This window comes from Pseudophryne corroboree, chromosome 5, assembly GCF_028390025.1.
Source record: "Pseudophryne corroboree isolate aPseCor3 chromosome 5, aPseCor3.hap2, whole genome shotgun sequence".
Taxonomy (NCBI): Eukaryota; Metazoa; Chordata; class Amphibia; order Anura; family Myobatrachidae; genus Pseudophryne; species Pseudophryne corroboree.
Window position 1 is genome coordinate 520,985,058 of NC_086448.1, and position 118,416 is coordinate 521,103,473.

The following is a 118,416-nucleotide window of genomic DNA, read 5'->3' on the forward strand; positions in this document are numbered from 1 at the left end:
GAAACCCACGCATCATCACACACTTCATTTAATTTATCTGATTCAGGAAAAACTACAGGTAGTTTTTTCACACCCCACATAATACCCTTTTTTGTGGTACTTGTAGTATCAGAAATATGTAACACCTCCTTCATTGCCCTTAACATGTAACGTGTGGCCCTAAAGGAAAATACGTTTGTTTCTTCACCGTCGACACTGGAGTCAGTGTCCGTGTCTGTGTCGACCGACTGAGGTAAATGGGCGTTTTAAAGCCCCTGACGGTGTTTGAGACGCCTGGACAGGTACTAATTTGTTTGCCGGCCGTCTCATGTCGTCAACCGACCTTGCAGCGTGTTGACATTATCACGTAATTCCCTAAATAAGCCATCAATTCCGGTGTCGACTCCCTAGAGAGTGACATCACCATTACAGGCAATTGCTCCGCCTCCTCACCAACATCGTCCTCATACATGTCGACACACACGTACCGACACACAGCACACACACAGGGAATGCTCTGATAGAGGACAGGACCCCACTAGCCCTTTGGGGAGACAGAGGGAGAGTTTGCCAGCACACACCAAAACGCTATAATTATACAGGGACAACCTTTATATAAGTGTTTTCCCTTATAGCATCTTAATATATAATCATATCGCCAAATAAGTGCCCCCCCTCTCTGTTTTAACCCTGTTTCTGTAGTGCAGTGCAGGGGAGAGCCTGGGAGCCTTCCCACCAGCAGTTCTGTGAGGGAAAATGGCGCTGTGTGCTGAGGAGAATAGGCCCCGCCCCCTTTTCGGCGGGCTTCTTCTCCCGTTTTTCTGACAACCTGGCAGGGGTTAAATACATCCATATAGCCCCAGAGGCTATATGTGATGTATTTTTAGCCAGTATAGGTACTTTCATTGCTGCCCAGGGCGCCCCCCCCCCAGCGCCCTGCACCCTCAGTGACCGAAGTGTGAAGTGTGCTGAGAGCAATGGCGCACAGCTGCAGTGCTGTGCGCTACCTCATGAAGACTGAGAAGTCTTCAGCCGCCGATTTCTGGACCTCTTCTCTCTTCAGCATCTGCAAGGGGGTCGGCGGCGCGGCTCCGGTGACCCATCCAGGCTGTACCTGTGATCGTCCCTCTGGAGCTAGTGTCCAGTAGCCTAAGAAGCCAATCCATCCTGCACGCAGGTGAGTTCACTTCTTCTCCCCTAAGTCCCTCGTTGCAGTGAGCCTGTTGCCAGCAGGACTCACTGAAAATAAAAAACCTAATAAAACTTTTACTCTAAGCAGCTCTTTAGGAGAGCCACCTAGATTGCACTCTTCTCGGCCGGGCACAAAAACCTAACTGAGGCTTGGAGGAGGGTCATAGGGGGAGGAGCCAGTGCACACCACCTGATCCTAAAGCTTTTACTTTTGTGCCCTGTCTCCTGCGGAGCCGCTATTCCCCATGGTCCTGACGGAGTCCCCAGCATCCACTTAGGACGTCAGAGAAATATGTAAGGCCACCGCTTTCTGCTCACCAGGTGTCTTCCCTCCTCCACTGCTGCGTCGCTCACTCCCCCTCACTTCTCTTACCTGCCCCGATGACCGTGGGTGGCACCTTCACTCAGGGAGGAAAGGACTTCTTCCACTATCGGCAAATCCGTCCTCCCTCGCAGCGCGACCTCACCAGCGGCTGTTGGAAGAGCAGAAGGTGAGACAGGAGGAGGGGGTCAGAGTGCCAGGCACATATTTTCAGCAGGCAGCCGGCGGTGATGAGGAGCCAGGCTGACTGATGAGCTGCTGCCGGTCAGGCCTGCACAGGGGGACGGATCTGCTGTTAGTGGAATAAGTCCTTTCCTGTCGTCCCTGGGTGAAGGTGCCGCCCCCGGTCTTCGGATTTTGGTTTTTTTAGTGGAGGAAATCGCGGCTACGGCAGCTGCCATCGTACATTGACAGTGAAAGTCTGGCCGCTAGTTGCAAATAGGGGGAGCTGCAGCAGAAGCGTGCAGCTCCTCTCAGCAGTAATCTTATGTGGGGCTTTGTGACAGAGCCGGGTGAGCGCAGGGTAGCGGAGCCGCGGAAACGGTGAGTCAGTGACTATCTCCCAGCGGACGGGAAGGGTGGGGAAGTGAGCGCGGTTTGGTCTGTGCCTTTTGTTATTTGGGTGTGTGTTTGTCTCTGCCATATGTGTATGTATGTCTATACTCTGTGTGTATGTATGCTCTGTGTATGTGTTACTGTATGTGTGTGTGTGTATGCGTGTCTATGTATGTAAACTACGTTATTTACCCTGATGGGGGATGGTTGACCCAAAAACACTGAGTTGTCTGCATTTAGAAATCCAGAAGTCCCATGCCGTGTGTATGTGTATATATAAAATTTGTTTTTATTTTATCATTTACACACATGTATAGGGTAAAGTGATGCTTTATTTATTGGTGTGCAGCCCTTATATATATATATATATATATATATATATATATATACTCTTGTAATCCGGCACTCTCACCAAAAGATTGTCAACATCAGGGTTGCTCTTTGGAGTAACTAGTTGTGGCCAGGTACTCCTATTATATCCACAAAATCCACTTCTTGAGTGGAAAGGCACTCTCCTTGTGTTAATTTTGAGTTTATTTTATTAATCATATAGTCTGTCATGCAGGGTATAGCTATAGGTATATGGTTATACCCTGCATGACAGACTAAGGGGTGTATTCAATACCTAGTAGTTTCCGACAGGTTTAGGTCGGAAGGGGTTCCGACCTATTCAATGCTTGCCCATTTTTTCCGACAAGTCGGGAATTCCCAACTTGTTGGAAACTACATGGATTGTCGGAATAGCCGCGGATCCACACGTTCCGCAACCAAATCCGACAGGTTTTTTCCCCGGTTCCGACAATGTCAATCTGACTTTTTTTTAAGAGTGGACTGACATTGTCGGAACCTGGGAGAAGAGACGGGGGAGTGGGACACGTCATTACCGTTGCCTCCTTGACTTTCTCCTCCGCCCCCTTGCTGCTGTTGGTGGCTGCTGCCTCTGATGTTGCCGCTGGAGCTGAACACTCTCGGCAGGTCCCTGCCGCTGGTCCTGGCTGCGGCTTCCACTGACAGCTTGACCCGGCGACCTCTGCAGCAGTGCCGCCTGTGCTGGAGCTAAACCCTCTTGCTGCGCCCAGAACAGTGCTGTTTCCTGCAGCCTCCCACATCTCATCTGCTGTGCCATACTGTGGTACAGGGTTTCCTGGACACTGCGGGAGAGGGGGTGGGCGGAGCTCCGGTCTTGCAGCGACACACGCCGCCATCCAGCTTCTCTGCCTTCATAGCCGGACAGTTACAGCTCAGAGCTCCTGGTTGCAGGTACACTGGTCGCAGGGCCAAGGGAGTGGAGGCGAGCCATTCACATAGCCCCGTTTCCGACAAGCCGGATTGACATTGCCGGCATTGAATAGTGACCTATCACAGGAGCAGTTGCAGAGCATTCTCTTGTGACCTGTGGTAACAGCCAGCCTGGTTCCGTGCAGCCCCGCCCCCTCCATTCTGGTAGCCCCGCCCCTTTTCATACCCGATTTCTGACACTGTCACAGGAGGGGGGAGAGGATGCTGCAAACTTCAATTGAAAACGTCCCTCCCAAAATGGCCGCCGCCTCAAAGGAGACAGTTATTAAAGATACTAGAGGAGCCTTTGCCCGCAGCACCCCCCTGATGGCGGGCCTGCAAACATGTGCAGAAACCCCCCCTATAAAATCCTGTATTTGCCACTGGGTGGGGAGTGAGAAAAAAGAAGACTCCCTTTCTGTGAAAGTTCCTGGATTTAATGGCCTAATCATGTATCGTATACCGTATACCTATGAAACTATCTTCATTTGCCCCCTTGTGTGCCTCTGTCCCTTTCCTACCTCCTCTTGTGTGTGTCTGCCACCCCCTCCTCCCTGGCTGCTATATATATATATATATATATATATATATAAAGACCAACGATGGTCGGCACCAGGGCCGGTGCTAGGGTGTTCGGCGCCCCCCTGCAAACTATAAAATTGCGCCCTCCCATATTCCGTTGGCGTGCGCCGGGAAAAGGGGTGTGGTCTCACAACTAAGGGGCATGGCCACACAATAGTACCCCCCATTTAAAATTACGCCACAATGTAGCACAATCTTATTAATCTTATACGTAATGCCCCACCCGTAGTAGTAGCGTCCTTATATGTAATGCACCCCAGTAGTAGTAGCATCCTTATATATAATGCACTCACAGTAGTAGTAGCATCCTTATACATAATGCCCCCCAGTAGTAGTAGCATCCTTATACGTAGTGCCCCCCCAGTAGTAGTAGCATCCTTATACGTAATGCCCCCCCAGTAGTAGTAGCATCCTTATACATAATGCACCCAGAGTAGTAGTAGCATCCTTATACGTAGTGCACCCCCAGTAGTAGACGCGTCCTTATATACGTAATGCCCCCCCCAGTAGTAGAAGCGTCCTTATACGTAGTGCACCCCCAGTAGTAGACGCGTCCTTATATACGTAATGCCCCCCCAGTAGTAGAAGCGTCCTTATACGTAGTGCACCCCCAGTAGTAGAAGCGTCCTTGTACGTAATTCCCCCCTAGTAGTAGTAGCGTCCTTATACGTAATGCCCCCCCCACAGTACTAGTAGCGTCCTTATACGTAATGGCCCCCCCAGTAGTAGCATCTTTACATGTAATGCCCCCCCCCCCTGTAGTAGTAGCGTCCTTATGCATAATGCCCCCCCAGTAGTAGCATCCTCATACGTAATGCCCCTCTAGTAGTGGTAGCATTGTTATACGTAATGCCCCCCGAGTAATAGTAGCGTCCTTATATATAATGCCCCCAAGTAGTAGTAGCGTTCTTATACGTAATGCTCCCCCCAGCAGTAGTAGCGTCCTTATACGTAGTACACCCCCAGTAGTAAAAGCGTCCTTATACGTAATTCCCCATAATAGTAGTAGCGTTCTTATACGTAATGCTCCCCCCAGCAGTAGTAGCGTCCTTATACGTAGTGCACCCCCAGTAGTAAAAGCGTCCTTATACGTAATTCCCCATAATAGTAGTATCGTCCATATACGTAATGCCCCACAGTAGTAGTAGCGTCCTTATACATAATGCACCCCCAGTAGAAGCCTCCTTATATGCAATTCCCCCGTAGTACTAGTAGCGTCCTTATAAGTAATGCCCCCCCAGCAGTAGTAGCGTTGTTACGCGTAATGCCCCCCCTGTAGTAGCGTCCTGATACGTAATGCACCCTCCCAGTAGTAGTAGCGTCCTTGCATGTAATGGCCTCCCCCAGTAGTAGCGTCATTATACGTAATGCCCCCCCCAGTACTAGCGTCCATAAAGTGCGCGTACGCAGACATACCTCACACACACAATTCACACATATATACACACACACACACACACACACACACACACACACACACACACACACACACACCACTTACCTAAGCCAGTCTCCCTCTGTACTGCAGCCTGCTCAGTGTAGCTCCGCCCCTTATGTCCCGTTTAGCCCCGCCCCCTTTCGGTCCGTTTAGCTCCGCCCCCTTCTGTCCCGTACTCAGCCGCTGTCACACAGGGAGGGGAGGCAGGAGGTTTTTGATTCTGCAGGCGCTGCTGCCAGTGACTGTCATACAGTGACAGACACAGCAGCAGCAGCAGCAGTGGGGACAGGACGGCGCAGCAGTGAAGGGATTCAGAGCAGGGAAAGCGCCTCTCTGTCCCAGCGCCTCCCTGCACTGCATCCCTTCGCTGAGCGGGTAGCGCCGGGCCTGGTCGGCACTCCAACATACAAGTGTCAACTGCCCTGGTGCCCTCCAAGGGAATATATACAGTCACTATGGTTCCTAGGGAGGATATAGCACGCTCTCAAATGCTGAAAGAACCAGGCGGCACTCTGGGGACTGATGCAACAAATAGTGAAAATTTTTGTGCAAAAAATCACATGAATAAATGGCATAGCTTTGCCGACGTTTCAGCGCTGCGCAGGGCGCTTTTTTCAAGGCTGTATGCTGTGAAAAGAACAAAGTCCCACAGTGTTACCAATCTTACCTTTATGTGTCCCAACACCAATGTGGCCGTAGCACCGTGCAGCGGGAGCTGGCGTGGGGCCGGGCTTTCGGTGAGTTCCTGCTTGCGGTTTCCAGGAAGTGACGTCGTTCGGTAACCACGGGCGTCCCGGCCTCCGCTGGTAACCCGCTGGCGCTGACGGACTGAAGTGAAAACAATTGTAAAACATAAATACCGGTGTTCCTGGCTAGAACAATCGTGCATACTAACACATGGGGCTGATAACTACTAGTTAGTGATTGAAGTGCGTGAGAAAGAACAGCCCTGGTGAAAAAGTGATATAGCCAGAGAACAGGTGCAATCATAATAAAAATATATATCGCCTATCAGCATTAGCACCTGATGGACTTAATGAACACATAGCCTGGAGTGTGTTCTTATAATAATAATATTAACATGTTCCTTTCTTTAGTTATAACTTGCTGTTGGGTACATTGGGTAATTACTAGCCCACTATGGGTTCTTCCTTCTTTCCTTATCTGTAACCTCTGACATGCGGGATCAGGTTCTGTCATTTTCCCTACTTAATGTCTCTTCTAGCAAGGTCACTATTCCTCTTTTTGTATTGCTTTATTGGTAGCATTTTTCTCAAGACCTAATGCAGTGGACATGTCTTTTTGATTGTGAATGTTGCATTAACGTTTTAACCTTTTTAATTTTTTATTATGATTGCACCTGTTCTCTGGCTATATCACTTTTTCACCAGGGCTGTTCTTTCTCACGCACTTCAATCACTAACTAGTAGTTATCAGCCCCATGTGTTAGTATGCACGATTGTTCTAGCCAGGAACACCGGTATTTATGTTTTACAGTTGTTTTCACTTCAGTCCGTCAGCGCCAGCGGGTTACCAGCGGAGGCCGGGACGCCCGAGGTTGCCGTGGTTACCGAACGACATCACTTCCTGGAAACCGCAAGCAGGAACTCACCGAAAGCCCGGCCCCATGCCAGCTCCCGCAGCACGGTGCAGCGGCCACATTGGTGTTGGGACACATAAAGGTAAGATTGGTAGCACTGTGTGACTTTGTTCTTTTCACAGCATACAGCCTTGATATATATATATATTTCATTTTATTTTTTGATGGGGGGGGGGTTGCTGAAGATTTGCCTAGGATGCAACCATCGATAGTGAACACACCGATAGCTATCCATGAAGGCTGTTGGTGAAGTACTGGAATCTTTTAAACGGTGTCAAACGGTTAATTTGAATTTTTTATTTTATTTTTTGTGGTTAATTTTAGACAACTATATTTTTTTTCAAAAGGATCACAGCCAATTATTTTGTTACATTAAAGACTCTTAATTAAATTTAAGGTGCATTATCTAATGAAAAATAAGAATTTACTTACCGATAATTCTATTTCTCGGAGTCCGTAGTGGATGCTGGGGTTCCTGAAAGGACCATGGGGAATAGCGGCTCCGCAGGAGACAGGGCACAAAAGTAAAGCTTTTCCGATCAGGTGGTGTGCACTGGCTCCTCCCCCTATGACCCTCCTCCAGACTCCAGTTAGGTACTGTGCCCGGACGAGCGTACACAATAAGGGAGGAATTTTGAATCCCGGGTAAGACTCATACCAGCCACACCAATCACACCGTACAACTTGTGATCTAAACCCAGTTAACAGTATGATAACAAAAGGAGCCTCTGAAAGACGGCTTCCTACAACAATAACCCGATTTTTGTAACAATAACTATGTACAAGTATTGCAGAATAATCCGCACTTGGGATGGGCGCCCAGCATCCACTACGGACTCCGAGAAATAGAATTATCGGTAAGTAAATTCTTATTTTCTCTATCGTCCTAGTGGATGCTGGGGTTCCTGAAAGGACCATGGGGATTATACCAAAGCTCCCAAACGGGCGGGAGAGTGCGGATGACTCTGCAGCACCGAATGAGAGAACTCCAGGTCCTCTTTTTGCCAGGGTATCAAATTTGTAGAATTTTACAAACGTGTTCTCCCCCGACCACGTAGCTGCTCGGCAGAGTTGTAATGCCGAGACCCCTCGGGCAGCCGCCCAAGATGAGCCCACCTTCCTTGTGGAATGGGCATTTACATATTTTTTGCTGTGGCAAGCCTGCCACAGAATGTGCAAGCTGAATTGTACTACAAATCCAACGAGCAATAGTCTGCTTAGAAGCAGGAGCACCCAGCTTGTTGGGTGCATACAGGATAAACAGCAAGTCAGATTTCCTGACTCCAGCCGACCTGGAAACTATATTTTCAGGGCCCTGACAACATCCAGCAACTTGGAGTCCTCCAAGTCCCTAGTAGCCGCAGGTACCACAATAAGCTGGTTCAGGTGAAACGCTGACACCACCTTAGGGAGAAACTGGGGACGAGTCCACAGCTTTGCTCTGTCCGAATGGACAATCAGATATGGCTTTGTGAGATAAAGCCGCCAATTCTGACACTCGCCTGGCCGAGGCCAGGACCAACAGCATGGTCGCTTTCCATGTGAGATATATCAAATCCACAGATTTGAGTTGTTTAAACCAATGTGATTTTAGGAATCCCAAACTACGTTGAGATCGCAAAGTGCCACTGGAGACATCAAAAGGGGGTTGTATATGCAGTACTCCCTTAACAACTTCTGGACTTCAGGAACTGAAGCCAATTTCTTTCTGGAAGAAAATCGACCGGTCGAAATTTGAACCTTAATGGACCCCAATTTGAGACCCATATACACTCCTGTTTGCAGGAAATGTAGGAATTAACCTAGTTGAAATTCTTCCGTGGAGCCTTCCTGGCCTCACACCATGGAACACATTTTCACCTAAGCAGTGATAATGTTGTGCGGTCACCTCCTTCCTGGCTCTGACCAGGGTAGGGATGACCTCTTCCGGAATGCCTTTTTCCCTTAGGATCCGGCGTTCACCCGTCAACGCGGCTGCGGTAAGTCATGGAACAGACATGATTCTTGCTGAATCAAGATCCTTTCTAGTATCTCTTGAAGTTCCGGGTACCAAGTTCTTCTTGGCCAAACCGGAGCCACGAGTATAGTTCTTACTCCTCTCCTTCCTATCATTCTCCATACACTGGGTATGAAAGGCAGAGGAGGGAACACATACACCGACTGGTACACCCACGGTGTTACCAGAGCGTCCCAGCTATTGCCTGAGGGTCTCTAGACCTGGCGCTTCATGTGGGACGCCATCATAACCACCTTTGGTCTTTCCCAACGGTTTACAAACATGTGGAAACTTCCAGATGAAGTTCCCACTTTTCCGGGTGGAATTCATTCATGCTGAGGAAATCTTCCTAGTTGTCCACTCCCGGAATGAACACTGCTGACAGTGTTATCACATGATTTTTCGCCCAGCGAAGAATCCTTGCTGTCATTGCCCTCCTGCTTCTTGTGCCGCCCCGTCTGTTTACGTGGGCGACTGCCATGATGATGTCCTACTGGATCAGCACCGGTTGACTTTGAAGCAGAGGTCTTCCTAGGCTCAGAGCATCCTAAATTGCCCTTAGCTCCAGTATATTCATGTGGAGAGAAATCTCCAGACTTGACCACACTTCCTTGGAAATTTCTTCCCTGTGTGACTGTTCCCCAGCCTCTCAGACTGGCATCCGTGGTCACCAGAACACAGTCCTGAATGCTGAATGTGCTGCCCTCTAGAAGATGAGCACTCTGCAGCCCCCACAGAAGAGACACCCTTGTCCTTGGAGACAGGGTTATCCGCTGATGCATCTGAAGATGCGATCCGGACCATTCGTCCCGCAAATCCCCCTGAAAAGTTTTTGCGTGAGATCTGCCGAATGGAATCGCTTCGTAAGAAGCCACCATTTTTCCCAGGACTCCTGTGTATTGATGCACTGATACTTGGCCTGGTTTTAGGAGGTTTCTGACTAGGTCGGATAACTCCCTGGCTTTCCCCTCCAGGAGAAATACCTCTTTCTGGACTATGCCCAGAATCATTCCTAGGAACAGCAGACGTATCATCGGAAAACAGCTGCGATTTTTGGAATATTTAGAATCCACTCGTGCTGTCGTAGAACTACTTTAGATAGTTCTTTTCCGACCTCCAACTGTTCTCTGGAAACTTGCCCCTTTCAGGATATCGTCCAAGTAAGGGATAATTAAGATGCCTTTCTTCTTTTAAGAATCATCTTTTCGGCCATTACCTTGGTAAAGGCCCGGGGTGCCGTGGATAATTCAACGGCAGCGTCTGAAACTGATATTGACAGTTCTGTATCACGAACCAGAGGTACCCTTGTTGAGAAGGGCAAATTTGGACATGGAGGTAATCCTTGATGTCCAGGGACACCATATAGTCCCCTTTTTTCCGGTTCTCTATCACTGCTCTGAGTGACTCCATCTTGATTTGAACCTTTTTATGTAAGTGTTCAAAGATTTCAGATTTAGACTATGTCTCACCAAGCCGTCTGGCTTCAGTACCACAATATAGTGTGGAAGACTAATACCCTTTTCCTTGTTGTAGGAGGGGTACTTTGATTATCACCTGCTGGAAATACAGCTTGTGAATTTTTTCCCAATACTGCCTCCCTGTCGGAGGGAGCCGTTGGTAAAGCAGGCTTCAGGAACCTGCGAGGAAAAAATGTCTCGACTCTCCAATCTGTACCCCTGGGATAATACTTGTACGATCTAGGGGTCAACTTGCGAGTGATCCCACTGCGCGCTGAGACTCTTGAGACTACCCCCCCACCTCACCTGAGTCCGCTTGCACGGCCCCAGCGTCACGCTGAGGACTTGGCAGACGCGGTGGAGGGCTTCTTTTCCTGGGAAGGGGCTGCCTGCTGCAGTCTACTTCCCTTTCCTCTATGTCTGGGCAGATATGACTGGCCTTTTGCCCGCTTGCCCACATGGGAAACGGAAGGATTGAGGCTGAAAAGACAGTGTCTTTTTCTGCTGAGATGTAACTTGGGGTAAAAAGGTTGGATTTCCCAGCTGTAGCCGTGGCCCCCAGGTCCGATGGACCGACCCCAAATAACTCCTTCCCTTTATACGGCAATACTTCCATGTGCCGTATGGGATCTGTATCACCTGACCACTGTCGTGTCCATGACATCTTCTGGGAGATATGGACAACGCACTTATCTTGATGCCAGAGTGCAAATATCCCTCTGTGCATCTCGCATACATATATATAGAATGCATCCTATTAAATGCTCTATATCAATAAAATATTTTTAGTCAGGGAATTCGACCAAGCCAACCCAGCACTGCATCTCCAGGCTGATGGCGATCGCTGGTCGCAGTATAACCACCGTATGTGTGTATATACTTTTTAGGATATTTTTCCAGCTGCCTATCAGCTGGCTCCTTGAGGGCGGCCGTATCTGGAGACGGTAACGCCACTTGATAAGCGTGTGAGCGCCTTATCCACCCTAAGGGGTGTTTCCCAACGCGCCCTAACTTCTGGCGGGAAAGGGTATAACGCCAATATTTGCTATCGGGATAAACCCACGCATCATCACACACTTCATTTTATTTTATCTGATTCAGGAAAAACTACAGGTAGTTTTTTCACTCCCACATAATACCCTTTTTTGTGGTACTTGTAGTATCAGAAATATGTAACACCTCCTTCATTGCCCTTAACGTGTGGCCCTAATGAGGAATACGTTTGTTTATTCACCGTCGACACTGGATTCAGTGTCCGTGTCTGTGTCGACCGACTGAGGTAAATGGGCGTTTTTTTAAAAACCCCTGACGGTGTTTCTGAGACGCCTGGACCGGTACTAATTGTTTGTCGGCCGTCTCATGTCGTCAACCGACCTTGCAGCGTGTTGACATGTTCACGTAATTCCCTAAATAAGCCATCCATTCCGGTGTCGACTCCCTAGAGAGTGACATCACCATTACAGGCAATTTCTCCGCCTCCTCCAACATCGTCCTCATACATGTCGACACACACGTACCGACACACAGCACACACACCTGGAATGCTCTGACAGAGGACAGGACCCCACTAGCCTTTTGGAGAGACAGAGGGAGAGTTTGCCAGCACACACCAAAAAACGCTATAATTACATAGGGACAACCTTATATAAGTGTTTCTCCCTAATAGCATCTTTATATATATATTTATATCGCCAATTAGTGCCCCCCTCTCTGTTTAAACCCTGTTTCTGTAGTGCAGTGCAGGGGAGAGCCTGGGAGCCTTCTCTCCAGCCTTTCTGTGAGAGAAAAAATGGCGCTGTGTGCTGAGGAGATAGGCCCCGCCCCTTTTCCGGCGGGCTCGTCTCCCGCTCTTTAGTGAAGTTTGGCAGGGGTTAAATATCTCCATATAGCCTCTGGGGGCTATATGTGAGGTATTTTTAGCCAGTATATAGGTTTACATTTGCCTCCCAGGGCGCCCCCCCCCAGCGCCCTGCACCCTCAGTGACAGCGTGTGAAGTGTGCTGAGAGGAAAATGGCGCACAGCTGCAGTGCTGTGCGCTACCTTTAGAAGACTGTCAGAGTCTTCAGCCGCCGATTCTGGACCTCTTCTAACTTCAGCATCTGCAAGGGGGCCGGCGGCGCGGCTCCGGTGACCATCCAGGCTGTACCTGTGATCGTCCCTCTGGAGCTGATGTCCAGTAGCCAAGAAGCCAATCCATCCTGCACGCAGGTGAGTTCACTTCTTCTCCCCTCAGTCCCTCGTTGCAGTGATCCTGTTGCCAGCAGGACTCACTGTAAAATAAAAAACCTAAGCTAAACTTTCTCTAAGCAGCTCTTTAGGAGAGCCACCTAGAATTGCACCCTTCTCGGCCGGGCACAAAAATCTAACTGGAGTCTGGAGGAGGGTCATAGGGGGAGGAGCCAGTGCACACCACCTGATCGGAAAAGCTTTACTTTTGTGCCCTGTCTCCTGCGGAGCCGCTATTCCCCATGGTCCTTTCAGGAACCCCAGCATCCACTAGGACGATAGAGAAAAGTTGTTTTGGGGGTAACTTGAGGCTTTTTTTTACCCCCAACAAATGTGAATTTTTTGGCCCAATTAAGCTAATTGAAAACTTCCAAATGCCTAATTAGTCGTTAGGGGGACAAGGGGTTCTGAAGCAAGTCACAATATTTTTACCTTAAAATAAAGACCGTTTCACACTGTCAAGCCGGAGAGTACACAAAATGCCATTTTCTTCTTAAATAGCAATGTGAGCTTGGAAGTGGATTGCAAATGCAACTCCCAGTGCCAATTTTCGGATAAAACTGCTCGAACAAGGTAACTAGCACCTAATTGGCTTAACCAAATATATTTCTACCGTTACATACATTTCGGTTAAGCGTATGATACTGAACGTACAAGCTTTGGGGATGCGGGCTCAAGCACGTCACACTTTGCTTTATAAGATGAACAGCACGCAGATACCGCCACTGGGAGTGCCCGCCATATGTAACCCGTCTTTGCTCACTCACAACAACAGCCCCGCCTGCCAAGCAGCGGCCAGCCTCTTCCCCGCCTCCCCTTCCACGTTTCCCCCGCCTCTCTCTCTCTCACACCGCTCCTGGCAGACAGGAACGCTGTTCCGGGGGCTTCCGGTTTGTAGCCGCTATGGAGGAGCTGGTTCCGGGTAGTCCCCGGTGCTTACTGCAGGAATTAAAGAACTTCACGGAGCGGTGTCGGAGCCGCCTGGCTGACCTGCTGCAGGAGCTGGGCTGGGAGCAGGCAGACACACACGGAGAGCAGGTCGGTGTTTCCTCATTGGCTGTTGCTGGAAACCCAGCGATGTACGTACGGTCAGGATCCGGGAAGAGAGGCTGCTGATGGCCCTGTAGTTATTATAGTGATGAAGCGGCCTCCCTGGGGCGAGGTAACGGAGCGCACCGGCCCCGTCAGCTCTTATCTATGTGTTGTTGCCTTTTTTCTTTTTTAACGCGGCACAGTCACCCCTATTGCTCTGATCATCAGTGTGTGTATATGTATATATAATATCTATCTATCTATCTATCTATCTATCTATCTATCTATCTCCTCTGACACCCCAGTCAGCGTGTTTATGCTGATGTGTATTTCTGTCCCATACACACGGTGAGATTCGTTCTATGCCCAATTCTCACTATGCGACAGGGGCTAGGTTGGCACATAGTATCACAAGCACTCAGTATGTGCTTGCGATACTGACTATGTGCGATTTTGGTTAAGTGTCAATTTTGACTCTCTTCTATAGAGAGAGACTGTGCAGGCAAGTCAATTTGACTATCTATTAGGCCCTACACACTGGGCGATAATATTCCAAGATATGAACGATCTCGTTCATTAATGAACGAGATACCATTCATATCTTTGAGTGTGGAGGCACCATTGATGAACAATGCGCGGCCCGCGCTCGTTCATCGCTGGTGCCCCGTCGCCTGTGCATGCAGGCCAATATGGACGATCTCGTCCATATTTACCTGCACTGCTATGGAGCCGGGTGACGGAGGGGAGTGAAGAAACTTCACTTCCCCCCGCCGCCGGGTCAGGCAGCTCGGCGGCGGATCGCTCAATGTGTAGGGCCCTTATTCTTGCGATGCTGAGCGCACATCGGGATCGCAAGATGCCTTTCACCTTGCGATCTGCGCTAACTTTTCTTACGATTTTGACTATATAGTCAAAATCGTAAGAAAAAATCTCACCGTGTGTACATGTATATGATGCAGCTCTTTTCTTTGTAGTTTGTATTGCAGCGGATGAGTCCTAATACACTGATCCTGTAGTTGGGACCCTTTGGCACGCTAGCTGTTGAACTACTACTACTATTATTAATAATAATAGTTCAACAACAGCTGGAGTGCCAAACTATATATCCCAGCATGCCCTGCTACAGTTTTAGCATGGCCAAACAGCAAAGATGTAGCAGGGTGTGCTGGTATGTGGAGTTCAAGAACAGGTGGAGTGCCAAAGGTTCCCCATCACCCATACCCCTTTCACACCAGCACCTCTGAACACGGGTTATTGGCACGTGAACGCGCATAACCCGTGTTCATGTGCGGTATGAAAGGGTGCCAGGGTTGAAATACTGGGTCCAGTGACCCGGCATTCCAACCCTGCTCTTGACCAGGGTTGATCCGTCTCACTGTACAGTGTGAACGGGAGCCGGGTCAATGTGCCCCGGCTCCCGTTCACTCTCTATGTACAGGCGGCGCTTGGAGATCATGTGATCTCTAGCGCCGCGCCACCGCTGACGTCAGCAACCCGGCAATATGCCGAGCTGCTGACTGCGGTATGCAAGGCGTCTTACCCGGAAATGTGCCTGCATGATCCTGAGACCGTATTCCCGGGTAATACCCTGCATTTTTGGTATGAAAGAGGTATAAGAGTCTAGGCAATACAGGGCTAGATGGTCGGTGCCCCGGAGACGCTCAGAGATCACTAGTGTGCCATATTTGTCCTAAAATGTCTTAAGACCCTTACACGTTGGGCGATACACTGACTAGATGATATGAACGATAACTATTTTTCTCTAACGTCCTAAGTGGATGCTGGGACTCCGTAAGGACCATGGGGAATAGCGGCTCCGCAGGAGACAGGGCACAAAATAAAAGCTTGAGATATCAGGTGGTGTGCACTGGCTCCTCCCCCTATGACCCTCCTCCAAGCCAGTTAGATTTTTGTGCCCGGCCGAGAAGGGTGCAAACTAGGTAGCTCTCCAGAGCTGCTTAGAATAAAAGTTTAGTTAGGTTTTTTTATTTTCAGTGAGTCCTGCTGGCAACAGGCTCACTGCATCGTGGGACTAAGGGGAGAAGAAGCGAACTCACCTGAGTGCAGAGTGGATTGGGCTTCTTAGGCTACTGGACGTTAGCTCCAGAGGGACGATCACAGGTTCAGCCTGGATGGGTCACCGGAGCCGCGCCGCCGTCCCCCTTACAGAGCCAGAAGAGACGAAGGTCCGGTGAAAGCGGCGGCAGAAGACATCCTGTCTTCAAGACTAAGGTAGCGCACAGCACCGCAGCTGTGCGCCATTGCTCTCAGCACACTTCACACTCCGGTCACTGAGGGTGCAGGGCGCTGGGGGGGAGCGCCCTGAGACGCAATATAACACACATATACCTTAGCTGGCAAAATGAATACATCACATATAGCTCCAGGGCTATATGGATGTATTTTTTCCCCTGCCATTTTACACAAAAAAGCGGGAGTTAAGGACGTCGTGAAGGGGCGGGGCCTATCTTCTCAGCACACTGGCGCCATTATTCCCTCACAGCTCCGCTGGAAGGACGGCTCCCTGATTCTCCCCTGCAGTACTGCATCTGATTCAGGGTAAAAAAGAGAAGGGGGGGCATTTTGGCAGCAAATAACTAGATTAACAGCAGCTATAAGGGATTAACACTTATATAAGGTTATCCCTGTATATATATATAGCGCTGGGTGTGTGCTGGCAGACTCTCCCTCTGTCTCTCCAAAGGGCTAAGTAGGGTCCTGTCCTCTATCAGAGCATTCCCGGTGTGTGTGCTGTGTGTCGGTACGCGTGTGTCGACATGTATGAGGAGGAAAATGAGGTGGAGGCGGAGCAGTTGCCTGTGTTAGTGATGTCACCCCCTAGGGAGTCGACACCTGACTGGATGATTGTGTTTAAGCAATTAAGTGATAATGTCAGCAATTTACAAAAAACTGTTGACGACATGAGAAAGCCGGCAAATCAATTAGTGCCTGTTCAGGCGTCTCAGACACCCTCAGGGGCCCTAAAACGGCCGCTACCTCAGTGGGTCGACACGGATCCAGATACTGAATCTAGTGTCGACGGTGACGAGACAAACGTAATGTCCAGTAGGGCCACACGTTACATGATCACGGCAATGAAAGAGGCATTGAACCTTTCTGACACTACAAATACCTCAAAGGCGGGTATTATGTGGGGTGTGAAAAAACTGCCAATAGTTTTTCCTGAGTCTGAGGAAATAAATGAGGTGTGTGATAAAGCGTGGGTTTCCCCCGATAAAAAAACAGCTAATTTCTAATAAGTTATTAGCACTATACCCTTTCCCGCCAGAGGTTAGGGCACGGTGGGAAACACCCCCTAGGGTAGATAAGGCGCTCACACGTTTATCTAAACAAGTAGCGTTACCGTCCCCTGATACGGCCACCCTCAAAGAACCAGCTGATAGGAGGCTGGAAAATATCCTGAAAAGTATATACACACATACTGGTGTTATACTGCGACCAGCAATCGCATCAGCCTGGATGTGCAGTGCTGGAGTCGCATGGGCGGATTCCCTGACTGAGAATATTGATACCCTGGATAGGGACAATATTCTGTTAACTATAGAACATTTAAAGGATGCATTGCTATATATGCGTGATGCGCAGAGGGATATTTGTACCCTGGCATCAAGAGTAAGCGCAATGTCCATCTCTGCCAGAAGAGCATTATGGACCAGACAGTGGTCAGGGGACGCAGATTCCAAACGGCACATGGAAGTATTGCCGTATAAGGGGGAGGAGTTATTTGGGGCTGGTCTAACAGACCTGGTGGCCACGGCAAAGGCTGGAAAATCCACCTTTTTACCCCAGGTTACTTCACATCAACAGAAAAAGACACAGTCTTTTCAAACTCAGTCCTTTCGTTCCCATAAGTACAAGCGAGCAAAAGGTCACTCTTTTCTGCCCAAGGGCAGAGGAAGAGGAAAAAGGCAGCACCATGCAGCCGCTTCCCAGGAGCAGAAGCCCTCCCCTGCTTCTGCCAAGTCTTCAGCATGACGCTGGGGCTTTACAAGCAGACTCAGACACGGTGGGGGCCCGTCTCAAGAATTTCAACGCGCAGTGGGCTCACTCGCAAGTGGATCCCTGGATTCTACAGGTAGTATCACAGGGGTACAAACTGGAATTCGAGGCGTTTCCTCCTCATCGGTTCCTGAAGTCTGCTTTACCAAAGTCTCCCTCCGACAGGGAGGCAGTTCTGGAAGCTATTCACAAGCTGTACTCCCAGCAGGTGATAATCAAGGTACCCCTCTTACAACAGGGGAAGGGGTATTATTCCACACTATTTGTGGTACCGAAGCCGGACGGCTCGGTGAGACCAATATTAAATCTAAAATCTTTGAACACTTACATAAAAAGGTTCAAATTCAAGATGGAGTCACTCAGAGCGGTGATAGCGAACCTGGAAGAGGGGGACTATATGGTGTCGCTGGACATCAAGGATGCTTATCTCCACGTCCCAATATATCCTTCTCACCAAGGGTACCTCAGGTTTGTAGTACAAAACTGTCATTATCAGTTTCAGACGCTGCCGTTTGGATTGTCCACGGCGCCTCGGGTCTTTACCAAGGTAATGGCCGAAATGATGATTCTTCTACGAAGAAAAGGCATCTTAATTATCCCTTACTTGGACGATCTCCTGATAAGGGCAAGAACCAAGGAACAGTTAGAAGTCGGAGTGGCACTATCTCAGGTAGTGCTAAGTCAGCACGGATGGATTCTAAATATTCCAAAATCGCAGCTGATTCCAATGACACGTCTACTGTTCTTAGGAATTATTCTGGACACAGTCCAGAAGAAGGTGTTTCTCCCGGAGGAGAAGGCCAGGGAGTTATCCGAGCTAGTCAGGAACCTCCTAAAACCAGGACAGGTATCAGTGCACAAGGGTCCTGGGAAAAATGGTGGCTTCTTACGAAGCGATTCCATTCGGAAGATTCCATGCAAGAACTTTTCAGTGGGATCTACTGGGAAAATGGTCCGGATCGCATCTTCAGATGCATCAACGGATAACCCTGTCGCCAAGGACAAGGGTGTCTCTCCTGTGGTGGCTTCAGAGGGCTCATCTGCTAGAGGGCCGCAGATTTGGCATTCAGGATTGGATCCTGGTAACCACGGATGCCAGCCTGAGAGGCTGGGGAGCAGTCACACAGGGAAGGAATTTCCAGGGCTTGTGGTCAAGCATGGAAACATCTCTTCATATAAACATTCTCGAACTAAGGGCCATTTACAATGCCTTAATTCAAGCAAAACCTCTGCTTCAGGGTCAGGCGGTGTTGATCCAGTCGGACAACATCACGTCAGTCGCCCACATAAACAGACAGGGCGGCACGAGAAGCAGGAGGGCAATGGCAGAAACTGCAAGGATTCTTCGCTGGGCGGAAAATCATGTGATAGCACTGTCAGCAGTGTTCATTCCGGGAGTGGACAACTGGGAAGCAGACTTCCTCAGCAGACACGACCTTCACCCGGGAGAGTGGGGACTTCACCCAGAAGTCTTCCACCAAATTGTAAACCGTTGGGAAAGACCAAAGGTGGACATGATGGCGTCACGTCTAAACAAAAAACTGGACAGATATTGCGCCAGGTCAAGGGACCCTCAGGCAATAGCAGTGGACGCTCTGGTAACGCCGTGGGTGTACCAGTCAGTGTATGTATTCCCTCCTCTGCCCCTCATACCGAAAGTATTGAGAATCATAAGAAGGAGAGGAGTAAGAACTATACTCGTGGTTCCGGATTGGCCAAGAAGGTCTTGGTACCCGGAACTTCAAGAGATGCTCACGGACGAACTGTGGCCTCTACCTCTAAGACAGGACCTGCTACTGCAGGGGCCTTGTCTGTTCCAAGACTTACCGCGGCTGCGTTTGACGGCATGGCGGTTGAACGCCGGATCCTGAAGGACAAGGGCATTCCAGAAGAAGTCATCCCTACTCTGGTAAAAGCCAGAAAGGAAATAACCGCAAAACATTATCACCGCATTTGGCGTAAATATGTTGCGTGGTGTGAGGCCAAGAAGGCCCCTACACAGGAATTTCAACTGGGTCGTTTCTTGCATTTCCTGCAAACAGGACTGTCTATGGGCCTAAAATTAGGGTCCATTAAGGTTCAAATTTCGGCCCTGTCGATATTCTTCCAGAAAGAACTGGCTTCAGTACCTGAAGTTCAGACATTTGTGAAAGGGGTGCTGCACATACAGCCTCCTTTTGTGCCTCCAGTGGCACCTTGGGATCTCAATGTTGTGTTGAGATTTCTAAAATCACACTGGTTTGAACCATTGTCTACGGTAGATTTAAAATATCTCACGTGGAAGGTGTCGATGCTGTTGGCCTTGGCTTCAGCTAGGCGTGTGTCAGAATTGGCGGCTTTATCATGTAAAAGCCCTTACCTAAATTTTCATTCTGACAGGGCGGAATTGAGGACTCGTCCTCAATTTCTACCTAAGGTGGTTTCTGCATTTCACATGAACCAACCTATTGTGGTACCTGCGGCTACTAGGGACTTAGAGGACTCTAAGTTGCTGGACGTTGTCAGGGCCTTGAAAATATGTTTCCAGGACGGCTGGAGTCAGGAAAACTGACTCGCTGTTTATCCTGTATGCACCCAACAAGCTGGGTGCTCCTGCTTCAAAGCAGACGATTGCTCGTTGGATTTGTAGTACAATTCAGCTTGCACATTCCGTGGCAGGATTGCCACAGCCAAAATCAGTAAAAGCCCATTCCACAAGGAAAGTGGGCTCATCTTGGGCGGCTGCCCGAGGGGTCTCGGCTTTACAACTTTGCCGAGCAGCTACTTGGTCAGGGGCAAACACGTTTGCTAAATTCTACAAATTTGATACCCTGGCTGAGGAGGACCTTGAGTTCTCTCATTCGGTGCTGCAGAGTCATCCGCACTCTCCCGCCCGTTTGGGAGCTTTGGTATAATCCCCATGGTCCTTACGGAGTCCCAGCATCCACTTAGGACGTTAGAGAAAATAAGATTTTACTTACCGATAAATCTATTTCTCGTAGTCCGTAGTGGATGCTGGGCGCCCATCCCTAGTGCGGATTGTCTGCAATACTTGTATATAGTTATTGTTACAAAAAATTCGGGTTATTATTGTTGAGCCATCTTTTCAGAGGCTCCTTTAAATTTATCATACTGTTAACTGGGTTTAGATCACGAGTTGTACGGTGTGATTGGTGTGGCTGGTATGAGTCTTACCCGGGATTCAATATCCTTCCTTATTATGTACGCTCGTCCGGGCACAGTATCCTAACTGGCTTGGAGGAGGGTCATAGGGGGAGGAGCCAGTGCACACCACCTGATATCTCAAGCTTTTATTTTGTGCCCTGTCTCCTGCGGAGCCGCTATTCCCCATGGTCCTTACGGAGTCCCAGCATCCACTACGGACTACGAGAAATAGATTTATCGGTAAGTAAAATCTTATTATTTTAAATGCTCTATTGTTCATATCATCTAGTGCAGAGGTTCTCAAACTCGGTCTTCTGGACCCCACACGGGTGTGGATCTAGGTTGACCACTATAGGTCGACGGGGTTTCTAGGTCGACATGTGCTAGGTCGACAGGTCAAAAGGTCGACAATGTTTTTTTTTTTTTGGGGAGTGTCGTTTTCTGCATACAGTAACCGGGTAGCCGATTTAGTGCACCGTGTCCTCTCGCTTCGCTTGCCATGCTTCGGGCAAGGTGCCTCGCTCCGCTACCGCAGATTACCGTTCCAATCGTAGTCCACGTGGATCGTTAAGTCTGAAAACAGTTCAAAATATAATTTCTCTGACGTCCTAGTGGATGCTGGGAACTCCGTAAGGACCATGGGGAATAGCGGCTCCGCAGGAGACTGGGCACAACTAAAGAAAGCTTTAGGACTACCTGGTGTGCACTGGCCCCTCCCACTATGACCCTCCTCCAGACCTCTGTTAGAATCTTGTGTCCGGCCGAGGTTGGATGCACGCTAGGGGCTCTCCTGAGCTCCTAGAAAGAAAGTATATTTTAGGTTTTTTATTTTACAGTGAGACCTGCTGGCAACAGGCTCACTGCTATGAGGGACTAAGGGGAGAAGAAGCGAACCTACCTGCTTGCAGCTAGCTTGGGCTTCTTAGGCTACTGGACACCATTAGCTCCAGAGGGATCGACCGCAGGCCCAGCCTTGGTGTTCGGTCCCGGAGCTGCGCCGCCGTCCCCCTTACAGAGCCAGAAGCAAGAAGATGGTCCCGAAAATCGGTGGCAGAAGACTTCAGTCTTCACCAAGGTAGCGCACAGCACTGCAGCTGTGCGCCATTGCTCCTCATGTACACCTCACACTCCGGTCACTGATGGGTGCAGGGCGCTGGGGGGGGGGGGGTGCCCTGAGCAGCAATATTAAGACCTTGGCTGGCAAAATAATCACAATATATAGTCCCAGAGGCTATATATGTGATAAATACCCCTGCCAGAAACCATAAAAAAGCGGGAGAAAAGTCTGCCGAAAAAGGGGCGGAGCTATCTCTCTCAGCACACTAGCGCCATTTTCTCTAACGTCCTAAGTGGATGCTGGGGACTCCGTAAGGACCATGGGGAATAGCGGCTCCGCAGGAGACTGGGCACATCTAAAGAAAGCTTTAGGACTAACTGGTGTGCACTGGCTCCTCCCCCTATGACCCTCCTCCAAGCCTCAGTTAGATTTCTGTGCCCGACGAGAAGGGTGCACACTAGGGGCTCTCCTGAGCTTCTTAGTGAAAGTTTTAGTTTAGGTTTGTTATTTTCAGTGAGACCTGCTGGCAACAGGCTCACTGCATCGAGGGACTAAGGGGAGAAGAAGCGAACTCACCTGCGTGCAGAGTGGATTGGGCTTCTTGGCTACTGGACATTAGCTCCAGAGGGACGATCACAGGCCCAGCCTGGATGGGTCCCGGAGCCGCGCCGCCGGCCCCCTTACAGAGCCAGAAGAGCGAAGAGGTCCGGAAAAATCGGCGGCAGAAGACGTTCCTGTCTTCAATAAGGTAGCGCACAGCACTGCAGCTGTGCGCCATTGCTCTCAGCACACTTCATACTCCGGTCACTGAGGGTGCAGGGCGCTGGGGGGGGCGCCCTGAGACGCAATAAAACATGATAAAAACCTTACATGGCAAAAAATACATCACATATAGCTCCTGGGCTATATGGATGCATTTAACCCCTGCCAGAATATACAGAAAAATGGGAGATAAGGCCGCCGAAAAGGGGGCGGAGCCTATCTCCTCAGCACACTGGCGCCATTTTCCCTCACAGCTCAGTTGGAGGGAAGCTCCCTGGCTCTTCCCTGCAGTCACTACACTACAGAAAGGGTTAAAAAAAGAGAGGGGGGCACTAATTAGGCGCAGTATTAAAACATACAGCAGCTATAAGGGGAAAAACACTTATATAAGGTTATCCCTGTGTGTATGTATGTATATATATATATATATATATATATATATATATATATATATATATATATATATATAGCGCTCTGGTGTGTGCTGGCATACTCTCCCTCTGTCTCCCCAAAGGGCTAGTGGGGTCCTGTCCTCTATCAGAGCATTCCCTGTGTGTGTGCTGTGTCGGTACGTTTGTGTCGACATGTATTAGGAGAAAAATGATGTGGAGACGGAGCAGATTGTCTGTAACAGTGATGTCACCACCTAGGGGGTCGACACCTGAGAGGATGTACTGTTGAAAATTACGTGACAGTGTCAGCTCTATATAAAAAAAACAGTGGTTGACATGAGACAGCTGGCTACTCAGCTTGTGCCTGTCCAGACGTCTCATAGGCCGTCAGGGGCTCTAAAGCGCCCGTTACCTCAGATGGCAGATACAGACGCCGACACGGATACTGACTCCTGTGTCGACGGTGAAGAGACAACCGTGATTTCCAGTAGGGCCACACGTTACATGATTGAGACAATGAAAAATGTTTTATACATTTCTGATAATACGAGTACCACCAAAAAGGGGTATTATGTTCGGTGAGGGAAAAACTACCTGTAGTTTTCCTGAATCTGAGAAATAAAATGAGGTGTGTGATGATGCGTGGGTTTCCCCCTGATAACAATTGATAATTTCTTAAAAAGTATTGGCTGTATACCCTTTCCCGCCAGAGGTTAGGGTGCGTTGGGAAACACCCCCTAGGGGGGATAAGGCGCTCACACGCTTGTAAGAACAAGGGCTCTACCCTCTCATGAGATGGCCGCCCTTAAGGATCCTGCTGATAGAAAGCAGGAGGGTATCCAAAAATGTATTCACACACATACTGGTGTTATACTGCGACCAGCAATCGCCTCAGCCTGGAGGTGCAGTGCTGGGTTGGCATGGTCGGATTCCCTGACTGGAAATATTGATATCCTAGATAAGGATAGTATATTATTGCCTATAGAGCATTTAAAAGATGCATTTCTATATATGAATGATGCACAGCGGAATATTTGCCGACTGGCATCAAGTATAAGTGCGTTGTCCAATTCTACCAGTAAAATGGTCAGGTGATGCGGATTCTAAACGGCATTTGGAAGTATTGCCTTTGAAAGGGGACATTTGGGGTCGGTCTTTTAGACCTGGTGGCCACGGCAACAACTGGGAAATCTACGTTTGTACCCCAGGTCGCCTCTCAAAATAAGACGCCGTATTATCAGGCGCAGTCCTTTGTTGGCAAGCGGACAAAAGGTTCCTCTTTTCTGCTCGTGACAGAGGGAGAGGAAAAAGGCTGAAGAGATTACCCAGTTCCCAGGAACAGAAATCCTTTCCCGCCTCTGCAAAGCCCTCAGTATGACGCTAGGGCCTTACAAGCTCAGGCACGGTGGGGGCCCGTTCTCAATGAATTTCAGTGCGCAGTGGGCTCACTCGCAAGTAGACCCCTGGATCCTTCAGGTAATATCTCAAGGGTACATATTGAAATTCGAGACGTCTCCCCCTCGCCGTTTCCAAAAGTCGGCTTTACCGACGTCTCCCTCTGACAGGGAGGCAGTTTTGGAAGCCATTCACAAGCTGTATTCCCAGCAGGTGATAATCAAGGTACCCCTCCTGCAACAGGGAACGGGGTATTATTCCACACTATTGTGGTACCGAAGCCAGACGGCTCGGTGAGACCGATTCTAAATCTAAAATCTTTGAACACTTACATACAGAGGTTCAAATTCAAGATTGAGTCACTCAGAGCAGTGATTGCGAACCTGGAAGAAGGGGACTACATGTTGTCTCGGGACATCAAGGATGCTTACCTTCATGTCAAAATTTACCCTTCTCACCAAGGGTACCTCAGGTTATGGTACAGAACTGTCACTATCAGTTCAGACGCTGCCGTAGGGATGGTCCACGGCACCCCGGATCTTTACCAAGGTAATGGCCGAAATGATATCCCTTAGAAGGAAGGGAATTTTAGTTATCCCTTACTTGGACGATTCCCTGATAAGGGTAAGATCCAGGGAACAGTTGGAAGTCGGTGTAGCACTATCTCAGGTAGTGTTGCGGCAGCACGATTTGGATTCTCAATATTCCAAAATCGCAGCTGGTTCCGACGACTTGTCTTCTGTTTCCTAGGGATGTTCCTGGACACAGTCCAGAAAAAAGGTGTTTCTCCCGGAAGAGAAAGCCAGGGAGTTATCCGAGCTAGTCAGGAACCTCCTAAAACCGAACCAAGTCTCAGTGCATCAATGCACAAGGGTTCTGGGTAAAAATGGTGGCTTCCTACGAAGCAATCCCATTCGTTAGATTCCACGCAAGAACTTTCCAGTGGAACCTACTGGACAAATGGTCCGGGTCGCATTTTCAGATGCATCAGCGGATAACCCTGTCACCAAGGACAAGGGTATCCATCATGTGGTGGTTGCAGAGTGCTCATCTTCTAGAGGGCCGCAGATTCGGCATTCAGGACTGGGTCCTGGTGACCACGGATGCCAGCCTGCGAGGCTGGGGAGCAGTCACACAGGGAAGGAATATCCAGGGCTTAGGGTCAAGCCTGGATACATCACTTCACATAAATATCCTGAAGCTAAGGGCCATTTACAATGCTCTAAGCTTAGCAAGACCTCTGCTTCAAGGTCAGCCGGTGTTGATCCAGTCGGACAACATCATGGCAGTCACCCACGTAAACAGACAGGGTGGCACAAGAAGCAGGAGGGCAATGGCAGAAGCTGCAGGGATTCTTCGCTGGGCGGAAAATCATGTGATAGCACTGTCAACAGTATTCATTCCGGGAGTGGACAACTGGGAAGCAGACTTCCTCAGCACGACCTCCACCCGGGAGAGTGGGGACTTCACCCAGAAGTCGTCCACATGATTAAAAAACTCGACAGGTATTGCGCCAGGTCAAGAGACCCTCAGGCAATAGTTGTAGACGCTCTGGTAACACCGTGGGTGTACCAGTCGGTGTATGTGTTCCCTCCTCTGCCTCTCATACCCAAGGTACTGAGATTGATAAGATGGAGAGGAGAAAGCACTATATTCGTTGCTCCGGATTGGCCAAGAAGGACTTGGTAATTGGAACTTCAAGAGATGCTCACGGAGGATCCGTGGCCTCTACCTCTAAGAAGGGACCTGCTCCAGCAAGGACCCTGTCTGTTCCAAGACTTACCGCGGCTGCGTTTGACGGCATGGCGGTTGAACGCCGGATCCTGAAGGAAAAAAGGCATTCCGGATGAAGTCATCCCTATCCTGATCAAAGCCAGGAAGGATGTAACCGCAAAAACATTATCACCGCAATTGGCGAAAATATGTTGCGTGGTGCGAGGCCAGTAAGGCCCGACGGAGGAAATTCAACTGGGTCGATTCCTACATTTCCTGCAAACAGGAGTGTCTATGGGCCTGAAATTGAGGTCCATTAAGGTTCAAATTTCGGCCCTGTCAATTTTCTTCCAAAAAGAACTAGCTTCAGTCCCTGAAGTTCAGACGTTTGTAAAAGGGGTACTGCATATACAGCCTCCTTTTGTGCCTCCAGTGGCACTTTGGGATCTCAATGTAGTTTTGGGTTCCAAAAGTCACATTGGTTTGAACCACTTAAATCTGTGGAGTTAAAATATCTCACATGGAAAGTGGTCATGCTGTTGGCCCTGGCCTGGGCCAGGCGCGTGTCAGAATTGGCGGCTTTATCCTGAAAAAGCCCTTATCTGATTTTCCATTCGGACAGGGCGGAATTGAGGACTCGTCCTCAGTTTCTCCCCAGGGTGGTTTCAGCGTCTCACCTGAACCAACCTATTGGTGGTGCCTGCGGCTACTAGGGACTTGGAGGCCTCCAAGTTGCTAGACGTTGTCAGTGCCCTGAAAATATATGTTTCCAGGACGGCTGGAGTCAGGAAATCTGACTCGCTGTTTATCCTGTGTGCACCCAACAAGCTTAGTGCTCCTGCTTCTAAGCAGACTATTGCTCGTTGGATTTGTAGTACAATTCAGCTTGCACATTCTGTGGCAGGCCTGCCACAGCCAAAAATCTCTGTAAATGCCCACTCCACAAGGAAGGTGGGCTCATCTTGGGCGGCTGCCCGAGGGGTCTCGGCTTTACAACTTTGCCGAGCAGCTACTTGGTCAGGAGCAAATACGTTTGTAAAATTCTACAAAATTGATATCCTGGCTGAGGAGGACCTGGAGTTCTCTCATTTGGTGCTGCAGAGTCATCCGCACTCTCCCGCCCGTTTGGGAGCTTTGGTATAATCCCCATGGTCCTTACGGAGTCCCCAGCATCCACTTAGGACGTTAGAGAAAATAAGAATTTACTTACCGATAATTCTATTTCTCATAGTCCGTAGTGGATGCTGGGCGCCCATCCCAAGTGCGGATTGTCTGCAATACTTGTACATAGTTATTGTTACAAAAATCGGGTTATTATTGTTGTGAGCCATCTTTCAGAGGCTCCTCTATTATCATGCTGTTAACTGGGTTCAGATCACAGGTTATACGGTGTGATTGGTGTGGCTGGTATGAGTCTTACCCGGGATTCAAAATCCTTCCTTATTGTGTACGCTCGTCCGGGCACAGTATCCTAACTGAGGCTTGGAGGAGGGTCATAGGGGGAGGAGCCAGTGCACACCAGTTAGTCCTAAAGCTTTCTTTAGATGTGCCCAGTCTCCTGCGGAGCCGCTATTCCCCATGGTCCTTACGGAGTCCCCAGCATCCACTACGGACTATGAGAAATAGAATTATCGGTAAGTAAATTCTTATTTTCTCTTCACAGTGCAGCTGGAAGACAGCTCCCCAGGCTCTCCCCTGTAGTTTTCAGGCTCAAAGGGTTAAAAATACAAGCAGCTATTCGGGAAAATTCACTCAGTGTTAATCCCTAAATTATATAGCGCTCTGGTGTGTGCTGGCATACTCTCTCTCTGTCTCCCCAAAGGGCTTTGTGGGGTCCTGTCCTCAGTCAGAGCATTCCCTGTGTGTGTGTGCGGTGTGTCGGTACGGCTGTGTCGACATGTTTGATGAGGAGGCTTATATGGAGGCGGAGCAGAGGCCGATAAATGGGATGTCGCCCCCTGTGGGGTCGACACCAGAGTGGATGGATAGGTGGAAGGTATTAACCGACAATGTCAACTCCTTACATAAAAGGCTGGATGACGTAACAGCTGTGGGACAGCCGGCTTCTCAGCCCGCGCCTGCCCAGGCGTCTCAAAGGCCATCAGGGGCTCAAAAAAAAACCCGCCCGTTACCTTAGATGGCAGACACAGATGTCGACACGGAGTCTGACTCCAGTGTCGACGAGGTTGAGACATATACACAATCCACTAGGAACATCCGTTGCATGATCTCGGCAATGAAAAATGTGTTACACATTTCTGACATTAACCCAAGTACCACATAAAAGGGGTTTTATGTTGGGGAGAAAAAGCAGCCGGTGTTTTGTTCCTCCATCAGATGAGTGAATGAAGTGTGTGCAGAAGCGTGGGTTCCCCCGATAAGAAACTGGTCATTTCTAAAAAGTTACTGCTGGCGTACCCTTTCCCGCCAGAGGATAGGTCACGTTGGGAGATATCCCCTAGGGTGGATAAGGCGCTCACACGTTTGTCATAAAAGGTGGCACTGCCGTCTTAGGATACGGCCACTTTGAAGGAGCCTGCTGATAAAAAGCAGGAGGCTATCCTGAAGTCTGTATATACACACTCAGGTATTCTACGGAGACCTGCAATTGCCTCAGCATGAATAGTGCTGCTGCAGCAGGGTCTGATACCCTGTCAGATAATATTAATACCCTAGACAGGGATAATATTTTGCTAACATAGAGCATATTAAAGACGTAGTCTTATATATGAGGGATGCACAGAGGGATATTTGCCGGCTGGCATCCAGAATTAATGCAAGGTCCATTCTGCCAGGAGGGTATTAGAGACCCGGCAGTGGACAGGTGATGCTGACTTTAAAAGGCACATGGAGATTCTGCCTTATAAGGGTGAGGAATTGTTTGGGGATGGTCTCTGGGACCTCGTATCCACAGCAACAGCTGGGAAGAAAAATTTTTACCTCAGGTTTCGTCACAGCCTAAGAAAGCACTGTATTATCAGGTACAGGCCTTTCGGCTTCAGAAAAGCAAGGGGGCCAAAGGCGCTTCCTTTCTGCACAAGGGAAGAAGGAAAAAGCTGCACAGACAGCCAGTTCCCAGGATCAAAAATCTTCCCCCGCTTCCTCTGAGTCCACAGCATGACGCTGGGGCTCCACAGGTGGAGACAGGTGCGGTGGGGGCGCGTCTCGGGAACTTCAGAGACCAGTGGGCTTGCCCACAGGTGGATCCCTGGGTTCTGCAAGTAGTATCACAGGGATACAAGCTGGAGTTCGAGGCGACTCCCCCTCGCCGTTACCTCACATCAGCCTTGCCTGCTGCCCTCAGAGATAGGTAGTTAGTACTGGCGGCAATTCACAAGCTGTACTTCCAGCAGGTGAAATCAAGGTACCCCTCCTTCAACAAGGCCGGGGTTACTATTCCAAAAATGTTTGTGGTACCGAAACCAGACGGTTCGGTGAGACCCATTCTAAAATTGAAATCCTTGAACACTTATATACGAAGGTTCAAGTTCAAAATGGAATCGCTCAGGGCGATTATTGCAAGCCTGGAGAATTTCAGGGTATCACTGGACATCAAGGATTCTTACCTGCATGTCCTTATTTACCCTCCTCACCAGGAGTACCTCAAAATTGTGGTACAGGATTGTCATTACCAATTCCAGACGTTGCCGTTGGTCTGTCCCCGGCACCGATGGTATTTACCAAGGTAATGGCCGAAAGAATTATCCCGTACTTGGACAATCTCCTTATAAAGGCGAGGTCCAGGGAGCAGTTGTTTGTCAGAGTAGCACTATCTCGGGAAGTGCTATAACAGCACGGCTGGATTCTGAATATTCCAAAGTCGCAGCTGGTTCCTACGACGCATCTACTGTTCCTGGGTATGGTTCTGGACACAGACCAGAAAAAAAAAAAAAAGTGTTTCTCCCAGAGGAGAATGCCAAGGAACTGTCATCTCTAGTCAGAGACCTCCTGAAACCAAAACAGGTGTCGGTGCATCACTGCACGCGAGTCCTGGGAAAAATGGTAGCTTTCTACGAAGCATTTCCATTCGGCAGGTTCCATGCAAGAACTTTTCAGTGGGACCTGTTGGACAAGTGGTCCGGATCGCATCTTAAGATGCATCGGCTGATAACCCTGTCTCCAAGGACCAGAGTATCTCTGCTGTGGTGGCTGCAGAGTGCTCATCTTCAAGAGGGCTGCAGATTCGCCATACAGGACTGGGTCCTGGTGACCACGGATGCCAGCCTTTGAGGCTGGGGGGCAGTCACACAGGGAAGAAACTTCCAGGGACTATGGTCAAATCAGGAGATTTCCCTACACATAAATATTCTGGAACTAAGGGCCATTTACAATGCCCTAAGTCAGGCAAGACCCCTGCTTCAAAACCAGCCTGTACTGATCCAATCAGACAACATCACGGCAGTCGCCCATGTAAACCGACAGGGCGGCACAAGAAGCAGGATGGCGTGGCAGAAGCCACAATGATTCTCCGATGGGCGGAAAATCACGTGTTAGCACTGTCAGCAGTGTTCATTACGGGAGTGGACAACTGGGAAGCAGACTTCCTCAGCAGACACGACCTACACCCGGGTGAGTGGGGACTTCATACAGAAGTCTTCCAACTGATTGTAAACCGTTGGGAAAGGCCACAGGTGGACATGATGGCGTCCCGCCTAAACAAAAAGCTAGAAAGATATTGCGCCAGGTCAAGAGACCCTCAGGCAATAGCTGTGGACGCTCTAGTGACACCGTGGGTGTACCAGTCGGTGTATGTGTTCCTTCCTCTTCCTCTCATACCCAAGGTACTGAGGATAATAAGGAAAACTGGAGTAAGTACTATACTCATTGTTCCGGATTGGCCAAGAAGAACTTGGTACCCGGAACTTCAAGAAATAATCTCAGAGGACCCATGGCCTCTACCGCTCAGACAGGACCTGCTGCAGCAGGGTCCGTGTCTGTTCCAAGACTTACCGCGGCTGCGTTGACGGCATGGCGGTTGAACGCCGGATCATGAAGGAAAAGGACATTCCGGAGGAAGTCATTCCTACGCTAATTAAAGTTAGGAAAGAAGTAACCGCAAACCATTATCACCGCATTTGGCGAAAATATGTTCCGTGGTGTGAGGCCAGGAAGGCTCCAACAGAGGAATTTCAGCTGGGTCGATTTCTGCACTTCCTACAGTCAGGAGTGACTATGGGCCTAAAATTGGGTTCCATTAAGGTCCAGATTTCGGTTCTGTCGATTTTCTTCCAGAAAGAACTGGCTTCACTGCCTGAAGTTCAGACATTTGTAAAGGGAGTGCTGCATATTCAGCCCCCTTTTGTGCCTCCAGTGGCACATTGGGATTTTCTAAAATCACACTGCTTTGAACCACTTAAAGCCGTAGATTTAAAATATCTCACGTGGAAGGTGGTCATGCTATTGGCCTTGGCTTCGGCCCGGCGTGTGTCAGAATTGGCGGCTTTGTCGTGTAAAAGCCTTATCTGTTTTTCCATATGGATACGGCAGAATTGAGGACTCGTCCCCAGTTTCTCCCTAAGGTTGTATCAGCTTTTCACTTGAACCAACCTATTGTGGTGCCTGCGGCTACTAGGGACTTGGAGGATTCCAAGTTACTTGACGTAGTCAGGGCCTTGAAAATTTATGTTTCCAGGACGGCTGGAGTCAGGAAAACTGACTCGCTATTTATCCTGTATGCACCCAACAAGCTGGGTGCTCCTGCTTCTAAGCAGACTATTGCTTGCTGGATTTGTAGCACAATTCAGCTTGCGCATTCTGCGGCTGGACTGCCGCATCCTAAATCTGTAAAAGCCCATTCCACAAGGAAGGGGGCTCTTTTGGGCGGCTGCCCGAGGGGTCTCTGCTTTACAACTTTGCCGAGCTGCTACTTGGTCAGGGTCAAACACGTTTGCAAAATTCTACAAATTTGATACCCTGGCTGAGGAGGACCTTGAGTTCTCTCATTCGGTGCTGCAGAGTCATCCGCACTCTCCCGCCCGTTTGGGAGCTTTGGTATAATCCCCATGGTCCTTACGGAGTTCCCAGCATCCACTAGGACGTCAGAGAAAATAAGATTTTACTCACCGGTAAATCTATTTCTCGTAGTCCGTAGTGGATGCTGGGCGCCCATCCCAAGTGCGGATTGTCTGCAATACTTGTATATAGTTATTGCCTAACTAAAGGGTTATTGTTGAGCCATCTGTTGAGAGGCTCAATTATATTTCATACTGTTAACTGGGTATAGTATCACGAGTTATACGGTGTGGCTGGTATGAGTCTTACCCGGGATTCAAAATCCTAACTTATTGTGTCCGCTCTTCCGGGCACAGTATCCTAAGGAGGGTCATAGTGGGAGGGGCCAGTGCACACCAGGTAGTCCTAAAGCTTTCTTTAGTTGTGCCCAGTCTCCTGTGGAGCCGCTATTCCCCATGGTCCTTACGGAGTTCCCAGCATCCACTACGGACTACGAGAAATGGATATACCGGTGAGTAAAATCTTATTATTTTTTTTTAAAACTCATGTCGACCTATAGTGGTCGACCTAAACATTGTCAACCTAGACAGTGTCGATCTTCAGACCGGATCCCCCCACACAGTGCATGTTTTCCAGGTCTCACAGAATCACAAATTAAATAATTAACTCCACCTGTGGACCTTTTAAAATGTGTCAGTGAGTAATGAATACATCTGTGCACCTGTTGGGTGACCTGGAAAACGTTGACTGTTTGGGGTCCTGAGGACAGAGTTTGAGAACCTATGATCTAGTGCAGTGGTTCTCAAACTCGGTCCTCAGGACCCCACACAGTGCATGTTTTGCAGGTAACCCAGCAGGTGCTCAGGTGTATTAATTACCTACTGACACATTTTAAAAGGTCCACAGGTGGAGCTAATTATTTCACTTACAATTCTGTGAGGAGACCTGCAAAACATGCACTGTGTGGGGTCCTGAGGACTAAGTTTGAGAACCTGTGATCTAGTGTGTTTGCTTGAACAATGAACGATGCACACACCCGCTTGTAATTCACGTTCAGGCATTACAGATTTAGGGGGGTATCTAATTAGAGGTGAAACAACATCGGGTGCAAAATGGCCATTTTTTTTGCACTTATTTAGGATGTTGCGCCGATATTTTTTTTTTACAGGCTATTCTATTAGATCTGTAAAAAACAAACAAAAAAAATGATCTCCCGAAAACACACACTTTCAGTGATAACTGTGTGTTTTCGGTAGGAACAGCTGTTTCCAGGGATTTGGTTCCGAAGCCTAAGGCAGGTGAAACAAAATCCCAGATGACCGCAGGTACCTGCAGTGTCCGCTGCCAGTCGCAGCACGGGAGCTGGCACTTGCGCCTGTGACCACCCGGCAGCGCCGTGACTCGCATCCCCCATCTTCCTCCGCCCCCGGCAGCGGTCACTTGACGTGGGAGCAGTTATGTGATCGGGGTGTGCCAGATATGCAGCGCTGCACTGGGAGTCGTCACACAGTACAGCAACAGGTAACCCTCAATAAGCCGCAGCCTGCGCCGGCAGTGGGACAATTAGCTTGGGTAAATTACCGGGGCTGATTGGCTGTCCCCATTAGACTCTGTTGCGCACAGATGTGCAAATGTCACAAACCCCGGTGGTCTGTCTACACTAGCTATGCAGCTTGTATGTTTCCAGTAGCTTTTCTTGTGCAAGTAATGCTAGACATTATATGATATGTGGATAGCCCAGATAATAGTACTATGTATTTGTGCAACCAATCGCAAAGTATCAATTGGTCGGGCATGTCTATTTGCCCAGCATGTCTGTCTGATGAAATATTTTTGGAGTTGCAAGTCAGCCACATCGGACAGTGTGTACACTGCCGCAGCCGACCATCCAACATTTCCCGTGTTCCATCACATGGGAGGCACAGGGAAATGTCTCTTTCCATGTGAAGGCATCCAGATATCATGGCCATATACACTGTGAGATATTTCACAGTGGGCTGGATATACTAACCAATGGCAGTCCATCCTGGCACACACTGCATTCATACTAATCGCATATGTACTATCTGATTGGAACCCTCAGGCTGCTGAAAGAAGCCCAGGGCTTCGTACATAAGGCTATGAGGTGGGGGTTTTACGCATTTTACCTATAGTACATCCCGCCCAATGTATGACCATGATATCTTCTGTGTTACAGGTCAGATAAAATGTTTGACAGACATTTTCTGTCCATAACCTGGTGCCATTTGGCGCGACTGAAGTATAAGCGGACCTATCTGTATGTTAGCGTGATCAACTTCTTGATCTACTACCAGTTACTATTATTTATTGCGTTCTGTATTACTAGTTTTTTCCAGTGGTACTTCTTCTACATATTAGAGCATAATGGGCCCAAGTGGTTACACAAATCTCAAATCCCTGTACTGCAAAGCTGGATGTATACAATACAGTTCAGCCTGGATGTTTCTATTCTGTTTAGAAATTATATTTTGTTGATTTACTGGCCATACTCTTCCCCCCCCCCCCCCCCCCCCCAATCCGAGTGATAAACTTTAATTCCCTCCCCGCCCCCCTTCCTCCCTCCCACAGGAGACTGCAATATGTCCATATGATGCTAATCATAGAATGCCTAGATCATCTTTGGAGAAACATGTCATCGTATGCAGACGGCGAAAGCTGGGCTACACGAAGGAAGAGGTAACAATCATGCAGGTTTCACTATAAACCAATATCATGTTTATATTATAACAGTACTTTTTAATGATTTTGGTCACTCTTATCAACCAGGCTACAATTTAAACCAAGCTTTATTTCTTCACAGGCAGAAGTCTATGACTCTCATTTTTACTATGAGAAGGCCAATGTAACATCCATTATGCTAGGTATGTATTATATATTTTATCATTGTCTCGGTCCTTTTCAACCTTACACTGCAAATCACAAATGTAGCATTCCTGAATAATACTATGGGGGGATTCAATTGTAAAGTTTGTATTTTTCAGGTACTGTGAGTTTTTGGCTGATAATTTTTTTCGGGCAATTCAATTGCAGCCCATTTATTTTCACCCCCATAAAAAAAACGTTTTTCAGGCAAATACATAGGACACGTGATAAATTCCCAGATCCATGTGTTTTTTGCAATTGGAAAACTGGTCTTTTATTGGGGACTTTCTTTCACCTGCAAATCCCAGATAGTGTCTGCTTTTCGGGACTGGAATCAATTAGCCACTAATTGAATGATCTGACATTCCCTAACAGTAAAGGGCCCTACACACTGGCCGATCCGCCGCCGAGCTGCCCGACTGCGGATACGACCGACCCGGCGGCGGGGGGGCAGTGACGGGGGGAGTGAAGTTTCTTCACTCCCCCCGTCACGCGGCTCCATTGAAGTGCAGGCTAATATGGACGAGATCGTCCATATTGGCCTGCATGTACAGCCGACGGGGGACCAGCGATGAACGAGCGCGGGGCCGAGCATCGTTCATCGCTGGAGCCTCCACACTGAAAGATATGAACGAGTTCTTGTTCATTTATGAACGAGATCGTTCATATCTCATATCTTTCAAACAAATCGGCCAGTGTGTAGGGCTTATAAGAGTTTTGGGTTGCACGTATTGTATGCAATACATCCCACCTAGGGAGGCCAATCCCGGGCCGTTTTTTCAATCCCGGGATTCGGGATTGAAAAACGATCAATCCCGGGATTGCAGTAGGGATTGGTGAAGAAGGGTGTAGGGAGCAGCGCTGGAGGGTAGGTAGCGGTGCGGGAGGGTGTAGGTAGCGGCGGGGGAGGTAGGGTGTAGGTAGCAGTGCACGAGGGTGTAGGTAGCTGGGCGGGAGGGTGTAGGTAGCGGTGCGGAGGGTGTAGGTAGCTGGGCGGGAGGATGTACAGTAGGTAGCGGGGAGGGTTGGTAGCGGCGCGGGAGGGAGGGATGGTGGGTGTAAGTACCACTTACTATTAGGTGGGCGCCAGCCATGGACACACTGAACGCGGCAGCATTTCAAATGAAGCGCCGGCCACCAGCCAACCAGAGCTGGCGGACCAGCAGCCAATCAGGGAAGCGGCCGCAGCAGTCGCTCCCGATTGGCTGCCGGTCCGCCAGCTCTGATTGGCTGGCGGCCAGCGTCACATTTGAAGTGCCGCCGCGTTCAGCGTTCGTCTATGGCTGCCGCCCGCCTAAGTGTTAAGTAGTATCACTTACACACACTCCCTCCCGCACATGTGCAGTGTAATCCCGTGAATCCCGGGATTCAAATCCCGGCATTTTTGGGCCCAAATCCCGGGATCCCGCCGATCCCGGCATTGGCCTCCCTAATCCCACCCTTATCTCATGCGTAGCGGCGTTTATTAATGCTGTATGCATGAATAATTATGTTTGGGATTGCTGTTCCTTGCAATGTGAGGACTTCTGGATTAATGACAAGGAAATAGAGAAGGATCTTTGTTTCATCTTCAGGGATTTCAGCGATAAAAAGCCTGTAGGCTTCTATAGGAAACGCTATCTATAGCTGGTGTTAACTGTATGGTACAAACTGCAGTAAATTTTGTTTTCTGGAGCTTGATATTTATAGGGATTTCGGCAAACCTCCAAAAGAAATGCAGGTGTTTGAGTTTCGACCACATTTTAGTGCTTGGTATATCCCACCCTTTGTGTGTGCATGGAAGAGACCATTCTTTAGTTTTGTGAGAAAGCAAACGTAAGTACAGATTGAGCCACGCTAGTCGCGGCTCCGTCTGTGACTAGGGCCTAGCGCCGAGAGCGTCACTTGAATGGAGAGCGTCTCATCCGCGTGCCCGGATGGAGATGCTCAGAATGGGATCGTCTCTGTGCACTCCCGGCGTTACTAGGCGGACAGATCGCCTAGTCACGCCAGGATTGCCCGCCTGCGATGGAGCCGCCTCAGATGAGCGTGGCTTCATCTTTATGTAATGAATATATGTGGATTTATATAAAATAATTTGTACAATAAAATACACTGCTCAAAAAAATAAAGGGAACACTTAAACAACACAATGTAACTCCAAGTCAATCACACTTCTGTGAAATCAAACTGTCCACTTAGGAAGCAACACTGATTGACAATCAATTTCACATGCTGTTGTGCAAATGGAATAGACAACAGGTGGAAATTATAGGCAATTAGCAAGACACCCCCAATAAAGGAGTTGTTCTGCAGATGGTGACCACAGACCACTTCTCAGCTCCTATGCTTTCTTTTTCATCCACTAGGGGTCACTGGAGTACTCTTGGGATATGGACGGCTTCCGCAGGAACAGGGCACTGAATATTTAAATTTAGAACACTGCACCCCTCCATATCCCAGAGTACCTCAGTGTTTTTTCTGTGCTCAAGTAGCAACAGGCTTGTGTGGCTTAGTCCACAATTATTTTGAATATTTTTCTTTTTTTCTTTTTTCATACCACATCCCTTTCCCCCTTCCAAAAGGCCAGGGTCAGGGATAGTGGAAGCTGCTACAAGCAGCTGTGGCGTGTCGGTCCTCACCAAAAGCACCCTCACAGCCAGAGCAGACATCCTGCAGAAAGGCTGGCCGGTGCTTACAGAGAAGCCCCGTCGGAGCCTCAGCACAGGAGTCCAGGTATGTTGGGGGACGGGGGGCGGTCAGCTCGCGCTGCCGCCCCGCTGTATGGGGACACTGTTTCTTACAGCATACAGGCGCCCGCCGCCGCTGCTCAAAGCCGCTACGAGGGACCGCGCTCCCCGCCTCCCGCTGTCTGTTCTCCGGCGCGTCCCGCTGGCCGCCCCGCACTACCGCTGGCCGTCCCAGCTGCACGAGGGGGGGCAAGCAGCAGTATGCTAGGCTGCATGGATAATATACATAGGATTTTTGTTACACTATCCAAGGTTATATATCTGTTTAAAAGATTATGACCTGTACTGTGATTATACTGTAAGCATGGCATGGGGGCCATTTTAACCATGCTTCCTGTGTCTTCCTGTTGTGATTCCAGAACGTTCCAGTACTACATCTCTACTCCACCGGAGGTGCAGGGGTGTTAGTGGGAATTTGGGATCACATTTCATAGGACTGGCCACGTGTACTGCACTTGGCCAGATATATATATATTACACACACCTTAGTACTATTTTACTGAGTCGTGCAATTGTCTGTTTTTGTATATTGTATTGTCTGTCTGCATAATGAGTAAGGCACCAGCAAAAACTAAAAAGCAGGTTCACTGCAGTGTTACTGGATGGATCTACCACATGTAAAGTATGTTTTGTGGATTCAGTTACGAATATATTTTCTGCTCCGGTCTTAAAGCCAGTTTCCTCCCCGGACCCTCCATGGGAAATGCTAGCCAATGTGCTGGCTGGGTTGCAATCAGAATTGACCGCCGCTCGACAAGAGTGGGAAGCGGCAAGATCTGAGTCTAGGGTGAGACCGCCAGAACTACCGGAGGCGTCTCAGCCTTGCGAAAGGTCCAAATCCATTTTGGGTAGACGGGATAAATTTCATATGTGTTATGATTTACCTGTTTCGGCTATGTTGCATTCTGACGATTCCATGCCAGACCTCACGGCACAAGATGAGGGTGAGGAGGGCGAAGTGGAGTCAGATAGTGATGATTTTAATAGCCCAGGCATTGATAATGTCACCAGAGCGGTGCGTCAGTCTCTGAAGTTTACAGAAACGGAGGAGCCTCTGACAAATGATGAAGTGTTATTTACTAAACGACAGATCTCCAATGTGTTTTCCTCTTTCGGAGTCTCTTAATAAGATGTTAGTAGAAACACGACAGAATCCAGATAAACTGTTTTCTATACCTCGCAGATTTAAGTCTAGTTACCCGTTTCCAGACTCGGTGACATGTACATGGGAGAATCCACCAATGGTTGATTCGTCTGTGTCGAAACTTACAAAGAAATTACCATACTAGTGCCAACTGCTACTACGCTTAAAGACCCTTCAGACCGCAAAATAGAAATTATGCTAAAGTCCATGTATATAGCAGCATGAGTGCTGCTGAGACCTGGGTTGGTTGGCATTTGGGTCACTAAGGCGCTCATAGTATGGATAACAGAACTCAAGTCTGCCCTACATGACGATCACCTTATACTTCTTGCTGATCAAATGTGAGGCTGCGGAGTATCTATGTACAGCTTCTACTGACGTCTGTCAGCTCACTTCTCGCATTTCATCGTCACTGATTACAGTACGACGAGCTCTCTGGCTGCGCTCTTGGCAAGCGGAGGCAGAGGTCAAGAGGTATAGAGGCGTTACCTTACGGTGGCGAGAAGTTGTTTGGTCCTGAATTGGACAAATGGATTTCTGAGGCCACGGGAGGAAAGTCTGTTTTCTTACCATTGCCTCCAACGGTACCAAGACGGAGATACTCTGGACCTGCGTTCAAATCCTTTAGACCTCCGCCCTTTCGCGGGCGTGGCAGAGGAACAGCCACGCCTGGTAGACGGGGTCGAGGTTTCCAACAAACCAACACAAGTCGTCAAGACGCTAAGGTCACCGACAAGCCAGTGGCATGACGGGCTCCCAGCCCATCTCGGATCTCCAATTGTGGGAGCACACCTTCAGACGTTCCATTTGGCGTGGTTCCAGACATCCACAGATGGGTGGATCCGCAATTTAGTGTTGAGAGGTTACAAAATAGAGTTCGACTGTCTTCCACCACTGCGGTTTTTCAAGACAGGACTACCTCTCTCGGACGACAAGAGGGCGGTTCTGCAAATTGCCATTCAGTCCCTACTGGATTCAACGGTTTTGATTCAGGTCCCGGTACAACAACAAGGTCATGGTTATTATTCCAGTCTGTTTGTGGTACTGAAGCCGTATGGCTCAGTCAGGCCAATATTGAACTTAAAGGGTCTCAATCAGTACGTCGTTTACTGCAGATTCAAGATGTAATCTCTGCGGTCAGTAATTGCAGGTTTAGAGCCAAAGGAATTCATGATTGCACTAGATCTCAAGGATGCGTACTTACACATTCCGATTTGGCAACCTCATCAGAGGTTCTTGAGTTTTGAAATACGCTAGAACCATTACCAGTTTCAGGCTCTACCGTTTGGCCTCTAGTCAGCGCCTCGGGTATTCACCAAAGTGATGTCTGTGATGATAGTTCATCTCAGATCCCTGGGAGTGACAATAGTTCCGTACTTAGACGATCTGCTCATCAAAGCCCCGTCTCAACAGATGTTTCTCCAACATGCGCTGCTAACGTACAATGTACTGGTTCACCATGGTTGGATTGTCAACTTCAAGAAATCACATCTAATTCCGTCTCAACGACTTCAATTCCTAGGTATGATTCTCGATACGGTAAATCAAAGAATTTACCTACCACAACAGAAAGTACAGATTATTCACCATCTGGTACAATTAGTGCTCAAGCCACGCACAGTCTCTGTACATTTGTGCATTCGCCTCTTAGGAACAATGGTGGCGGCTTTCGAAGCGCTTCAGTTCGGAAGATTTCACTCGCGTCCATTTCAACTGGATGTGCTCGGACAGTGGTCGGGCTCGCATCTGCAGATTCACCACAGGGTGAGGTTGTCGCCACGGGCAAGGGTGTCTCTACTCTGGTGGCTCAAAGTACACAATTTAACCGCAGGGAAACTGTTCGGCGCCTGGAATTGGATAATTCTAACGACGGACGCGAGTCTCAGAGGTTGGGGAGCTGTAGTTCAAAATTGTCAGCTCCAGGGTCTCTGGGCGGATCACGAAAGATTGCTGTCTATTAATGTCCTGGAACTCCGCGCAATTTACAATGCGCTACGACAAGCAGTACACATGCTTCGGTCTCAGACTGTCCAGGTGCAGTCAGACAACGCGACGGCAGTCGCGTACATCAACAAACAAGGAGGAACGAGAAGCCGCATAGCAATGCGGGAAGTAGCTCGAATCTTCAATTGGGACGAATACCACCAAGTGATATTGTCGGCAGTGTTCATTCCGGGAGTGGACAACTGGGAGGCGGATTATCTCCGCCGTCTGGATTTTCATCCAGGAGAATGGGCATTAAATCCAGAAGTGTTTCACATGTTGGTCCAGATGTGGGGTTACCCTCAAGTGGACCTGATGGCGTCTCGCCACAATCGCCAAACGCCCCAGTATGTGTCCAGAATGCGAGATCCAAAGGCAGTGGCGGTGGATGCTCTCACAATCGCTTGACCGTACAGCCTAGTGTGTCTGTTTCCACCGTTTCCGCTGCTCCCTCTGTTGCTACATCGGATCAAAAGAGAGTCCGCCACAGTCATACTAGTGGCGCCTCATTGGCCTCGGAGAGCTTGGTTCTCGGATCTCCGCGGACTACTCGCAGACGATCCTTGGCCGCTCCCGTTACGTCCGGACCTGTTACAACAGGGTCCATTCCTATACCCCGATTTAGCGCGGCTGCGTTTGACGGGGTGGCTGTGGAGACCGCCCTCTTAAGAAGAGAGGGCATTCCAGAATCGGTTATACCAACCATGTTACGTGCTAAGAAGCCAGTTACGGCAGCTCATTATTACAGAATTTGGCGTGCCTATATAGGTTGGTGTGAAGCTCGGAAGTTTCCGACATCATCTTTCAAGTTATCCCGACTTTTGTTATTTCTACAGACGGGGTTAGATGGAGGACTGCGTTTATCTACACTAAAAGTACAGGTATCTGCGTTGTCTATTTATTTTCAAAGACGATTGGCTCTATTGCCGTCTGTACACACTTTTCGGCAAGGTGTCCTCAGAGTACAGCCTCCATTCATTCCACCTACAGCGCCATGGGACTTGAATCTGGTTTTGTTTTTTGTTTTTTTACAGTCTTCATATTTTTAACCCTTACAACAAGTGGTTATTAAGTTTCTCACTTGGGAAACGATTTTTCTCCTAGCCTTAGCTTTGGCAAGGCGTATTTCAGATTTGGGTGCCTTGTCATGCAAGCCACCGCAGTTGGTGTTTCATGATGACAGAGCGGAACTTCGGACGAATCCCGCTTTCTTGCCAAAGGTAGTGTCATCTTTTCACATCAATCATCCAATAGTAGTTCCTATGTTAACAGAAGATTCTGGAACTTTGGATGTGGTACGCGCACTACGCGTTTATGTATCCTGAACGTCTACAGTTCGTTAGAGGATATGTTTGTTCTCTATGAGGCTGCCAAGATGGGTTGGCCAGCTTCTAAGCAAACTTTATCCAGATGGATTAAACTGACCATACGTCAGTCTTACCTTCATGTTAGGTTATAGCCGCCTACATCAGTAACAGCTCATTCCACACGTTCTGTGGGAACTTCATGGGCAGCTGGTCATGGGGCTTCTACGACGCAGCTTTGCTGTGCGGCTACATTGATAAAGCTAAATATTTATCGTATATAAAACACTTTAAGAGGTCTAAGAACACTGTACGCTGTCTACGTAAGAAGTACCGTAAGGGTACGCAAGTTGTGTAGCGATCGCTCAACCGTAGTCGAGACGCTCAAGCGTCACGTTCGCTTACGGCCCAGTGATCACAGGCAGGCACGCTATTGGCTGCCGACTAACGTAATGATTCGCTATAGCGTAGCGTACGCTCGGGACCACGAGGAGATCACCAGCGGTGCAGACTCTTACAACGTTAAACCTTTATATCTATACCTTTAACGATGAGATACACAGTATACCTTAGTGTAGAGACAGAGTGTAAGTGCAACCTGGTGTAACTTGATTAACTACAAAGCTGCTTGAGCGTCACCGACGCTCAGAGAATACTTAACCCTTATAAAGAATACACAGATACCTGGGCTTAGGGTCCAAAACCTATTATATGTATTATAACTATTATACTTGCAAAAGGAATCACAGTACAAATGATACACTACAATATAACATAAACCAACTAACCAGATAAACTACACAGGAAATACAATACAATACAATACAATTAAAGGAAAATACGAGAGAGAGAGAGAGAGAGAGAGAGAGAGATGATGGCTCACAGTAAGACAATATGATTACGGAGAAAACTTACGCACAAGGGGAAACGATCGCATGCGCCTCGATATCCAGCTCCCGATTATCAGCAATGAGAACCGTTGAAGAGAGTGAAGTTGGATATGGTCGGCCTGCCTATTTATGCCCCACACACAATACAATTCAATGGTCCCTACAATCTCATTGTTCATTGGACACAGGAATTCGGCTTCGCATTATAACAAAAGGTCATAGGTTGATTCATACAGGTGGGCTATGTCTATTTCCAACTGCTCAGGTGGGAGGGAAACTGGGTTTCCCGCCGCATGGGTAATAAAGTGCAAATAAAGTAAATGTTCATAAACTTCTTATGTCCATAACTATTCGCACGAGCGATTGATCTGCTTCAAACCAACACCGGAATATTTCTAATTAAATATTCTTCCGATGGATACTAAACACCACTGTATTACTCCTGTCTGACCCTTCGTATCAAACAAAGAGGGATTCCTCTGTTCATAAACATTCTATATTAACCAAACTTTCAGAATCTATCAAAGGGACCATGATCTACAAAATACATTATTAGTGAAAATATGTAATGATTGAGTCGCACGCTACGATCGCATAAACTCTACCGTAAATACGCATACCATGCGCCTGCGGGTGCCCGCGACTGTGAGTATGCGCACGTACGGGAGAGCGTACGCATGCGCAGCACGGACCTGTGTGAGGTGCAAAATATGGTAGTGTGCATAGAGAGATTTTTCTGACTTTGACAGTCCACCCTTTGGCAGTCAATAATAACTGCCACTTCCTGAAAACATTTCAAAAGGAGAAAAATATATGTCAGGGGTTAATTCATTTCCATGGTTGGGTAAGGGAGGAGAGAGGAGTAGGTGGGAAGAGAGGGTATGACCTAGTGAGATAGCAGAAGCATGTGTGTATGAGTCCATGTTTGGGGGGGTCATGTATCATCGTGCCGTACGTGTTGTAAATCAAGCTTCGAGGTATTGCGAAGTATACATTTGAATTCCTTCTTATCCCGTGGTACGGGTCTGTGGATGGGCTGTCAAACTTTACCGAGCTCTTTTCGGATTTTGAACAAAATGGGGAGAACATTTTAGTTGATGATACATGAATGGGGGAATATGTGATTGCTGATATCTGTGCCTGTATTCCCTATACTATGTGTGTCATTACCTGAGGGTTGTAGAAATGAAGAAAAGACATAATTACGGTAAATGCGGTGGTATTCTATGTCAGGTTAATGTACATCTGTCGGTTGAAGTTTTGTTCGGTATCAGTTGAAAGTCGTCTTCTTTGCGCTGTGTTGCCCATTAGGTGTGAGCAAAAAGCTTTGTCAATGCCATTAGATTTACAAAAAATGTTGGGCTAGCGTAAGTTTAAGAATTCTAGGGAAACTGGGGATCCATGGCAAAGTTCATCAAATGTCCATATCTCAAGTGGTCAAAACTTCTTCTTTGGTCTATCCGTTGTCTGTATAGCGTCTCGTCAACTTCCTCGTCCAAGGGGGTCTTTTTATCTTGGAGAAAAGCAGAAAAACAGGTGAAAGAAACGGACCGTAGAAATCGCATTTTCATCACATCATTGTTTCTGTCATTGGGTCATAAATCAAATCCAGGTTAATTACAGTTTCCTCACTCCTTAAACTCATTACCCTGGTACGATGTTTGCACTTCATTAAAGCCTGACCGCATCTAAATATCAAGCCAATTGATATGACAACACCTAAGATACATAGGAGAAACTTTCCAACATCCATTATGACTCCTTGAGCCCAGTCTCCCAAACCGGAGAACCAATTTCGCGGGTTCAACCATGACACCCAACCAGTCAGCTCATTACCTACAGCAGCAAGAGTGAGATTGTGTTTTCGGCGAAATTCCCACTTCAATTGGAGAATATCGTCCATCTTTTGGTCTATGACCTCGACCGGATCCTCGGTGCTATTCGTGATATACGTGCAACACTTCACGCCGTACTGTGTTGCCAATGTAACACAATATCCGCCTGTCACTGCTGTGAGGTAATTAAGAACCATTCTATGCTGCACCAGTTCTGTTTTATAAGCTTGAAGTTCCCTTCCAGTATATCTAAACGTGTCATCATACATTTCAGTGATATTATCTAACAAATTTGCGAGCGCCGATATGTATTTATAATTTAGCACTCCTCTAGCGGTGCGGGTGAAATCTAACGCGATTAAAAATTGAATCCCGGTGGATTCACTTATCAGATCAGAGGCCGGATGCTCTGTCTTCTCTATCAGGTGCCTTTTAACAACGTGCTCGTAGTGGGTGTGAGTATAAGGAGCTTGGGCACCACGATGTATGTCTTTCATTTTATCATGTGTTACAGTCATCACTTCAGGCAATACTTTTCCAATATAACACAATCCTTCAGAGTTTGGGGCAAGCCACTTGTACGCCTTTCTCCCGCATATGAAATATGCATCATCGGGGAGAACATATGGGACGGAGAAGGACATAACCATATTACACACCTTCCAGGTGAAATCTCCTAACCCTAATTCTTCCATCTGCTTAATACACGTATCAGGTTGTATGATATGTGCACAGTATCCTGGTGATACTTCTCCAACTCTCGTAATCCTATTTCCTAAGGTGTACCTATACCGGAAAGATTTTCCTCTACTGGCTATGTGGCGTACAAGCTCTGTATCTGTAGGCATTCTATCTGCTCTATGCGAAAAGGTCATGGTGTGGTTACTCCATGACACTTCCCAATTTCCCGGCTTTCTGGGATTGGAGATGTTGAAACATAATAGGGACCTATCCACATGGTATTGGTGGAGCTTCAAACTAGGAGGGCTGGAGATATTAAACCTCCTGTCCACCGGTCTCCCACCATTTAACTCAAGTACCTCCCCTATCGTTAAAGGAAATGGCACTAGCCCTGATTTGCTATGACCTTGAGGTACTTGAGAGCATACCCAACAATCTGTTTTGTTTAACACATTACCCACTAAGGAGTGATAGTCACTCAATGGATGCCGGTCCATATGGATATTAAAACTGGATTGGCATTTCTTAATGCACCCATCTTCAATGACATTGTTACAGAGCCTACAGATACAGTTTTCCTCAGCTAACAATCCGTCACAATTTCTTCTATGGTCAATGCTATCGGATCGTTTTCTGATACTCGCCTTTGCTTGTTGGTTAGGTTGATCCTGGAAAACTACGCCTCCATCTTTATCATCAGAACCCATTCCAGAACCTCTATCGACCTCCATGGTACTCTCGCCGGAACAGACTGCTCTGGTCAACATCATGGTCAACAGGAAAATCCGGATCACAGTCTCTTGGGGCAAGTCCATCTTATAGGAGGAAACGGAGAAAAATGAGAAGGAGGAAAAAGAAATTTGAGGGAGAGGGGATGGGAAGTGGAGGAAAATAATAAAAGGGAGTGGGGAGTTGACAACAGCTCTCGGTCTTCAAGGCTCAGGTGCCGCCTCAGTCCTCCTGGAACAGACACTCCAGTGGTACAACCTCTACCGTCTGTTCCTTATCACGGGACCTCTCTGGATCAGCAACCTTCTTGCAGTGGGATGAATGGACCCAAGTCTCTCTCTCAGCAACCTTCAATGCTGTAGTGCTAGTCAATAAGACCTGGTATGGTCCTTCCCATCTGTCAATAAGGCAACCTGAGCGTAGAAAATTCCGTATCATTACATAATCCCCAGGTTCAATTTCATGACAATTACTATCAGGTAGATCAGGAATCACCAACTTCAGATTATCATTTTGATTCCTTAACTGTTTACTCATGTTAATCAAGTACTTTACAGTTACTTCATTGTTACATTTCAAATCATCCTGAGGGTTAATCATAACATGCGGTTGTCGACCAAACAAGATTTCAAAGGGAGACAGATTAAGAGGGGACCTGGGAGTGGTTCTGATACTGTACAATACAATGGGTAAAGCTTCTGGCCATGTCAATCCTGTCTCTGCCATCACTTTACTCAATTTATTTTTAATAGTGCTGTTCACTCTTTCGACCTTCGCACTCGCCTGTGGACGGTACGGAGTGTGCAGCTTGCTATCAATTCCCATCAACTTACACATTCCTTGAAAGACATCACCTGTAAAATGGGTACCCCTATCACTTTCGATTATTCTAGGGATACCATATCTACATACAAATTCCTGCACAATTTTCTTAGCAGTAAACATAGCGGTATTTGTAGCCGCAGGAAATGCTTCGACCCAATTTGAGAAAACATCTATACAAACAAGTACATATTTCAAATTCCGACAAGGGGGTAATTGTATAAAGTCAATTTGTATTACCTGGAAAGGGCCGCCGGCAGGTGGGATATGGGATGGTTCTGTAGGTATTGCCTTTCCAATATTCTTTCTCAAACAGGTAAGGCATGACATTGCTCTTTTACTCGCATGAGAGGAGAATCCTGGGGCGCACCAATAGGCTCTTACCAATTTGCACATCCCTTCCTTGCCTAGATGAGTCAGCCCGTGAGCTGCTTCAGCCAGACATGGAAGATATGCTCTGGGGGCCACTGGTTTACCATGTCCATCCGTCCAGAGTCCTGAGGACTCCTGGCCACATCCCTTTGCCTTCCAGACTGCCTTTTCCTGTGTGGAACACAAATTTTGCATTTCACACAACTTCTGTGTGTTAATGGTATTAAATACCATCAATTGTGTGGTGTCTGTCTGTATGGGGGTAGCAGCTGCTAACTTAGCAGCTTCGTCTGCTCGGCTGTTACCAAGTGATACCGGGTCTTGGCTATATGTGTGTGCTTTACACTTGATAACAGCCACTCTGTCGGGTTCCTGTATCGCTGTTAGAAGCCTTTTTATGTGAGCTGCATGCGCTACCGGTGTACCAGCGGCCGTCATGAAATTTCTGAGACGCCATAGGGCTCCGAAATCATGGACTACTCCGAATGCGTATCTAGAATCGGTGTAGATATTGGCTGACTTACCTTTAGCCAATTCACATGCTCTGGTTAGGGCGACCAGTTCAGCAACCTGGGCTGAGTGAGGTGGGCCTAGCGGTTCCGCTTCTATGGTGTCTTGGTCATCTACGACTGCGTATCCAGTACACAAGTCTCCCGAGTCTGACTGTCTATGACAACTACCGTCCGTGTAGAACGTAAGTTCTGCATCTTCCAGTGGGTTGTCACTGATGTCAGGCCTTGCGGTAAAATTTTGGGTCAAATATTCCATACAATCATGTGTATCTTCCTTTGTATTAAATCCTCCTTCCCCATCACTCTCACCTTCCACCCTTTGTGCCTGACCAGGCACACCTGGGAGATACGTTGCAGGATTTAATGCACTGCATCTCCTTATGGTGATGTTTACGGGGGCCATTAGTGCCAATTCCCATCTTGTAAACCTCGCTGATGAGACGTGTCTGGTTTGGGCAGAATTCAATAAGGCTGATACTGCATGTGGCGTATGGATTGTGAGGTTGTGGCCTAGCACGATGTCTTCGCTTTTTGTCACTAGCAATGCTATCGCAGCAACGCTTCGCAAGCATGTGGGGAGGGATCGCGCTACCGTGTCTAGCTGAGCGCTGTAGTATGCAACTGGCCTGCTGGCATCACCGTGTTTTTGGGTTAGTACACCTGCCGCGCAACCAGCACTTTCTGTTCCGTATAGTTCAAAGGGTTTCCCATAGTCTGGCATACCTAGTGCTGGTGCCTGCGTTAGGCACTGTTTGAGTCTCTCAAATGCTGTTTCGGACTCGTCTGTATGCGAAATCCTATCAGGTTTGTTTGAGGAGACCTGCAAAGGTAACGCCAAAATGGAAAACCCTGGGATCCAATTACGGCAATACCCACACATTCCTAAAAACGTTCTGATCTGTTGCTGGGTTTGTGGCAGAGTCATGTCTCTAATTGCTTGGATTCTATCAGCGGTCAGGTGTCTCAGTCCTTGTGTTAGACAGTGTCCCAAATATTTTACCTTAGTTTGGCATAATTGTAACTTGTCTTTGGACACCTTGTGTCCTGTGTCTGAAAGATGAAACAGGAGCTGTTTCGTATCCTTCAGAGATGCTTCCAGTGAATCTGAACACAGTAATAAATCGTCCACATACTGTATCAATACTGATCCACTGTCTGGTTGGAAAGACTGTAAACAATCATGCAAAGCCTGAGAAAATATACTTGGACTATCTATGAAACCTTGGGGTAATCGAGTCCACGTGTATTGGACTCCTCTGTATGTGAATGCAAACAAATATTGGCTGTCAGGGTGCAGAGGTACCGAAAAGAAAGCGGAGCAGAGGTCAATAACAGTGAAAAATTTGGCAGTGGGAGGGATTTGCATTAGGATGACAGCTGGATTTGGCACTACGGGGAACTGACTCAACTATTTTGTTAATCCCCCTTAGATCCTGCACTAGTCTGTAACCCCTCCCCCCACTCTTTTTCACAGGGAAGATGGGACTATTAGCAGTGCTGGACGTTCTTACCAGAATGCCCTGTTGTAGCAAGCGCTCTATTACTGGGTAAACTCCTAACTCCACCTCTGGCTTCAGAGGGTACTGTGGGATTTTTGGAGCTATCCTACCATCTTTTACTTGTACAACTACTGGAGCTACGTTTGCCATTAATCCAGTGTCTTGTCCGTCTTTTGTCCAAAGTGACTCTGGTATCTGAGATGTCATCTCTTCTATTTGGGATGGATTCCTATTTGTCATAATGGTATGTGACATTAATTTTGATGGGGAGTCTAACATGTCTCGCACTTCCTGAGCGTGTTTCTCAGGTATGTCCAAGAATACACCTTCAGGAGTACAATAAATGACGCACCCCATTTTACACAGTAAGTCTCTTCCCAGGAGATTAGTTGGTGCCGATGCAGCCAGCAAAAAGGAATGCTTGGTATGCAAAGGCCCTATTGTAATCTCGGCTGGTTTGCTAACAGGGTAGTGCTGGACTACTCCTGTTACTCCCATGGCTGGAATTGTCCTACCAGTGGTTCTCATGCCCACTGTCGAATTTATCACTGACTTGGCCGCCCCTGGGTCTACAAGAAAGTTTAAAGTTTTACCAGCTACATTAATTGCGATCTCGGGTTCACTTCCAATGTTGGCAATTAATTTTACTGGCTGCAGATTACAGGTATGGCCACACCCCTATTGGGTATGGTGACCTCCCTGAATCCCGCTGGCAGCAACTACTTGTGAGGGAGATAGTTGGGAACTACCAGAGGCATGCCAGTCTCTGTTTGGGGGATATCTTTTTGTTTCCCCTGTATGTGGCTCATAACTCAGTTTCTGCGGACCTTGCTCCCAATGTCGTGTGTCGTTGTCTAGGGGGTTGGTATGAGTTTCGTGGATTCTTTACTCTACAATCTCGTGCCATGTGTCCCTGTTTGTGACAAGAATAACAAGTAACCATACTTGACTTACCCACAGGATTTGGTGATACAAACAAAGGCTGCCTTGTGGTCAGAGCCTGTATACTTACTGACATTAATTTATCACCTTGTTGTTCCCTGTGTCTGGTGATGTTTCTATCGTGATCAATAGCAGCCTCTCTCAAAGTAGCCACAGACAGACCTCGCCAACATGGTTGTGTGGTCTGTACCCTAGTCTTCAATGACTCTTTTAAACCATCCATCAGTACCGATACTGCTACTTCCCGATGGTTTGTGTCTGTTTTAATGTCCTCTATGCCTGTGTATTTTGCCATTTCTAATAATGCTCTGTGAAAATACTCTGCAGCTGTCTCTGACTCCTTCTGTTTAATGGAGAATATCTTATTCCATTTAGCTACTGCTGGGAAATACTCTTTTAACTGCAAGTTTATTCTTTTCACATTATCTTGGTTGTACACATCTGTAAGAGGTACATCATGATCTAGTCCGCAATCGGCTAAAAATTGAGTTGCGTCGACATTTGAGGGTAAACATGCTCTCAGCAATATCTGCCAGTCTTTATTGTTGGGCTCTGCAGTGTTACCTAAGTCTCTGATGTATTTTTGACTGGCAACTAAGTCTTTTCTAGGGTCAGGAAATTCAGACACTATGGTCCTTAATTCCATTCGGGAAAATGGAGTGTACATGGCAATGTTCCTAATGGGAGTGGCTCCTGATGCGTCTGTTTTCCCATTTGGCACTGCTATTACTCTAACAGGTGTAATTCTAACAACCTCATTCTGTGTAGATTCTACAGGCTGTGGTGAAATAGTTTCAGCATAATGCATGGTGCCGTACTTACCAGTTGATACGACCTCGCCTATCCCTCCGCTAGGGGCCTTTACTAATCTCGTGGGTGGAGCTGTGCCTACTGTGGTCTCTGCTATGGTGGCTGCTAGAGAGAGCGCTGAAATCGTTGCCGATTCGTCCTCTTGATCACACTCCTGAGGAAAGATCAAAACAGGGTACAACTTGCACGGGTTAATACTTGCATGGGTTAATGGGTTAACATTATCATTAACATTTACACAGTTACTAAGTGATTTTGTGTTACACCTTAGTGCGTCTTTCTCCGCAATCAACTTCTCTCCTGATATATATGGTGGCGGTGGGGCCGTGGCAATCAGTTTTCTGTTAGAGCCAGATCCCGCCGCCTGAGCCAAACCTCTCTGTATCTCACCTTCCTGTTGCCACAACTGTAAATAATCATAATGCTGGATTCGTCTCTTTGTTGATTTTATGAGACATATCCTCCTCCTTAAATTTTGTAACACTTCTGAGCTGAAGCTCCCTACTCTTGGGAATTTCTCCCCGTCATGTACAGTCATTCTCTCCCATTCATCACATAAAGTTTCTGTGTGACTTCCATATTTCTCACACATTATATACCTGGCCGACCCAATTGGTCGGACCACTGAATCAACCCGAACCGAGGTTGATCGCCCCCTACCTGAACAAGTGGCCCCCATAGTTCGAAAGTGTTGCTTTATTTAGCCAACCCTTTACGCAAAACCAAATGCCAACAATAGGCTGACGGTGGCGGTTTACCGAGTACCCCACTCACTCGCCCACGCCGACCAATACGACCTGATCACACCGATATGGTGCTGGCGTACTCGACCTAGGGCCCCTGCGACCTGAACCTCTATTTACTGGAACCTGCGAGGGTTATCCGAAGAACACTTACTCTTTCCAGTAACTATTGGTTGCTGGATAGTTCCTGAGTGAGCAGCGAACTTCCCTTAAAATAAAAAAATTACACAAATCACGTTAGAGTGTACAGATAGCGTTTGTGACCCCTTTACTCTAATGGTATTAGGTCAGATTACTAACTACTGCACACACTTACGTGCGGTCCAGTCGTTCAGTACACAAACAACTAAGCTTATGTACGGAAAGACCAATGGAATCGAAACTTACGACTGCGAATTCCTTCAGCCAGAGCTTATATGGCCTATATGGGTGTTGCACCAACCCTTCTCGGTGTTGTGCCTGTGAACTGTATAGCGGACTTCCTTGTCGGCTGTACCTGGACCTCCTGGTCTGTTATGACCTCCTGGTCTTGTTACAGTATGACCTCCTGGTCTTGTTACAGTATGACCTCCTGGTCTGCTATACTCTAATGCTCAAAATTGTATATTTAACCAGAGATGCCTCCCTAGCCACCGTGCACGTCACTTACACGCATGTACCTCACGAGTACTCGACTTTTCTTGTGGTTCAACCTTTAAAAATTGTAAAAACACTCACTCATCACATGTACACTTTTGTTTCTATTTCTATTTCTGCGCAGAAATTTTTCTTCAGATCAGGTGTGTTACCAATTAGGAGCAGGATCTGTTAATTAAAATTTCGGACACCCAAAAATAGACTTGCGTTATTTCTCGCCTCGCGTTATTTATCGCTTTGCGTTAAAAATCAACTTATCGTGACTTGAGCTACGTGGGCGTAACCGGACGCTCCGTTGCGTAATATACGCTGCGTGCGTCGGCCTTTGGATTGCGTACGCAAGTCTTTGTTAGAGACACGTATACGCAAAGCAAAGATCCACCGTAACACAATTTATACTTTTATCAATGTAGATGATCCTTGATCATCTACCACACAACACACTGACTTCGCCTTATCTCCCAGGCAAAACTGTGTGTTTGTCTATCTTTTAACTATATTACCTTTACTTTAAACTATGAAATAACGGCAAATCTCTTTTAGCACTTCTATCAACTATAAAACTGGCAGACAGGAGAGTGATATACGAAAATGAAAAAGAAAAGGAAATGCAGATATATATGTGTGCGTGCGTGTGTACGCAAGACAGAAAAAAATAGACAGTTTTAAAAGACACTAGCGTTTTGTTCTTACCTCCGGTTCCCGGATTCCTTCAGCACTCTTTACCTAAGCGAAGCAGACGCTTATCCTGTCAGCACTACGAGGGATACAACCTCCCGCCCTTTGCTGAGGGATAATGTCTGCTGATCTACCTAGTGCAGATATGTGAAGGACGGGCGAGCCGCCAATTGATAAAGCTAAATATTTATCGTATATAAAACACTTTAAGAGGTCTAAGAACACTGTACGCTATCTACGTAAGAAGTACCGTAAGGGTACGCAAGTTGTGTAGCGATCGCTCAACCGTAGTCGAGACGCTCAAGCGTCACGTTCGCTTACGGCCCAGTGATCACAGGCAGGCACGCTATTGGCTGCCGACTAACGTAATGATTCGCTATAGCGTAGCGTACGCTCGGGACCACGAGGAGATCACCAGCGGTGCAGACTCTTACAACGTTAAACCTTTATATCTATACCTTTAACGATGAGATACACAGTATACCTTAGTGTAGAGACAGAGTGTAAGTGCAACCTGGTGTAACTTGATTAACTACAAAGCTGCTTGAGCGTCACCGACGCTCAGAGAATACTTAACCCTTATAAAGAATACACAGATACCTGGGCTTAGGGTCCAAAACCTATTATATGTATTATAACTATTATACTTGCAAAAGGAATCACAGTACAAATGATACACTACAATATAACATAAACCAACTAACCAGATAAACTACACAGGAAATACAATACAATACAATTAAAGGAAAATACGAGAGAGATAGAGAGAGAGAGAGAGAGAGAGATGATGGCTCACAGTAAGACAATATGATTACGGAGAAAACTTACGCACAAGGGGAAACGATCGCATGCGCCTCGATATCCAGCTCCCGATTATCAGCAATGAGAACCGTTGAAGAGAGTGAAGTTGGATATGGTCGGCCTGCCTATTTATGCCCCACACACAATACAATTCAATGGTCCCTACAATCTCATTGTTCATTGGACACAGGAATTCGGCTTCGCATTATAACAAAAGGTCATAGGTTGATTCATACAGGTGGGCTATGTCTATTTCCAACTGCTCAGGTGGGAGGGAAACTGGGTTTCCCGCCGCATGGGTAATAAAGTGCAAATAAAGTAAATGTTCATAAACTTCTTATGTCCATAACTATTCGCACGAGCGATTGATCTGCTTCAAACCAACACCGGAATATTTCTAATTAAATATTCTTCCGATGGATACTAAACACCACTGTATTACTCCTGTCTGACCCTTCGTATCAAACAAAGAGGGATTCCTCTGTTCATAAACATTCTATATTAACCAAACTTTCAGAATCTATCAAAGGGACCATGATCTACAAAATACATTATTAGTGAAAATATGTAATGATTGAGTCGCACGCTACGATCGCATAAACTCTACCGTAAATACGCATACCATGCGCCTGCGGGTGCCCGCGACTGTGAGTATGCGCACGTACGGGAGAGCGTACGCATGCGCAGCACGGACCTGTGTGAGGTGCAAAATATGGTAGTGTGCATAGAGATATTTTTCTGACTTTGACAACATGGTCATCAGTGCACACGTTTGTGCGCTTTTACAAGTTTCATTCGTTTGCGGCATCAGCGTCTAGCTTTGGCCGCCTAGTGTTACAGGTGCCAAACAGCTCTCCCGCCCACGAGGGAAGCTTTGGTACGTCCCAAGAGTACTCCAGTGACCCCTAGTGGATGAAAAAGAAAATAGGATTTTGGTACTTACCAGGTAAATCCTTTAATTTGAATCCATAGGGGGTACTGGACGCCCATCCAGAGCAGTTTTACCTGGTTTGTGGTAAATTCAGTGGATCTTATGGTAACACATTCTCACCGATTTTATCGGTTATGGTGTCAACTGTTTAGTTGTCAGTTACGTTATGTGTCAACTTTATTGTTGTCCGTTATGTTATAATGTTATAGGTAATTCTCCATTGTTCATTCTCTCTATCGCTCCTGTTCACCTCAGGAAAAAACACTGAGGTATTCTGGGAGTATGGAAGGGAGCAGAGTTACTGAAATTAAAATATTCAGTGCCTGTCCTTGCTAACACCGTCCATATCCCAAGAGTACTCCAGTGACCCCTATGGATTCAAAGAAAAGGATTTACCTGGTAAGTACCAAAATCCTATTTTTGTGCATATATCATCTTACATAGTTAAACGTTTTGCCTGTGACACGTCTCTCTTTTTTTGTTTTCTTTGGATAGTTTTGAGAATACTTACAGTTCAAACCATAAGTAAAAGGGAATAAACATAAATTTGGAAGACAATACAGGTTTTATACAATAAGCAAATAAATTACAAGCTGACATTTTGCGCGGTACCGTCACTTTTGTTCTTCGCCTCTGTATGTTGTGTATATGGTAGCACATCTCCCCGTGAAGCTATTATAAACAGGGCTAGTGAGTGTTTCCCTGCTTTATTCCTGTGTGGCAGATCCAATTTTCTCCTGTTTTTAATCCCAACAGATAAAGATAAGCAATTTCAGGTAATCAAAGACGCCATGAATAATGCTGCTAGCACAAGTGAAGGTAGCTCTTGGGACAAACGTAAGTAGAACATCTCAGATTTTATAACAACATGAAATATATCTCTGATAAATTGGATATAGTCTTATTTATCATATCAGGGGCGGATCCAGAAAAGAATGACAGGGGGGGCACCATAAGTGGTTGTGCTATCAAGGAGGGGTGGAGTTAGAAGTGGAGTGGGCGTGGCGAAGTTTCAGTGCGTGTGACCAATTGTGTGAGGGGGTGTGGTCAAGTGCTCAATGTGAGTATCGAGTGTGTCTATGATCGAAATGCACTGCTGGAGGGGGTACAGGTCCACAGTTAGTTCTTATACCTTATGGGGATCATTCCGAAACGTTCGCACGCTGCTGGTTTTCGCAGCCGTGCGAACGGGTCGGAACTGCACATACGTAGCGGACGCAATGCGCAGGCGCATTATTGTTCAGCGACGGCCGTTGCTGGGCAACGACAAGAACACAGAAGAAAGCGATCGCAGGGGCGATCGCATGAAGATTGACAGCAGGAAGGTCACCCCCACTCCCTCCCCCCCCAGCAAAAGACCGCTCACAGCAGCACCATTCTCTCTCCCCAGTTTACCCCCACTCCCCCCCCCTGAGGGGGAGATACAGGGAGGGGGAGAGTGCTTAGTGATAGTCACAGGAAGAGTGAGGGTAAGGGTACTGAGGGTGAGATACAAGGAGGGTGAGGGTGCTGAGGGAGAGTTACAAGGAGGGTGAGGGTAAGGGCATTGAGGGGGAAATATGGGGAGGGTAAGGGCGCTGAGGATAGTTACAGAGAGGGTGAGTGCTCTGAGGGGGAGTTACAGGGAGGGTGAGGATAAAGGCGCTGAGGGGGAGATACAGGGAGGGTGAGGGGGAGAGTAAGGGCGCTGAGGGGGATTTACAGGATGAGGACAGGGACACTGAGGGTGAGCTACAGGGAGGGTGAGGGGGCTGAGGGGGAGATACAGGGAGGGTGAGGGGGCTGAGGTAGAGATACAGGGACAAAACATTTGTTTCAGGAAAGAAAAATATATTATATACACATGATGTGACTGTACATACTATTCTCAAAAAACCATACTTTCCTATTCAAAATAATCTAAATAATGAAGCATTCCCTGACAATATCGCACGCCCATGCCTCCCTCCCGGCATCACATTTACTATAATACTACAAGTGCATGGACTGTAATATAATGCTACTAGTGCCTGTAATATAATGCTACAATGCATGGGATATAATATAATTCTACAAGTGCATTGTAGCATTATATTACAGGCACTTGTAGCATTATATTACAGTCCACGCACTTGTAGTATTATATTATAGTCAAGGCAGTGGGCATTGTTTTGGAGCAAATACCTTACAGCAGGTTTGCCCCACTGGCTGGTACCTGAGGACTGGAAGGAGCCGACAGCGCATGGCGGGTACAGGTCCTAAGGGTACAGGAGAAGACAGCTGCTGCGGATGGCGTGATGTCTTCACATTACGTTGCGGGCACCAGGTTCCCTTTGGTTATTAGGCAGGGGAGGATCAGCGCCGGCGGCTAAGAGTGAGAGTGTGAGTAGTACACTTTCACTGCACAGCGTACACGGCGTGGTGTCAGTGGGGAGCACAGCACCACGCCGGAGATCGGTAGCAGAGATCCCCAGCGGCGGCGGGCTGCATCTGTAAAGTTCCTCCTCCTGCTCGGCTCCTCCGTGTGAGCAGAACAGCAGCAGCAGGTGACAGGAGAGGAGAGCAGGGGCAGGGGCAAACGCAGGATTTAGTGAGGGGGGTTTCCATGTGTGGGTGTGTGTATGTATGTGTGTATGTATGTATGTGTGCACGTACATGTGTGTGTGTGTGTGTGTGTGTGTGTGTGTGTGTGTGTGTGTGTATATATATATATATATATATATCTAATCCACTCACTGAAGATGTTGCTTAATACCAAGGTGCCCTCCATATATGTAATAGGTGGCATGCCCCCCCCCCCCCCATCCCCCATATGCAGTAGAACCAGGCGGTACTCAGCGGTCTCTGTGAGTAAATCAATGTATTACAGTACAAAAGGCATAGTGTACCGACGTTTCAACGCCACATAAAGCGTTTTTTTTTCCTTCAAGCCTACAGTAAAGCACCTTGAAAAAAACGCCCATTGAAACATCGGTACACTATGCCTTTTGTAATACATTGATTTACTCACAAAGGCTACTAAGTGCCACCTGGTTTCCACTGCATGGAGGGGTGCATGCCAGTCTCCACCCAGGGAACTACTGCACCAGGGACATGCAGTATTGCACCATATAATACACACAGAGTAACACACAAACACATATACACAAACACACACCCAAACATACATACACAATCACATACATACACACATACATAAATTACTACAAATACAAACATACATACAGTTACAGTATGTAATTACCCTTCCACCAGGCGCTAGCAGCACTGTAAGGACGGAGGGAACTTGAGCAGCCAGCAGCTCCCCCTTCACCCCTCCGGACTGTTTATAGTAGAGAGCTATGGTAGCTCTCTGCTGCCGCTGCAGTGCAGCGGCTCCGCGGTCGCGATCGCGAACGCGATCGCGGCTTTTACCTGAGATGGAGACAGCTGTGTCTCCATCTCAAGAACAGGAGATTCAACTCATCAGGGGGGCGTGCGCCACTGAGGGGGACATGTCGGGTGCCGGCGGCGGATGCGCACAGCGGCGGGGGACATGTCGGGGGCGGGTGCGCACAGCAGCATGGACAATACAAAACATCTATTAAAAATGACAGGGGGGGCACGTGCCTTGGTGCCCCCCCCCCTAAATCCGCCACTGTATCATATCAACAACACTACAATTTGTAGTCTTTAGCCTGTGCAAAGCCGTGATGTTAGGAGATACTTATTTTAATAATAAGGTTATTTAATATTGTGCAACTAATCAGGTTTTGACTTAAGTGTTAGCAGCAATATTTATTAAGTTCTATTTATTGGAGCATCAAAGTGATAGTGTGGCTATCCAAAATACACTTCCTTTAGATAATCCCCATGATAATTATATGCTAATCTCGACCACTAGATGGAACCACTTTACTACAAATGTTGACCAAGCTGTTAGTTGGCAGATTTGTAGGCATTTACAAATGGCATTTATTTCCTTCATTTTTAAAACACTGTTTATTTCCATTATTCATAATTCCTTGCCTGTCAATAGAAGTCCTGCCCAAGTGGCAGTGTTTTGTTGCGTATTCTGTGTGTTCAGTAAAGCAATATCTGTTTGGTTCTTTGTTTCCACAGCAGGGGTGAGTATAGACCGGCAATAGCATCTTGACATTTCACAGAATGGAACCACTGTGCTTATGTACAGTATCCTTTTACAAGTTATATCCTTTAAAAAACAAAAGCAAGTTTATATTAAATAGCAAACATTGAGTCAAGTTGAGGATGCAGTCAACGCTGAGATTTTGTTTTTGGGCATATTTATGTGCATTGGCGATAAAAAAAATATATAATCCAACCATTTTACTCTTTCCCCTCCCCCCCACTTTATTTACCTACATTGTGGAGACAAAATGGATTTATAATAGCCGTGTTAATCTTTGGTCAATACCCTGTAATGTCAAATGAAAATTAGTCTCTGGTGGTACCTGCTTTGTACATATGGGCACCCACTTGTCACCTATTCTCATTGGCAGTATTTAGTGATCTCTGTCAAATTGCATGAAGCCTGTTGCAGAACTGCCAATTTCAATGCATTCTGTAGGTTTAGACTAGTCCAGAGGTTCCTCAAGGCAGCCTAACAGTGCCTTTAAGGAACAAGTTTGGGAACCACTGGACTAGCCATTTCTGAGCATGTATGCCGTTCTTTCTTGTAGCTGACACTTCAGTGTGTTTTAAGCAGAGAAGCATTCATATTTTACGTTGCCCCAGCTTCCATGTTTATGCTGACGACTGCTGCTTGAAACAAAGCTACTTATCACGTTATGGAATCTCCCTCCACTTCAACCTCCATGAGGGTTTCCTGCATGCTCTAGCTAGGTTTGGGGAAATTCTCTATTTTGCAGGTTCACAGCTTTGCTATTCTCTCTTTCTATAAATGGAATTCTCACTTATCTGGACGTGAACTAACCAACTGTGTAATCTCGGAAATTAAAAAGCTTTTGAGTTTTGTCTATTTGGTGTTGGCATAATTTAATGTTTATTAGTATTAACAATTCAGGAATCAATTTTGATTCTATTAGGTGTATTCAGTTGATGTCGGATCCTCTGAAGGACTGGATCCGACATGGGCAAAAGGTCGACATGAACAAGGTCGACATGGAAAAGGTCGACATGAGTTTTTCACTATTTTCTTTTTCTTTTTTGGAACCTTTCTATATTTAACGATCCACGTGGACTACGATTGGAACGGTAATCTGTGCCGAGCGGTAGCGGAGCGAGGCACCGTGCCTGCGAGGGGACACTGTGCACTAATTGGGGTTCCCCGTCACTCTACAAAGAAAACGACACCCAAAAAACATAAAAAGCTCATGTCGACCTTTTTCCATGTCGACCTAAGGTGTGTCGACCTTTTTGTTGTCGACCTGGAGTACCAGACCCCTTGATGTAATACAGAATTATGGCTCTGGTACATTCCTGTTATATACAAACAACAACAAAAATAAACTTCTTTTTTGTTTGTTTTTTTATGTTTAATCTTTTCAGCCATGATTTATATGAAACACCTTTTCTCTATCGTCCTAAGTGGATGCTGGGGTTCCTGAAAGGACCATGGGGAATAGCGGCTCCGCAGGAGACAGGGCACAAAAGTAAAGCTTTTACAGGTCAGGTGGTGTGTACTGGCTCCTCCCCCTATGACCCTCCTCCAGACTCCAGTTAGATTTTTGTGCCCGGCCGAGAAGGGTGCAATTCTAGGTGGCTCTCATAAAGAGCTGCTTAGAGAGTTTAGCTTAGGTTTTTTATTTTACAGTGATTCCTGCTGGCAACAGGATCACTGCAACGAGGGACAGAGGGGAGAAGAAGTGAACTCACCTGCGTGCAGGATGGATTGGCTTCTTGGCTACTGGACATGAAGCTCCAGAGGGACGATCACAGGTACAGCCTGGATGGTCACCGGAGCCACGCCGCCGGCCCCCTCACAGATGCTGAAGCAAGAAGAGGTCCAGAATCGGCGGCTGAAGACTCCTGCAGTCTTCTTAAGGTAGCGCACAGCACTGCAGCTGTGCGCCATTTTCCTCTCAGCACACTTCACACGGCAGTCACTGAGGGTGCAGGGCGCTGGGGGGGGGCGCCCTGGGAGGCAAATGTAAACCTTTAAAAAGGCTAAAAATACCTCACATATAGCCCCAGAGGCTATATGGAGATATTTACCCCTGCCTAAATGTACTAAATAGCGGGAGACGAGCCCGCCGGAAAAGGGGCGGGGCCTATCTCCTCAGCACACGGCGCCATTTTCTGTCACAGCTCCGCTGGTCAGGAAGGCTCCCAGGTCTCTCCCCTGCACTGCACTACAGAAACAGGGTATAACAGAGAGGGGGGGCAAAATAAATGGCAATATATTAATATAAAAGCAGCTATAAGGGAGCACTTAATCATAAGGCTATCCCTGTCATATATAGCGCTTTTTGGTGTGTGCTGGCAGACTCTCCCTCTGTCTCCCCAAAGGGCTAGTGAGTCCTGTCTTCGTATAGAGCATTCCCTGTGTGTCTGCTGTGTGTCGGTACGTGTGTGTCGACATGTATGAGGACGTTATTGGTGTGGAGGCGGAGCAATTGCCAAATATGAGGATGTCACCTTCTAGGGGGTCGACACCAGAATGGATGCCTTATTTGTGGAATTACGGGATAGCGTCAACTCGCTTAAGCAGTCGTTTGCCGACATGAGGCGGCCGGACACTCACTTAGTGCCTGTCCAGGCGCCTCAAACACCGTCAGGGGCTGTAAAACGCCCCTTGCCTCAGTCGGTCGACACAGACCCAGACACAGGCACTGATTCCGGTAGTGAAGGTGACGAATCAACCGTATTTTCCAAAAGGGCCACACGTTATATGATTTTGGCAATAAAGGAGATGTTACATTTAGCTGATACTACAGGTACCACTAAACAGGGTATTATGTGGGGTGTGAAAAAACTACCAGTAGTTTTTACCAAATCAGAAGAATTAAATGACGTGTGTGATGAAGCGTGGGGTGCCCCGATAAAAAACTGCTAATTTCAAAGAAGTTATTGGCTTTATACCCTTTCCCGCTAGAGGTTAGGGAGCGCTGGGAAACACCTCCTAGGGTGGACAAAGCGCTAACACGCTTATCAAAACAAGTGGCGTTACCCTCTCCTGAGACGGCCGCACTTAAAGATCCATCAGATAGGAGGATGGAAAATATCCAAAAAGGTATATACACACATGCAGGTGTTATACTACGACCAGCTATTGCGACTGCCTGGATGTGCAGTGCTGGGGTAGTTTGGTCAGAGTCCCTGATCGAAAATATTGATACCCTGGACAGGGACAATATTTTACTGTCGTTAGAACAAATAAAGGATGCATTTCTTGATATGCGTGATGCACAGAGAGATATCTGCACACTGGCATCACGGGTAAGTGCTATGTCCATTTCGGCCAGAAGAGCTTTATGGACACGACAGTGGACAGGCGATGCGTAGAGGAGTTATTTGGGGTCGGTCTATCGGATTTGGTGGCCACGGCTACGGCCGGGAAATCCACCTTTCTACCTCAAGTCACTCCCCAACAGAAAAAGGCACCGACCTTTCAACCGCAGCCTTTTCGTTCCTTTAAAAATAAGAGAGCAAAGGGCTATTCATATCTGCCACGAGGCAGAGGACGAGGGAAGAGACAGCAACAGGCAGCTCCTTCCCAGGAACAGAAGCCCTCCCCGGCTTCTACAAAAGCCTCAGCATGACGCTGGGGCTTCGCAAGCGGACTCGGGGGCGGTAGGCGGTCGTCTCAAGAATTACAGCGCGCAGTGGGCTCACTCGCAGGTAAATCCCTGGATCCTGCAGATAATATCTCAGGGGTACAGGTTGAAATTAGAGACAGAGCCACCTCGCCGTTTCCTGAAGTCTGCTTTACCAACGTTCCCCTCAGAAAGGGAGACGGTTTTGGAAGCCATTCACAAGCTGTATTCTCAGCAGGTGATAGTCAAGGTACCTCTTCTACAACAAGGGAAGGGGTATTATTCCACTCTTTTTGTGGTACCGAAGCCGGATGGCTCGGTAAGGCCTATTCTAAATCTGAAGTCCTTGAACCTGTACATAAAGAAGTTCAAGTTCAAGATGGAGTCACTCAGAGCAGTGATAAGCGAACCTGGAAGAAGAAGGGGACTTTATGGTATCCTTGGACATCAAGGATGCGTATCTCCACGTTCCAATTACCCCTCACACCAGGGGTACCTCAGGTTCGTTGTACAAAACTGTCACTATCAGTTTCAGACGCTGCCGTTTGGTTTGTCCACGGCACCTCGGGTCTTTACAAAGGTAATGGCCGAGATAATATTTCTTCTTCGAAGAAAAGGCGTATTAATTATCCCATACTTGGACGATCTCCTAATAAGGGCAAGGTCCAGAGAACAGCTAGAGATGGGTTTAGCACTATCTCAAGAGGTGCTAAAGCAGCACGGATGGATTCTGAATATTCCAAAATCCCAATTAATGCCGACAACTCGTCTGCTGTTCCTGGGGATGATTCTGGACACAGTTCAGAAAAGGTTTTTCTTCCCGAAGAAAAAGCCAAGGAGTTATCTGACCTGGTCAGGAACCTCCTAAAACCAGGAAAGGTGTCTGTACATCAATGCACAAGAGTCCTGGGAAAAAATGGTAGCTTCTTACGAAGCAATCCCTTTCGGCAGATTCCATGCAAAGGGATCTGTTGGACAAATGGTCAGGGTCGCATCTTCAGATGCACCTGCGGATAACCCTGTCGCCGAGGACAAGGGTATCCTTTCTGTGGTGGTTGCAGGAGGCTCATCTATTGGAGGGCCGCAGATTCGGCATGCAGGATTGGATCCTGGTGACCACGGGTGCCAGCCAGAGAGGCTGGGGAGCAGTCACACAGGGAAGAAATTTCCAGGGAGTGTGGTCGAGCCTGAAAAAGTCTCTTCACATAAGCATTCTGGAACTAAGAGCAATCTACAATGCTCTAAGCCAGGCGGAACCTCTGCTTCAAGGAAGACCGGTGTTGATCCAGTCGGACAACATCACGGCAGTCGCCCATGTAAACAGACAGGGCGGCACAAGAAGCAGGAGGGCAATGGCAGAAGCTGCCAGGATCCTTCGCTGGGCGGAGAATCACGTGATAGCACTGTCAGCAGTATTCATCCCGGGCGTGGACAACTGGGAAGCAGACTTCCTCAGCAGACACGACCTTCACCCGGGAGAGTGGAGACTTCATCCAGAAGTTTTCCACATGCTATTAAACCGTTGGGTAAAACCAATGGTGGACATGATGGCGTCTCGCCTCAACAAAACACTGGACAGGTATTGCGCCAGGTCAAGAGATCCGCAGGCAATAGCTGTGGACGCGCTGGTAACACCTTGGGTGTACCAGTCGGTATATGTGTTTCCTCCTCTGCCTCTCATACCAAAGGTATTGAGGATTATACGGCAAAGTGGAGTAAGACTAGTGGCTCCGGATTGGCCAAGAAGGACTTGGTACCCGGAACTTCAAGAGATGGTCACGGACGATCCGTGGCCTCTACTTCTGAGAAGGGACCTGCTTCAGCAGGGTACTTGTCTTTTTCAAGACTTACCGCGGCTGCGTTTGACGGCATGGCGTTTGAATGCCAGATCCTAAAAGGAAAAGGCATTCCAGAAGAAGTCATTCCTACCTTGATAAAGGCAAGGAAGGAAGTCACCGCGAAGCTTTATCGCCGTATTTGGCGAAAATATGTTGCGTGGTGCGAGCAGCGGAGTGCTCCGATGGAGGAATTTCAACTGGGTCGTTTTCCTACATTTCCTGCAATCAGGATTGTCTATGGGTCTCAAATTGGGATCTATTAAGGTTCAAATTTCGGCCCTATCAATATTCTTCCAAAAAGAATTGGCCTCAGTCCCTGAGGTCCAGATTTTTATCACAGGAGTACTGCATATACAGCCTCCTGTGGTGCCTAAGGTGGCACCGTGGGATCTAAATGTAGTTTTAGATTTCCTCAAATCAAATTGGTTTGAACCACTAAAGAAGGTGGATTTGAAATATCTCACATGGAAAGTGACTATGTTACTGGCCCTGGCTTCGGCCGGGAGAGTATCTGAACTGGCGGCTTTGTTTTATAAAAGCCCTTATTTAATTTTCCATTCGACATAGGGCAGAGCTGCGGACGCGTCCGCATTTTCTCCCTAAGGTGGTATCAGCGTTTCACCTGAACCAGCCTATTGTAGTGCCTGCGGCTACAGACGACTTGAAGGACTCCAAGTTGTTGGACGTTGTCAGAGCCTTAAAAAATATACATTTAAAGGACGGCTGGAGTCAGAAAATCTGACTCGCTGTTTATACTGTATGCACCCAACAAGTTGGGTGCACCTGCTTCTAAGCAGTCGATTGCTCGTTGGATTTGTAACAAAATTCAACTTGTACATTCTGTGGCAGGCCTGCCACAGCCTAAATCTGTTAAGGCCCATTCCGCAAGGAAGGTGGGCTCATCTTGGGCGGCTGCCCGAGGGGTCTCGGCATTACTACTCTGCCGAGCAGCTACGTGGTCAGGGGAGAACACGTTTGTAAATTTTTACAAATTTGATACCCTGGCAAAGGAGGACCTGGAGTTCTCTCATTCGGTGCTGCAGAGTCATCCGCACTCTCCCGCCCGTTTGGGAGCTTTGGTATAATCCCCATGGTCCTTTCAGGAACCCCAGCATCCACTTAGGACGATAGAGAAAATAAGAATTTACTTACCGATAATTCTATTTCTCGGAGTCCGTAGTGGATGCTGGGCGCCCATCCCAAGTGCGGATTATCTGCAATACTTGTACATAGTTATTGTTAACTAATTCGGGTTATTGTTTAGGAAGCCATCTTTCAGAGGCTCCTCTGTTATCATACTGTTAACTGGGTTGAGATCACAAGTTGTACGGTGTGATTGGTGTGGCTGGTATGAGTCTTACCCGGGATTCAAAATCCTCCCTTATTGTGTACGCTCGTCCGGGCACAGTACCTAACTGGAGTCTGGAGGAGGGTCATAGGGGGAGGAGCCAGTACACACCACCTGACCTGTAAAAGCTTTACTTTTGTGCCCTGTCTCCTGCGGAGCCGCTATTCCCCATGGTCCTTTCAGGAACCCCAGCATCCACTACGGACTCCGAGAAATAGAATTATCGGTAAGTAAATTCTTATTTTTTATATTTAGTTTTTTTTTTTAATCTAAACTGGAAGAGATAAAATTGTAAGAGAGTGCTAACCAATCAGGTACTAACTGATTTTCAAACACAACCTGTAAAATGTAAAGTAGAAGCTGATTGGCTAGCAGTTTATCTCTCTCTGAGCTTTTATAAATATCCTCCTCAGAGGGGCTTACAATTGGCTTCGGTAATAATGGAGCGCATTGATTTCACCCCCCTGCCTATTCATTTGAGCTCATTTTCGCCCTTTTTTGTTAGAGACATTTTTACCAATGCTTTTTCACTTTTTAAAAAAAAATTTTTTTATAGTGAAAAGGCGTTGGCAAAAAATGCCTCAAACTGCGGAAACTGCCCCTGTTTTCACCAGCGCATTTTTCGCTCCTGCTGAAATTTTTGCCTAGGCAAAAAAAGGGTCCTGTTACTGAGGGGCAGATGTATTAAGTATTTGTGTGTTTATTATATGTGACCCATAATTTCCACAATATGTGCATCAGTATGGCTATTCTTCTCATATGCTCCAGGTGAATACTCTTCCTCACCTGTTGAAGTTCCTCTTACCCACAAGCGTGCCATCTGTGACCTGACATCTGCCGATCGCCTGGCCATTTATGACTATGTCCTACAGGAAACAAAGAAGCTGAGATCTATAGCCGAGAAAAATGAATCTGATCTGTTTGAGGATTTAACTTCAAAGATCAACCAAGGTTTGTTGGGATCTTTTTGAATAGAACTGGGATATTTATGATACTAGTAAATGGTCCTAGCATCTGGCAAGTCACCTCAGTCATCCCCACCCATTTGTCCCATTATACTTTCCTCCTTGTTTCCGGTCATAATCTCTGGGTGCTCTGTCTAGCTATTGCAGCTGTGCTACATACACATCACGGCATTCAGTGGGAGCCATGGAGTGTGCTGTTCACATTAGGTGCAGAGGAGGATTTACAACAAGGCAACTGCTTAGGGCCCTGTTGGTCTCAGGGGGCCCTGCTAGTCCCAGGTGGGACCAGCAGGGCCCCCTGCAGACCACGAGCTTCACCAAAAGACCACGAGCTTCACCAAAATTTTCTGAGAGCTGGGCTGTCTGAACACTCCCAACAGGCTGTCAGTGATTAGACAGCTGTTGGGTGCCGGCTCCAGCGCATGCCTGTGTCGCCAGTCCTGCAGTACCCTGCGTGTGACCAGTCATGACACACGTGTGTATGACGTCAGATGCTTGGAGAGAGGAGCTGGGATGTGCACAGAAAAAATCATGAGTTCTGTACTTTATTACAGTATTTATATTTACATTTTATATACCATCCACCACCTACTTCAAATTCCAATCAGGTGGGAGTCGGGGATGATTTGAGGGGGGTGGGGGTAGACAATGAGGATTGTTTGAGGAAGGGGGTCCCCGAATCGGTGTCTTGCTTAGGGCACCATGAGGTCTAAATCCGCCTCTGATTAGGTGTGTTTTGTGCAAGCAGGACACAGCTGCAATAACATAAATTCTATCAGCGGTCAGTTTTATTATGTAGATTAATCTAAATGCAATATGTGTTTGTTTTAGATATTAAGCTGCTTTAATGTTATAGAAGTAGTTTCCTAATAATACAGTTACATTAGGAGTCCTATCTACTGTAGTGCTCCTGTTAATGATTTACTGGGAAGTAAGGGTGTATGTCTATTGTGGGTGGCTAGGCAGATTGAGTTGTGATTTGGTGTAATAAAGTCATCTTATAAAGTTTGATGTGTCAGAAATTATAATGAAGTCTGAATGCTTACTTGCCTACACTTCAGCAGTCTCAAGTGGCAAAAGTAAAGCCTGTCCCGGGAAACCCAGGATGATCAGCCCCTTATGGTATATCTTGTATTCAAATGTTTACTTAAATATCCGAAGTATTTATTACAAACACTTCATAGATAACCTGAAGTATGTGTTTCTTTTAAAGATGATGAGCAGAAGTGTCCAAAGTCCCACCTTGAAATCATGGCAGAAATGAGGGACTACAAAAGGAGACGCCAGTCATATAGGGCAAAGAATGTTCACATAACCAAGAAGTCTTATACAGAGGTAGTACTAAGTCACTTTTCTGTTTTTCTCTTTTTCAGAGTAATAATTAGCTGGTAAGTAGGAATCACCTCACCAGTCCAGAAAAAAAATAATTTCCAATTGATAAATCATCGAGACATTTTCTATTGCTTTTATGGGTGAAGAGAAATAAAAAGGTTCCATTAAATAACATTTATTTATTTATTTATTTATTTATATATATATATATATATATATATATATATATATATATATATATATATATATATATATATATATATATATATATAATATTTATTTATTTATTAGTGTAGAATAAGCAGCGGCACTCATCAGACTTGGTTCACGGTGAGGAAAAATCCATTTTAATGGTACCGTAGAGCCGACATGTTTCGGGGTTGTACCCCGTCCTCAGGGCCAGACAGAACTGACACTTCTGTCTGGCCCTGAGGACGGGGTACAACCCCGAAACATGACGGCTGTACGGCACCATTAAATTGATTTTTCTTCACCTTGAACCAAGTCTGATGAGTGCCGCCGCTTATTCTACACACATGATTTGTGACTAATCATCACCTGGATGACACCACAGCAATTTGAGGGGTTATAGGAGTGCTGGGCCTGCATTGGAGATATATAGATAGATAGCTATCTATCTTACTCATTAATCAAAAGGTCGCTATACCTGAAATATTTCTGGGATTACCTTATATTTTAGTATTTTATAATTGATGTTGACATAGCCTTACATTACATACCCCAGAAAATAACCATGTATCGGGTGCATTCTAATACATGGTTATTTTATGGGGTATGTAATGTGAGGATATGTCAACATCAATTATAAAATATAAGGTAATCCCTGAAATATTTCAGGTATAGCGGCCCTTTTGATTACTGTTTAAGTAACATTGTTCTATTAGAACCTTTACTGGTTGTTGTTGTCATAAAGCGGAGCAGCTTAAAAATAACTTGCATGAAATTTTTGCATATAAAGTTTGTAAAGTAGAGCACATTGGGACAACCCCCATTTTCTGTTCACAAATTATATATCTTTCTATAATTTTACATGGTGCATTGAGTATAGTAGAACAAAGGGGGTAATTCCAAGTTGATCTCAGCAGGAATTTTGTTAGCAGTTGGGCAAAACCATGTGCACTGCAGGGAAGGCAGATATAACATGTGCAGAAAGAGTTAATTTGGGTGGGTTATTTTGTTTCTGTGCAGGGTAAATGCTGGCTGCTTTATTTTTACACTGCAAATTAGATTGCAGATTGAACACACCCCACCCAAATCTAACTCTCTCTGCACATGTTAAATCTGCCTCCCCTGCAGTGCACATGGTTTTGCCCAACTGCTAACAAAGGGGCAGATGTATGATGGGGCGCTATGTGCATTCAGCAAATAGCGCACGCTAACTGCTGCTGGTACCGCATCATCACGATGTATGATGCGGCACTTTAACGAATTTACATTGTGCATGGTCCCGCTTCGTCCTGAGCGCTGTGCCTATACCTTTTTGCTGCCTCCCTGATGTATTAACGGCGGGACTGTCACTCACCGCTCGTTAAGTCCCCTCCATCGCTTCGCCAGGTCAGGGCTGGCGCTACAGCACTGCAGGTACTAAAAAGTGGGTGGTTTTTTTTTTTTTAGGTAATTTAAAAATAAAAACTTTATTGTTCGTGGACAATAGTCCCGCCCACGCCTCCTCCTCTATGATCTTCCTAACACATCCGGCGCCGGCGAGCGCATGCGCCTCCGGCCGCCAGCGGCACGAGCCGGGCGAAGGGCAAAAGGGCGCATGCGCAGAGAGCCAGCAGCAGCGATACCAGCCCAGCCGATGTGGAAGGTGCGCTATCGCTGAACAGGTAAGATAACGCACTCCCACATCGGCAGGGGCCTGAATAATACATTGTGGCGGCGGGTGCGGGCGTATCACCACGATAATGTGGTGATACGCCCCCAGGCACATAACGTCCGTTAGGACGTTTTTCATACATCACCCCCAAAATTCCTGCTGCGATCAACTTGGAATTACTCCCAATGTCCTCACAATATAGAAAACCTTTGTGGCTCTTTTATGATGTTCAATAGAAATAAAACATTTTTTTTGTCCATTTACATTGAGAATAAGCATGCTTGCTTACTTCCCCCTGTACATTCTGCAAAAGTCCAAAAATAGAGAAAATAAGTGTAAAACCTTAAAACAAGCCTGTCGTGTAGAAATGAACTATGTTCATATGTTTTTGCCATAGAGCAGTATAATGTTTTGCAGTTTGCCAAAGATCTGTATGATGTTTTTCAAAAACCATGTATTACTATTTGATGGGGTGTTAATAATAAAAATAATAATTTTATTTATATAAGGATTTTCCCCAGCAGGACTCTGTCACTTTACAGATATATTAAAAAATAAAAAACCATAACACAATTTACAAAGGAGCTTGTATTACAGCAGGTAGAAACCCACACAGCAAAGCCTAGAGAACACAGTACGCATACTGTCAGGTTGGTGCAGTCACTTTGGAAAATAAATTTCCATGGGTTGTATATCCCACCCATAAAAGGTACCAGGTGAGTCAGCCGTCTTGGGTGCACTACGTAGGTTTACTCCGGGTGGAATAGGTCGCACCTAGAGTAGATTACACAAAATGGGTGGTTGCAGTGTCCTAATGCTCATAGTAGGGTCCTAACAGAAGTCAGGTCCATGTGTTTTTCATCCCATCCATGAGCGTACCAGATGAGGCAGCCATGTGGGAACTAAGCCATGCAAGGACCTAAGTCACATAGTCAACATAGTCAACTGACGTGTAATATGATATACTCTATAAGAATAAATTAATATGTAGTACATCCTGCCTATGGAGGTACCATATGATGCAGCACAGAGGTGTAATGGTTAGCATTACTTCCTCACAGCACTGAGGTCATGGGTTCAATTCGTACTATAGCCCTAACTGTGTGGAGTTTGTATATTCTCCCCATGCTTGCGTGGGTTTCCTCCGGGTACTCCGGTTTCTTCCCACAATCTAAAAATATACTGGTAGGTTAATTGGCTCCCTACAAATTAACCTTAGCATGAATGTGTATGTGTGTACGTGTGGTAGGGACTATAGTTTGTAAGCCCCACTGGTGCAGGGACTGATGTGAATGGTCAAAATACTCCTCTGTAAAGCGCTGCAGAATATGTGCACTATATAAATAACTGGTAATAATAAATAATAAATGAGGCAGCCATCTGAGTCACACTGCGTAGGTTGCTGCAGGCAGGGTGTGCAGAAAGTAGAGGTATCGCATACAGTGGGGCTTCTGGAAGAAAATAAAAGAGAAAAGCAGGACACAGCGGCATAAAAGGCAGTATTAAAACAGTGGTGAGGTCTATATAAAAGTAATGGAATTGGATTTCACATGTTTTAGGGAGCAGTAGATAATATTCGCATTAGTAAGGGAGCAAGGTGGTCCAGTCTCATGGTTGGAGGATGCAGTCAGGAGGGGATCCAGAGTAAGTAATTTGATGAAAATAGTCCTTGGGAGCAGAGTTGGCTGATTGTTCTCCTTCTGGTAATAAATAGATTCTATTTCTGTCCTGTTTTAACTCCAGCTTCGCTGTGAAAATTCCAATAGCGCGTTAAACTAAACACTTTGATTGTGAGCAGCCTGACTAACTATAAGTATAGCTGCAACCAGGTGTTTACATTAATTCCACCCCACTCATAAAATCTTTCCTCCCACAGCAGAAGGGCATCAAATAAACTAGTGGTGAGAGGACAGTCTAACACTAACTTACAGCAATTTCCTGCCTTAAGTCAGAAATTAATACTACTTATATGAAATACTGTGTAGTCCATTACCTATCCGTTTCAAAGCTGGGCTATAGAAATACAAGGCATCAGTATCTGTTGGGTGCTGTAGTCAATTACCTGTGGATGATTACCTCTTGGAATCTGAGCAGCCTTGGCTTAAGCAGCCTGACAGACACTATGGGCGGTATTCAGATTATATGTCACGCCCAATCTCCTTTCTAAAGTGATCCCTGTTATCGCGCAAATCGCGCCCATAGTTTTCAGGTTTAGCTGCCCTTACTACTCTGGGAAAAGCGAGCTGAAATGATTATACCACGTCCTTCAGCAGAAACAGAATGGGTGTAGAAGGGGGTGAAAAGAATTGAATACTGCGCTCTGTGTTAGTTCATCTCTACTGTTCTTTATTACAGATAATACGGGATGTCATTAATTTGCATATGAATGAGCTAAGCAGCAAATGGCAGGAAGAAATGCATGACGAAGCCAACTCCACTATTTCATCATCCTCTGTGAAAAGGTAATTGCAGCAACGGTCTATATAAAATGTGGTTGTAAGATTATATAAATACTTGGCTGAAAAATACTGTATTGTAGCAACGTACTCTGCCTCCACAGTAGCATCCAACACCCTGTTCATCTTCACACAATTAACATGCGTTTGCTCTGTAGATACAGTATACTGGATCGAGTAAAGGAAGCCATTTATTTTTGAACTGTAATAAACTGTATAGTATGGGCACCATATAGTCCACTGGATTCATACTCCTCTTTCATAGGCAAACCTGAAATAATTGTTGCCACCTAATTATCTATCTGTCTCCTTTAGAAGGGATCAGCAGCGCTCTCCGTCTGTGGAATCCAGACAGTCTGCTGGAAGTCACAGGGACCAACATCGATCTGGGCGCAGGAGAGAGCGCAGCAGGAGTCCTCACAGACATCGCAGTAGGGATAGAGACAAAGATTCTAGGCGCAAAAAAGACAAGTAAGATTTATTTTTCCGGCCTGCCCAAACCACATCTATTATTTAATGTAGAGTTCATTAAATTAGAATACAGTGCTGGCAAGTACATTTTATGTTGGTTTATATTGTATTCTCGTTCTGTATTCTGTAATTTGTACTACCAGCTGTCTTCCAACCTCTGCATCCTGCAGGTACATGTTAAGTGTGTTGGGCTTGTATGTCATGCTCCCTGAAGGAGTTTGGTTTGTTTCTTTTCTTGGTTTTTATGTTGTGGGAAAATGACCATAAAACTGAACTTTTGCTTGCAGCCACTTCTCTTGGAAATCTGGTCCAATTGAATACTAAGTGTATGTTTTCATTTTAGGAATGAAGATAGACACCACAAGCGAAGAAAGGACAATGACTAGCTACTGTTACGGACTGTGAACCTTGCAAATACATTTTACATTAAAGACTTAACTGGCATTTTTATTTTTATTTTTTGTCCTTTTTTTTTTTTTTTTTTTTAATGCACTTGAATGTAGTCCTGGTATAAAACAAAATGCATTTAAAAAGAAAGTGTAGTCAAAGCAGACTTCATAACAATTCAAAAGTTAAAATTATAAACTTGGCAATTCAGGGTTTATTTTTTCAAAACCATATTCAATAGGTTATGAGACTACAATCACAAGTTACTGTGAGAGATTTCTTGGGATGTATGCAGAAATGAGAACTTATCTGCTGTCAGATATTCTTATTCAGCCTTCTAAATTCCGAACCAACAGTAGGATGTAATGGAGTCTGAGATTGCCGGAATCTTTGACATTTTTGTAAAGGGGTAAACACTTACAGGCCAAAACCATGGATCATGTCCATCTGGACCAGCCAACCAAGTGTTTTACTAGTTACCCAGCACAAAGTACTAAGAAGTTTAGGTGGAAACCAATATCCTGCAATTATTTGTCAAACATTAGCACATTTGAAATACAGTACTGTGCAAAAGTTTTAGGCAGGTGTGGGGAAAAATAGGATTTTAATTACCTACCGGTAAATCCTTTTCTCGTATTCCGTAGAGGATACTAGGATCCACATTAGTACCATGTGGTATAGACGGGTCCACTAGGAGCCATGGGTACTTTAAGAATTTGATAGTGCGGGCTGGCTCCTCCCTCTTTGCCCCTCCTACCAGACTCAGTCTAGGAAATTGTGCCCAAGGAGACGGACATACTTTGAGAGAAGGATATAAAAGGATTGTGGTGAGATTTCGAACCAGCACACCCAAACTAGAGGAAAGCCAAGCTAACCAAACTTTAAACCAGGAACAGCAACAGCTAAACCAACAACACTTAACCAAGTAACAGTGCAGGAATAAACGAAGCACTGGGCGTGTGCCCAGTATCCTCTATGGACTACGAGAAAAGGATTTACCGGTAGGTAATTACGTCCTACAGGATACTGGGGTCCACATTAGTACCATGGGGATATACCAAAGCTCCCAAACTGGGTGGGAGAGTGCTGAGGTTCCTGCAGTACTGATTTACCAAACTGAAGGTCCTCACATGCCAAAGTATCGAACTTGTAGAACTTAGCAAACATTATTGAACCTGACCAAGTAGCTACCCAGCAGAGTTGTAAAGCCGAGACACCCCGGGTAGCCGCCCAGGAAGAACCCACCAACCTTGTAGAGTGGGCCTGTACAGATCTTGGAACCGGCAGGCCTGCCGTAGAATAAGTATGCTAGATAGTAAGCCTGATCCAGCGAGCAATAGACTGCTTTGAAGCAGGACATCCAAACAGCGAGTCAGATTTTCTATGACGAGCTGTCCGCTTCACATAGATCTTCAAAGCCCTTACAACATCCAGGGACTGTGAAGTAGCAGAGGTGTCTGTAACCACCAGAACAACAATAGGTTGGTTAATATGAACCGCAGACACCACCTTAGGAAGAAATTGCTGACTAGTTCTAGGTTCAGCTCTATCTTCATGAAAAATCAAATAGGGGCTCTTGTGAGACAATGCCCCCAGCTCCGACACACGTCTTGCATGGTCTTCCACGTAAGAAACTTTCCATCAACGTCCTGTAAAGGCTCAAACCATTCCGATTGCAGGAACTGCAACACCACGTTGAGATCCCAAGGTGCCGTAGGAGGCGCAAAGGGCGGTTGGATGTGCAGAACCCCCTTCAAAAATGTCTGAACCTCAGGGAGAGAAGCCAGTTGTTTCTGGAAGAAAACGGATAAGGCCGAAATCAGGACCTTTATGGAGCCCAAACGTAGGCCCACATCCACACCTGACTGCAGAAAAAGGAGAAAACGTCCCAGTTGAATTTCCACTGCAGGAAATGTCCTGTTCTCACACCAAGAGATGTATTTTTTCCATATACGGTGGTAATGTTTAGACGTTGCCCCCTTTCTGGCTTGGATCAAGGTTTGAATAACCCTATCCGGGATCCCTTTTGGTGCTAGGAATTGACGCTCAACCTGCATGCCGTCAAACGTAGCCGCGGTAAGTCTTGATAGGCGAACGGCCCCTGTTGTAGAAGATCCTCGGAGCCACGAATCCTCTAGGACAGTAATTTTAAACTTTTTTTTTTTTTTTTTACTCGCGGCACACCGAACAATGGGGGTAATTCCAAGTTGATCGCAGCAGGAAATTTTTTAGCAGTTGGGCAAAACCATGTGCACTGCAGGTGTGGGAGAGAGTTAGATTTGGGTGGGTTATTTTATTTCTGTGCAGGGTAAATACTGGCTGCTTTATTTCTACACTGCAAATTAGATTGCAGATTGAACACACCCCACCCAAATCTAGCTCTCTCTGCACATGTTATATCTGCCTCCCCTGCAGTGCACATGGTTTTGCCCAATTGCTAACAGAATTCCTGCTGCGATCAACTTGGAATTACCCCCAATGTTTTAAAATTGCCAAGGCACACCATAAGTTCCCCACAGAAAAAAAACACACATTAGCCCTCACAGTAAAAAAAAAATCCACACATACATTGGCCTACACAGAAAAAACAATCGCATTGCTCCCCACATAAATCCTGTTGCTCAATACATAAATCCTGTTGCTCCCCACATAAATCAATTACATTGCTCCCCACATAAATCCTATAGCTCCCCACATTAATTATTCACATTGTTCCCCCCATAAATCCTTTCTCTGACGTCCTAAGTGGATGCTGGGACTCCGTAAGGACCATGGGGAATAGCGGCTCCGCAGGAGACTGGGCACAACTATAAAGAAAGCTTTAGATCTAACTGGTGTGCACTGGCTCCTCCCACTATGACCCTCCTCCAGACTTCAGTTAGAATCTTGTGCCCGGCTGAGCTGGATGCACACTAGGGGCTCTCCTGAGCTCCTAGAAAGAAAGTATATTTAGGTTTTTTATTTTACAGTGAGATCTGCTGGCAACAGACTCACTGCAGCGAGGGACTAAGGGGAGAAGAAGCGAACCTACCTAACAGGTGGTAGTTTGGGCTTCTTAGGCTACTGGACACCATTAGCTCCAGAGGGATCGACCGCAGGACCCGACCTTGGTGTTCGTTCCCGGAGCCGCGCCGCCGTCCCCCTTACAGAGCCAGAAGCAACGAAGAGGTCCGGAAAATCGGCGGCAGAAGACTTCGGTCTTCACCAAGGTAGCGCACAGCACTGCAGCTGTGCGCCATTGCTCCTCATGTACACCTCACACTCCGGTCACTGATGGGTGCAGGGCGCTGGGGGGGGGGGCGCCCTGAGGGCAATATATGACACCTTGGCTGGCAAATCTACATCATATATAGTCCTAGAGGCTATATAGATGTAAAATTACCCCTGCCAGTATTCCAGAAAAAGCGGGAGAAAGTCCGCCGAAAAAGGGGCGGGGCCATCTCCCTCAGCACACTGGTGCCATTTTTCCCTCACAGCTCCGCTGGAAGGAAGCTCCCTGGCTCTCCCCTGCAGTCTGAACACTACAGAAGGGTAAAAAAGAGAAGGGGGGCACTAAATTTAGGCGCAGTATAGATATATATATATATGATATATAAAAAAGCAGCTATAAGGGAAAACACTCATTTATAGTGGGATCCCTGTGTTATATAGCGCTCTGGTGTGTGCTGGCATACTCTCTCTGTCTCCCCAAAGGGCTTTGTGGGGTCCTGTCCTCTGTCAGAGCATTCCCTGTGTGTTTGCGGTGTGTCGGTACGGCTGTGTCGACATGTTTGATGAGGAGGCTTATGTGGAGGCGGAGCAAATGCCTGTAAACGTGATGTCACCCCCTGCGGGGTCGACACCTGAGTGGATGGTGCTGTGGAAGGAATTACGCGACAGTGTCGACTCCTTGCATAAAAGGTTTGACGACATACCTAATGTGGGACAGCCGGCTTCTCAGCCTGTGCCTGCCCAGGCGTCTCAAAAGTCATCAGGGGCTCTAAAACGCCCGCTACCTCAGATGACAGACACAGATGTCGACACGGATACTGACTCCAGTGTCGACGACGATGAGACTAATGTAACTTCCAGTAGGGCCACACGTTATATGATTGAGGCAATGAAAAATGTGTTGCACATTTCTGATGTTACCCCCGGTACCACAAAAAAGGGTATTATGTTTGGAGAGAAAAAACTACCAGTAGCTTTTCCTACATCTGAAGAATTAAATGAAGTGTGTGAAGAAGCGTGGGCTTCCCCTGATAAAAAGCTGGTAATTTCTAAGAGGTTACTAATGGCGTACCCTTTCCCGCCAGAGAATAGGTCACGCTGGGAAACATCCCCTAGGGTGGATAAAGCGCTCACACGCTTGTCAAAGAAGGTGGCACTACCGTCTCCGGATACGGCCGCCCTGAAGGAATCTGCTGATAGAAAGCAGGAGGCTATCCTGAAATCTATATATACACACACAGGTGTTATACTGAGACCGGCTATTGCTTCAGCCTGGATGTGCAGTGCTGCTGCTGTGTGGTCAGATTCCCTGTCAGAAAATAGATACCCTAGACAGGGACACTATATTGCTAAACGTAGAGCATATAAAAGACGCACTTTTATACATGAGGGATGCACAGAGGGATATTTGCCGGCTGGCATCCAAAATTAGTGCAATGTCCATTTCTGCCAGGAGAGGGTTATGGACTCGGCAGTGGACAGGAGATGCAGATTCCAAACGACACATGGAAGTTCTGCCTTATAAGGGTGAGGAGTTGTTCGGGGATGGTCTCTCGGACCTCGTTTCCACAGCAACAGCTGGGAAGTCTACATTTTTACCCCATGTTCCCTCACAACCAAAGAAAGCACCGTATTATCAGGTACAGTCCTTTCGGCCCAATAGGGGCAAGCGGGTTAAAGGCGTGTCCTTTCTGCCCAGAGGCAGAGGTAGGGGAAAGAAGCTGCAGCATACAGCCAGTTTCCAGGAGCAAAAGTCCTCCCCCGCTTCCTCTAAGTCCACAGCATGACGCTGGGGCTTCACAGGCGGAGTCAGGTACGGTGGGGGCCCGTCTCAAATATTTCAGCAATCGGTGGGCTCGCTCACGGGTGGATCCCTGGATCCTTCAAGTAGTATCTCAGGGGTACAAGCTGGAATTCGAGACGTCTCCCCCCCCCCCCCCCCCCGCCGTTTCCTCAAATCTGCCTTGCCAACCACTCCCTCAGGCAGGGAGGCAGTGTTACAGGCAATTCACAAGCTGTATTTACAACAAGTGATAGTAAAGGTGCCCCTACTTCAACAAGGAAGGGGTTACTATTCCACAATGTTTGTGGTACCGAAACCGGACAGTTCGGTAAGACCCATTTTAAATTTGAAATCCTTGAACACATATATAAAAAAATTCAAGTTCAAGATGGAATCGCTCAGGGCGGTTATTGCAAGCCTGGACGAGGGGGATTACATGGTATCACTGGACATCAAGGATGCTTACCTGCATGTCCCCATTTACCATCCTCACCAGGAGTACCTCAGATTTGTGGTACAGGATTGTCATTACCAATTCCAGACGTTTCCGTTCGGTCTGTCCACGGCTCCGAGGGTCTTTACCAAGGTAATGGCCGAAATGATGATACTCCTTCGAAAGAAGGGAGTTTTAATTATCCCGTACTTGGACGATCTTCTGATAAAGGCGAGGTCCAGAGAGCAGTTGTTGGTCGGGGTAGCACTATCTCGGGAAGTGCTACAACAGCACGCTGGATTCTAAACATTCCAAAGTCACAGCTGGTCCCTACGACACGTCTACTGTTCCTGGGGATGGTTCTGGACACAGAACAGAGAAAAGTGTTTCTCCCGGAGGAGAAGGCCAAGGAGCTGTCATCTCTAGTCAGAGGCCTCCTAAAACCAAAACAGGTGTCGGTGCATCACTGCACGCGGATCCTGGGAAAAATGGTAGCTTCCTACGAAGCGATTCCATTCGGCAGGTTTCATGCAAGAACCTTTCAGTGGGACCTGTTGGACAAGTGGTCCGGATCGCATCTTCAGATGCATCTTCAGATGCATCGTCTGATAACCCTGTCTCCAAGGACAAGGGTGTCTCTGCTGTGGTGGCTGCAGAGTGCTCATCTTCAAGAGGGCCGCAGATTCGGCATACAGGACTGGGTCCTGGTGACCACGGATGCCAGCCTTCGAGGCTGGGGGGCAGTCACACAGGGAAGAAACTTCCAAGGACTATGGTCAAGTCAGGAGACTTCCCTGCACATAAATATTCTGGAACTAAGGGCCATTTACAATGCCCTAAGTCAGGCAAAACCCCTGCTTCAAACCAGCCGGTACTGATCCAGTCAGACAACATCACGGCAGTTGCCCATGTAAACCGACAGGGCGGCACGAGAAGCAGGACGGCAATGGCAGAAGCCACAAGGATTCTCCGATGGGCGGAAAATCACGTGTTAGCACTGTCAGCAGTGTTCATTCCGGGAGTGGACAACTGGGAAGCAGACTTCCTCAGCAGGCACGACCTCCACCCGGGAGAGTGGGGACTTCATCCAGAAGTCTTCCAACTGATTGTAAACCGTTAGGAAAGGCCACAGGTGGATATGATGGCGTCCCGCCTAAACAAAAAGCTAGAAAAGTATTGCGCCAGGTCAAGAGACCCGCAGGCGATAGCTGTGGACGCTCTAGTGACACCGTGGGTGTACCGGTCGGTTTATGTGTTCCCTCCTCTTCCTCTCATACCAAAGGTACTGAGGATAATAAGGAGAAGAGGAGTAAGAACTATACTCATTGTTCCGGATTGGCCAAGAAGAGCTTGGTACCCGGAACTTCAAGAAATGATCTCAGAGGACCCATGGCCTCTGCCGCTCAGACAGGACCTGCTGCAGCAGGGGCCCTGTCTGTTCCAAGACTTACCGCGGCTGCGTTTGACGGCATAGCGGTTGAACACCGGATCCTGAAGGAAAAGGGCATTCCGGAGGAAGTCATTCCTACGCTGATTAAAGTTAGGAAAGAAGTAACCGCAAACCATTATCACCGCATATGGCGAAAATATGTTGCGTGGTGTGAGGCCAGGAAGGCCCCAACGGAAGAATTTCAGCTGGGCCGTTTCCTGCACTTCCTACAGTCAGGGGTGACTATGGGCCTAAAATTGGGTTCCATTAAGGTCCAGATTTCGGCTCTATCGATTTTCTTCCAGAGAGAACTGGCTTCACTACCTGAAGTTCAAACTTTTGTTAAGGGAGTGCTGCATATTCAGCCCCCTTTTGTGCCTCCAGTGGCACCTTGGGATCTCAACGTGGTGTTGGATTTCCTAAAGTCACATTGGTTTGAGCCACTTAAGACCGTGGAATATAAATATCTCACGTGGAAAGTGGTCATGTTGTTGGCCTTGGCTTCGGCCAGGCGTGTATCAGAATTGGCGGCTTTGTCATGTAAAAGCCCTTATCTGATTTTCCATATGGATAGGGCAGAATTGAGGACTCGTCCCCAATTTCTCCCTAAGGTGGTATCAGCCTTTCATCTGAACCAACCTATCGTGGTGCCTGCGGCTACTAAAGACTTGGAGGCTTCCAAGTTGTTGGACGTAGTCAGGGCCCTGAAAATATGTTTCCAGGACAGCTGGAGTCAGAAAGACTGACTCGCTATTTATCCTGTATGCGCCCAACAAGTTGGGTGCTCCTGCTTCAAAGCAGACTATTGCTCGCTGGATCTGTAGTACGATTCAGCTTGCACATTCTGCGGCTGGACTGCCGCATCCTAAATCAGTGAAAGCCCATTCCATGAGGAAGGTGGGCTCTTCTTGGGCGGCTACCCGAGGGGTTTCGGCTCTACAACTTTGCCGAGCAGCTACTTGGTCGGGGTCAAACACATTTGCAAAATTCTACAAGTTTGACACCCTGGCTGAGGAGGACCTAGAGTTTGCCCATTCGGTGCTGCAGAGTCATCCGCACTCTCGCGCCCGTTTGGGAGCTTTGGTATAATCCCCATGGTCCTTACGGAGTCCCAGCATCCACTTAGGACGTCAGAGAAAATAAGATTTTACTCACCGGTAAATCTATTTCTCGTAGTCCGTAGTGGATGCTGGGTGCCCATCCCAAGTGCGGATTGTCTGCAATACTTGTATATAGTTGTTGCTTAACTACAGGGTTATTGTTGAGCCATCTGTTGAGAGGCTCAGTTGTTATCATACTGTTAACTGGGTATTGTATCACGAGTTATACGGTGTGATTGGTGTGGCTGGTATGAGTCTTACCCGGGATTCAAAATCCTTCCTTCTTGTGTCAGCTCTTCCGGGCACAGTATCCTAACTGAAGTCTGGAGGAGGGTCATAGTGGGAGGAGCCAGTGCACACCAGTTAGACCTAAAGCTTCTTTATAGTTGTGCCCAGTCTCCTGCGGAGCCGCTATTCCCCATGGTCCTTACGGAGTCCCAGCATCCACTACGGACTACGAGAAATAGAATTAGCGGTGAGTAAATTCTTATTTATTCTCCCCACATAAATCCTGTTGTTCCCTACAGGAAAACTAAAATAACAAATATAAGCCCCTAACGGTCAGCTGTCCTCCTCCCTGTGCCTCAGTGGCGGGGGTTGTTCGTAGTGGAGTGCTGCGAATACTGAGCAGTGGGCGGTCAGGCAGGTGTGGGTTGACTAGGAAATCTGTGTATGCAGGCAGAAACTGGAAGATGTGTATGCGGGTGGGCTGGCTGGGTGGTGAGATGCGGTGGCCGTGACCTATGATATCACACCGCCGCGTCTTGAAGGCTTACGTCACGGCCGGAGCATGACTAATCCTCTAAGAAGAGCCCGGGCCAACAGTTTACTCTGTAGATGCAGGAAGCTGCTCTGGCTCCGCGGCACACCTTGCAACTGGTCGCGGCACACTGGTTGAAAAAGCCTGCTCTAGGAGTATCTCCAGTAGATCCGCGTACCAGGCCCTTCTTGGCCAGTCCGGAGCAATGAGAATTGCTTGAACCTTTTCCCTTTTTATTCTTTTTGAGAATTTTTGAGATCAATGGAAGTGGTGGAAACACATACACCATCTGGTAGACCCAAGGAGTCAGCAGGGCATCAACCGCCACTGCTTGTGGGTCTCTCGAGCTGGAACAATACCGCTTGGGCTTCTTGTTGAGACTAGATGTCATCATGTCGATTTGTGGCATACCTTACCGATGTGTCAAGCACCCGACCACCTCCGGGTGGAGGTCGTGTCTGCTGAGGAAGTATGCTTCCCAGTTGTCTACTCCCGGGATGAAGATTGCCGACAACGCCATGGTGTATCTTTCCAGCCAGAGGAGAATCCTTGACACCTCTGAAATTGCTGTTCTGTTCTTCGTTCCTCCCTGTCGGTTTATGTACATTACCGCCCTCACATTGTTTGACTGAATCTGAATGGTGTGATCTTGAAGAAGTGATGCCTGTAGAAGGGCGTTGTATATAGCCCTTAGTTCCAGAATGTAGATTGGAAGGATGGTTTCCTGACTTGGCCATTTTCCCTGGAACTGTTTCCCCTGGGTGACTGCTCCCCAACCTCCTGAGGCTTGCGTCTGTGGTTGGCAGAATCAAATTTTGAATCCCGAACCTTTGGCCCTCGGTCAGGTGCGAAGTCTGAAACCACCACAGAAGAAAAATCCAGGCTTTTGGCGACAGATGGATCCTCTGGTGCATGTGGAGATGCGATCCGGACCACTTGTCTGACAGATCCAGCTGGAAGGGCCTCAGTGAAACCTTCCATATTGTAGTGCCTCGTAAGAGGAGATGAATGCATAGATGTACCGATATCCGGGTTGGTTTTAGAACATCCCGTACCATCGACTGGATTACCAATGTCTTGTCTAAAGGAAGGAATACCGTCTGTGCCTCCGTATCCAGTGTCATCCCCCAAGAACAGAAGCCTCCATGTTGATTCCAGATGAGATTTTGGTAGGTTCAGAATCCACCCGTGATCCTGAAGTAGTCGGGTTGAGGTGGCAATGTTGTCCAACAACCTCTCCCTGGATGATGCTTTTATCAGCAGATCGTCCAGGTACGGTATTACGTTCACTCCTTGTTTGCAGAGGAAACATATCATCTCTGCCATTACCTTGGTAAACACCCTCGGTGCTGTAGAGAGGCCGAATGGTAGGCCCTGGAACTGGTAGCGACAGTCCTGTAATGCAAACCTTAGATAAGCCTGATGAGGTGGCCAAATCGGAATATGAAGGTACGCATCCTTGATATCCAGAGACACCAAGAATTCCCCCTCTTCCAGACTGGAGATCTCCGCTTCCAGACTCGAACTTGAACACCCGTAAGTACGGGTTAGACGACTTGAGGTTTAAAATGGTCCTTACCGAAACGTCCGGTTTCGGTACCACAAACAGGTTAGAATAATAACCCTGGTTTTGCAGCTGAAATGGAACTGGAACAATGACCTGAGTCTATACTAGTTTTTGAATTGCTTCCTGTAAAGTCATACTTTTTGAGAAGATGGTAAGCCTGATTTGAAGAATCTGAGGTGGGGGTTCCTGAAACTCCAGCCTATAGCCCTGGGTGATAAGATCTTTGACCCAGGGATCCTGGCATGATGTTGCCCGTATGTGACTGAAATATCTTAATCGGTTTCCCACCTGCCTGTCTTCCAGGCAGTGCGGTCCACCGTCATGCTGAAGGCTTAGAGGAAGCAGAACTGGGGTTCTGTTCCTGTGAACCTGCAGTTGCTGGTTTTCTGGGTTAACCTCTAATGTCTTTTGAAGGCCGTAGAAGAACCTTTTGGTTTTATTTTTAAATTTTGTTGTCCGAAAGGACTGCAGTGTTTGAGCAGAGTAGGTTTTCTTAGCTGGGGGTGCTGCGGAAGGAAGATATGTAGACTTACCCGCAGTTGCCTTGGAAATCCACATATCCAGTTCAGCTCCAAACAGGGCCTCACCTGTAAATGGTAGGTTTTCCACGCCTTTCCTGGAATCTGCAGTCCACTGGCGTAGCCCTGCGTGCTGACACTGCCATTGCCATGGTGCATGCATTCAGCAAACCTATTTTTTATGGCCTCTACCATATAATTTGCAGAGTCCTGAATATGCTGTAGGAGTAAAACTATCTTCCCCCTGGATAAGGAATCTACCTTATCAATTAGATTACCTTACCATTTAGCAATGGCCCTAGTGATCCATGCACAAGCAATAGTGGGTCTCTGGGCCACCCTAGCAGCTGTGTACAGGGATTTGAGAGTGTTCTCAATTTTTACCTGCCCCAGGGACAGGTAAGCCTATCTTACGTGACCACCTAGATACTGATGTGTCAACAATCAGTGGGTTTTCCCATTTTTTTTTCTATCATCCTGAGGAAAAGGGAAGGATGTGAGCAATCTCTTAGGGATCTGAAACTTTTTATCAGGATTAACCCAAGTTTCTTCAAACAGAACTCAACTCTTTTGATGCAGGAAAAGTAGCAGATGATTTATTTTTTACATTAAAACAGGACACCTCATCCTCCTCTGTCATTTTATCAGGAATTTGCAGAATAGCTTCTATCAGAGCATGTACCCCCTGTGACAAAGCTGCCTACCCCACCCCACTGAGTCCACCTCACCCTCCTCTGCGTCTGACACGTCATCAGTGTCAGTCTGCAGGATCTGGGCTAGTGTGCTCATTTGTGGACAAATGGTAGGGGTCTGAGATGCTGGTATGGGAACTGAATATTCATCAGGTCATCCACAGACTGTCTTAAGTATTGCGTCTTTCTCATTCTGGGATAATTTATTAGAAATATTCGAGATCATCCCTTTTAGAGACTCCAACCATGCTGGTTCGGATCCACTAGTTTGATAATGTGTACTATCCTGAGTGCATTGTAGTGATCCCCCTGGAGAAGGAAAATCACTCTGCCGTGCATGAAACACACTCCTTAGAGGTTGTAATGTGAAAGTACACACACACAGGAGAAAAGGTTACGCACAGTTAACCCACACAGAGCCTTTCTAGGGAGAACAGAGTATGATGGTGCCAGACACACAGCCACCTTCTTGCTTAAGCCTAGCTGGTTCGCAGACGAAGTACCCGTAATAGGGTATCAGTACTCTTATACTGTCCATCCCCCCCCCCACCCCCCTGCTATGACCCCCCTGGTACCGCTGAGGTAATCTGGAGTCCTTGTGGAGGAGCTGTGCTTCTCTGCCAGTCTGTTCAGTGAGAGCTGCAGAGGGAAAATGGTGATGGTGAGCTGCTGGATCTGCTCATAGTGAAGCCCTGCCCCCTTAATGGCGCACGGTCTTCCCGTTTTTTTTTTTTTTTTTTATACTGGTTGAGGTTATATGGTTTGCTTTACAGTGGGTTAGAACCCCTGTAAGCTGTACTGCCAGGGCGGGTATTGTTAGTTATGGCCTCAGCTCGCCCTTCACAGTGGGACACACATACACACTGCATGTCTCTGAAGCCTGGAGCCGCAGCCTGCCTGAAAACAACAAACAGAAAAATAAATGCAGAAAACTCTTCAGGAGCTTCCCTAAGTGTGAGCAGCTCCTCTGGGCACATTTTCTAAACTGAGTCTGGTAGGAGGGGCATAGAGGTAGGAGCCAGCCCACACTTTAAAATTCTTAAAGTGCCCATGGCTCCTAGTGGACTCGTCTATACCCCATGGTGCTAATGTGGACCCCAGTATCCTCTAGGACGTAGGAGAATAATTCTGCAAAGTATGCTTTCAAAAACAAAAGTGTTAATAGTTTATTGCTGTTTGGAAGGCAGAGGGTGGTCACACCAAATATTGATTTGATTTAGATTTCTCTTCTGTTCAGTCACTTTGCATATTGCTAGTTAATAAAACTAAACACTTCTATTTTTTTATTTTAAAGCATGCTTACATTGTAGCATTTTTTTGCACACCTGCCTAAAGTTTTGCACAGTATTGCATATAGCAGTCATTTTTACTGTAAAGCTTGTTACATATTGGCAGTCAGAAAGTGAGCACCCCCATATCTCACACGACTTACACTACTGCCCAGCAGTGCTGAGCCAGAACATGTGCCACAGTGTCTGTTTGGACTTTGGACGAGCGTAATGTCTTCCAGCAGACATTTTGGTTAGCCTCCCAAATGTGAGGTGTGACTTCTATCTGTTATAATTGTATTTGCTGAAACATCTTGTGATTTTACTAGTCTGAAGCACATATGGCCAATCACCTAAGCTGCACCAGATCTACAGTTTGTCTATTTTTATATTAGACCAATTTTATATAAAAACTTTCAGCTTATGGCTACAGATTCTGTCAAAAAGTTTTAATTTGGGCAAGAAAAAGATAGGAACAAGACCGTGCTGACAGACTTGGATGTAAATTATTTTACAGTTTAGTGAGACCATTTATAGAAACCATCATACAGACAAATGGCATTATAAAACACTTTTAAACACATATATAAAAAATCAATTTCTGTGTAAAGGTTAAAAAAACCAGAGACATCCGTTATATTAGGAGCATTATAACTTTCTCTTTAACTCAATGACTGTGTAGTCATTCAAAGAGTCCACAGCTGGACAAAGGGCCTAATTCAGACCTGGTCGCACGCAGGCAATTTTTATGCACTGCTGCGACCAGGTAATTGCCGCCCACAGGGGAGGAGGGGATTTGCTGTACAGGGCTGCAAATGCTTGTGCACAGAGCTGCACAAACAAAAATGTTGTGCAGTCTCTGCACAGCTCAGCGATGATCCTTGCTGGAACTGACGTCAGGATTCCTCCCTGGAAACGGCCGGGCACGCCTGCGTTTTCCTTGACACTCCCAGAAAACAATGAGTTGACACCCCCGGACGGCCTCTTCCTGTCAATCTTATTGCGTTCGCCGCTGTGAACGCTTTCTTCGTTGTTTTCGACGCTGCCTGCACGTTGCGGTCCCCACGCATGTGCTGTTCAGACCCAATCGTACAGCTGCAAAAAACTGCAGTGTGCGATTGAGTCTGAATGACCCCCCAAAGTCCTCTGGTTTCCACCAGTCTGAAGTTAATAACGATAGTCTCATGCACTGAATGTATTTAAGTATGCACTATTTTGTAACCGTTCTTAGTCCTGGCCAGGACAGTTAATATCAGTTTAAAAGGTCTTGGGTAATAATCCACTCACTTATCCACTGGAGAGGTCCTGATGTTCTGCATCCCTTGGGGGATTCCCATAAATTGGTCACCTGGAGAGACAGTCTTTCAGTGATAATATCCTCTGAGGAAGCTGCTGACCCCTAGAGGAGACGGAGAAACGCATCAGGAGCCCCCATCGCACGATGCACAAGCCTGCATTATCTCACTAACTGTGAGGAGGATATTGGGGGTCATTCTGACCTGATCGCGCGCTGTAGTTTATCGCAGCGGTGCGATCGGGTCAGTACTACGCTGGCGCCTGCCAGACGGCCGAGGACCGAAGTTGCCTAGCGATCACCTCTGCCTGATTGACAGGCAGAGGCGGTCGCTTGGCGGGAGGGGACTGGACAGCGACGTTAAGCTGCCGTTTAGGGGTTGCGGTGCCAGACCTTTGGGGGGGGGGGAAACTGCGGCGCCTGTGGTTATTTTTTTTATTTTTTTTGCCCAGAAGCAGCTGATGTGGAACGTGCACGTGGGCTTTTTAGAGCAGCGTTAGCACGTCCGCCGTTTTCACTGTGTAAAATATCAATGTACTGATAATAAGTAATTGTGTGCAATACCTTTATGGGACCAACAATATCTAGATTGTGTCACAACTAATATAGCATATTATATGGACTGCAAATGTGTACTACGGCTGGGAAATATATTTAAACAAAATAAAGTTACAAACATATACAAATGAGCACCTATGTGAGCAATTTATACAACATAGAGTGTGTTTCCCTATGAGACTGTGTAATGCACCACATTAATCGGATACCAACAGCTGTTAGTTTGTGCTGCATGCCCTGTCAGAAATCACAAACTCCCCTGAATGGGGACAGGATAAGCTGCAGCAAGCTATTCTATACGATACATTGTGTGTGGATTGAATAGCAACATTGTATAAAACAAGGCGTACCATTGCAATTTATTTCAATTGACTGAGCTTTCCTGGATAGGAAAGAGATTAGACACACAAATCACAGCATATGATACACCAATCAAGCACTGAACAGCAATGCTGTATGATACATCATGTCACAACACAGCCTATTCTAACCAGTCAGGAACAGTAGGTCCTAAGTGGAATGTGTTTTTGACCATTTTGGTCACATTTATTTAATACTGCAAGCAGTTTTTACTACCATGGCGAACTTACGAGTGCCATTCTATAAGGAACAATTATATTGCACTATCCTAATACCTACTACCGTAGCCTACCAACTATATTGAGAAACACGTGACTGTTGGTAATAATTTATCTCAATATGGAATGATTGTGAGCAGTTTTATCAATGTGGGGAATCCACAAACGTGGAGGTTATAAGTGCACTATTATTTTGCACATATAGGTGGTTTCACTAACCTGGCAAGTTCTTAAACCACTGAGTGCAATTTATTATATACTAGTATAAGCTGACCTGTCCCATGGCAATACATTAATGGCCACAAATGTATGATAAGGGACAAGAAACAGCTATAATCTAGATCAACGGTACCGTACTAGTATACTGTTTGATATTGTGCTATATCCTCCAAAAATTGTTGCATATAATACTGCATAGATAAACTGACTCGTGGCGGAAAATACAATAAGAGCAGATTTCTCGACAACCGCCTTGGTTGAGATCCCATAAAAAGGTGACACACTCAGAAGTAATATAAATAAATCAATAAATAAGACACAGTAAATCCAATTTTAATTGTTAGAATATTTTTGTTTATTGTACAATTTTTCCTATATTTTTCACATCACATTTCTCTTGCGTCCTAGAGGATGCTGGGGACTCCGTAAGGACCATGGGGTATAGACGGGCTCCGCAGAAGACATGGGCACTCTAAAGACTGGGTGCACTGCAGGGGAGCTCTACTGAGTTTCTCTGAAAAATACTTTTTGTTAGGTTTTTTATTTTCAGGGCGCACTGCTGGCAACAGGCTCCCTGCATCGTGGGACTGAGGGGAGAGAAACAGACCTACTTAAATGATAGGCTCTGCTTCTTAGGCTACTGGACACCATTAGCTCCAGAGGGTCGGAACGCAGGTCTCACCCTCGCCGTTCGTCTCGGAGCCGTGCCGCCGTCCTCCTCACAGAGCCGGAAGATAGAAGCCGGGTGAGTATTGAGAAGAAAAGAAGACTTCAAAGGCGGCAGAAGACTTCAGATCTTCACTGAGGTAATGCGCAGCGGTAAAGCTGCGCGCCATTGCTCCCACACATACACACACACAGCAAGCACTGTAAGGGCGCAGGGGGGGCGCCCTGGGCAGCAATATTAACCTCAAGGGACACTGGCATAGGCATTATATACTGCGGAGGCGGTATATTAAAAAAAACCCGCCAGTATAAATAATTTGAGCGGGACCGAAGCCCGCCGCTGAGGGGGCAGGGGCTTGATCCTCCAGCACTAACCAGCGCCATTTTCTCCACAGCATACTGCAGAGAAGCTGTCTCCCCGGACTCTCCCCTGCTGAACACGGTTCCAGAGGGCAAAACAGAGGGTGGGGGGGGGGCACATTAATTGGCGCAGTGAGTAATTATATATATATATATATATCTCTATAAAAGCACTGTACTGACTGGGATTTTATTCCAGTGTGTCCGGTGGCGCTGGGTGTGTGCTGGCATACTCTCTGTCTCTCCAAAGGGCCTTATTGGGGGACTGTCTCCATATAGATATATCCCTGAGTGTGTGGGGGTGTCGGTACGTGTGTGTCGGCATGTCTGAAGCAGTAGGCTCTTCTAGGGAGGAGGTGGAGCAGATGATTGTGGTGTCTCCATCGGCAACGCCGACACCTGATTGGTTGGATATGTGGAATGTTTTAAATGCAAATGTGTCTTTATTACATAAGAGATTGGACAAAGCAGAGTCCAGGGATAAAACAGGGAGTCAATCCATGGCTTTTACTGTGTCACAGGGCCCTTCTGGGTCTCAGAAACGTCCACTGTCCCAAGTAGCAGACACTGATACCGACACGGATTCTGACTCCAGTGTCGACTACGATGATGCGAGGTTACACCCAAGGGTGGCCAAAAGTATTCATTATATGATTATTGCAATAAAAGATGTTTTGCATATCACAGATGACCCCTCTGTCCCTGACACGAGGGTATGCATGTTTAAGGAAAAGAAACCTGAGGTGACTTTTCCCCCATCTCATGAGCTGAATGAGTTATTTGAAAAAGCTTGGGAAACTCCAGACAAAAAACTGCAGATTCCCAAGAGAATTCTTATGGCGTATCCTTTCCCGGCACAGGACAGGTTACGGTGGGAATCCTCACGCAAGGTGGACAAGGCTTTAACGCGCTTGTCCAAAAAGGTGGCGCTACCATCCCCGGACACGGCAGCCCTCAAGGATCCTGCTGATCGCAGACAGGAGACTACCTTAAAATCAATTTATACGCATACGGGTGCCCTGCTCAGACCGGCAATAGCGTCGGCTTGGGTTTGTAGCGCTGTAGCAGCTTGGGTAGATACCTTGTCAGCTGACATTGATACCCTAGATAGGGATACCATTTTATTGACCTTAGCTCACATTAGAGACGCAGTCTTATATATGAGAGACGCTCAGAGAGACGTTGGACTGCTAGGTTCAAGAGCCAACGCCATGGCGATTTCTGCTAGGCGAGCCCTGTGGACCTGCCAATGGACGGGTGATGCCAAATCAAACAGGCATATGGAAGTTTTGCCTTACAAGGGTGAGGTTTTATTTGGGGGAGGTCTCGTGGACCTGGTTTCCACAGCTACCGCGGATAAATCTACTTTTTTACCTCATGTTCCTCCACAGCAAAAGAAAACACAATATCAGATGCAGTCCTTTCGGTCGCATAAGTCTAGAAGAGGTCGGGCTCTTCCTTCCTCGCCAGAGGTAAGGGTAGAGGGAAAAGAATGCCTGCTACGGCTAGTTCCCAGGAGCAGAAGTCCTCCCCGGCTTCTACTAAATCCACCGCATGACGCTGGGGCTCCTCTGAGGGAGTCCGCGCCGGTGGGGGCACGTCTTCGACTCTTCAGCCACGTCTGGGTTCAGTCAGATGTGGATCCTTGGGCAATGGAAATTGTATCCCAAGGCTACAAGCTGGAATTCGAAGACGTGCCTCCTCGCCAGTTTTTCAAATCTGCTTTACCAGCTTCTTCCCCAGAAAGGGAGATAGTTTTAGCTGCAATCCAAAAACTGTATCAACAACAAGTGGTTGTCGAGGTTCCCCTAGTTCAACAGGGAAAGGGGTACTATTCAACCCTGTTTGTGGTCCCAAAACCGGATGGCTCGGTCAGACCCATTCTAAATTTAAAATCCCTAAACCTGTACTTGAAAAAGTTCAAATTCAAGATGGAATCGCTACGGGCGGTTATCTCCAGCCTGGAAGGGGGGGATTTTATGGTGTCACTAGACATAAAGGATGCATACCTTCATGTCCCCATATATCCCCCTCCTCATGCGTACCTGAGATTCGCTGTACAGGACTGTCATTACCAGTTTCAGACGTTGCTGTTTGGGCCCCGAGGATTTTCACCAAGGTAATGGCGGAAATGATGGTGCTCCTGCGCAGGCAGGGAGTCACAATTATCCCGTACTTGGACGATCTCCTGATAAAAGCAAGATCGAGAGATCAGTTGCTGAAAAGAGTGTCCTTCTCCCTGAGAGTGCTGCAGCAACATGGCTGGATTCTGAATCTACCAAAGTCACAGTTGGTTCCAACGACTCGGCTGTCTTTCTTGGGCATGATTCTGGACACGGAACAAAAGAGGGTTTTTTCTCCCGATGGAAAAAGCCCAGGAACTCCAGAACATGGTCAGAGACCTGTTAAAACCGAAAAGAGTGTCAGTCCATCAATGCACTCGAGTACTGGGAAAAATGGTGGCAACCTACGAGGCCATCCCCTTCGGCAGGTTTCATGCGAGGACATTTCAGTGGGACCTTCTGGACAAGTGGTCCGGGTCCCATCTTCAAATTCATCAGAAAATAAGCCTGTCCCCCAAGGCCAGGGTGTCTCTCCTGTGGTGGCTGCAGAGTGCTCATCTTCTAGAGGGTCGCAGGTTCGGCATTCAAGACTGGGTTCTGGTGACCACAGACGCGAGCCTCCGAGGATGGGGAGCAGTCGCACAAGGAAGAAATTTTCAGGGAACATGATAAAGCCAGGAGGCTTGTCTACACATCAACATACTGGAATTAAGGGCCATATACAACGGCCTACGACAAGTGGAGAATCTTCTTCGCGACCTACCGGTTCTGATTCAATCAGACAACGTCACAGCCGTGGCTCATGTAAACCGCCAAGGCGAGACAAAGAGCAGAGTGGCAATGGCGGAAGCCACACGGATTCTGCGTCGGGTGGAAAATCATGTAAGCGCTCTGTCAGCAGTCTTCATTCTGGGAGTGGACAACTGGGAAGCAGACTTCCTCAGCAGACACGATCTCCATCCAGGAGAGTGGGGACTTCATCAAGAAGTTCTTGCAGAGATAACAAGTCTTTGGGGACTTCCTCAAATAGACATGATGGCGTCACGCCTCAACAAGAAGCTTTGGAGGTATTGTGCCAGGTCAAGGGACCCTCAGGCAGTAGCGGTAGACGCCTTGGTGACACCATGGGTGTTTCAGTCGGTCTGTGTATTCCCTCCTCTTCCTCTCATCTCCAAAATATTGAGAATCATAAGAAGAAAAAGAGTGCAGACAATACTCGTTCCAGATTGGCCTCGAAGGGCCTGGTATTCAGATCTTCAGGAGATGCTCACAGAAGATCCATGGCCTCTTCCTCTCAGGGAGGACCTGTTACAGCAGGGGCCCTGCGTGTTCCAAGACTTACCGCGGTTATGTTAGACGGCATGGCGGTTGAACGCCGAATCCTAGCTGGAAAAGGTATTCCGGAGGAAGTCATCCCTACTCTGATAAGGGCTAGGAAGGAGGTGACGACGAAACATTATCACCGTATCTGGAGGAAGTATGTTTCTTGGTGTGAAGCCAAGAATGCTCCTACGGAAGATTTCCACCTGGGCCGTTTTCTCCACTTTTTACAGACAGGAGTGGATAAGGGCCTGAAGTTAGGGCCGAAATCTGTACCTTAATGGAGCCTATCTATATTCTTTCAGAAGGAATTGGCTTCTCTCCCAGAAGTCCAGACTTTTGTAAAGGGAGTGCTGCACATCCAGCCTCCTTTTGTGCCCCCAGTGGCACCATGGGACCTTAACGTGGTGTTACAGTTCCTTAAGTCACACTGGTTTGAACCTCTTCAAACAGTTGAGTTGAAATTTCTCACTTGGAAAGTGGTCATGTTATTTGCCTTGGCATCTGCGAGGCGGGTGTCCAAATTGGCGGCTTTGTCTTACAAAAGCCCCTATCTGATTTCCATGTGGATAGAGCAGAGTTGAGAACTCGTCCTCAATTTCTGCCTAAGGTGGTTTCTTTGTTTCATATGAACCAACCTATTGTGGTGCCTGTGGCTACGGGGGACTTGGAGGATTCCAAGTCTCTTGATGTGGTCAGGGCCTTAAAAGTTTATGTAGCCAGGATGGCTCGGATTAGGAAAACAGAGGCACTGTTTGTCCTGTATGCAGCCAACAAGGTTGGCGCCCCTGCTTCTAAGCAGACTATTGCCCACTGGATCTGTAACACGATTCAGCAGGCTCATTCTACGGCTGGATTGCCGGTACCAAATTCGGTAAAGGCCCATTCCACTAGGAAGGTGGGCTCTTCTTGGGCGGCTGCCCGAGGTGTCTCGGCATTACAACTTTGCCGAGCGGCTACTTGGTCGGGTTCAAACACTTGCTAAATTCTACAAGTTTGATACCTTGGCTTAGGAGGACCTCATGTTTGCTCAATCGGTGCTGCAGAGTCATCCGCACTCTTACGCCCGGTCTGGAGCTTTGGTATAATCCCCATGGTCCTTACGGAGTCCCCAGCATCCTCTAGGACGTAAGAGAAAATAAGATTTTAAACCTACTGGTAAATCTTTTTCTCCTAGTCCGTAGAGGATGCTGGGCGCCTGTCCCAGTGCGGACTAAATTCTGCAAGACTTGTATATAGTTTTTGCTTACATAAGGGTTATGTTACAGTTTTCATCAGTCTCGGGCTGATGCTGGTTTGTTTCATACTGTTAACTGGTTCATATATTCCATGTTCTATGGTGTGGGCTGGTATGAATCTTGCCCTTAGATTAACAAAAATCCTTTCCTCGTACTGTCTGTCTCCTCTGGGCACAGTTTCTCTAACTGAGGTCTGGAGGAGGGGCATAGAGGGAGGAGCCAGTGCACACCCATTCTAAAGTCTTTAGAGTGCCCATGTCTCCTGCGGAGCCCGTCTATACCCCATGGTCCTTACGGAGTCCCCAGCATCCTCTACGGACTAGGAGAAAAATATTTACCGGTAGGTTTAAAATCTTATTTTTTATTGATTAACATTAAAAGTTATATTTTATATATAATTCATCTTTCTGCTGTGGGGTACACTGGGCTCCACAAGGAGAGACATAGGGGTGTAGAGTAGGATCTTAATCAGAGATACCAACAGGCTGAAAAGCTTTGACTGTTCCCAGAATGCATAGCGCCGCCTCCTCTATAACCCCGCCTCCCTGCACAGGAGCACAGTTTTGTAGTTGTTGCTGCAGATAGCAGGCACATGACAGAGGGGCTGCTCCAGGCAGCCCTAAGAAGAGCTTTTTTGAAGAAAAAGTGAATACTACAAGGGCAGCAGCGGAGTGTAAATGTCAGAGACATTCACTGCTGCAGCTCCAGCTCTCCCCAGCGGCGCTGTGCACTCCCGAGCCCTGGTTGCCGGGTAACTACAGCAGGAGACTCCGGTTTTCTTCATGGTCAGACACACACGACGGGGGCTCTCCGGGATCGCGTGGCCGCGCTTCGGGAGGTAGTGAGTGGGTCCCGCTAGCGGAACCTGTACTTTATCGCGATCCGGCGCGGACAGTGGGAGGCGGGCCGCGCGCGCTGGCGGTGGACACTGTGGCAGTACAGGCGATCCCACTAGATCACCAGGGCATGGGCGCAGGTCAGGTTTTCTCTCTAAACCAGTTTAATAAGAGCCCACAGTACCCGGTGGTTTTGCCAGCAGGGGGATAAGGCTTAGACCTGAAGCCCCTCCCCCAGCCCCAGGGCGCCTTTTCCCGCAAATGTTCCCACCCTGGAGCTGCATATCTGTTTCTCTCTCACTCCCTGTCAGTGTCTGGGCGCCATTTCTCTCAGCTTCACTGTTCCTGGGACTGCTTGGGCAAATCCTCCTGTGTAAAGCCGCCTGGTTTTCAGTGCTGTGACTTTACATGACACTTAAGTATTCTACCTGCCTTTTAAACAGTGTTAGTTAAGAAAGAGTGCATTTAGTCAGGGTTTTCTAGTACAATTACCCTGTGATATACAGCCAGTTCTTACTGTGCAGTGTTATATCTATTGACTACATAGCTATATATATAAGCTAGTCCAGTGCAGTATTATTGTTAGTAATAACCTCTGCATTGTACAAACTGTGACTATCTGTGTGTGCATTAGCTAGCTGAGTGGTGTCCATTTCGTGTCTTTCACTCAACTTGCTAGCCCTATATTCTATAACCTGAGGGGACTTAGTGCGTCAGGTTTTATATTTATATAGGATTTTCACAAAGATATACTTTAATACGTAATTTTCTCTGTGATTTTAGTCACTATATCTCTCCTTTATCTCTGCTAGTGCTGACTACACTGCGCAGGGGTTTGGGTAAGGGGTATTGCTGCTGCCAATTGTACTGTGTTACGCGATACTGCAAGTTATATCATGTCTGCTTCTGAGGGTAACGGTTCTGGGGCTGAACACACTGCCGGTGTTGCTAAAGCCACAGATCCCTATAAGGAGAATATAGCAGCTGTGGGCTCTGGTTCTGGGGGCTCCTTCCCCCCAGTGGGACTGTGGCAACGGAGGTACATAATGACCCACCGTGGGCCGCTTTTTCCACGCTTCTACATACGCTAGTTAATAAACTAACACCCCCTATGGGACCCCCTATGCCGATACAACCGTATGTGGTCCCTGCAGCTAACCCGCCGCGGGCGGATGATTTATCTGCTCAATTGAAGAAGTTGAACCAGTCCCTGACTACTAAAAAGTCTGACCCTCGCTCGCCCAAGCCCAAGGGGTCCTCTAAGCGAGTTCTTATCTCCTCACAATCCACTGCTGTCACTGACACCTCATCTGATGAAGATGGCACTTACACTGACCCCACAGATTCTGACACAGATACTGCTGATGGGGAGGGTAGTTCACATGTGGATGTTCCTGATCTGTTGGTGGCTATTAAGTTGATTTTGCAGATTACGGATGATCCCGAGCCATCCGTCCCTCCTAAGAAACCAGATAGGTTCAAGCGTCAGAAGGTGGTTAAACAAGTTTTACCTCACTCTGACCACCTAGTGGATATACGTCAGGAACCCTGGGAAAACCCGGGTAAGACGTTTGTGCCTCAAAAGAAGATGCTGGCTCGCTATCCTCTCGCGCCAGAGCTGTCTAAAAATTGGGAAACGCCTCCTCCAGTAGACTCACATGTGGCTAAGATGGTGGTTTCCTCAGCTCTACCTGTCACTACCGTCACGTCTCTAAAAGAGCCTACGGATAAACGTGTGGAGGGTTGTCTAAAAGCGATTTACACCCTTACGGGTGCTGCACAAAGGCCCACTATTGCAGCAACATGGGCTGCAGAGGCTATTGAAGCATGGGCCTTGGAGTTAAAAGATGAAATCTCTTCTGACCATGCTAGACAATGCTTGTCATACATTGTCACAGCTTCTCGCTATATTAAAGAGGCGGCTTCTGATGCCGGTATCCTAGCAGCCAAGGCCTCTACTACGTCAGTCCTGGCTCGCCAGATATTGTGGCTAAGATCCTGGTCTGTGGATCTGGACTCTAGAAAATCCCTGGAGGTACTCCCTTTCAAGGGAGATATTCTGTTTAGGGAGGACTTAAATAAGATAGTGGCTGACTTGGCTACTGCCAAAACTGCCTGTCTGCCAAGTACCACTTCTTCTGTGTCGAAGGCTAAAGGTACTTCCTTTCGCCCCTTTCATCCTTCAGGTAAAGCAAAAGGTCAGGCGTACAACAAGCAGACCCGCACTTCCAAACCTGGTAAGCCAAAGCCCAAAAGAGCCTGGGCGGCCCATCAGCCAGCTTCCAAGACCGATAAGCCTACCGCATGACGGGGCGGGCCTCCCCCTGGGGGATCCCAGGGTGGGGGGCCGGCTTCTAGGGTATACCCAGGAATGGTTGAAGACCACTTCAGATGCCTGGGTACTGGAAGTCGTCACTCGAGGTTACGCCATAGCCTTCAAAAACACCCCCTCATCGATTTTGCCGGACAGACGTCCCGTTGGACCAGACAAAGGCAAACACTCTACATTCGGTGGTACAGACCCTCCTGGATACAGGAGTCGTAGTACAGGTGCCTCTTGCGCAGAGGGGCTGGGGGTACTATTCTCCGCTGTTTCTAGTCCCGAAACCGAATGGGTCCTCCCGGCCCATTCTCAACCTCAAGGCATTGAACAGGTTTGTGAAGGTTTCCAAGTTCCGTATGGAAACCCTTCACTCTATAGTTCTGGCCATGGAACCTGGGGACTACATGGTCTCCCTGGATATACAGGATGCTTACCTGCATATTCCTATAGCAGCGTCACATCAGCAAAACCTGAGGTTTGCAATTGGCAACCTCCATTACCAGTTTTGGGCGTTACCTTTTGGTTTAACTATGGCTCCGCGAGTCTTCACCAAAGTCATGGCGGTGATGACGGTGGTACTCCGCCGTCAAGGGGTCAGGATACTGCCGTATCTGGATGACTTGTTAATCCTGGCAAAATCCCCAGAACTTCTACTACGTCATCTGGATATGACAGTCCGGTTTCTACAAGCCCACGGGTGGCTCATCAACTGGAAGAAATCCTCCCTGGTCCCTGCTCAGAGCATGGTGCACCTGGGAGCGCTATTGGACACCCACAACCAGAGGTTGTTCTTGTCTCAGGAGAAAGTCCTGAAGCTTCAGGACAGGATTAGTTGCTTCCTTTCTCGTCCGCAAGTGTCGATACATTCGGCGATGCAGGTGCTGGGCCTCATGGTCTCAGCATTCGACATGGTGGAGTATGCTCAATTCCATTCTCGCCCCCCCCAGAGGCTAATTCTAGCCAAGTGGGACGGCCTGCCTCATGGATCAGGTCTCACATGATCTCATTGACTCCGGAGGTTCGTCTGTCACTGCTCTGGTGGCTCCAGGACCAACAATTGTGCAGGGGCCGTCCCTTCTGGATATCCAACTGGGTCCTGTTGACGACGGATGCCAGTCTAAGAGGTTGGGGCGCGGTGCTGGAGCAACACTCCCTTTAGGGTCGGTGGACCAAGGAGGAGTCCTTCCTCTCAATCAACATTCTGGAATTGCGGGCGGTCTTCAATGCATTGAACCTGGCCCAGCATTTAATTCAGAACCATCCTGTTCAAGTACAATCGGACAACGCCACCACAGTGGCTTACATAAATCATCAAGGCGGAACTCGAAGCCGTTTGGCAATGAAGGAAGTCTCACAGATTCTACATTGGGCGGAATGCCATCTACCGGCCATATCGGCAATATTCATTCCGGGAGTCCTGAATTGGGAAGCGGACTTTCTCAGTCGTCAGGATGTACATGCCGGCGAGTGGGGCCTCCATCCCGAAGTGTTTCAACTCCTAGTGGAAAAGTGGGGCCTTCCAGACGTAGATCTGATGGCGTCTCGACACAATCACAAGGTTCCGGTCTTCAGAGCAAGGACAAGGGATCCTCAAGCAGCATTCGTGGATGCGCTGGCGGTGCCGTGGAGGTTTCGGCTGCCGTACGTGTTCCCTCCGGTGTCACTCCTGCCCAGAGTAATTCGGAAGTTCAAGCAAGAAAAAGGAATTCTGCTTCTCATAGCTCCAGCGTGGCCCAGACGGCACTGGTTCTCAGACCTGCAAGGCCTATCGTCAGAGCGTCCAATTCTACTTTCACAACGCCCAGACCTCCTCCTTCAGGGCCTCTGTGTCTACCAGGACCTAGCCCGGCTGTCTTTGACGGTGTGGCTCTTGAAGCTTCCGTCTTAAGGGCTAAAAGGTTTTCTGAGGCGGTCATTCAAACTATGTTGCCGGCCCGGAAACCGTCTTCGGCTCGGATTTACTATAGGGTCTGGCATTCTTACTTTGTTTGGTGCGCATCTAACGATTATGACGCTTCCAAGTTTAGTATAGCCAAGTTGTTGGCTTTCCTTCAGCATGGCCTGGACTTAGGCCTGCGTCTGGCCTCCCTCAAGGTTCACATGTCTGCCTTGTCGGTGTGGTTTCAGAGAAAAATTGTGACCTTACCTGATGTGCATACCTTTACTCAGGGTGTGTTGCGTATCCAACCTCCCTATGTCCCGCCTGTGGCTCCTTGGGACTTGTTGGTGGTTTTGGAGGTGTTACAAGAGTCTCCGTTTGAACCTCTTGGTTCAGCTGATCTTAAGTGGCTTTCCCTTAAGGTGGTGTTTCTGCTGGCTATTGCCTCAGCTAGAAGAGTGTCGGATTTGGGTGCCTTGTCCTGTAGTTCCCATATCTGATATTTCACCGTGACCGGGCGGTTCTTAGGACTCGTCCCGGATACTTACCTAAGGTGGTTTCTTCGTTCCACCTTAACCAGGAGATTGTGGTTCCAGCACTTGTTTCTCCTGATCTGTCTTCCAAAGAGAGGTCTTTGGATGTGGTACGGGCTCTCCGTATCTATGTGAAGAGAACTGCTTCTATTAGGAAATTTGATTCTCTCTTTGTGTTGTTTGGATTTCACAAACGGGGCTGGCCTGCTCACAAGCACACTTTGGCCAGATGGATTAGAATGGTGATTGCACATGCTTATGTGAGAGCTGGCCTCTCGGCTCCTGCTCACATTACGGCCCATTCTACTCGGTCTGTGGGACCTACTTGGGCGGCCCGCCGTGGTGCGACCCTTGAACAATTGTGCAAGGCGGCTACGTGGTAATCTGAGAACACGTTCATAAGGTTCTATGCCTTCGATACTGCCGCTTTCCAGGATGCTTCCTTTGGACGCCGGGTTCTTGTGCCCGCTACAGTGCGTCCCCTCCCATAAGGAACTGCTTTATGACATCCCCTATGTCTCTCCTTGTGGAGCCCAGTGTATCCCGCAGCAGAAAACGAGTTTTATGGTCAGAACTTACCTTTGTTAAAACTCTTTCTGCGAGGTACACTGGGCTCCACAAGGCACCCACGCTGACGCACTTAGCTTCTTTGGGTTGGTATGGCATTAGCCGCTGACACTTCTCCTGTCGCGAGAGTGTGGTGTATGTGGCTACTAACCGTTGTCATCTCTTTTCCTGCTACTGCATTGGGCTGGTTAACTGAAAACTGAGCTCCTGTGCAGGGAGGTGGGGTTATAGAGGAGGCGGCGCTATGCATTCTGGGAACAGTCAAAGCTTTTCAGCCTGTTTGTGCCTCAGATCAAAATCCTACTCTACACCCCTATGTCTCTCCTTGTGGAGCCCAGTGTACCTCGCAGAAAGAGTTTTAACAAAGGTAAGTTCTTACCATAAAACTCGTTTTTTTCTATTGTGCGCCAACTAAGAGAGAATCTTTCCTATCACTTTGTTACTGTCTACCTCATTGTCTATGGCAGCACCCCCATGCATGACCAAGAATAAATTATATTACATATGTAAAATGGGGAAATCATAATCTATAAACCAATGAAAAACTAATCCACCAGTGACTAGTGCAGAAGACATCCATTCTCCCCTTCCCCCTGTCTCTACCACTAAGACGGGATCTTCAACAAGGACTGTTCGTCTACCCGGACTTACGGCGGCTTCGTTTGACGGCATGGAAGTTGAGCGGAACATCCTAGCTCACAAAGTGCTTTCCGAACTGGTCATTGCCACTACAGTGCAAGCCAGAAAACCTGTGACGTCGAAACACAATCATATCTGGCGGAGATATATCTCTTGGTGCGAGGAACGCACATATTCCTCTGCAAAATTCAACTTGGGAAGGTTCCTATGATTCCTGCAGGCTGGAGTGGATAAAGGATTACGTCTGGGATCCATTAAGGTCCAGGTTTCAGCTTTCCATCTTCTTCCAGAAGAAGTTGGCTCTCTTGACAGAAGTTCAGACCTTCTTGAAAGGGGTGCTTCACATACAACCTCCATTCGTGCCGCCTACGGCACCTTGTGATCTGGATGTAGTGTTAAATTTTCTACAGTCCTCCTGGTTTGAAACTCTGACGACAGTAGAAGATAAGTACCTCACGTGGAAGATGGTGATGTTACTGGCCCTGTCTTCTGCTAGGCGTGTCTTAGAATTGGGTGCCTTGTCGTGCAAAAATCCGTACTTGGTCTTTTACGAGAACAGAGCGGAGCTCAGGACTAGACAGCAGTTCCTGCCGAAGGTGGTCTCCGCGTTTCACTTGAATCAACCTATCGTGATTCCGTCCAGTTCTGACACTTCTGCTCCTCCGGAAGCATTCAATGCTGTGCGAGCCTTGAAAATCTATATCAAAAGAATGGCTCGGATCAGAAAGACGGACTCCTTGTTCGTGCTCTATGATGCGCAGAAAAAGGGTTGCCCTGCTTCTAAGCAGTCCATTGCTCATTGGATTAGGCTTACTATCCAACAGGCCGATGTGTCGGCAGCCTTACCGGTTCCACAGTCTCTGAAGGCCCACTCTACAACATCGGTGGGCTCTTCCTGGGCGGCTGCACGTGGAGTCTCGGCCCTGCAAATATGCCGAGCTGTTACCTGGTCAGGGAAGAACACCTTTGTGAAGTTCTACAAGTATGATACCTTACCAAAGAGGATGCCCAGTTTGGGCAGGCGGTGCTGCAGATGTCTCCGCACACTCCCGCCCGTTCTGGATGCTTTGGGACATCCCCATCGTACTAATCTGTCCCCAATATCCCTTATGGATGCTAGAGAAAATAGGATTTTAATCACCTACCAGTAAATCCTTTTCTTGTAGTCCATAAGGGATATTGGGCGCCCGCCTCTGTGCGGTGACTTTCTGCAGGTTTTCTGTCTGTGTTCCTGTTCAGCTGTTGCTGTTAATGTTGCCAGATGTTGCTGGCTAAGTTATGTATTGGTATGCTGGTGTGAAATTCTCACCACACTTTTTGTTATGTTCCTTCTCTCAAGTATGTAATTCTCCTTCGGGCACTGTTTACCTATAACTGAGCTGTAGGAGCAGACATAGAGGGGAGGAGCCAGCACACCCAGTTTAAGAAATTTAAAGTGCACTGGCTCCTTTGGACCCGTCTATACCCCATCGTACTAACCTGTCCCCAATATCCCTTGTGGACTACGAGAAAAGGATATACCGGTAGGTATTTAAAATCCTATTATCTGAATGTTTTCACATGCAAGGTTTGTATTTATTGATTCACAGTGCTCAAAAACTAATCGAGTATGTGATAATGTTACAAATAGTGTGTAGGAAAATGCAGATTGGATAAAGGATACAATATAGTAAGTACAGATGCATATGCAATGTTTCAAACGCAAGAAATATAACATGGAAAGAACAAGGTACCATACAGCTTGTTGTGCACAATGTGGAGTATAGAAAGAGTCCGTTTTACAGCCTAAATGTGGATGGATGTAGTATTCTGCTTATTGAAGTCCCGATTCCCTGATGCAGGGGCTGGGTCAGTCTGTCTCCCGATTGCAAGTTAAACAGCTGTGAACTCGTTACGTCAATCATGCAATCAGGGCACACCCTTTTCTCTCCTACTGTGAGTTGAATGCTCAATTGTAAACAGCTTTGAACTCATTATGTCAATCATGCAATCTGGACACACCCAAACAACCATTTGGTCACAACCACCATAAAAACACCTCAGTCGATGACCATCCTAATTCTTGAAAAAGGCCATTAAATGGCTGATAAGAGTTGGAAATGCACCTGAAGACTCACAGAACACTAACAAAGTACCTAGCAGACTCCTGAGCTAAGAAGAACTGCCCCCGCACCCACTGGCATAGATGAACCTAAGTCTCCTCACCGACCGGTGACTTTGAGCGTCCGGAGCACAGCACTGCCCCAAGGATCGGAGGTGACGTCTTGTACACCAGCGGCACTTTCGGTCTGATGAGCAGCACCCAGTGGGTCCTCAGCGGCCAGCAGAAGGTACATTCCATCCTGCAGAACCAGCGCCGTGGAGAACAGTGGGACAGGGGAGCCACTACCAACACCACCCTCAAGAAGGGATCAAAAGAAAAAGACGGCTCAGCCCCACGAAGTTGATAGCCAGTGGTGGGTCGGGACACTGGCACCCCGTGACACAACCCCCAACCTGCTCATCCCCACAACGCTTTAACATGCAATTGGAGACAGATTAACTCAACCCCCGCATCAGGGAATCAGGACTTTTCTGGACTTTAATAGGCAGAATAATACATCCATCTACATAGGGATGTAAAACAGACTTTCTCTATACTCCACATTGTGCACAGCAAGCTGTATGGTACCTTGTACTTTCCGTGTTGTCTTTCATGCGTTGGAAACATTGCCTATACCTCACTTGTTTCTGTACTTCAAATACTGTATCCTTTTAGCCAATCTGCATTTTCCTACACATTGTTTGTAACATTATCACATACTCTGTTAGTTTTTGAGCACTGTGACTCAATAAAGACACATTTTGCATGTATAATAGTTTAACCAGTACACACACATCCGCTAGGAGGGGCTTGCCGGTTCTTTTTCTTTTTTTTCTTTTCTTTTTTCTGTTACGTAGTTTCAGCATCTAGGGTGTTTCAGCCTCCAGATGTCAACTAGGCCCGTTTCTGTAATTGCATTTGCAAAAGATCATTCTTGTGACTTTTTGTCTCCTATTCAACGTGATTTTATAAAAAAAATAAAGGTTTTAATATATAAACCTAGTTATAAACATTGATGGTCGATATATCTATCTCTACATTTCTCCGGCAGGGTCCTATGGATAACAATGGGATATGATGGAGCGACAGCGGATTGGCACCAAACGATCGCAAGTTTTCAGTCCTCCCAGGATGCAACGGGCCCATCCATATATCCCCACCCACTGGCTCAGGCAAATCTGTTTTTTGTTTGGTGCGGCAGGAGCCAGACCATGGTCACAGGGCTGCTGTTCCTGGCAGCCTTAAGCTTTCATATTTTATTTTTATAGTCTTACTATGTTTTTGAGTGATCTTTCTTAACAGCGTCTTATACACATATTGGAAAGAGTCGCTCCAACAACTCTCCGCTGGGTTGCAACAACGCTTACCCATGTGTACAGTGCTGTCTCGACGGGCGTCTTTGTCGGATATACTAGCAGGTCCAGCAGACGTTACCAGGCTGTGGCCGGAGCACAGGGAGAAGTTAAGGCATCGGTTCCACGTAGTCGGGGAATACGGACACAGCCGCACTGTATTGGGAGGAGACTACCAAACAGTAGCTGGCACGCCGCCACCACCACGGGTGATCCAGCGCTAGTCCTTAGGGATCATGAGGCACCAGGATTAGTATGAGGCTGCGATCCCTAGGGTTGATGGCAGCGGTGGGGAGTTAGACGCTCTCCTGGTCGCCCCTCCCCCCAGTTCATGACCAGTTTCCGCGAGTCTCCCACCATGAACTGTTGCCTCACTTCCATCTCAGACGCTACCATGAGGGGTCTCGGTCGTAGCATAGGCCGCTGCGTCTGTGTTCACTAAATGCTACCGCGAGGAGACCCGGTCGCAGTACAGGCGTCTGTATGACCGGTGCGTCTGTATGCACAGTGCGTCTGTGTTCACTTAGAGTTCCCGGAGCAGCAGTGTACACTATTAGCATCTGGATCCACTCAGCGTTCGCTAACGTATTGATCGATCTTGGAAGTGAGGTGAGTCTCCCTGTATCCCACTCTACTGAGTACGGGTTATACAGCATTAATTTCTATCTACTTTGTCAGTATGAATAGTTAAGTTTAAGTGCCTATTGCATATGAGTCTGTGTACATTACTGTGGTTTTCTTCACATTGAGTCTGAATACTTTAAGATCTGTATAAAACAGAATTCAGTAATATGTACTCCTACATACTTTCAAATGTGTTTGTAGTTGATTATATGCTCATGTGACTAATATATAATATGTGACTGACTGCTAGTGTGATTGCTGACTTTAATATATGTTTGTCAGTTGTTTCTTCTGGTCCTCCACGCTGGTGCATGGGTAGGGTCAGATTGATATCACTTTAGAAGGTTAAAGTGATTACAGTCACAAATTGTGTAGTACACTGTGAAAGTGCTGATTATTTATCGTAACGAGGGTACACTCACAGCAACACCAACACTCATATCATGTTTGTCTTGCAAAACTGTGTTATCCTCTCAGGATCTGGTACAGGATGGTTTATGTGCAAATTGTTTTGCGTTTCAGCACATTACAAGGCAGATCCCTGTTCAACGTCAGGTACAGTTAGATCCACCTTGCGCGATGTTTGCACATACCTTGTCCAGTATAGCTGAACGGGTAATTCCTACAGCTTCAGTACCAGGAATGAGGTATATTAAGCACCCATACATGCAGCTCCTTACTTACAGTATAGCTTTTCCCTCACCAGCTTCTCCAAAGATACAAGCTGATAAACCTAGTGTAAGTAAACAGTCAACTTCACAGGCTACCCAGGATGATACATCGGACGATGAAATCTCTATATATTCTACTTTGGCATACGAGGAACAAGTAGAAGGTCTCAGCTCAGTGGATATAGCTGAGCTAATTAGAGAACTAAAGGCCATTCTATCCTTTGAGGATTCAGCAGAGCCTGTTAAAAACCAAGGCACCTGTATTTAAACGGCCCAAGGCAGGTAAGACTGAGTTTCCAGAGTCAGACCAGCTTAAGGAAATTATGGAGGAGGCTTGGGCTACACCCAGTAAAAAATATAGAATTCCCAAAAAATGGGATTCCAATTATCCTTTTCCATCTGGAGACTGTTTAAAATGGGAAATGGCTCCCAAAGTAGATACGCATGTAATTCGATTAGTGCCAACATCGATATTGCCTTTGCCATCAACATCATAAGGCCAGCCATGGCTGCAGCTTGGATGGCAAAAGCAGTTGCTGCCTGGATAGACGTACTGGAAGACGGTCTTCCAGCATCTTCAAGGGAGCAAGAATCTTATATAGCTCATATAAAACAGGCTGCAATATTCTTAGAAGAAGCAGCATTAGATATGGGCACTATTGCCTCCAGGGCATCAGTTTCAACAATAGCTGCTCGCAGAGCACTTTGGTTACGTACATAGAAAGCTGATTCAGAATCTAAAAAGGTTCTGGAATCTTTGCCTTTTACTGGAAGCATTCTGTTTGGTAAAGAATTGACAGATATTCTGGAGTCAGAAGCAGACTCCAAAAAGGTAAAATTTCCTTCCACATATAACCTCAAACATAGGGGTCCCGCTTTTCGTCCCTTTGGGTCACAAGGAAAAGCAAAAGGAAAAAGTGATCAGAAGAAGCCCCAATATAAATTTGGTAAGGTGAAAAAGCAATGGGCTACAAGAACGCCAGCTTAAAAACCAGAGAATAAGCCATCAGTTTGATGGTGCGGGCTCCATGGTTGGGGGTCAAATTCTTCAGTTTGCACAGATATGGCAGCAGTCTACAACATATGCCTGGGTGCAAGAAGTGGTATCTCTGGGTTATGTTTTTCCATTCAAGAAGCATCCTCCTCGAAGGTTCTTCTGCACCAGTTCATCGCGGATAGAGACGAAGGCCAGGGCTTTGCAAGAAGCAGTTCAGAAATTGCTTCAGTCCGGAGTAATCATTCTAGTACCCCCGGCACAACGGGGACGGGTTTTACTCCAACCTGTTTTTGGTTCAGAAGCCAAATGGGTCATTCCGGCCAATTCTCAATCTCAAAATGCTGAACAAATACATTTGGGTACCTCGGTTTCACATGGAGACGTTACGCTCCATAGTTTTTGCCATGGAACTGGGGGATTATATGGTATCCCTGGACATCCAGGATGCTTACCTACATGTTCCTATAGCACTGTCCCATCCCATCAGTGCTAATTCAGGTTCGCTATCCTCCAGCAACATTTTCAGTTCAAGGCATTACCTTTTGGGTTAGCCACGGCACCCAGAGTGTTTACCAAGATCATGGTGGTTATGACCGCTTATCTTCGCAAGCAGGGGATAAGAATTTTTCCATACCTCGACGACCTGTTAATTCTAGCACAATCATAAGAGGATAAGAGGATCGGTAGTGTTAAAAGGATTAATCATATGTATCCCATTGTTGATGAGGAATTTATTGCCTGGTGTGATATCCCAAAGGTTGACGCAGCAGTTGCGGAGGTAACAACTAGATCTACGATTCCGTTAGAAGATGGTGCTATATTGAAGGATCCTATGGATAAAAAGATGGAGAATGCATTAAAGAAATTGCACATTGCTACGTCTATTTCCTTGAAGAAAAAAATATATATCTCTAATGCACACTGAGTGAGAAATAACGCTACAAAATAATCAGATAATACGGAGATCTTAGTTGCGTATATCTGCAGATATAGGGTTAAGCCCCTAGACCGAACGGCAAGGCGTCTCTATCACTGGGGGTCCCTAATACTAGGTGTGGGTCTGGGATGCGGGACCCCATCATGTCGGCACAGGTCGGCTACCCCAGGGCAGCACACAGGTGAAAATTAGTAAGGGTTAATAAGAAGCACATAGTGCTATGTAAGTGAGGTGTGATGAAAATAATACAAAAATATATACAATGTGACAGGGAAAAACATAAGTAAGCAGCCTAGCCATACCAACACAGGGAAAATCGCACCCCAAACCCACCCCATAAATAATGACAAATTGCTGACTCCAGAGTGCCATTGGAGAAGTTAGGGGTGTCTCCAGGTAAGCTAGCTCTCAGATGCTGAAGAAGCCATTATCATTTGGCTTACACTGGGCTATTAGACCCAGACATATTTGTCATTATTTATGGGGTGGGTTTGGGGGGCCATGCCATTCGGCCTGGGGACTTAACCCTATAGCTGCAGATATACGCAACTAAGTTCTCTGTATTATCTGATTATTATGTAGTGTCATTTCTCACTCAGTGTGCATTAGGGATAGATATATTTTTTCTTACCCAGAGTTATCCCTCCCTTTTAGCACCTGAGTGACACCACAATCTGATTTGAGCAGCTTATCAATAAATATGCAGTCTATTTCCTTGAAGTCTGGTGTGGCTATAGCATCTGTGTCCAGAACTTTGAGATTGTGGTGTACCACTATGCAAACTGATGTACAAGAAAAAAGCTCTAGAGATTATATTTTCAAAAATTTGAGTGTTATTCAGAGGGCAGTAGATTATTTTTGTGAAGCCTCTCTTGATATATTGGATTTCTCAACTAAATCTATGACCTCAGGCATTATGGCCTGAAGAGCGCTGTGGTTACGGTCATGAGCAGCGGATACTCACTCCAAGAACAGATTAGTCACACTTCCCTATGAGGGGTCGCTTTTGTTTGGGAATAAGGTGGAGACTATGAGTCAGAAGATGTCTGGTGGTAAATTGGTGAGGTTACCTCAAGATAAGCGTGGCAGATATTCAGGTTTATCTTCAAGACAACAATTCAGGCAATTCAGAGCGAATAGGCTGGTACGTCCTTATGGAGACAGATTTGGATGCTATTATGAAGATAGATACAGTGCCAGTATGTCGCGTCAGTCCTTTCGGAGAGGATATAGAAGAGGTAATCAGAGGCAAAGACGGTGCAAGTCTTCCTACATTGACACTTGTAAGGGGCAGGATTTCCACGTTCATGGCACAATGGAAGGAGAATGTTCGAGACAAGTGGGTATTGGACATTGTGTCGGAAGGTTATCAGATAGAATTCCTAACAGAACCGAAGAAAGACAGATTTGTGTGGTCAAAATCGCAGTTTATGAGCCAAGAAGTGGTTGCTTTACAAGAAAGTTTAGAGAACTGTGCTCATCAAAGGCGGTGGAAGTGGTTCCATTCTTAGAGATAAAAAAGGATTTTTATGCTCTTCTTTTCCTGGTGAAGAAGTCATCCGGTGGATTCAGAACGATACTAGATTTGAGAGATCTCAACCGGAGAATAAGGAAGAGAAAGTTTCATATGGAAACTTTAAGGACAATACTGTTAGGAGTGAAAAAGGGAGACTTCCTGGCATCAATAGACTTGAAAGATGCTTCTTTTCATATTCCAATTCAGGAAGGAAGACAGAAAGTTCCTCAGCTTCACGGTAGGAGGAGAGCATTTCCAGTTTGCTTGTCTTCTGTTTGGTCTCTCGTCTTCTCCAAGAGTTTTTTTCGAAGGTCCTGGTAACACTGGTAGCTTGCCTCAGAGAGAAAGGGGTAGCCTATCTCAACGATCTACTTATTGCGGGAGAATCTGAGTCAATAGTTAATCAATTGGGACAAGAGTCGATTGAAGCCAGTTCAGTCTTTGCAGCTCCTGGGTGTCTATATAGATACCCATCAGTATATAATTATGCTTTCGGAAGAAAGGTGCAAAAGGATTCAAGATCTTGCTCTCTTGCCCCAGAAACGAGACAGCATTCCGTTACAGATGGCGTTGCGACTTTTGGGAATGATGTCTTCCGTGATAGAAGTGATGCCGTGGGCAAAGTGGAGGATGAGGATTCTACAGTAGGATACGCTAAGATATTCAAAAAGAAAGGTGCCTTTGCATTACCAAATAAGGTTGAAGAAACAGACCAAGGAATTCTTGTCCTGGTGGAAGGATAGTCGCAATTATGAGCAAGGGATATCATTGAGAGAACCCCAATCTCTGGTTTTAATGACAGATGCAAGTATGAACGGTTGGGGTGCACACCTGTTCAACAAAGTTGTCAGGGAAGATGGTCACCGAGGGAGGCAAAGTATTCATCAAACAGGCGAGAGATGAGAGCATTGTGGATGGTGATGCTCAAATTCCAAGATCAACTAAAAGGGAATCTCCTAAAGGTCTTTTCCGACAACGCTGCAGTGGTGGCTTATTTAAATTGCCAAGGAGGGACGAGAAGTCAAGCAATAATGATAGAGGTATCAAACATCATGTACTGGGCAGAAGAGCATCTAAAATCTTTATCAGCTTTACACGTCCCTGGCAAAGACAATGTGTTGGCAGATTATCGAAGTCGAAACTATATACGAGCTGGAGAATGGGAGTTGAATGCAGAAATATTCCAGGCCATAGTGGAAAGATTTCGGCAACCAGAAATAAATCTAATGGCTACCAATCAGAATGCAAAGGTTCCTCGGTTCTTTTCGAGGTATTATCTGCCAATGTCAAAGGGAGTGGATGCTCTGTCCCTGAAATGGGAATTCAGTCTAGGTTATGTGTTCCACCTTTTCTGTTGATAGCCAGGACACTAAGAAAGATAAGGGAGGAACGAGTGGAAGTAATCATGATAATCCCTTATTTGCCAAGAAGGTCTTGGTTCCCAACAGTTCAGAGAATGGCGGTTGGGAAGATGTGGAGTTTGCCATTGGTTCCGAAGTTGTTGCATCAAGGGTCTCTGGAGCGTCCAAATCCACAGAGTCTTCAGTTTACGGCGTGGAAATTGAGCAGAATTTATTGAGACAGAAAGGATTGTCTGAATCAGTGATTCAACTCATGTTACAGGCCAGAAAAAAAGTTTCTTCTGACATTTATTACAGAGTATGGAGAACCTTTACTACCTGGGCAAAATGATAGATTTGATGTGTGGAAAGCAGAAACGACTCAAGATTTACAATTTCTTCATGACTGCATCATTAAAAGTTTGGCGGTTTCAATGTTGAAGGTGCAAATATCTGCCTTGAGTGTTTGTTGGACTGAAAATTATTTGATGATGATCTGGTAAAGAAATTCTGTCAGGCCATAAGGAGAGTGAGGTTGCGAGTTAGATCAATAGTGCTGCCTTGGGATCTGAATCTAATCCTGAATGCGTTAACAACCGTCCCTTTGAACCGTTGCATGAGATGGGTGTCAAATTTCTGACATGGAAAGTGGTCTTCCTTACGGCTATCATGTCTGCAAGGAGAGTCGGAGAATTGCAAGCACTTTAGGTGGAAGAGCCCTTCTTGAAAATTTTGTCTGATAGAATTGTTTTGAGGACAAATCCGTCTTTTTTACCAAAGGTGTTGTCGACATTTCATGTTAATCAAGAGATCATTCTACCATCATTTTTTCCTCATCCAAAGAATGAAGAAGAGGAAAGGTTGCATAATTTGGATCTTGTGAGATCAATTTCTGTCTATTTGGAGAGAGTCAAGGAGTTCAGGAAGACAAAGAGTGTGTTTGTAGTAGCCATCGGAGCTCGGAAAGGTTGTACTCCAATAAAACTGACCATTGCAAGATGGATTAGAGAAGTGATTACATTCGTCATATCAAGAAGAAGGCCGGGAGGTTTCGGATAATATTAAGGCACACTCGACAAGGGCAGTGTCCGCCTCGTGGGCCAAGAAGGCACAAGTGGCAGTCAAGGACATTTGTGCAGCAGCTACGTGGTCTTCTATACATACTTTCTCTAAACATTATGCTTTGAATATTGTTAAAGCTCACTTTGGAAACCAGGTCTTGGAACAGGCCTTGATATAAAATAAATTTTTAAGCATCAGCTTAATTGTTGTGTTTTCCCTCTCGTAATTAAGCTTTGGTATATCCCATAGTGTGGCTGCCATGAAGTAGGAAAAAGAAAACGGCGAATTATACTTACGATAATTCAGTTTCTTTGAAGTACTTCATGACAGCCCATGAATTACCCACCCTGTAGGAGTGTTTTTTTCTTGAGGCTGATGAAGGAGACACTCAAAAAGACAGGGAGGAAAGGGAGGTGCACAGTTATGTAGGCAAAGTGGGCGGAGCTAGAAAGAAAAAACCTGTCTACATTGGGAGAACGGGACATTAACCCATAGTGTGACTGCCATGAAGTACTTCAAAGAAACAAAATTATCGTAAGTATAATTCGCTTCCAGGCGGTAATTCATGTTCAGCCACCGTTTGTGCCTCCGGTGGCGCCTTGGGATCTTTCCTTGGTCTTGAAAGCTCTTCAAAGGGTTACTTGGAAGACCTTTTTCCTTTTGGCCATATCCTCAGCTCGTAGAGTTTCGGGTCTCTGTGCTTTGTCCTGGCGCTCCCCTTTCTTGGTCTTCCACTCCGACAGGGCATTGCTCCGTGCTAGGGCTGGTTTCCTGCCCAAAGTGGTTTCCAGTTTCCACATTAATCAGGAGATAGTGGTTCCGGTATTGTCATCAACTTCCCTGGAGGAGGCTTCCTTGGATGTTGTCCGAGCTCTCCGTCTCTATGTGGAAGCGACTAGGGATATTCAGTGCTCAGATTCCCTGTTCTTGTTGTTGGACGCCAATAAACGGGGATGCCGTGTCCAAACAAATCTTAGGGGGGTGAAGGCTCATTCCACACAGGCTGTGGGAGCTTCTTGGGTAGCATCTCGTGGAGCAGCTTTGTAAAGTGTCTACGTGGTCTGCCCAGATATTCATCAAATTCTATGCATTTTACACCTTTTTGTCGGATGACGTGGCCTTCAGACAAGGGTCATTGGCGCAGTCCAGGAGCGTCCCCGCCCAAGTGGGGACAGCTTTAGGACATCCCAGCATTAGCACTCCTGTGCCCCCTAGAGGACGAAGAAGGAAAATATACGTTATGATAACAACTTACCGTTGATAACAGTATTTCAGGTTCCACAGGATACATTGGGATATGGTGGAGCGACAGCGGATCTGCACCAAACGGTCAAAGCTTTTCCATATATCCCCGCCTCCTGGCTCAGGCAAATCAGTTGTTTTCCAAAGCTCAAGGCAGGAGCATCAAGTAGAGCCCTAGTCAGGCGAGAAGAACACACATGCACACCCTTCTGTACAAGAGGGAAGAGGTCAGTGAGTAAAAGGATCCTCAAATCAGGTGCGTCAGGGTGGGATCTCTGTCGAACCTGTTGACTTAGGAGAAATACTGTTATCAATGGTAAGTTCTTACCTTAACGTATATTTCTCCTTCAGGGTCCACAGGGTATCCACAGGATACATTGGGATGTCCCAAAGCAATTTAGTGGTGGGGACGCCCCTGATTGGACAGGAGAATCCTTCGCCCAACTTCAGCGTCCTGAGAGGCAAAGGTATCCACGGCATAATGTCTAATGAATGTGTTAATGGAAGACCATGTGGCTGCCTTACATATCTGTTTAGCTGAAGCACCACGTTGTGCTGCCCATGATGGACCTACTTTAACATAGTTAATGAGGTTAAATAAAGGCAAAATGCCCATCGAGTTCAACCTGTATTCTGAGTTAAGTTGTGCACCTAATAATGTGCCTGCTGAAGTAATGGTTCAGTACCAATTAACAACTATTACTCTTACCACTCCCAGATAGTTATTGTCAATATCTTAAATGCTATAGCCTTGGATACTTTTATCAGTTAGAAACGTGTCCAGTCCATTTTTAAATGCATTTACAGAATCCGACATTTTTACCTTCTCCAGCAGGGAGTTCCAAATCTTTATTGCCCTTACTGTGAAGAACCCTTTGCTATGTTGTGTACGGAATTTTCTCTCCTCAAGCCTGAGCGAGTGCCCATGTGTCCTATACAGAGTTCTTTTGATAAACAAATCCCCTGCTAACTCCTTGCAGTGACTCTTTACATATTTGAAGATATTAATAATGTCTCCTCTTAGACACCTCTTTTCTAGAGTATAGATATTTAACCTAGTAAGCCTTTCCTCGTACTCTAGTGCCTCTAACCCTTTTATCAATTTAGTATCTCGGCTTTGAACTCTTTCTAGTTCCCCTATATCTTTTTTATAATGTGGTGCCCAAAACTGAACACAATATTCCAAGTGCGGACATACCAATGATTTGTACAGCGGCAGGATTACATCCTCGTCACTTGTCTCAATACCCCGTTTTATGCACGCTAACACCTTATTTTCCTTCTTTGCAGCATTTTGACACATTGTGTACTGTTATTAAGTTTATTACCTATGACCACCCCCAAATCTTTTTCTGCTACTGTTACCCCTATATTTTCCCCATTTAATGTGTAGGATGCACGTTTGTTTTTTCATCTCAAAATGCATAATTTTGCATTTTTCTATATTGAAATTCATTCTCCATTTAGACGCCCAGGTTTCAAGTTTAAACAAGTCATGCTGTAGAGACTCCACATTGATTTCGAATTCATTACCTTACACAGTTTAGTATCATCTGCAAAGACTGACACTGTGCTTTCCAGGCCAATTCCTAGATTGTTTATAAATAAACAGTAGCGGCCTGAGTACGGACCCTTGTGGTAGAGTGAGTAGAGACATTATCCGGAACATGGAGATCAGCTTGAGAATATGCTTCTGAAATCGTCATCCGAAGCCACCTCGCAAGTGTCTGCTTATCAGCAGGCCATCCTCTCTTATGAAATCCATAGAGAACAAAGAGAGAATCTGTCTTTCTGATAGCACTGGTACGATCTACGTAGATCCTTAAGGCATGGACTTTGTCCAACGATGCATCTCCCACAGAAAGGTCCGGCCCTTGGAAAGCCAGGACTACAGTTTGTTCATTAAGGTGGAATTTAGACACCACCCTAGGAAGATACCCAGATTTAGTTCTGAGAACTGCTCTATCTGGATAAATAAAAATCAGAAATGGAGGATGACATTGCCCCTAAATCTGAATCTCTTCTAGCTGAAGCTATGGCCAGTAGAAAAAGAACTTTAGCTGTCAACCATTTAAGAGCCACTCTTTTAAGTGGTTCAAATGGGGCAACTTGAAGGGCCTTTAGAACTAAACTTAAGTTCCAAGGCACTGTAGGAGGAACAAAAGGAGGTTGAATGCGCAGCATTCCCTGGAAAAAAGTGCGCACATCCTGTAGGTTGGCAGTTTTCTTCTGGAACCATACAGTCAGTGCTGACACTTGTACTCTCAAGGAAGCCACCCTTAAACCTTTATCCATTCCTGCCTGAAGGATTGCTAGGATTCTTGAAATTCTGAAAGATCTGGGGTCAAATTTCCGTTCACTGCACTATTGAATATAGGGGGTCATTCCGAGTTGATCGCTAGCTGCTTTCATCCGCTGAGCAGCGATCAGGCAAAAAAAATCGGCACTTCTGCGCATGCGTATGCGGTGCAATGCGCACACGTGTCGTATTATTACAACGAAGGTCTAGCAAAGCTTTTCAGTCGCACTGCTGGCCGCAGAGTGATTGACAGGAAGTGGGCGTTTCTGGGTGTCAACTGACCATTTTCAGGGAGTGTTCGTAAAAATGCAGGCATGACTGGGCGAACGCAGGGCGTGTTTGTGATGTCAAAACAGGAACTGAATAGTCTGAAGTGATCGCAAGCGCTGAGTAGGTCTGAAGCTACTCTGAAACTGCACAAAATTATTTTGTAGCCGCTCTGCGATCCTTTCGTTCGCACTTCTGCTAATCTAAAATACACTCCCAGTGGGAGGCGGCATAGTGTTTGCACGGCTGCTAAAAACAGCTAGCGAGCGAACAACTTGGAATGACCCCTATAGACTTGCTATATTTGGTGATAAATGCGAGCTGAGGAGGGTTTCCTTGCTCTAAGCATTGTTTGAATTACCTGTTGTGAGAATCCTCTTGACTTCAGGATGGATGTCTCCAGCCACGCCGTCAAAGACAGTCGATCCAGATGTCTGATGACAAGGCTCCTGAAACAGTAGAGCTGGACATTGAGGTAGTAGGAATGGATCATCTATCGACATCCTTTGCAGATCTGTGTACCAATGTCTTCTAGGCCAAGCCAGAGCTATTAGTATCACGGCACTTTTTCCTTGTTTTACCTTTCTCACCACCCTGGGTAGCAGGGTGATGGGAGGAAACACATAGGCCAGATGAAAGTCCCATCTCACTGACTGGGCATCCACAAAGACCACTTTGGGATCCTTTGTTCTTGATCTGTATGCTGGCACCTTGTGCTTCTGACGGGATGCCGGGAGATCTATCTCTGGCAACCCCCATCTGTCGACCAGGGTCTGGAAGACTTCCGAGTGTAGAGCCCATTCACTTGCATGAATGGTGTGCCGACTGAGAAAATCCGCTTCCTAGTTAGGACTCCTGGAACGAACACTGCGGACACGGCTGGAAGATGAAGTTCTGCCCACTTTAACGTGTGACTAACTTCTTTCATTGCTTTCCGGATGCGGGTTCCTCCCTGATGGTTGAGGTATGCTACTGCCGTTGCATCGTCCGAGTGAATTTGGACTGGTTTCCCCTGAAGGATGTCCTTTGCCTGATTTAACGCCATGTATATGGCTCAGAGTTCCAATATATTTATTGGCAGGTGACTTTCTTCCTTAGTCCACTGCCCCTAGAAGCATTTTCTTCCTGACACTGCTCTCCAGCCCTGAAGGCTGGCATCCATTGTCAGAATTTCCCAATCTGATATCCAAAAGGGTCTCCCTTTGTCCAGATGGGCTGTCTGTAGCCACCAGGCTAATTACCGCCTTACTTTCTGAGTAAGGACTATAGTCTGTGTTTTTATTGTCTGGTGAAAACCATTTCATTTGGTAAAGATCAGATGTTGCAGTGGCCTTGAATGGAACTGAGCGTACTCTACCATGCCGAATGTTGACACCATTAATCCCATCACACGCATTGCTGTGTGAATGGATACTTTCCGACCGTGTAGAAGCTCCTTAATTCTTAACTGAAGTTTGACTATTTTGTTCAGAGGTAAAATTACTCTCTGAAGGTTCGAATCTAATACAGCCCCCAAGTGAGTCATCTGCTGTGGAGGAACCAGAGACAATTTTGCCCAATTTATGAGCCAACCGTGCTCCTGCAGACACTATTGTCTGTTGCAGATGACACAGAAGTAATTCTTGAGACTGTGCTAGGATTAAAAGATCGTCGAGGTATGGAAAAATTCTTATCCCCTGCTGGCAGAGATAAGCTGCCATTATCACCATAATTTTGGTGACTACTCTGGGAGCTGTGGCCGAATGGTAGAGCCTGAAACTGAAAATGCTGTTGCAGGATAGCAAACCTGAGATAGCGCTGATGGGACAGGGCTATAGGAACAATGTAGGTAAGCACCCTGAATATCCAGGGACACCATAAAATCCCCTGGCTCCATGGCCAAAATTATGGAACGTAAAGTCTCCACATGAAAACGAGGTACCCCAATGGACTTGTTCAGCATTTTTAGATTAAGTGTGGGCCGGAACGACCCATTTGACTTCTGGACTAGAAACAGGTTGGAGTAGAAACCCTGTCCTCGTTGTGTAGGAGGAATCGAATTGATTACTCCTGACTGAAGCAATTTCTGAACTGCCTCTTGCAAAGCTCTGGCCTTCGTCTCTACTAAAGACGGGCTAGTACAAAAAAACTTTGCAGAGGGTTTTTCCTGAAAGCAAACTCATAACCGTGAGATACCGCTTCTTGTACCCAGGCATCCGTGGTAGACTGCTGTCAGTTGTGTGCAAAATGAAGATGTCAGCCTCCCACCCTGGGGTCCCCCAGGTGGAGGCCCGCACCATCAGGCTGATGGCTTATCTTTTGTTTTAGACGCTGGTCCTCTGGTAGCCCAATGCTTTTTAGTCTTACCAGACCTGTTGTATTGGGACTGTTTGCCATCACCTCTTACTTTTGCTTTCCCTTGGGAACGAAAAGGCTGAAAAGCTGGGATTTTAGGCTTAAATTTTTAAGTGGAAGGAAACTTTACTTTCTTGGAGTCTGTTTCTGACTCTAAAATACTGTGTAACTCTTTACCAAAGAGAATATTTCCAGTAAAAGGAAAAGACTCCAAAACCTTCTTTGATTCAGAATCAGCTTTCCAAGTGCGTAGCCAAACTGCTCTACGAGTGGCCACTGCTGAAGCTGATGTTTGAGAGGCAATGGTACCCATATCCAAGGCTGCCTCTTCTAAGAATTTTGCAACCTGTTTAATATGTGCAACATGGGATTTTTGCTCTCTAGATGTCATTGAATTTTCCCCTTCCAGTGCATCCGCCCAGGCAGCCACTGCTTTAGCCATCCAGGCTGAAGCCATGGCTGGTCTATTGATTGCCCCAGACAGGGTAAAAATAGTTTTTAGTAATCCATCT

The 118,416-nt window shown here is 46.9% G+C and overlaps 1 protein-coding gene across 2 annotated transcripts; it reads left to right on the top strand.

Moving 5' to 3' along the window:
* Window positions 1-13,339: 13,339 nt before the first annotated feature.
* Window positions 13,340-73,416, top strand: SNRNP48 (small nuclear ribonucleoprotein U11/U12 subunit 48). Of its 2 annotated transcripts, none has more exons than XM_063923112.1 (9): window positions 13,340-13,663; window positions 34,682-34,789; window positions 34,914-34,974; window positions 55,773-55,853; window positions 66,665-66,847; window positions 68,075-68,196; window positions 72,389-72,495; window positions 72,805-72,960; window positions 73,304-73,416. In XM_063923112.1, exons 1-9 carry the CDS (start codon window positions 13,529-13,531, stop codon window positions 73,344-73,346), a joined length of 996 nt encoding a protein of 331 aa, XP_063779182.1. In that variant the 5' UTR covers window positions 13,340-13,528; the 3' UTR covers window positions 73,347-73,416. The 2 variants fall into 2 exon arrangements, with proteins under 2 accessions (XP_063779182.1, XP_063779185.1); XM_063923115.1 differs by lacking the exon at window positions 13,340-13,663 and adding an exon at window positions 13,685-13,787.
* The last annotated feature ends 45,000 nt before the right edge of the window (window positions 73,417-118,416 follow it).

Bases quoted from the DNA above. Each gene is read 5' to 3' on its own strand.
- SNRNP48 (XM_063923112.1), top strand. From the start codon at position 13,529: ATGGAGGAGCTGGTTCCGGGTAGTCCCCGGTGCTTACTGCAGGAATTA. The intron at 34,975-55,772 runs GTATGTATTATA...TAATCCCAACAG, and splicing joins TGTAACATCCATTATGCTAG to ATAAAGATAAGCAATTTCAG. The intron at 68,197-72,388 runs GTAGTACTAAGT...TCTTTATTACAG, and splicing joins CCAAGAAGTCTTATACAGAG to ATAATACGGGATGTCATTAA.